Source organism: Ovis aries, chromosome 13 (assembly GCF_016772045.2).
Source record: "Ovis aries strain OAR_USU_Benz2616 breed Rambouillet chromosome 13, ARS-UI_Ramb_v3.0, whole genome shotgun sequence".
Taxonomy (NCBI): domain Eukaryota; kingdom Metazoa; phylum Chordata; class Mammalia; order Artiodactyla; family Bovidae; genus Ovis; species Ovis aries.
Genome location: NC_056066.1, coordinates 59836118 through 59977483, shown reverse-complemented (window position 1 = coordinate 59977483; position 141366 = coordinate 59836118). Strand labels below are relative to the sequence as shown.

At 49.4% G+C, this 141366-nt stretch overlaps 4 protein-coding genes and 1 long non-coding RNA gene across 12 annotated transcripts; 3 read left to right on the top strand and 2 right to left on the bottom strand.

Moving 5' to 3' along the window:
* Window positions 1-5365: 5365 nt before the first annotated feature.
* On the bottom strand, window positions 5366-24174 carry SLC52A3 (solute carrier family 52 member 3). Of its 5 annotated transcripts, XM_042229955.2 has the most exons (8): window positions 24148-24174; window positions 23505-23593; window positions 21322-21494; window positions 20491-20561; window positions 11064-11676; window positions 8934-9433; window positions 7097-7220; window positions 5366-6277 (listed from the first exon to the last, which is right to left on the bottom strand). In XM_042229955.2, exons 5-8 carry the CDS (start codon window positions 11628-11630, stop codon window positions 6065-6067), a joined length of 1404 nt encoding a protein of 467 aa, XP_042085889.1. In that variant the 5' UTR covers window positions 11631-11676; window positions 20491-20561; window positions 21322-21494; window positions 23505-23593; window positions 24148-24174; the 3' UTR covers window positions 5366-6064. The 5 variants fall into 5 exon arrangements, with proteins under 5 accessions (XP_042085889.1, XP_042085888.1, XP_060252988.1 ...); XM_042229954.2 differs by lacking the exon at window positions 20491-20561; XM_060397005.1 differs by lacking the exons at window positions 20491-20561; window positions 21322-21494 and having other exon boundaries at window positions 23794-24174.
* A 16985-nt stretch (window positions 24175-41159) lies between these two features.
* FAM110A (family with sequence similarity 110 member A) lies at window positions 41160-52915 on the top strand. Of its 4 annotated transcripts, none has more exons than XM_015099802.4 (2): window positions 41160-41201; window positions 51462-52915. In XM_015099802.4, the coding sequence occupies exon 2, from the start codon at window positions 51499-51501 to the stop codon at window positions 52384-52386; it is 888 nt and encodes a 295-aa protein (XP_014955288.2). In that variant the 5' UTR covers window positions 41160-41201; window positions 51462-51498; the 3' UTR covers window positions 52387-52915. The 4 variants fall into 4 exon arrangements, with proteins under 4 accessions (XP_014955288.2, XP_027832836.1, XP_027832838.1 ...); XM_027977035.3 differs by having other exon boundaries at window positions 51403-52915; XM_027977037.3 differs by having other exon boundaries at window positions 41160-48089.
* Window positions 52916-64527: 11612 nt separating this feature from the next.
* On the top strand, window positions 64528-76778 carry LOC101121190 (large ribosomal subunit protein mL41-like). Its single transcript, XM_042229951.2, has one exon. The coding sequence runs from the start codon at window positions 64578-64580 to the stop codon at window positions 64983-64985; it is 408 nt and encodes a 135-aa protein (XP_042085885.1). The 5' UTR covers window positions 64528-64577; the 3' UTR covers window positions 64986-76778.
* On the bottom strand, window positions 70843-123408 carry ANGPT4 (angiopoietin 4). Its single transcript, XM_027977034.3, has 9 exons — window positions 122951-123408; window positions 97871-98026; window positions 96224-96345; window positions 92915-93147; window positions 88796-88911; window positions 87147-87248; window positions 85525-85691; window positions 80111-80241; window positions 70843-79187 (listed from the first exon to the last, which is right to left on the bottom strand). Exons 1-9 carry the CDS (start codon window positions 123257-123259, stop codon window positions 79027-79029), a joined length of 1497 nt encoding a protein of 498 aa, XP_027832835.1. The 5' UTR covers window positions 123260-123408; the 3' UTR covers window positions 70843-79026.
* Window positions 102508-115178, top strand: LOC121816005 (uncharacterized). The gene is made up of 3 exons (XR_003591255.3): window positions 102508-111800; window positions 112465-112547; window positions 114918-115178. It is a non-coding gene; the product is annotated as an uncharacterized LOC121816005 (long non-coding RNA).
* Window positions 123409-141366: the final 17958 nt, after the last annotated feature.

The window sequence follows — 141366 nt, the reverse complement described above, 5'->3', positions numbered from 1 at the left end:
TATCCTAGAGAATTTCCCATGTGCATTTGAGAACAATGTATTCTCCTGTTTTGGGGTGGAATATTCTACAAATGTCTTTTAGATCTAGTGGTTTATAGTGTTGTCCAAGTCTTCTATTTCCTTGTTGATCTTCTGCCTAGTTGTTCTATCCATTATTGAAAGTGGGGTATTAAAGGGCCCGCTTATTATTACTGAATCGTCTATTTCTCCTTTTAATTCTGTCCATTTTTGCTTCACATATTTTTGGGCTCGGCTGTTATATATTCACATATTTTGGGTGCATATATGTTTATAGTTTTTATATCATCCTGATGGAGTAACCCTCTGATATCGCTGTTTGCATGATACATATATTCATCCTTTAACTCTCAACCTATCTGTATCTTTGAATCTAGAATGTGTCTCCTGTTAGAGCGTGGTATTTTTGTCCAGTCAGAACTACAGTTACATCTGGCATTTTGCTTTATGTTTTCTGTATGTCTCACGTCTTCCCCCAGGTTTTACCTCTATAAACATCATGAAGTGAATCAGGAAAGACCATGCCATTGCAAAACCAGAATTATAATACATGATACACAACTTGATGTACTTGATACACAACTCTGGCAAGTTCCAGTGCCTCAGCTACTCATTCTTAAAGGGATAGCACTAGTCTCTGCACATTCTGCCTACAAAAGCACTAATTCCTCGTCTCTTCATTTCAGTTCCGGAGGAGTCTGTGTGTGTGTGTGTGTCCTGTGGAGTGATAGAGTTGGGGCCGAGGGGTGGACTGGAGTTTTCTGTTTCTGTTTCAAACCAGATGATAATGACAGTGAGCCGAGAAGGAGCCGTATCTCTCTGTGGCCCAGTGTCCTTGTCTGAAGCCAAGGTTTTCCTGTCTGGTTCACATGCTTTGAGACTCGTGTCTCTGATGCAGAAAGAGCATGTAATACAGAGCCTAGGCATTCTGGGTCCAAGCATCAGTTCCCCCACTCACTGGCTATGTGACGTCACATAAGATACTTAACCTTTCTGTGCCTCAGTTTCTTCATTTGCAAAATAGAACTGATAACAGGAAGTACGTCATAGTGCTTCTGTGAGAATTAAATCAGTAAAGGCTCAGGAAGAGCCCAGGGCATGGGGAGGCCTGTGGCAGGTGACCGCAGGAATGGCCCCATGCCCTGGCATCTGGCCCACCAGGAAGGGCAGCAGTGGGAAGCTTCTAGATCACTGTGGTGGACACTGTGGGGGGCTGGGCACTTCCTTTTCGGGGATTCCAGTGATGACCAATCCCATTTTAGTTGACTCCACAGGTCTCTCCTCAGAGCAGTCCTGATTTCATGTTTCCAAGTTCTTGGGACCACCTTCCTCCAGGATAAATCTGAAATATGATACCTCAGTAGTTAAGCCAACAGCTCATTAGAAAGAACCCTGGATTCAGAGCCAGGGTCTGTGCCCTGACCTTGCAGCCCGTTTTCTGGGGAACTGGCTCATTCATTCCGCCATTTGGACCTCTGCTTCCACATCTGCCATGTGATGTCGGATTCTGGGGGCTGTTTTATAAAGGCTGTCGTAACACACGTCATGCACCTTATAAACTTAAAGAGTGTGTGAAGATGCAAGAGGGCACACCACTGGACCTGTTTTCTGTTGCTGCTTGGTTACCTCAAGCAGCAGCTTAAAGTGATGCCAATTTATTATCTCACAACTCTTAAGCGAGAAGTTGGACACAGGTCTCATAGAGCTAAATCGCAGTGCCCACAGGGCTGTGTCCTTACACAGGAGAAGAGTCCACTTCCGTACTCGTTCAGGTTGTCAGCAGAATCAAGTTCCTTGTGGTCACAGCTTCCTGCTTCCTTGATGGCTGTCAGCCAGGGCTGTACTCGGCTCCTCGGGGCCTCTCTTCTTGGTCTTTGCATATAGGTTTTTCCTGAATCTCAGACCCAAGACACTTGGCATCTCTCTGACTTCTGCCAGGTCTTTTTTTTTTTTTTCCTTTCTCTTCCTTCCTTATTTTCCTGCTTCCTCTTCCTTTTTTTCTCCCTCTTTCCTTTTTTCTTTTATTTTCCTTTCTCTTCCCTTCCCTCCATCCTTCCTTCTCCCTTCCCCCTTCCTCCCTTTCTCTCTCCAGCTGTAATGAGATACAGTTGACACACAACACTGTGTGAGTGTAAGGTGTATGACTGTGATGACTTGATACACGTATATATTGTAGCCTCCATAAGGTTAGTTAACACATTGTCACCTCCAATAGTTACTATTTTGTGTGTGGTGATAATACTTCAGATCCACTCTTTTATTGACGTTCAAGCGTATAATATAGTTTTTTGGGTTTTTTTTTTTTGCCTTTTGTGTGTCTTTTTTGGGAAAACATATTTTCAGTTCCTGTGTCCATTCTTAATAGGATTGTTTGGTTTTTTTTTTTTTTTTTTTGCTATTGAAGTGTATGATGTTGTATATTTCTTATTTCTTTCACTGAATTTCTTCTTTTTTAATGTTTATTTTTATTTATTTATTTGGTTGCACCAGGTCTTCATTGTGGCTTGTAGGATCTTCAACCTTCGTTGTGACATGTGGGATTTTTTTTTCTTTTTTTTTTTTCAGTTATGACATGTGAACTCAGTTACAGACTGTGAGATCTAGTTCCCTGACCAGGGATGGAACTGGGGCCCCCTGAATTGGGAGCGCAGAGTCCCAGCCACTGAACCACCATGTGAGTCTCCACTGAATCTCTTCTGATTCTCTGTTTTTTAAAGACTTATGTGATTAGATTGGGCCCATTCAAGTAATCCAAAGTAACTACCCTATTTAAGATCTATAACCTTAATTCTATCAGGGGGTATCCTCAGGGATACCCACCCGCTGCCAACCCTAGGCAGAGTCCAGAGTCCTGATCTCATTCTTCTGGGAAATGCCCTTGGTTGGACCATAAAGACATCATGTGACTTGGGTCAGACTTGCAGGGCAGGCCTGAGGTTAAGGGGCATTCAGGGTCTAGAGCAGGTATTCTCACAAAGTGGAAGCTTTTAATGAAAATGATTGAGTGCTCACTGTTTGCAGGTGTGAAGGTAATTAATCCTCACCAGAACCCTGAAAGAGCGGGGTTTTTATTGTCCCCATTGTACAGAGGAAGAGACCAAGGAGAGCTGACTTGTGCAAGGTAACTTAAAGGCTGTCAAGGACACAGAAGTCCCAAGGAGGTGGGTGGAAGCGAAACCACAGGGAGGGCCGTCAGATGGAGGTGCCCTTTCCAGATACCAAGTCGCTGCCCTCCCACCTCGTCCTTGACAGAATGTTCTAGCATGGCTAGCACCGCAGGCTACCCGCTCTTCTGCATCTGCTTCCTGTGTGTGTGATTAATCTTGGAGCGTCTTCCCACGTCAGTACAGAGAGATGGTCTTTGTGCTCATCATCCACTCCAGTATCTTTTGTGGGTGGAATGACTAGAAACAATCCAAACGCCCTTGGAAGGGCAAATACAAATAAAACCATTTCTTCCTGGCACCAAAAAGAGAGAGAGACATCCCTGCTCCTTTCTCTTAGGGCATTTACTTTAGAAAACTTGTAAATTTTTTCTTGGATCCTTTTCCCTTGTATATGAGTCTTTTTAAAAAGCTGAACAAGCCTCTTGTCAGTTTTTCTATCCAGGAATGTTTTTCTCAAGGATGGAGGAACCTTCTGTTTGCAATGTAAATATCAGGAAGCCACGCCCCCTTCACCCACACTCTGGGCAAGGTGAGGAGCTTAACTTCAAGGTTTGGCTCCAAGTTGCAATGCCACCTTCATAGAAAGATAAGGATTCTTCTTTCCTGTGGACGAGGACAATTAGCTAACAGACAGCCAGTCCACATGCCAGCTGAGTTCAGGATGACCAACTGTACCATCTAGTTCTCTTTCTTGAGGACAAGTTGTCATTTGAGAACCTGGATGTAATGTTAACAGGTTGTGTCTGCTGGGCTTTATAAAAGGGTGGAGTTTCTTTCCACCTCTGAGGTCTCTTTAGCAGACTGTCCATGATGTGTACCACAATCACATTGAACATATATTCAATAGTCAATTTTCTATGTTTGCTGCTTTTGTGGGAGGTTTTTGGATTTGGTGGGAGATTTTTAAAATTTTGTCTCCAACACCTTCAAATACCTCTCTACAGAGAGCTGGTTGAAACAAATCTGGCAGCTCCACACAATGGAATACTATGCAGTCATGACAAAGAATGAGAAGACTACATTTTCATTGTTGCGCGAAAGTGCAGAGTACACAGTGAGTTACTACTCTTTATGTAAAAAGACTCTATATTTGAATTTGTTTACATTTGCATAATCTCTGGAAGAATAAGCAAGGAACTAATAAAAGTGCTCGTGTATGTGTTAAGAGGAACTGGACAGAGCGGGAAGTGGAGAGGGATGGAATTTCTTTTTTGCTAAACATCATTTTATATGTTATGATTTTTGAAATATGTGACTTTATATTATCTGTTCAAAATTAAAAGGAGGGGTGGTGGTAAGCAAACAGAACAAACCTGTGAAGAAAAGAAGTCCCAGGATCAGTCCTTCTCTGAGCCCTTGATTCTGTTTATTCCTGAGCTCAGCCTTCACTTTAGAACCAACTGAAAGCTGATTATATTGAAACATTTTTTTGGCATTCATGTTGGACTTTCTCTGAAAGGATGACCTTAGTGTAAAACCAAGGAATATCTTTATTTATTTATTTATTTTTTAAAAATAAGATAAAACCCCAAAACTATCAGGTAGCTAACACACTCCTCCCCATTCTACTCCTCCCTCCAGTTCAGAGGACTGCCTCCAGTTCAGAGTCAGCCAGTGAATGGGGTGGGGGAACTCATGTTCAGAGTCTTGCTGTGGCCCCCGCCACCCCACACCTCTCCTTCTGCCTCTTAGGAGGTCATTTACTCTCCAAGGAGCGAGACTTCCTGGGTCAGCAGGGGTAATAAGAAGGGGTAAGTGAGGTACAATGTTCCTTCCTCCATACTGGGACACCAAGATGCCTGAGAGAGTCCACCATTAGCCATCTGTCTTCTAGAAGCTTCTCTATGAGAACAGGGGCGGAAAGGATACGGAGAAGGGGACATCTCTTAACCCTTCTAGCCACTTCTAGGCTTTGTTGATTGTCACTCCTGTTATTACTCTTGGTCATCAGATCAGGACATGCTGGGTGCTTCTCCCTTTTATCCCTGTGCCAAACCTATGACATAGGTGCTAATAATTCCCATTTTGTGGAAGAGGAAACAGAGGCATAAAGCAATCAAGTGACTTCCCCACGGTCACATAGCTTATAACAAGCAACTCACCCTCCCAGCTGTTCCCCTTCTAACACCATCCAGCTGGGTGCTGCAGAACCGTTGTTGACATGAAAAATATTCACAATCTAAAAGTTAAAGAGTTATGTTTTATTCAGCGGGAATTTTTAGGACTTCAAGCCTGGGAGGCAGCATCTCAAGTAACCCTGAGAGAACTGCTCTGAGGAGGTTAGGGGAGGAGCTAGGATATAGGAGTTTTGCCACAAAGGGCAGGTAGTGGAAGCATCAATACATTACTGTTAATGAAAGAAAACCAGAAACTGCAAGTTAAGCAATTCAGCGCTTTTCTATGTATTTAGCATGAGTCTGGGCTCACTGAAATCATCCCTCTGATATGCACTCAGCTATCTGGGGCCAGTATCCTGTGTTTTCATATCCTGAGTTTCCTCAGGGCTCACTGGCTCATGTTGGACACCTGCAATCGTTGGAGGCTGTGATAGCCTTTATTGATATGGCAGAAAATAGTTCATTTCTCACAGTCATCTCTCAAGAGCTAAAAAGAGATCTGAGAAGCTAGCACTGCAGGCACTGTGACAGAGTTGGGGTGGGCTGTGCTTTGCATTTCCATGTCCCCTGGGAGGCCCATACCACTCCCCACCTTTCCTGAGAGGAGTTTGTGCTGTACACAAAAGTGCTCAGGCTCTGCCTCCCTGCTGTCTACCACTGGCTCTGTGACCTTGGGCACACACCTTGCCTCGAGGTGTCCCAGTTTTCAGGAGTTAGTAATGAGGGCGGGGCCTTATGATGGATCACGTCCCTTCAGCTGGTTTAGGCGGAGCAATGCAGGCTGCAGAAGTCAGCGGATGAAAAGAGCGTCAACACGTTGACCAGCGGGAACATGACAACCGCTCCCAGGAGCGAGCCCAGCTGCACCGCCGCCCCGCACCACAGGAGGGCGCTGCGGCTGTGGTCGCGCAGGATCACACCCAGCATCACCTTGACGTAGCTCAGACAGCCAGTGAACAGCACCCAAGAAGCCACCTGCAGAGACACGTTGGGAGAGATGCTGAGTGAAGGTGATTTTGGGGTGAGCCCCAGGGGCAAAGGGCACTTCTAGGCTGACCTAACATGGCTAAGAGAACCCCATGGAATAGCCTCTAAGTGCAAGGAGAGCTAATGGGGCCCCCTGAGTTGACCTCCCCAAGGATAAAGGAGAACCCAATGGCTTTCTGTCCCCCATGATCAAGTCAGGACTTCCCTGGTAGCTCAGCTGGTAAAGAATCCACCTGCAATGCAAGAGAACCCAGTTCGACTCTTGGGTAGGGAAGATCCCTTAGAGAAGGGATAGGCTACCCGCTCCAGTATTCTTGGGCTTCCCTGGTGGGTCAGACAGTAAAAGAATCCACCTGCAATGGGGGAGGCCTGGTTTTGAGTTCTGGGTTGGGAAGATCCCCTGGAGGAAGGCATGGCAACCCAAAGTTGCCTGAAGAATCCCCATGGACAGGGGAGCCTGGTGGGCTACAGTTCATGGAGTCACAAAGAGTCAGACACGGCTAAGCAACTAAGCACAGCGCAGCATGATCAAGTCAGGGCAACTGGGAGAAAGCTACTGCTGCCATACACGTAGTGCAGTGTGGCGTTCATGGGAGAGTCTGGACTGTCACCTTGGACCCGCCAACTAACCTTCTGAAGCCTCTGTTCCCCAATGAGAGCATCCCGCCTCCTCCCCACACCCACCTTGGGCTTCCTGAGCAAGTAACCACAAAGCACTTGGTCAATAGAAGGAGCTATACTCTGGGTCTCCTAGGCCTTGGCTAGGTAGAGGTAGGAGGGGGATAGCGCCACAGTCCAGACACTCACGATGAGGACTTCTCCGCCCCAGTGGCCCTGCATGAGGGGGCAGGGGCTCATCACAGCCATGGCCATGTTGTAGGCTCCGAAGCTGGTCCCGAGCACTGTGAGGACTCCCAGGAATGGCAGAGACCTAGGACAGAGTTGGGGGGATGGGGCGTGATTGGAGGAGTGAGAAGCCTGAACATTTGCCCCTACTCCCCCACCCGGCCCGAGCTCCAGGGGGCCACATGGAGTGGTCAGCTTCTCCAGGTTTAGAGGTTAGACCCATGTGGAAACTTCCAGGCTACCCAGTTCAAGTGCATCAGTGAGGTTCCTGAGATCAAGACTGGCACAAGTCATCCTGAGTATTAACAGCAGAGCCCAGCATCCCAGTGGGAGAAACCAAACAGATTCTGGGGCTATACAAGCCTGGTTCAAATCTCAGTTCCTCCTGCAAGACTGGGCCCTAAGCCTCAGTTTCTTCACCTGTGAGATGAGTCTTATGTGGCTGGGAGAATGCAGGGGAGCAGAGTGTGTAGGGCCTGGCCCTGGTTGTGGGCCCCCCTGGTACCATCTGTTGCTATTTCCTCCTGCAACACCTCGCACCCACTCTAGGAAGTTGGGCAGATGAGTGGGAGGCTTGGATCATGGCACCGTGACTGTAGCGTGTACTGTGCAGCCTTGGGTGACCCTTCCTCCCTCCAGCCTCAGTTCCCTGGTCCACAAGATGAGATTCACATGATCCGGGGGCCCTGGTAGCCGGCTCAGAGGCACTGGTGGCCTTCCATGTAGCCCTTGGTCTGACCACTGAGGACACCATCCTTCATTTGAGGCCTTTTCCCCGGGATCTCCCCATCCACACTGACAGGTTAGAGTGGAGGGCTGCCTACCTCTAAGGACACTTTCTGTCTCAGGATTCTTGGATTCCTGGACTCTCAGATTCTATATTTTTAACATTCTGGGCATCTCAGAGTCCACAGATCTGCAGTCTCTGGTCTGTTCCCTCAGAGATCTCCAGCTTTGCTCCACAGTTTTCAAACCCAAGGGAGAAAACTCAGCTTTCTGGAAAACTGACATCTGTCCAGCTCTCCCATCCTCATGATCCCTCCTTCCCTGGCAGGGGGTGGGGGTGGGGTGAGCAGGACTAGGGGAGGTGGGGATGGCAGGTGGGGATGGGCAGGGCTGAGAGGCAGTAAGGACAGGCAGGGCAGAGGAGCAGGTGGGAGGCAGGGGGGACCTAAAATTTCATGACCCCAAGGTGGGTGTTTCTCCTGTGGAGGTCTGAAGCCCCTGCATCAGAACCACTTAAGTTGCTTATTAAAATTTGGAACCCCAGGCCTCAATCTAGGCTGACTCAATTTGCATTTTATCAATTTGCCCAGCCATTCTTCTAGAATTACAGCTGTAAGAGGGCTAGCGTGGACTGGAGGCAGGAGGGCAGGACTCAAATCCTGGGAATTAGACCAGAGCAAATGCTTTCTCCGAGCCTCAGGGTTTCTATTTATAAATAGGAGCCTCGCTTCCGGCCTGCTTATTCCTCCTCCTGGGCCAGTGGTGGTGAATGGAGACCTGACCTGCACCAGGCACTCACTGCTCTAAAAGCTTGACACAATTAGCCCCCAGCAACCTAAGAAGAACTATTATTATCCCCATTTTCCAGATTAGATTCCTGAGGCCCAGAGAGGTGTCTAGTATCACAGAGCTGGCAAGTGGCAGAGCCGGGACTTGAACCCAGGCAGTTGAGCCCCAGACACGTGTTCTTAACTATCCCACCTCCAGCCTGATAGGTAGGCGCGGTGGATTCTGGGTTCTGACACGAAGTGCACCCCCAACCCGAGCTCTCCAGGGCCGGGTGCGGGCAGACCTGTTAGGCAGAAAAATGGAGAGGAAGCAGGTGAGAGGGCTGGCCATGGAGCTGAGGGTGGCAGACAGGTGGTAGGCCACAGGCCCGTAGGACAGGCAGGAGTAGGTCTGCACCGAGGGCAGCACGCCGTTGGTGAGCGCGTTCACGAAGGCCACCAGGATGTAGATGAACGCCATCGGGGCCAGGTGCCGGGGGGCCGTCTTCTCCTCCGGAGCGCCCTGGGCCTTGCCGCTCTCCTCTGGGGGACCAAGGTCCTTCCCTTCCTGCGGCCGGATGGAGTTGAGGGTGACCTGAGAGGTGAGGAGGTCTTCTATGGAGGCTTCCCAGCGCTTGGGTTGACGCTGGAGGAAAAAGAAGGCGACGAAGCAGCAGGCCATCATGAAGGAGAGCAGGAGGAAGAAGACCAAGGGCGAGAAGTTGGCAGGCAGGTAACGGCTTTCCAGGTGGGTCACGGAGGGTGCTCTCCCAGCGAGCTCAGACACCAAAGTGCTGCTAGCTCCCTGGGAAAGACAAAACAAGGGCCAGTCAGATCCCTGGGTGATTTTTTTTTTACAAACTGAAGGTTTGTGGCAACCCTATGTCGAGCAAGGCTATTGGTACTTTTTCCAACAGCATTTGCTCACTTCCTGCCTCTGGGTCACATTTTGGTAATTCTTGAATTATTTCAAACCCTCCATTAGCAAAAAGATTATGACTCACTGAAGGCTCAGATGATAGTTGACTTTTTTTTTTTTTTTTGGCTGCCCCGCGCAGCTTGTGGGCTCTTCATTGCCTAACCAGGGATTGAACCTAGATCCCCTAAAGTGGAAGCTGAGTTCTAAACTCTGGGTCACGAGGAAATTCCTAGATGGTTAGCACTTTTTAGTAATAAAATATTTTAAAATTATGCTATGTACATTGTTTTTTTAGACACAGTGCTATTATACACTCAATAGACGACATATAGCGTAAACATAACTTTTATAGGCACACAAAAAGTTAATGTGACTATCGTTAAGCTGAGATATTTGCTTTATTGTGGTGGTCTGGAACCAAATCTGTAATTGTCTCCGAGGTCTGTGTGTATACAATAAATACTAGGCATTATCATTATTATGTAAGTGATGGATAATATACGCACAGCTACTATGGTGAGGATAATATATGCTCACACTGACTCGCTCGCTGGGCACCAGCACTGGGTCTGTATCAGCTTGTGTGTGTCCCCTGACAGCGCCAGTGCAGTCCCCACTTTACAGAGCACGGAGGTGTCAGGACGGAAGCTACAGCTCTGCCCACTCAATGCCCTCCAGGGCTGGCAACTGAAAATACGCATATTCAGAGATGGAGCTGGCTTGAGACAGAAGAACAGCCCCACCCAAAGGTGCCCTGTGGCAACTGTTTTCAAGAGATATCATGCATCTAGATTTATGTGAAATTTCAAAACATTTGAATGTTATTAACTAACTCAAACTCTCAAAAAAAAAAAAAAAAAAACTTGCCTATTATGGTGGCCCAGGCCACTGGTTTGCAGCCATTGCTGCACTGCTGTGGTTTGGATAATATCAGACATATACATTGTCCCATATCCAGTGAGAAAGTTTGATGCTGTAAACACACGGGGTAACGTCCAAACATTTATCAACGTGTAAAGTCTGTGGCTCTCCGCCTTGGTTACATTAGTGGTAGCTGGGGAGTTTTCAATAAAGACACCTTCACAATCCCTTATCTGCAACTCTAAAATCCGAAAGGCTCTGAAAGTCAGAATGTTTTCGTGACTTGGTTGACAGCAACATTTGAACTGGATATGAAGCTGTTTATAGCCCTCATCTGCCTGTGGGGCATGAATGCCCTGGGCTGTGGGCTGTGGGCATCGCTGTGCCCATTGCTGTGTCACAGACCCTGTCTTAGACGTGGGGTAAGTGTGTTCTACAATCTGACACTCCAGCTTTCAAAATACACCCGACCGCAAGGATTTCAGAGGAGCCCCACCCTAGATATGTGTGTGTCTCAGCAGCGCCCCCAAGTGATCGAAAGTGCTGTCGGGTCAAGAACACGAGTCCACCCAACATCTAGGGATCACCAGCCCTTGGTAAGATCTTGCTTGTGACCAAGGACAGAGCTGCAATGACCCTGAGAGATGCCAGGTACCTGTGGGCTGTCCACGTTCCTGGTGGTCTCAGGGCTCAGGGTGGTGGCCGATGTCTCCGTGACGTTGACGCAGGTGGTGAGACCCGAGCCTTGGGCGAGAGCCACCAGTGCAGGCAGGAGGCCGCTGAGTCCCTCGCCCACAAAGAAGGTGGTGAGGTAGTAGGTGGGCAGCCTGCTCATGAAGGGCAGGAAGGTGACAGAGGAGGTGCAGTCCACCAGGGCCAGGAAGAAGGTGAGGACAAGGAAGGCGATGCTGTGCCGGCTGCCCAGCACCCAGGAAGTGACGTTCCAGAGGAAGGCGAAGAGGGTGCAGGCGATGGTGCCCACCCCCAGCACGGTGAAGACAACGGCCACCTCGGAGAGGCAGCCAGGCCGGAAGTGATGGAGCAGGGTGACCAGCAGGGGGCCGATGTTGGCCAGCTGGATGATCACTGTGAGGTAGGAGGGCAGATACCAGCCCTCCGGGAGCTCTGCCACCAGCAGGGGCAGCTCCACCCAAAGCCCGTTGATGGCCACCCAGGAGCCCATCCCGAACGTGCAGACCAGCAGGTGTATCAGGAAGGCCATGGTGACGTCCGCCCTGGGCCGGAGGCAGCTCCCTCCCCAGACCAGCCTGCAATGTGTTTGACAGAGAAGAATATCAGGTGAGCCAAGTCAAGTGCATCATATAGCAGACGACTGTGCTTCTGGGCCCAGGGTTTTCTCTTATTACTCCCCTCTCCATGGACACCTTGGCTTTTTATTAGCAAAAAACATGGAAATCCCTTTATAACTAAACTTCCAGCAGGGAAAGCTTTCCTCATCATGACTCCTAAATCCAGAGTCCACAAAAGAAAAATTCGATACTGAAGGAGGAAACAGACAGAACAGGCTCCATCTTGGGCCAGACTGTGGACTTTGAGCTATATGCCCAGTATCTATGGAAATGAAATACCAACTGGAAAACCAGAAACCCCCACCCATGGAAGAGCCCCAGGGCTCGTACCTAGACTCTCCCTCACCTAAAAGAATACCCTAATTGTCTGTGTAACCGAATAGAATCATAAAGTCTATTATGCTTATTGGGGTATGATCACAGGCCTATTGATAATTGTCCACTGTTAACTACCTAGGCCTAAGGCATATGAATCACAGGTTAAGATTGTATCTTTCTTTTCCTTTGTTCATACTAGTTTCAGGGAATTTGGGGAGGTGGGTTTGGGCACGTTCAGTTAGGGTACACAAGGTTTTCACAAAAACTGATCGGGGTCCTTGGCTAAGAGGAGACTCCGCCTTGGGCCCGCTGGTGTAATAAACTGCACTCCACCAGCTGCATTGTTCTTCTGAGTGTATTTGTTTCTCGGAACGCGTGGCTACAACAATACATTCTACTGCATAAATATTAGAACACACAAAAGCAAACAAATAAAACAGCCTCTGCAAAAAATGACCAAAAAAATACCAACAAGAAGATCAAAAGACAGATGATATCCTGGGGGAAAATACTGCAATGTAAGGCGCAGACAAAAGGTTCATCTTCCTAATATGTCAAGAGTTTTTACAGATTAAGAACAAAAAGACCCAATAGAGAAGTCGACATAGGATATGAACAGTTCAGAGGGAAAAATACAAGTAAGTCTTAGACTGTCCCCTTCATTCACCATGGGAAACATCAATCAATGATGACTCCATTTCCCACTGTGAGATTGTTCCAAAGCCATGAGTTATACACGAGGTTATTATTTCTTGCAGCCTTGTTGATAACAGCAAAACATAAGAGACAACCTTTGTGCCATTCACAGAAGAGGTGCTAGTGGAAGAGATGATGGCCTGTTGGAATAGCACATACCTGTTACAAAGAGAGGGAGGTGGGAGAGCTCACTGGCTGATGGATGGTGACAGGCCTCAAGGCTGAGTTGATAAGTGAACAACATCAAGGCAGGTGGACAGTGTATGGTCTTTTCGGCTTAGGGGAAGAGGAGGAAGAATATGCTCTCTTTGTATTCGCACAAAGCAGGCTTTGAAGGACACATAGAAACTGCTGGGATATTTGCAGCATCTCAGTGTAGGTCTTTTTATATAACTTTGATTTGTGAACCATGTAAACACATCACACTATCTGTTACAAAAATATGGTTATCTGATATAAAATTCCAGTCTCGAATAATTCTTCTCAAATTATAGAGCTCCATCTCTGGACAGGCCCTTGGAGACCGCCGGACTGTAGCCCTCTAGAGCCATACTGTGACTGTTTAAGTAAAGTGAAGTGAAAGTTGCTCAGTCGTGTCTGACTCTTGGCAACCCTACGGACTATACAGTTCATGGGATTCTCCAGGCCAGAATACTGGAGTGGGTAGCTGTTCCCTTCTTCAGGGGATCTTCCCAACCCAGGAATCAAACCCCGGTCTCCTGCATTGCAGGCGGATTCTTCACCAACAGAGCCACTAGGGAAGTCCAAGAATACTGGAGTGGGAGGCCTCTTCTTTTTCACTAGTTTCCCAATTACCTGTGTCACACCACCTGTGCTGTTACCCTCAGTCTAAGAAGAAACAGTGCAGAGGGTTTGTCAACTGAAAAAAAATCAGCATCTCACAACATAAGAGCAGTGAGTTTCAGCTTTATTCAGGGACCCTATGAAGGAAAGCTATGACCAACGTAGACAGCATATTAAAAAGCAGAGATACCACTTTGCTGGCAAAGGTCCATCTAGGCAAAGCTATGGTTTTCCTGTAGTCATGTATGGATATTAGAGTTGGACCATAAAGAAGGCTGAACACTGAAGAATTGATGGTTTCGAATTGTGGTGTTGGAGAAGACTCTTGAGAATCCCTTGGACAGCAAGGAGATTAAACCAGTCAATCTTAAAGGAAATCAGTCCTGAATATTCATTGGAAGGACTGATGCTAAGCTGAAGCTCCAGTACTTTGGCCACCTGATGCAAAAAGCCAACTCATTGGAAAAGACCCTGATGCTAGGAAAGACTGAAGGCAGGAGGAAAGGGGGCAACAGAGGATAAGACGGCTGAATGGCATCAATGACTCAATGGATATGAGTTTGAGCAAACTCTAGGAGATGGTGAAGGACTGGGAAGCCTGGCATGCTGCAGTCCATGGAGTCCCAGAGTCGGAACGACTGAGCAACTGAACAACAGCAATGTGAAGATTATAGCCAGGAAGACAGCCTCTCAGGTCTGAGGAACTGCTCCAAAGAGGTAAGGGAGGAGCCAGGATACATATGAATTTGTTGTTGGGAGTTATATGTGGTTAGAAAGCAGGGAAAACCGCTAGACCATTCAGGTATGACCTAAATCAAATCCCTTATGATTATACAGTGGAGGTGACGAATAGATTTAAGGGCCTAGATCTGATAGATAGAGTGCCTGATGAACTATGGAATGAGGTTCGTGACACTGTACAGGAGACAGGGATCAAGACCATCCCCATGGAAAAGAAATGCAAAAAGCAAAATGGCTGTCTGGGGAAGCCTTACAAATAGCTGTGAAAAGAAGAGAAGCGAAAAGCCAAGGAGAAAAGGAAAGATATAAGCGTCTGAATGCAGAGTTCCAAAGAATAGCAAGAAGAGATAAGAAAGCCTTCTTCAGCGATCAATGCAAAGAAATAGAGGAAAAGAACAGAATGGGAAAGACTAGAGATCTCTTCAAGAAAATTAGAGATACCAAGGGAACATTTCATGCAAAGATAGGCTCAATAAAGGACAGAAATGGTATGGACCTAACAGAAGCAGAAGATATTAAGAAGAGATGGCAAGAATACACAGAAGAACTGTACGAAAAAGATCTTCACGACCCGGATAATCACGATGGTGTGATCACTCATCTAGAACCAGACATCCTGGAATGTGAAGTCAAGTGGGCCTTAGAAAGCATCACTACGAACAAAGCTAGTGGAGGTGATGGAATTCCAGTAGAGCTATTTCAAATCCTGAAAGATGATGCTGTGAAAGTGCTGCACTCAATATGCCAGAAAATTTGGAAAACTCAGCAGTGGCCACAGGACTGGAAAAGATCAGTTTTCATTCCAATCCCAAAGAAAGGCAATGCCAAAGAATGCTCAAACTACCGCACAATTGCACTCATCTCACACGCTAGTAAAGTCATGCTCAAAATTCTCCAAGCCAGGCTTCAGCAATACGTGAACCGTGAAGTTCCTGATGTTCAAGCTGGTTTTAGAAAAGGCAGAGGAACCAGAGATCAAATTGCCAACATCTGCTGGATCATGGAAAAAGCTAGAGAGTTCCAGAAAACATCTATTTCTGCTTTATTGACTATGCCAAAGCCTTTGACTGTGTGGATCACAATAAACTGTGGAAAATTCTGAAAGAGATGGGAATACCAGACCACCTAACCTGCAGATTAGAGAAATCTGTACGCAGGCCAGGAAGCAAGAGTTAGAACTGGACATGGAACAACAGACTGGTTCCAAAGAGGAAAAGGAGTACGTCAAGGCTGTATATTGTCACCCTGCTTATTTAACTTCTGTGCAGAGTACATCATGAGAAACGCTGGACTGGAAGAAACACGAGCTGGAATCAAGATTGCCAGGAAAAATATCAGTCATCTCAGATATGCAGATGACACCACCCTTATGGCAAAAAGTGAAGAGGAGCTAAAAAGCCTCTTGATGAAAGTGAAAGAGGAGAGTGAAAAAGTTGGCTTAAAGCTCAACATTCAAAAAACGAAGATCATGGCATCCGGTCCCATCACTTCATGGCAAATAGATGGGGAAACAGTGGAAACAGTGTCAGACTTTACTTTTTTGGGCTTCAAAATCACTGCAGATGGTGATTGCAGCCATGAAATTAAAAGATGCTTACTCCTTGGAAGAAAAGTTATGACCAACCTAGATAGCATATTCAAAAGAAGAGACATTACTTTGCCGACTAAGGCCCATCTAGTCAAGGCTATGGTTTTTCCAGTGGTCATGTCTGGATGTGAGAGTTGGACTTTGAAGAAGATTGAGTGCCAAAGAATTGATGCTTTTGAACTGTGGTATTGGAGAAGACTCTTGAGAGTCCCTTGGACTGCAAGGAGATCCAACCAGTCCATTCTGAAGGAGATCGGCCCTGGGATTTCTTTGGAAGGAATGATGCTAAAGCTGAAGCTCCAGTACTTTGGCCACCTCATGCGAAGAGTTGACTCATTGGAAAAGACTTTGATGCTGGGAGGGATTGGGGGCAGGAGGAGAAGGGGACGACAGAGGATGAGATGGCTGGATGGCATCATTGACTCGATGGATGTGAGTCTGAGTGAACTCCGGGAGTTGGTGATGGACAGGGAGGCCTGGCGTGCTGCGATTCATGGGGTCGCAAAGAGTCAGCCACGACTGAGCGACTGAACTGAACTGAACTGAACTGATACGTGAAAGTGAAAGTGAAGTCGCTCAGTCGTGGCCGACTCTTTGCGACCCCATGGACTGTAGCTTACCAAGCTCCTCTGTCCATGGGATTTTCCAGGCAATAGTACTGGAGTGGATTGCCATTTCCTTCTCCAGAGGATCTTCCCGACCCAGGGATCGAACCTGGGTCTCCCGCATTGTAGACAGATGCTTTACCGTCTGAGAAAAGATGAATGCCAGTCACACACCCACAGACCCAGACACAAACTCAGCTCAAGTTAATGATTTTAGTGCTTTTCAATGTAAGGGAAGATACAGGATGTCTGGGTCACTGGAATAATTCTTCCTTTGTTTTGCATCTGGGGGCTGTATATCTGAAACAGAATGCTTCATGCTGCATGCTTTTCCATCCTGAATTCCCCTCAGGAAGCATTGACAGTCAACTGCTGTGGGTTCCAACTTAATCCTTGTAGAGCTGGGACGTCAGGCAGCGTTCTTTGTTCACAGATTTGAGTGATGACTGGAGGCAGCTGCCTGAACTTGAAGCCATGTCTGCCTCTTAGCTAACTGAATGATTTGGGGTGACTGAATTTGCCTCCCTCTACCTCATTTCCCCACTCTGTAAATCGACCTCATGGTTTGTAATGAGATGCAACGTTAAGAAGTATATGTTGTCTTAACGGTACCTGGCGCATAGAAAGTGCTCTCTAAGGTTTGCTGTTATAGTTATTTTTTTTCTAATTTGCATGAAAATTAACATATGAATATTAAAATTACTAAAGGAATAAAGAAAGTTCCCCTGGAGGTACTGTGTGAAATCACTGCTGGCACAGGTACCATTTTGGAGAGAAATGTTGACTGGTCCAATCACATCCTTTTTACAGATGGGGAATGGGGTGGGGTCTGTGGGGGTGGAGGGCCTCTCTGGAGGCTGGTGATGCAGAGGCTGGGTCCTCTGAAGCAGATGGCTCCACCCACGTCTCCCCAGGACCCTGATCTCTCGGTTCTGCTCAACTCACACGGTCTGCCTTTAACTCCTCGTCTCTCTTCTAGAGCATGCCGGGGCAGCCCCTGTGGGGTGGAACTTCCTCTCCAGGTTACCATACATAGAGCTGACTCTCCAACCCCAGACTCTCTTCCTCTGAAATCCAATCCTCCCTGGGAGGTGGAATGCAGCCAGACTGGCTTTCAGTCCCATTTCAGCACCTCCTGTCTGGGGGCCTTAGGCGAGTCACTAAAGCTCTGTTTCCTCACCAGCAAGCTGGCCTCACGGACAGCCCAGGTCAAGCCCTGGCTCTGGGTGTACCCAGAGGACCCACAGAGAGGGCAAACTTCTGTCTTAGCCTGGCTGAGGCACCATCTTCGCACCCATCTGCATCTCAGCTTTCTGCAGGACTCTGCCCCTCAGGAAACCTCCACTGGCTGCCGGCCCCAGGCCCTTCTGTTCAGGGTTCTCCTGGAGTGGGTGTGTCCTGGTATATTTGCCAGGGAGACTGAAACCCCTGGAGGGCAGGGGCTGCTTTGGAATCTCGCATTCTGATAGCGGTGGAAGAGCCTTTACAGATGACCTAGCTGCAGGTAGTGAACTGGTGACTCACTGGCTGCAGGCAAGCAGCAGATGTGTTATTTTGATGTGGGGTGAGTTGTAAGTAACTAGTTACTGACGTCTGCAAGTCAGAAAGGATTTGGCAAACAAAACTGAGGATTTCTGGCTTCTCTGGAATATTCTGGAAGACAACACCAGGTTAGCATGCCTACATGGCAATGATCACCCGTGGCCCTCTTTAACTTAGGGCACCAACCTGGGACCCTCCAAGCCCGATACACTGCAAACCCTGATCAAGCCTAGCCCTCAGTTTTGAGAGCAAGATGTGGCTTGCCCTGGATCCTATCCTAGTAGGGGATAAGTTATGGGCTGGGATCCAACCTTGGGCCTCTCTCTCAGATCTGGACTCAGGTCACTGCCTCCAGCCACCTTACTGCTCTTGCTGCACTAGTGTCTAGAGGCAGACGTCTGGGCTCAAATCCTGGCTTCAATCTTGCACTAATTGGCTTAACTTCTGGCGTCTGATTTCTCTTGTACAAAATGGAAGGCTCCCAGTACCAACATCAGAGTTGTTATGACCATGAAACTTGAAAAATGCTCACATGATACCTGATACATCATATGTGTACATGTTAATGATCACGACTACTATTTCAAAAAATGTGGCAATTGCATTTAAAAACACAGTTATCCTGAACACTTCCTGATACCACAATACACGTCGTTTCTGAAGGCAGAATTTTGTCATCACTTCCCCCTAAACAATCAACGAGCAGGGATTTTTAGTCACCTGCTTTGTGCCCAGTGCTGTGAGGGATTCAAGCAGAAAAGACACAGGGGTTATCCCCAGAGAAAAGTGTGAGGAAGAGGTGGATGGGCAGCAGGACCCAGATGCTTCATGGGCCAAAGCGGAGGCAGAGCTGCAGGTAGAGGGGAGGGAGCAGTGGCTGGGGCTGGATGGAAAGGCAAGGTTCCCAGCCTACACTGGCCAAGGCAGGTAACTCACTGGCTGCAAAACAGAGGCAGTCTTGCCCCAGAGGATCAGTGGAGTGGAGGAGGGAAAAGATCTCCTTCAAAAGCCAGCAGTTCATTGTAGCTTCTTAGCAGCTCACTGTACTGTCCAAGAAGGCCCAGAATTAGATGCTGGCTGCTCACTCCCACCTGAGACCAGAACCTGTTATAGGGCAGGCAGAATCTCATTGAAAAAAAGCTGACCCACATCAGCTCAGGTAGAGTTCTGCCTAGGATGAGTAAAACACTTTGGAAGGAAAGAAAAGATGAAGCGTTCATATTCCAAGACCAAGGCTACTAGCTGCTTTCCATCAGCCACTCTTCCTTCTTTCATTGTTACCAAGACTAGATTTTTGTTTGGACAAATGGCCACTGAGCTAAAGGACTACATTTTCCAACTTCCTTTGTAGCTGGACATGGCTCTTGAATTAAGACCAGGCCAATGAGGTTGTAGGGGCTTCCCTTGTAGCTCAGTCGGTAAAGAATCTGCCTGCAGTGCAGGAGACCCGGGTTCGATCCCTGGGGTAGGAAGATCCCCTGGAGAAGGAAATGGCAACCCATTCCAGTATCCTTGCCTGGAAAATCTCATGGACAGAGAAGCCTGGTGGGATGCAGTCCATAGGGTCACAAAGAGTCGGCACGACTGAGCAGCTAACACTAACACTAATAAGGGTGTAAGAGACTTTGAAAAAAAATCTCCTCAAAGGGAATGTGCTCTTTTGTTCTTCCTCCATTCCGCTGTTTGGAGTTTAGATGTGATAGCCGGAATGCCAGCAGCCACTTTGCACAAATGGGAGATGGTGTTGGGGCTAGATGGAGACTAGACCCCCTCTCAGGCACAGAACTGCCACACCAACCCTGGTTTGCCCCCCACTGGACTATTTTGCTTGTTAGTTTTCTTCTTTAACTTTTATTTTGTATTGGGATATAGCTGATTAACAATGTTTTGATAGTTTCAGGTGAACAGTGAAGGCATTCGCCCATGCCATTTTGCTTAATGTTGTTATCAGTAAGCTTCTACATTGTTTAAGCCACTCTTTATTTTTTATAAATGGCAAAACACTGGCTAATTGGGCAGAGATATATGGTCAAGAATGTGCACTGACCGTGACAGTAAGCAAAAACTAATGAATCCATTGATCTCATTTACTATTAATGCCCTGACTCAGAAACTCAGGTCCTGCCTCAATTAGAATCTGATCAAAAACCAAAATCAAGCAAAATGAGTTGTTGAGACACACCTTAAAGAGATACCAAAAGGAACAGGTTAGGAGTAAATGTGGGGCGAAGGTCTTCCAGAAAAAAATGCAGGGAAAGAGAGAGAGACACGGAGGGAGGGAGTGGTAACTCTCACTATGGAATCTGATAGCAAAAATCAAAAGTGTAAACTGAGACTCAGTTTATATTGATAAAGACTGATTCATAATGGAGTCAAAACAGTAGTGAATATCTGTATTCTGAATAACTTTCTCCAGAAGCCTCAGACATGCTAGGAGAGACGGACAGAAGAATAGTAAATGGTGGGGTTTTGACTCACTGTTTCAGGCCTTGAGAGCAGAAGAAGGTATGAAATAAGCCGGGATATAGAGGAGGCAATAAGTGGTATGCCTATTAAGGAGGAATAAGTAAATAATTAAAGGGAGGAGGGGAATTGGCAGAAGATGGTTACCTTTTATCACCTGAACAGCTATAAAACTATGAGGTCAGCAAGCTGGCCAGTTACACATTTACAAATAAGTAGTTTTCCTACATAGAACCAGTAAGAACATAAGATAGGGTAGTCATTTGGTAAAAATAAATAAAGCTGAATCTGTTTCTTATCTCTTACCCAGTCCCCGCCCCATCAAAAGAAAATCAACTTCAGCTGTATCAAATGTTTGAATATTTTTAAAATTAAAAACATCATAAAAATACTCCAAAGAACATATACACAGAAGGAACAGCTTGTGCAAAGGTCCTGGGGCAGGCACGGGCCTGAGCCAGTGTGGCTGAACCAGTGGGCTTAATGGGGAGCAGAGGGCAGACCTGGGAGGTAAGGAGCCTGAATTTTATTTATGTGCAATGGGTCCCATGCACTGAGAGCCCCAGTCCCCCCCATGGCCCACAGAGATGAGTTCTCTGGGTCCTGAGGCAGGCACAAATGCAGCTGTATAGTTTGAGGTAAGTGATCTGGCTCTACAAGTCTCTACTTGGAAAAAAGTCACAGTGGTGTTATGGCCCAGCATGACCCATCTCCGATATGGCTCCCCTGCCTTGGCTTATTCCCAGCCAGCCACACTAAGTGGCTTAGCCACTTAGCCACACTAAGCCACACATGCCCCTGGAGCCATCAATAGCAGTGGACAGTGGATGTCCTAGACAGAGGTACCTGCCAATGCCGAGGCTGGGTGGCTTCAGAAATCTCAGGAGTGGCTCAAAGAGTGCTGGGGATACTGTTCAAAAGTGCATATCTCTGTTATCTGTTTTACAGTGGCTTTGCAGTTCTTGTTCATTCATTTACCCGGTATTCGCTGGATACTTGCTATGTGCTGGACACAATCTCTGTTCTCAGGAAAGTGTGGGATGAAACAGTCATTAAGCAAAGTAGGAGCATCGAGCTAGTCAGCTGCTGATAAGGGCTGTGGAGGAAGGAGCTGTCCGGGGGAGCAGGCAGTTGGGGAGGGCAGCTGGCAGAGGGGACCTGAAGGAAGCCTGGGAATGAGCCATGTCAGGGGAAAGAGTAGTGGGGGGAGGGGACAGCAAGTGCAAAGGCCCTGGGGTGGGGCCTCACTTGTCCTCCCAGCCAGAAACAGGTCTTGGTGTGGAAAACACAGCCAGGAGGCTGTTGTGGATATCGCAGGTCCCATGGGGAGGAACTGGCAAGGTCACGTGGGGCCCTGTAGGCAAGACTTGGAGGTTTTTTCTGAGTCAGAAATCTCCACTGCTGGGCCAGCTCTAATTTCATTTTAGATAGAATCATGCTGGCTGTTGTGAGGGGAATAATGGAGAACCAGGGTGAATCAGGGATGAAACCTATTAACCCCTTAGAAAGCTGGTACAATTATCAAGGGGGAAAAGATAAAAACAGTGCCAGTAGTAACACCTACAACAATGGCCGCCATTTCTTACTGCTTGTCTCCCCAGGCCCAGCGTTAAGCACTTTACACACGTTATCCGGCAGATCCTCTCAGCAATCCTGGAATAAGCCTGATGATTGTCTCCATTTAATACAACAAATGAGGAAACTCATTTAATACAACAGATGAGGAAACTGAGGCTCAGAGAGGGAAAGTCATTTGCTGAGGTCACACACCTGGTCATCTGGGAGCTGAGGTTTGAGCCCAGGTCTATCTGTGGACCCAGCCCTCTTAAGCAGCGTGAAGAGGGCCCTGGAGGGGAGGGAGTTAGAGTGCAGCTTCAGAGGCCAAGCTGAGCAGGATCCCTTTCCACTCACCTCCAGCCTCTCCCAGCACTTGGGCTGGAAAAGGGAGAGACATGCGATCCAGGCCCTGGAGAACCTGGGAGAGACTCCAAACACATCTGTTTCCCAGGCCCTTTGGCAACTGCGGGAAACCAGAAACCTAAGGCTTTGAATGAGACCCTTGACATTCTCCTACAGAAGGTGGGCAAACAGACAGTGAAGCCAGAAGGACAGCCTCAGACAAAGGTGTCTCTTTCCTTCAGACTCTTGCATGAAAAGCTGTGTCCCGGGCCCAAGGGAGTGAAAGGAGTAGGGGTGAGGGGCCAGCACACCCCCACTGGCAGGAAGGGCCTTGTCCAGCCTTGACCATCAGAGCCCAAGCCTCTAAGCTTGCACTGACCTGCTCTCTGCTTTTAGGGCATCACTGGGCATCAGCTCAGTGATGGGAGTTTATCTGTGTCTATCTGTCGAGTGCCGCTTTCTCCAATGCGAGCCTGGCCCTGTCCTCTCTCCCAGTGTCCAGATGGCCACCTGGTTTGCGAAAGGCCAGGCCCCCCAACCGAGCCTGCCTCAGCTGTGGGGGTTAAGTCAGCCAGGGCGGCTCGGACAGTGCCAGCTGACAGCATAGTTGCTGGCCACACACCGCTCCCAGACAAGGGTCTGAGTCAATATTACCCCAGGTTCCAGACTCCTAATAAGACTAGAGGGGTGAGGATGTGATCCGGGCAGGAGGGAGATGGTATTGAGTGAACAGAACAGGGAGACAGAGACAGTTAAAAAAACACCTAGAGGAAGAGGAGGAGACAAAAAGAGAGACTGCGACACAGAGGGAAAGAAAGAATCAAAAGCTAGAGGCAGAAGCAGGCGGAAAGAAAGACAGAGGCAGGCCAAAGGGAGAGGTTGCCGAGAGCAGGAGGTGGAGGCAGGGGAGAGGCCCGGGTGTGCTGGAGGCCTGGCCCGGGTCAGCCACCGCCCTGGCGCCCCGTGTCCACGTGCACCCGGAGGCCTTCACTTGTCCTCTCTACCGGCTCCCCGGAGCCTCATCCCATCTCTGCGTTCCTGTCTCACAGGCGTGGGGGAACCAGGCCCAGGGAGGAAGCAGTGCTTGCCTGCGGCCTGTCCACCCTCTGCTCAGCCAGGCTTGTGCTTACCGGCTGTGCCTTGTCAAGCCAGCTGCTCGCGCTCTCTGGGTCTTGGTGTCTCCAAAGGGTCTAAAGATGCCCGGGCTTTTAGGGCTTTGCTTCAGGGAGGAAGCGAGAAGATAATGGGAGCACAGCCAGCCAATGTGGACCATGAGTTCCCTTCCTCCCTCACCCCTCTCCCAAGCCCTGGAAGGGCTTCAGGCCTCCCACGGGGCTGACCTTGGCTGGGTTCCCCTCCTCTCAGTGCCCATCCCAACCTCCAGTCCCGGTGCCAGGCAGGGGAGACTCCGGCCCCCACCTGGCAGGAGCAGCTGTCTAGATGTCCCAGTGGCATGGAGATGCAGTCGGGCAGAGGTTTGTAGGGGCCACTCGTTTGGCCTGGGGAGGGGGCGGGTCTGGAGTCCACCCAGCCAGCTCAAGTTGCCCCAACTCCAACTGAACCAACTCCAACAGGGGAGGAGGCCCTTCTTCCCTTCTATCCCTTGGCCTCTGAGCCAGGAGCTGAAATTAGGGGAAAGGCCGTGGGGCACCCGTGTCCCCAGACTAGTGCCCCCACCTCAGTGCCCAGTGATCCTTGCCAGTGACTGGCCCCTGGTACTTGCTGCTCTGCCCTTAGCAGACCTGAGCTGCCTGCCAGGCTCTGCTGGCTTACCTGCTGGTCCTGTTCTCAGGCGGCTCTGCATGGGAGGGGCCAGAGGCAGCCGGGTTAGTATTAACCTGTCCCCGCCCCAAGGACGGGGGAAGGCGGGGGATGGTGGGCGGGGCTCACCAAGAGCCTACTGTGTGTTTGGAACCTGCCCAGCAGCCAATTCTGATGACCCTGATGAGTCAATTCAAAAGGCTCACATTAGCCAGCGTTTTGACCCCAGAAGACAAAAGACCTGCCGAAGCACTGGGTCTGGCCTCACCTTAGGGTCAGCAGTGGGACAGGAGAAGACTCTCGAGAGTTCCTTGAACAGCAAGGAGATCCAACCAGTCAAACCTAAAGGAAATCAACCCTGAATATTCTTTGGAAGGACTGATGCTGAAGCTGAATCTCCAATATTTTGGCCACTTGATGTGAAGAGCCGACTCACTAGAAAAGACCCTGATGCTGGGAGAGATTGAAGCTGGAGGAGAAGAGGGCGACAGAGGATGAGATGGTTGGATGGCATCATCGATTCAATGGACATGAACTTGGGCAAACTCCAGAAGATGGTGAAGGACAGAGAAGCCTGGTGTGCTGCAGTCCACAGGGTCGCAAAGAGTCGGACACGACTGAGTGACTGACCGAACAACACCAAATTCCCTACAAGCGGGAATAGCACTCCCTGAAGCAGAAATTCTTGGTTCAAATCCCAGTGCTTAAGGATGACACCTGGAAAGTGGGGATAATAGTAGAGTCCTCCTTGTGGAACAGAAGTCCCAACAGCCAGGGTGTGCTGAGAGGACTCTGTGCCAGGCCCTGAGCTTGACATGGGTTAATATGTTTAATCTCCACCACCGGCTTTTGAGGCGATATGACTACTCTCCCTCTACAGATAAGGCAACAGAGGCCCAGAGAGGTCAAGAGTCTGGCTGAGCCGGGATCTGATGCCCACTGACAAATGCTACTTGACAAATAGCAGGAGTGCTGTGCTGTGCTTAGTCGCTCAATCATGTCCCACTCTCTGCGACCCCATGGACTATAGCCTGCCAGGCTCCTCTGTCCATGAGGATTCTCCAGGCAAGAATACTGGAGTGGGTTGCCATGCCCTGCTCCAGAAGAATCTTCCCAACCCAGGGATTGAACCCAGGTCTCCCGCATTGCAGGCAGATTCTTTTACCATCTTTTACTTACTGGAGTGGGTAGCCTGTCCCTTCTTGAAGCCCAAGAATACTGGAGTAGGTAGTCTATCCCTTCTCTGCAGGATCTTCCCGACCTAGGAATTGAACCGGAGTCTCCTGCACTGCAGGCGGATTCTTTACCAACTGAGAGACCAGGAAAGCCCAGTAACAGTTCACATCCAGTTAAATCTTTCAGTAATCCGAGGCAGGTGCTACTTTTATTCCCTACATTGTAGATGGAGAAACTGACGCTCAAAGAGGTTAAGTGACCCACTCAAGGCCAGTAAGTGCAGAGTCAGGATTCGAGCCCAGATGTAAACTGGCCCAGTGCGAAATAAATCTCACAGGGCCTGGCACCTAGTAACTAACTGCTTACTGTGTGAAGACTTCTATGAATAATTCTGGCTTGCTTTCTGCCTTATTCTCTGAGACAGATTATCACTTGATAAGTAATCACTCCCCTAGCAAATGCTTGGGGTGGGAGGTGAGCAGACCCCAGGGGAAGAGACTGGACCCTTCTCTCATCTGGCAGGGGCTCAGGAAGTGTTCCACCCAACTCTGGGTTGCAGAGACACAAGAATTTGGTCCCTGGAGGAGCCTGAAATACCTGTCTTCTTTCCCAGTGACGGCCCCTCCTGACTCCCTGGAAGTTCTGTCTTAAGTGTGACTCACACTCATCTCACAGGTGCTCTTCATGTAATTTTTAATTTTAATTTTAAAATACAGCTTTATTATTAACCTTCAAAGACTGCCTTGTGGCTCACCAAATGAGGACCGGGCTTCATGCTTATGTCCTTTTTCAGTGGGACTAATAGACCATGAGAACTCCATCACTCGCTCTTTCTTATCTGTAGCCTTTGCTGCTTTCAACCAGAACTGCTCACCGTTCTGAGTAGTCACGGTACACATCTAAGTCACCAAAATTTCCCTACTGATCCTTCTGTCAGAATATCCTTTCTGGGAATTCCCTGGTGATCCAGTAATTAGGACTCTGCTATTTCACTTCTTCGGAGAAGGCAATGGCACCCCACTCCAGTACTCTTGCCTGGCAAATCCCATGGATGGAGGAGCCTGGTAGGCTGCAGTCCATGGGGTCGCTAAGCGTCGGACATGACTGAGCGACTTCCCTTTCACTTTTCACTTGCATGCATTGGAGAAGGAAATGGCAACCCACTCCAGTGTTCTTGCCTGGAGAATCCCAGGGACGGGGGAGCCTGGTAGGCTTCCATCTATGGGATTGCACAGAGTCGAACACGACTGAAATGACTTAGCAGCAGCATTTCACTGCTTAGGGCTCAGGTTCAGTGCCTGGTTGGGGAACTAAGGCCCTACAAGTCGTGTAGCGCAGCAATCAACAACAAAACAAAAAGAAAACATTCTGTCTCATTCAGGCACAATCCTGTCCATATTTCACAGCCAATCTCAAACACTACCTCCTCCAAAGAAATTTTCTTGACATCTGTGTCTAACATAACCAGTATACATACACTGGGAACTTAAATATTCATTGCATACGTAAATGAATGAACTCCAACCAAAATGTTCTCCCCTTCCTTGTCATCTCCAGATATCTTTTATAGCCTTTGTTGTTTAAATAATAGACTTTAATTAATTAAAGGGTTTTTTTGCCATTTTAAGTTTATGGGAAAATATTCTTTATATAATGGAGCACATTATCAACGTCATTCTGAAGCTTGCTCTTTTGGATTAATCTCTCTTAGAGATCTTTCTATATCCCCAGTATTCAGACCTTCATTCATTGGCTTCATTCATTCAACAAATTATTAAATGTCAGTTGTCTGTCAGGCACTGCCAGAGATGCTTGGGATATAAAATTGAACAAAATAGACAAATCCATTGTCCTCGGAGAGCTGGTTTTCCTTCTGATGGAGCAAGATGGACAGTAAGGAATAAGGGAATCACTCAGTATGTTAGAGGATATGCTCTGTAGAAAAAAGAGAGCAGATGAGGGGACGGTGGAGTGGGAAAGGACCCAGCACAGGGCAGGTTGCAGAGTGCAGGGCGCCTGTAGAGCCACTTCAAGGGAATCTCAGCCCAGGGAACTGGCAGGACTTAGAGGTGTACCATCACCCAAAAGCACCGGGATGAATTTAGCTAGCCCCATTGCTTGTTGCCTATCATTTACCATCAAGAACAGTACTGTAACAGACACTGTGGCAATCTGTCTTTTTGCCAATGTGTGAAATATCTGTAGAATCAATTCCTGGCTGCTAACTACAACATACTTGAGAACAATCACCCAGTTGCTCTCCAAGGATGCCGTGTCAGGACCATGAATCCCCTGCAAAGCACAGCCCCGGGTGATCTCAAACAGGTAGACTCTTCTGTCAGGCCAGGAGGTCGCTCACATTCCAACGGGAGAGTTTCCAGGGAAGACTTCAGCTGATTCACGGCGGATCGCCCACAGTTTCACTCGTAGTGTCTTTCGGGGTGGATGTTGCTTTCCTGACGGGGTTGATGGGCAAATGGATTAGAGGTTGGAGGCGCCGCTGCCGTTACTCAGAAAAGCCACGAGGGGGCGCAGGAAGCCCCAAACTCCAGAGATGTACCTTGCAAAGGGCATCTTGAGGTTTAGGATCTTCTCACTGAGGGGGTGTGTGTGTGTCTGACTCTGTGTGTGTGAGTGTGTGTGTGTGTGTGTGTGTGTGTGTGTGTGTGTGTGTCTGACTGTGTGTGTGTGTTGTTGGGCGGAGGGTCTTAAAAAGGTGGGTGATGGAAAGAAGCAGAAAGATCAGAGGAAAAAGAGATGCAGGAGGAGAAGGTTAGGGGAAGAGGCCTCCAAGGGTGTCTCCTGATCAGTTATGGATTTGTTTGCTCCCAGTTTAGCCGACCAGGTGCAGACCTCATAAAAATGAGTGCTATCTCATAGCCCTGAATTGAACTCAGGAGTGCAGAACAGACTGGAGAAAAAGTCATAGGATAAATATGTACAGTATGATGATTCCGTTTGTGTAATATATATATACTGTGCTTAGTCGCTCAGTCATGTCCGACTCTTTGTGACCCCATGAACTGTAGCCCACCAGGCTCCTCTGTCCATGGGGATTCTCCAGGCAAGAATACTGGAGTGGGTTGCCATGCCCTCCTCTAGGGGATCTTCCCAACCCAGGGATTGAACCCTGGTCTCCTACACTGCAGGCAGATTCTTTACCATCTGAGCCACTAGGGAAGCATATCCCTTCTCCAAGGGATCTTCCAAGCCCAGGAATTGACCCGGGGTCTCCTGCATTGCAATCGGATTCTTTACCAGCTGAGCTACCAGGGAAGACAATATGTGTGTGTGTGTGTGTGTGTGTGTGTATTCCCCACAAATAAAAGCTACATATTCTTAGGGCTGTGTGTGTGTTTACCATATATATCACCATAGGAAAAAATCTTGAAAGGTAAGTTTTAAATTGACAATAGTGAGGACTTCCTTGGCGGTCCAGGGGTTAAGGCTCAACCTTCCAATGCAGGAGGCTTGGGTTTAATCCCTGGTAGGCGAGCTAAGGTCCCATATGCCATAGGAGCAGCCAAAACTGTAAAAACATAATAAAATTTAAAAACTAAATTGACAATAGGAGTTATCTTTGGGATTGTGTATATGTGTGTAGAGGGGGTCAAGGAATAGGAAGGGGAATGGGAAATGATCAAAGAGGACTTTCAGAGTTAACGGAAGTTTTTCACTTTTCTAGGAATCTGTAACCCTGTTAGTTGTGTAACCTAAAATTAAAAACTACTTAAGAAAACAATGGAGAAGAAGGAAAAAAAAAGAAACATCCAATGCCATCTTAGTGGTGCAGCAATAGAGGTTTTCCACCCAGCTCAGGGGAGGTGAGAGCCTCCTCCGCTCTGCTGAGAGTGTCCCTAGGGCCTCCTTTCGTCTCCTTGGCTCTGTCCTGTGTGGGGACCAATGACAGCTCAAGGTGGATCAGAAGTTAAAGGTGGGGGAATTGTGGCACCATCTGAATGGGGTAAAGATAGGGGAGCACGTCCTCTGCTCAAGTTGGAAGAACTGAGCTGGAATGGGAACAGTGCAGGAGACTTAAGAGATGCAGGTTCAATCCCTGGAGGAGGGCATGGCAACCCACTCCAGTATTCTTGCCTGGAGAATCCTATGGACAGAGGAGCCTGGTGGGCTACAGTCCATGGGACCAAAAAGACTTGGACATGGCTGAAGTGACAGCACGCACGTGGCTAATGGGTCACTGCAGACTGACCTCTACTGGACACCCTGGTGCAGGATTTCGGGAGTGAAGGGAGGTGGAAATTCCAGCCCAGATGGGATAGAGATTTTCCATCCAGCCAAGCAGGGAAGGTGTGGACTAATTTGGAATGTATGAAAGCTGAGGCAGCATGATGCCTCCTAAGAATGTAGTAATACCAAGGATGGATTCCCTGCGTCTAGGGAGGCTGTGGGGAATTTCGTGCATTACCCAATTGGAAAACAATACGGAGATGAGACCGCAACCGTAGGTGGGCCTCAGTATTTTCATCTATAAAATGGGTGAAGGGTGGAAATCTGGTCACTCTATACCTTCCACTGTCTCTGATTTTTTTTTTTTTTCCCTATTCCAGGGGTCATACTCAATGAAGGGGGCGACAGAGGATGAGATGGTTGGATGGCATCATTGACTCAATGGAGATGAGTTTGAACGAACTCTGGGAGATAGTGGAGAATAGGGAAGCCTGGCGTGCTGCAGTCCATGGGGTCGAGTAGAACACGACTGAGTGATTGAACAAGGGCAATTCTTTATGGCCCTCAACCTGAGGATTTGCAGTTCCAATCATTAGCCACCAGAGAGCGCCTTCTGACAGATTTAGGGGAAAAAACAAACCAAAACAAAACCAGCCTGACCTGAGGGGGAACCTGAGACTGAGGGGTCTTTCCTCGCTTTGTCTGCTCTTTCACATGACTGCTGATTGGGATTAACTCTGCCCCTGCACCAGGGATAGAGCAAGGAACAGAGACTCCTGTTTTCCCCACACCGCACATCCGATCTCTCAGCAGACCCTGCGCGATAGAGTCTGGCCACTCTGTCCCTTCCACTGCCACCACTCCGTCTGGCCTCCTTTGCGTCGTGCTTGGACTCTGCTGTCGTCTCCTCCCTGGCCATCCTACTTCGCCTGCTCCCGCCCTTCACGTCGTGACTCAGAGCCTGTCCTGCCTCTGCGCAGACCCCTCCCTGCCTGGCTCCGCCCGTTCCTCCCTGTGGGCCCGCCACTGCGGTCCTGCCCCCCATCACACCGAGCTCGGCTTCCTCCCTCCCCGCTCTCCACTGCAGCCGCACTGGCCTCCCTGCTGTCGCTCACCCGGCAGACTCTGCCCTAGGGCCTTTGCCCTTGCTGTTTCCTCAAGCCGGGGCTCTTTCCTTAGGCAACCCCAGGTCCCTTCCTCCCTTTATTCAGGTCTCTGCTCAATCCCAGCCTTCAGAGGTGACCCCTTAACAAAGCAGCCCGGTCACCGTCCCTGTCTCCCTCCGCGTGCTGCTCCCGCTTTCCTCACTGTGCCCTTGATGCCGGGCTACATCCTGTCCTCTTATGTGCCTTGCCTGGCCTCTGACTCCCACCAGCCTCAGCTTGACCAGGGTGGGGACCGTGTCTGATTTGTTCCTGGCTGAGGCCCTGGTATCTAGTTTGTGCCTGACACACAGATAAGCTCAGGAAATAAATATCCGTTGACTGTGAAAAAGGAGAGCTTGAGGAGGGACAGCTGGGCCCCAGAGTAAGAGTGACCTTCGGGGCCCTGTGTGAGTGACAGGTGAGGGGGAACCTGGCTGCCGCTGCTGGAGGCAGGACCCTCTCCTGTCCGGGGGACCGGGGCTGGGGTTGGGGGGCGGCACTGAGCCCTCACCCTCACCTCCTCACATGTCTGGGGTCCTGTCCCCTCCTCCACCCATGACCCTGACTGGCTGGGGGTCAGAGGTCGGCTTCTGACCCTTTCTGTGCCCACAGACCTTCTCTCCACCTCTTCCGCTGCAGGACCCTGTCCTGAGTCCTTTAGGGTCAGGCCTGGGCCTCAGTTTCCCTGTCTGCCTAGTGAGCTAGACAACGAGAGGAAGGGGCCCAGGCCCACATCCCAAGGTGGGGGATAGTCTGGTGTGAAGGGACTGTGCCCTGCCCCTCCCCCACCCCAGGCACTGGCTCACTGGCTGGGGGCCCCCGGGGACAGTAAAGCTGTTGGCTTCCTGCCTGGCCCCAAACCTGAGAGCAGATGTCCCAGGGAGGGGACAGTCAGTGGTGAGGCCCCCGGAGCTGCTCAGAGAACCAGAAGCCAGCCCTGAGGGGAGAATCAGGGGGTCCCGGGGAAGGAGGGCCAAGCTTCCCAGATACAGGGCTGGCTTTCCCCAACCCAGAATGTTCTTCCCGCCTTATCCCGGCTTCTTTCACTCTCATGGCAGGTTCACAGTTTTGGCTATACCCAGGATCTGCCATGATGATTGTTTCTTAACGATTTTTTTTCTCTAAGTCAACCAGAAAAGATTGCATTAGAATAATTTTAGACACAGAGAAAAATACAGAATGACATTATGAACTACATACCCAATACCCAGATTTAACACAGGCATTTTCCATATTAGCTTCGCCTATTTCTTCCTGAAATATCAATGTGAATCGTAGATATCCTCAATTTTTGTCCCCAAATACTTTAGTTTGCATCTCCAAAAAGTAAGGCCATTTCCAGGATCACTGTTGCACTTCATAATATTCATAGTTCTCTGATATCTAATATTTAGTCCACAACTGATTTCCCTGTTATCCCGAGAATGTGTGTTACAGTTGACCATGGACTTCTTATAAGAGGAAACTTCTTGATACATGAAATGAAAAGCAAGTATATTCTGTCATAAATGGAATGTGCCTCCAGAAATGGGGACAATACTTCTGGAAATGGGGACAGTGTTCCAGGCCGATGCGATGGCCAGGCTGCACGACGTGAGGCCCGCTGTCTACTTGTTACGCTGGAGCTTAGTGGGCACTGGTGTTAAACACAGAGCAGCAGAGAGGACTGACTCACTCATGCAAGGAAACCTGAAAAGGACTCAGAAAGCAATTAGCCTTTCCAGGTCGGGATCAGAGTTACTGAATGTGGGACGAGCCTGAGGAGCTCAAGCTGAAAGCTGAAAAGTCCTGCGCCAGGCCCTTGGGTGGAGGGTCTTGGGTGTTAAGTTTCCACAAAGATTCTGTCTCTGGGGCCACGACCTTCCAGTTCCAGAGGGAGCCTTACGCCACCGCGCCCCCCCCCCACCCCCCTCCCCACAGCACTCTGGCCTGGCTTTGCCATCTGGGGTTGGGACGCTAAGAGGACAAAGGCCCCTCACTCTCAGAACACTATTCCGTTGAAAAATCCCATCTGTCAGGCCCTGACCCTCCAGGCTCATAGGCAGCAGCGTGGGGGAGGGGAGAGGCCCCAGCCCCGAGGAGACCCAAGGCGCCCCTCTCAGCCTCCACCCTCTGTCCCGGTCAGCACGGGGGTCCTCACGCTTCAGCTGCCTGCTCACTGGGACCCAGGCCAGTCACCTCCCCTTTCTGGGCCTTGGTTTCCCCATGTGTGACGTGCACAGGTGGGATGGGATGGAGTATCATTTGCCACAGTCAGAAAAATATTGGGGAAAAAAATAATGGATAGAAACAAAACAATGCTATTATACTCCAGTCTGTGCTGTGTGCTAAGTTGCTTCAGTCCTGTCCAGCTGTTGGCAACCCCACGGACTGTAGCCCACCAGGCTCCTCTGTCCATGGAGCTCTCCAGGCAAGTGTGCTGGAGTGGGTTGCCATGCCCTCCTCTAGGGGATCTTCCCGACCCAGGGATCGAATCCGCGTCTCTGGTGTCTCCTGCGGCGGCAGGCAGATTCTTATCCACTGTGCCACTAGGGAAGTCTGCATCTAGGACTCCAGACTGAGGAGACTCTAAGGATTTGATGACCTCAGGGTTTTAAAATTCTGGGATTTTCAGGTTTAAAACGTGTCCCACCTCCTGAAACCTGAAGGATTTGGGACTGCCGAGCTGATGGGGCTCAGCCTTGGCCAAATCCAGCCTGACCCTCAGGCTTGTCTGTTCCCTTCCCTCAGCTGCTGGCCTCTCCCTAACCTCCGAAGACTGTTGGATGCCCTCATTGTTCATGCTGGCAGCTGGCACAGCTGGCTTCCTGGCTCCAGAGCCCAAGTGCGTGTGCTCTCTGCCAGGATTTGTGAAGATCTATCAGGAGCTTCTGTGGTTGTGCTGTATAATCTCTATATATCATCATTAGCACGTGCTAAGTCACCTCAGTTGTGTCTGACTCTGCGACCGCATGGACTGTAGCCCTCCAGGCTCCTCTGATCATGGAGATTCTCCAGGCCAGAATACTGGAATGCCTTGCCATGCCCTCCTCCAGGGGAATCTTCCCAACCCAGGGATCAAACCCAGGTCTCCCCACATTGCAGGCGGATTCTTTACTGTCTGAACTTCCATTAGAATAGCACAGTTTTATTGAGCCTGGCTCTGGCCAGGGTTTTGCTGGCATTATCTTGGGTACTTAGGGTAACACCTTACAATGTAGGTGAAATTATTCTTCTGATTATAGATGAGGAAACTGAAAATTCAGACTTTAAGGAACTTCCCCAATCCAGGTGGTAGAGCTGGATTTGAAACCTTGACTGGTTGATCCCAGAGTTCCCAATCTTGATGTTAAACTGCCATGTTTTAATCTTTAAAACCAGAACTCCTCTCTGTGGCCTACAGACTCTCAGCCATTTAATGTCAGGCTCTTCCTCTGCCTCCAGTCCAGCCACTGGCTTTGGGCTCAAATGGAGTCACCTCATTCTTGCCCCAGGACCTTTGCACAGGCTGCTTCTGCTCTTCCTGCCTCTAGGCTACCGTGTGACTGCCTCTTTCTTACCCTTCCTGTCTCACCTCAGGGGAGAGGGCTTGGCTCACTGACCATGCTGAGTGAGCATGGCCCCCTTTCTTTTCACACCTGCTTTTTCACTCTGCTTCATTTCTATTTATACCATTTCTCATTTCTTGGTTCAGTTATTCATTGATGTGTCTCACCCTGCTGCTGCTGCTAAGTCACTCAGTCGTGTCCGATTCTGTGCGACCCCAGAGATGGCAGCCCACCAGGCTCCCCTATCCCTGGGATTCTCCAGGCAAAACCACTGGAGTGGGTTGCCATTTCCTTCTCCAATGCATGAAAGTGAAAAGTCAAAGTGAAGTCGCTCAGTCGTGTCCAACTCCTAGCAACCCCATGGACTGCAGCCTACCAGGTTCCTCTGTCCATGTGATTTTCCAGGCAAGAGTACTGGAGTGAGTGTGTCTCACCCACTAGAACACAGTTCCTTGTGTTTTCATCTCTCTTCCTAGAAACTGGCATGGACCAGGGGTTCAGATAGTACTTGTTGAATGTGTGACTACATCTTGAAACAAGACAAGGGAAAATAGAGGAGGAAGGTCTACCGGCCAGGCTTGTGCCCAGATCCTCTCTCCAAACCGGTAGCTGCCATCTTCTAATGGTCCAGACAGAAAGCTGAGGCCCAGAAAGATGGAGAGGCAGAGGTATGCTCAACCCCAGCTGCAGCTTAGTGATAGCAGACCAACCTGGACAGCTCTGTTTCTATACTTGCCAAGTTCTTTCTCAGAAACTATGTCCTGGGAGCTATCATACCTCCATTTTCCTGATAGAAGCCTGCAGCCTGAAAGGTCAGGAGACTGTCCCGGGGGGAGGGTCACCTTAGTGTCAGAGCAGGGGGTCCTGGGTTTCCTGTCTCTGTGCAGGTGTTGGCTTTACTCTCAGCCCTTGCTGGGGCAAGAGGTTGAAAACAAGACTCTGTGCCCACCCCTCACTCCTGGACACAACAGAAAGGAACCAGAGACCTGGCTGAGCCAGCGGGGTGTGTCTTGGAATATGCCCATCAGAAGCTGAACCTGAGTTTTTGGCAGGTGGAACCTGGCCCCTAGAGGCATGCAGGGGGTGTGAGAGGCAGATGCTGACGGGACTGGAGATTGGGGACAGTTCCTGGGTCTGTGAAGTCTGGTGCTGGGGGAGAAAGTCTGTAATTTAGGAGGGGCACTGGCAGAGGAGGAGAGGCTCCTGGTCACATCCTGGAGACTCACCCTCTGTAGATGGTGTTTTCACTGTTCCTACAGGCTGTTTAGGAAGTGTTTTGAGGACACAGGGCTCCAGGGTTGAGAATGTTTGGGAAACAGTGGAGTAAGCAAAGAGAAAGAGGAGTTTCTGTTCCAGGTCTTCTCAAAGCCTTTCTCATAGCTCAGTGCATTGCCAACCTCTAATTGCAGGAAAAGTGGGCAAAGAAGTGTGGACCCTGCCTTCCGGGAGCTCACCATTGGTGGAGGAGACCCAGACACAGGAACAAACTGAATATCAGGAGGTTGGAGAATTATGAAGGGAAATGCAAATAATGGGCGGGGGAGGGGGGCGTTTCCCTGGGAGGATGACATTTGGGCAGAGCCTGGAAGGAAGTGAGGGAGGGGGTGAGGGGGCAGCTGTGTCTGGGGGAAGAGAGGCCCAGGCAGTGGGAACAGCATGTGCAAAGGCCCTGAGGCAGGAAGGGTACTTAGTGTATTTGAGAAGCAACAGGAGCCGGTGGCTGGAGCAAGGTGGGCTGAGGGGGAAGGTGGTAGGAGATGGGGTTGACAGGGATCAGCCTCCAAAGGCCACCAGAGGCCAACAAGGCCATTCAGAGCTTGTTGTGGAGCCCTTGGAGGGTTTGGGCAGGGAGTGATGCCTGGGACATGCTGCCTCATGAGCTTGTACTATCAAACAACCTCTTAAGAGCAATAGCAGGAACAGTAGCCATAGCGTGTGGAGGGTAGTCAGGGTACTGTACCTCTTGCAAGCCTGGGAGGTAGGCATGGTTAACACCTATCTTACAGGTGAGGAAACTGAGATTTAGAAAAAGGTGCTCAAAGACATTTCTGGAACAAATAAGTGAATTGAGAGACAGTATTTTTTTTTTTAATCTTTCCATAGATATTTTTTCTGTCTTTCCTATCGCTTATTCTTCAAAAGCACCATTTTTAATGGCTGTGTGGTATTTGTTCTTGTCCCATTCACCATGCATTGTCCTGTGGCCAGGAAATTAGGTTATATTTTGGGGGTGGGTTTTTTTTTTTTTTTGGTGGTGGAGGGCAGTAATAGCAATGCTATAGTAAATATTCCTGTTGTCAAATCTTTCTGAATCTCTTTGGTTAGAGTCAGTTGCTTTTTAGAAGCAGTTTAGAAACAGAGTATAGAACTATGGACACAGCTCAGAATTTCTCAAAAATTTTTGAGAAAAATGACTCTGTTGCCCTCCAGAAAGAATATCTCAGCCATCTCAGTTGACCATCTCAGCCATCATGTTTGGAAGGACATATCTGGGTTGAGTTTTCAGTCACTGCCTTATTTTGTTCTCTCATAGAATATCCTTAGAAGTGTATTTACTTTTTAGTAGGTAATACATTTATAAAGTGGGTTTCCCAGGTAGTGTTAGTGGTAAAGAACACACCTGCCAATGCAGGAGATGTGGGTTCTATTCCTGGGTTGGGAAGATCCCCTGGAGGAGGGCATGGCCACCCACTCCAATATTCTTGCCTGGAGAATCCCATGGACAGAGGAGTCTGGTGGACTACAGGCCATAGGGTTGCAAAGAGTCAAACATGACTGAAGCCACTTAGCACACACGAACGTTTATAAGGTTTAAAAAATATCTTCTGAAAAGCTTTTCTCTTTCCCCTGTTCCTCAGTCAGCCCAATAGCCACCACTGGGACCAGTTTCTGGTGAGTCCTTCCAGAGAAGTTCAGAGGCAAGCAAATGTGTACAGTGAGAACACCCTTTGAATGGAATGAAACAGAACAAAATAAGCCCTAGGGTGCCCAGGAGATTGGGAACTGCCATCTGAGGCTGATTTCATCTTGGTTTTGAGCTGAGTAAAGAAAACTCTGCCAAGGTCAGACTGCTGGAGGAGGCACAGCCACAGGCCTGGGTACAGGATGAGATGTTATTCTTGCACACGTGCTGGGTCAAGATAAGCACACGAGGGACACAAGGATCCTCCAGCTCCCTCTGATCTGGGCACACTAAGGACAGCTTGGCCATCTTCTTATTCTTACAGGTTCTCCTTCCCTACGCTACACAGTGGGGAAGAGGGAGAACTAGGATGCTTTCATTCACTCTGAACTGGTGTCAGGTGCTTAAACCCTGGAAAATAGAGGTCATCCTCAGTATGCTGTTGACGCATGAAGATGCTCTGAGTCCTGGAATCTGAGCATGTCCAAATAACCTCTCTTTGTGTGGCGTGACTTGGAATCCCAGGGAAGTTCCTTCTGCCTCAGTTTACCTCACTTTCTTAATTTGGGAATGAGCCTCAGGGTTTTTGTGCTGCTTGTTTGAAGCTCCAGGGCATGCAGTCAGAGGCAGCTTTGAAGACGCAAGAGTCAGCAGGGCCTTTATGCAGGCATCTCAAATATCTCCCAACACGTGATTGAAACTACACATTTCAGAGAAGAATTCAACCATGACACCATTGTTGTCATTCGCATTTTAATGACAGGGAAGGTGAGGTCTGGGAGGCACTCTAGCAACATGTTCCCATGGTAAGTGAGGTAATTTAACCTCATTCTGTTAAAACCACCATCTCCTTCTATTCCAGCTTCCCTTTGTGTCAGATGAAGTTGGAGCGTGAGCATTTGGGGATCTGGCTAAGAGGACTTTGACATTTAGTTCGGGTTTAGTGGTTTTATTTATGTTGTTTCCAGTTACTTTTTTTCTCTTGCTCACCCGGGACTCAGCTGATTCCTAGTCCTGACTTCAGCTGACTTCAGTGATTTCCAGCTGCTCTAGTACAGGAAAATCTTCCAGGAATACCCTTACCTGGCACATTGAGGTGACTTACCTGGTACTGTGACATGAAAGTGAAGGGTCAGAGGTCATACCTCCATAGGCATGGAGGGTCCTACAGTGTGAATGCCACCAGTATGTAGTACAGGAAAGGTTTGAAATGTCTGTATACATGGAAATGTAGTATACAGAAGCCTGTTTGTGGAAAGTATGGAAATATGTCGAACAGGTAATTCACAAAAAGAATGTTATTTTTCTGAACTTTGTAATCTCTGTAGAAATTGAAATTTGCTAAGATTTCTTTTATCTAACTAAATCATCTCTGTATTACTTAATTTGTAATTTTGTAGTCCTTTTCTTAAACAACACTCCCTAACACTCCTTAAATTGTTTAAGCCTCAGGAAGCACAAAATCTGGACCTGCTCCTACTGTTTTCTCTGTGTCTTTCAGGATCAGAGACCCTCCTTGGCTCTCCTCACTGCCACTGTCAAAGTGCAGTTACATGGGAATGTAACAGAATGGTTCGGAGGACTTCTGCTGGACCCAAACAAACCTTAGTTTTCTAATCTATAAAATAGGAATATTAGTAGAATCTCCTCAGACAGTAATGAAGTCAAATGAGAAAATGTGTGTATGTTTGAGCACAATCTAGCAGAGGGCACAGTTAGTGCCAGGTCTGTTATTTAGCTGATCCTCATAGACTCCCTGTTTATGATAGTATCTTTTCTGATATGGTTGGTTGGTGCCTATGCCAGAATGTGCAATCATTGGTAGCTATTGGTATACTATTAGTTCTCCTCCCCAACCTCTCCAAGGTATGTACACAGTCAGTGCTCGATCACTGATAATCCAATCAAAGAATGAAAAACACCATCTGGGATAGAAGGAGCCTGACTCCAAACTGAGCAATGTCCTAGACCCAAACAGTGGCTCACCCTCTCATCTGGAAGGGCTGTTAGAGGTGATTTTTCTAATTCTCTGTTTAAAAATGTGTCTTTGTTTTCCCCCCTGCCTGGTTTAACTATTGGCAATTTGGTAACTTATTTTACATTTCCAAATTTCCAACAGTTAAACCAGTCAAGGGGAAAAAGAAAGAAGAAAGAAGCAGAAAGAAGAAATTAACTTCTGTTATTATAAATGTTTATACAGAAATATGTATATCTAGTCAAGGCTATGGTTCTTCCAGTAGTCATGTATGGATGTGAGAGTTGGACTATAAAGAAAGCTGGGCATAGAAGAATTGATGCTTTTGAATTGTGGTGTTGGAGAAGACTCTTGAGAGTCCCTTGGAGACTGCAAGGAGATCCGACCAGTCCATCCTAGGGGAAATTAGTCCTGGGTGTTCATTGGAAGGACTAAAACTAATGTTGAAGCTGAAACTCCAATATTTTGGCCACCTGATGCGAAGAGCTGACTCATTTGAAAAGACCCTGATGTTGGGAAAGACTGAGGGCAGGAGGAGAACAGGACGACAGAGGATGAGATGGTTGGATGGCATCACTGACTCAATGGACACAGGTTTGGGTGGACTCCAGGAGTTGGTGATGGACAGGGACGCCTGGTGTGCTGCGGTTCATGGGGTCGCAAAGAGTCAGGCACAACTGAGCAACTGAACTGAACTGAACTGAAATATGTGCATTGTGCTCAGTCCTGTCTGACTCTTTGCAGTACCATGAACTATAGCCCTCCAGGCTCCTCTGCCCATGGAATTTTCCAGGCAAGAATACTAGAGTATTCTTTCTCCTTCTCCAGGAGACCTTCCTGACCCAGGGATCAAACCTGTGTCTCCTGCATTGGCAGGCAGATTTTTTTACCACTAGGGCCACCTGGGAAGTCCATTACGTAAATATAGTACATGTGATATTACCATTATGTATTTAATGCATATTTGTGTTGTACATAGTGCTTTGAAACATACTTTTGAAAAATTCAATCTTTCTTAGTGCTAAATATATTTTAATCATATCATTTTTAATGACTGTATAATATTCCTCAGCAAAAAGTGAGGATATTTAAAGGTACTTATCAGAGGGTTATGCCATGAGCAGTGATGAGAGTTTTGTCATGCAAAGCTTCTGGTATATATAAAAACCTCAATAAATTCAGTTCTTCCGCAGGATGGATTTATATAACCAATTTCCTTTCACTGAGCACTTAAGTTATTTTCATTATTTTGCCATGATAAAGAACGCAGGGCATATTAATCTTCGCTCACATCCTTAGTAAATTTCGGGACTGCTGGGCATGCCCATCTTCACACTAACTTGCTCAGCATTGAGCAGTTAGAGGAACAGACAGGAAAACTGGCTTGCACTGGTTCACATAGCCTGTCAGCTGAAGTCAGGACTGCTGCTGCTGCTGCTAAGTCGCTTCAGTCGTGTCCGACTCTGTGCGACCCCAGAGACGGCGGCCCATCAGGCTCCCCCGTCCCTGGGATTCTCCAGGCAAGAACGCTGGAGTGGGTTGCCATTTCCTTCTCCAATGCATGAAAGTGAAAAGTGAAAGTGAAGTCGCTCAGTCGTGTCCGACTCTTAGCGACCCCTTGGGCCCACCAGGGTCCTCCGTCCATCAGCTAAGTCCCGGGTGAACAAGAGAAAGAATTAGCCGCTTGAGCTAAAGGGGCTGCTCAAAGAACCTGAGACCACCGGGAAGCTGAAGGGCGGGGAGGGACTGAGAAGGCAGGGCGCTCCCACGCCAGGCCGAAGCTAAGCCGTTGCCTGGCAATGCGGGCGGCGCGGAGTTCGAACGGAAGCGAGAAACCAATCAGGATGTCCGGGGCAAACCATTCTGGTGTCGGGGAGGGGGGTGAAGCGACGCGCTCATTTCCCCTTCCCCCGGTGCCCCGGGGTTTTCGCTTCCCCTCTGTGCCCCCAGACCTTCGCTCTGTCTGGGACCTTGGGACAGTCAGGTTCTCCGGCTTATCTCGGGTGCGGAGCACAGCTCCGAAGAGGCCCCCGCGGGTCCTCACGTGGGGCTTGGGCCTCCCGAGCCGTGTTGGGTGCGGCCATTCCCCGCCTGACTGGGTCCGAGCTGTCAGCCTCCTCAAGACCCACACTGGAGGAGCGGGACTCGCCTAGGCGAGGCTCCTTGTGAGGGCACGGGTGGTCCGGGGCGCGAACCCGGGTGTAAGGGGGCGCTGTATTCACCCCTGCGGTGCGTGTTCTCTCCGAGTCCTACGAGGGTACCCCATTTCACAGATGAGAACGCTGAGGCTCAGAAAGACGAAGTCTGGCAGAGAATCTGATTCAGATCTTTCTGCTCCATCTCGCAGTCTCTAGCATAATAGTTCTAGATTTGCCTTGAGAGACCCTGACAGGTAACTGGTGGTCGCTTTCTTAGCCTCTGATCAACAGGAGCATGAGAGCCCTGGCTGCATCCGCTCCAGGCTGCCTCTCCCCAGCGTCGGCCTGGGGTCTTCTCCCCACCATCTGTCTTCATTTCTCCAGAAAGCCAGGGGTGGACTTGGGGCTCACTTGAGATCCTTCAGCTTGCAGGGCTCTGAATTACAGAGCTCTCCCTCTCAGAGAGAAGATACGGGTGGCTCAGGCAGGACTGACATTTCTGAGCTAGGTGCCAGGTGGGGAGCAGATGCTTTGGCCCTGGAATTGCTGTAGGACTCTTGGGAATCTACTGCGGGTTGGGCAAAAGGGTAGGCACAGCCCTCAGCCAAAGACGCTAGTCACCAGAGACACTGGACTTGGTCCTGGGCCCAGGACCGCTCCTGGTAGAGCATCTGACCTACACCAGGCCTTACCTCCTGGGGAACCCCCTCCCCACCTGCTGGTTGCTATGGGTTTCCTTTCGTAGGTGGGCAAACTGAGGTTCTAAAAAGTTAAGCCCCTTTGCCCAAAACCACATGGTCAGACTTGGCAACTCTGGGGCTGGTTCCCAATCTGTCTGGCTTCCATCTTAGAATCCTAGACACTCAGAATTGTAGCATCTGGGAGTCTAGAATCTCTTCAAGGGGAATTATTTATCCTCTCTCCTCCAAACCAGTCTCCTGGCTTTAAAGGGAGCAGAGCTCTGGAAATTCAGAAAGAAAACAAGTCTTCATTCTTTCAACAAATATTTACTCACTTCATATGCTCTGCCTTGTCTATTTTGTTTTTCTCAGTAGCATTTACCCCATCCAATGTCCTATAATTTCACTTATTAGCGAGTTTATTATCTTCCCGGACTGGAATGTGTTGCAGGGAAGGGTTAGGGTGAGGTAAATGAGGTAATCGCCTCCAGTGTGAAACTGAGGGGTGCCCAAAGCCCTAGGAATCAAAATGACTAATGCTAACATTTATTGATCATTTTTGTGTGTTCTGCTGGTGGGAGATCAACTCCCTGGATCACAGTCCCTCATCTCTGTCACAATTACACATGCACCCCCTGACCTAGCTGTCCCACTTCTGGGCAGAATGATATAGGTGCAGTGAGCCCACAGTGTGGGGTTTTTGGGTTTTTTAAGGCTCTGCCTGAGAACTCTTTTATTTATTTGTTTATTTTTGGCTGGGCTGGGTGTTCGTTGCTGCCTGGGCTTTCTCTAGTTGCAGGCTTATCATTGTGGTGGCTTTTCTTGCTGTGGATCATGGGCTCTAGAACTTGGAGGCTTCTTTTGTTGTGGCCTAGTTGCTCCATGGCACGTGGGATCTTCTACCAGGGGTAGAAGCCATGTCCCCTGCATTGGCAGGCAGATTCTTAACCACTGGCCCACCAGGGAAGTCCCACAGTGTGGTTTTTAATAGAGACTAGACACACGCTCAGTGGCCATTGGTAGGGACTGATGGGCTCTTTATGTAGTACAACATATATTATTTTGTTAATAACATTATAATTAATAACATGCTAATAACATATTAAGAACATATATTATTCAATGAAAGAATAAATGAAAACAATGCACAGAACATGTTGCTATGTGTAAAAAAAATAGAATATATGTCCATTGTTGCTTGTATGTGCCTGAAATCTCCCTGGAAGGACATATAACCATCTGATCATAATGATTCTTGCAGGGAGGGGAACTGGGTGGCTGGGGATAGGAGTGGAGGGAGGTGTTTTTCTTTTTTTAATTTCCTTTACAGCTTATGAATCTTAAGCCATGCACATGTATCACCTGGTTGAAAAAATATGTGTGTATTATAGATTGTTTATCTAATCATGAGACCACTGCCCTGTCTATGATCTGTCATTAACTTTCTTGTGACTTTGGACAAGGTTCTTGACATCTCTGCGCCGAGAAAAGAAGCCATGATGGTGCGCTTCGGCCCAGGCAGAGGGCAGTCCGGGACAGGAAGTGGGCTTGGTTGTGGGTCTGTCCCAACTCCACCTTCCGCATCCTGTGTGCCAGGCCCTTCCCTAAGGCTTTGCGCGCAGTATCTCTCTTAGTCTGCACTGCGAGTCCCTTTGTCCTCATTTGGCAAGCTCAGGTGCAGACCTGAGGCCCAGAGGACTGAGTTGGTGGAGGTGTGCAGTTGGTGGGCCAAACGGGAGATTGCTGCCTTAGGCAGCTGCACCCACACCGCTTCTGTGGCCTGTTTACCTTTCTCTTCCTGAGGTTTGTGCAAGGTTGCCCTGGGCAAGGCTGACTGCAGGCAGGCCAGGGCACGAACATCTGGGAAAACTCCAGAAATAGTGTGGGGCCTGGCGTGGGCCTGGAGGATGCCCAGCTGGGTGTCTCTGGCCCTGGCAGCTGTCCTGGAGTCTTCTGCTGCCTGGAGCCTTCCTGGCTCCCTCTGGGGCAGGAGAGGGCCTCTCTGTCTCCACCGAAGTCTGGGCTGGACTTCTGCTAAGGAAAAGGAGAAGCAGGTGGAAGGGAGGGGTGAGGTGGAAGTGCACAATGTCATAAAAATGATAAACATCAGAAACCACACCTCCTGCCCCCTCAGCAAAGAATAGAAATCACTGACACCTCTTGATCCCTTACTGTGTGCTAAGTAATTTACAAGTGTGAACTCCTTCAATTCTGTCAATTCTATGACGTAAGGTAGTTACTGCTGTTATTTCCTCCTTATGAAGGGAAACTGAGCACAAGAGATGTTTAATATCTTGCACCTAGAGCTGGATTGGAATCCCAGGTGTCTGGCTTCAGACTAAACCTTCTTATTCTTTTTTTTTTTTAATGTATGTATTAATAAAATGCAGTTTACCATTTTAATCATTTTTAAGTGTACAGTCTAGTCGCATTACGTTCATTACAGTGTTGTGCAACCATTGCTAATGGAAACTCCATACCCAGTGAATAGTAACTCCTTGCTCTCTTCACTCTCCCACCCCGGCAGTCACTGTTCTTCTTTCTGCCTCTATGAATCCAACTACTTGAGGAACCTCATATAAGTGGAATCAGGCAGTATTTGTTCTTTTGTGACTGGCTTATTTCACTTAGCATGATGACTTCAAGATTCATCTGTGTTGTATAGCATGTGTCAGAATTTCCTTCCTTTTTAAGGCTAAATGACATTCCACTATGTGTATACACCGTACCCCACATTTTGAGTATTTATCTGTCAGGGGACACTTGGGTTGTTTCCACCTTTTGGCTATTGTGAATAATGCTGCTATAAACACTGATGTACAAGTATCTGTTCAAGTCCCTGCCTTTAGTTCTTTTGGTCATATACCTGAAGTAGGTTTGCTGGATGCCATAGTAAGTCTGTTAAAAATTTTTGCTTAACTGCCATACTCTTTCCATAGTGGCTGTACCATTTTATATCCCAACAGTGCACCAAGTTTCTGATTTCGGCTCATTCTCCATCCACATTTATTATTTTCTGTTATTGTTTGACTGATAATGGCTATCTTGTGGGTGTGGTATGGTATCTCATTCTGGTTTTGGTTTGCATTTCCCTAATCATAAGCGATGCTGAGCATCTTTTCTTGTGCTTACTGGCCACTTGTGTACCTTCTTTGGAGAAATATCTATTCAAGTGACCGCGTTCTTAGATTTGTAACCTCTGAGAGAAGTGGTCAACATTCTGTCTGGGCTGACGAAGGCCTCACAGAGGAGCTGGGCACTGGAGCATCTATTTGGTTGAAGAGTTATCATAGCTCACATTTTGGTGGCATTTGTCAAGCACGGGCCTCATGCTGGGAGGGAGGCACTATTAGGGATCCTGCTTTACAGTTGGGGAAACCAAGGCATGGAGAAGTATCTTACCCAAGTTTTATAGCTGATCGCTGGTGGAGTTGAGATTTGAACTCAGTCAGGCTAGTCCTAGAATCAGGGCTACAGGGGTGGCCAGGGAGAGGGCGTGGAAAAGGGCACTGCCAGCAAAGGGTGCGGTGTGTGCAGAGACTTGGATGTAGCATCTTAGGAGGCAAAATAGGATTCAGTTAGAAATATCTGGAGCCCAGCTTGAGTAGGGGCTCCTGGAGGCTGGAGCCTTAGTGGGACTGGTGGAGGAAGGCCTGGACAGAGTAGAGGGGTGGGAGGAGGCTTGGTGCTGAGGGGCCTTGGTCTTTCAGGTGGCCTGGCCACTTGGTCTGTGTTGTCCCCTTTTATGCTTTGTCCCTGGAGGATGGAGTTCTTAGCCCATGGGAGAGATAGGAAACAGGTGGTTGTTGTTGATGTTCAGTCGCCCAGTCGTGTCCAACTCTTTGTGACCCCATGGACTGCAGCATGCCAGGCCTCTCTGTCCCTCATCATCTCCCAAAGTTTGCCCAAGTTCATGTCCATTGCATTGATGATGCCATCCAGCCATCTCATCCTCTGACACCTTCTTCTTCTTCTGCCTTCAGTCTTTCCCAGCACCAGGGACTTTTCCAGTGAGTTGGCTGTTTGCATCAGATGACCAAAATACTGGAGCTTCAACTTCAGCTTCAGTCCCTCCAATGAGTATTCAGGGTTGATTTCCCTTAAGATTGATTGGTTTGATCTCCATGCTGTTCAAGGGACTTTCAGGTGGTAGTGTCATCTAAAATGACAGGGTGCGATGAATGCTTGGAAGGGAACTAACTGGGTAAGAGAGTTGGCAGGAGCCCCAGGGTGGTCAGGGAAACCTCTCTGAGGAAGTGAAAATGGAAGGTTCCAGGCAGAGAAGATGGTGGAAAGGCCCTGAGGCAGGAGAAACCTTGGTGTGCTCAGGAACAGCAGGGAGGACTCAGAGGCTGGAGCAGGGGAGGCTGGAGAGGAGGTGGCAGAGGAGGAGGACTGAGAGGAGGGCCAAGTGGAGAGTTTGGATTTTGTTCTCAGGTGATAGGGAGTCTCAGGGGCTGGGGCTGGGGTGACTTAAGCAGAGCTGTGATGACATCTGATTTCTGTTGGGAAAACATTGCCATTTCTGCCCTCATAGCTGAGGAAACAGGTCCAGAACCATAGCCAAGTTGACTTCTCTCTCTGGGGCCCAGAGAGGGAGGTTAGAGATTCCCTAGGAGTCCCCTGGTGAGTGGCCAAAGACTAGCAGGAGACTGGGGACTGTCTCCTCCACACCCCTGCCCCCCAGACCCAGGCCTCGGTTCAGGTTCTGGCTTTGCCATTTATTAGCCATGTGACCTCAGACATGTGGCTTCACTCTCCATGCCTTGGTTTTCTCAAATGTAAAATAGTCATAATAGTAGTATCTACCTTACAGTGTATGTGTGAGGATTAATAAATGAGTTAATTCCTAGAAAGAGCTTAGAACAAATGCCAGGTACAAAGCAAGCACTTGGAGAAGTTCTACCTGTTTTATAAAACTTGTCATCATTGCCTTGCTTTTACTACTGTTAGAGCCTAACTGAGCACAGCTTCCTTCCCCACTGTTGCCTTAGTAGAGGGTTAGGAAGGGACCCAGCAGTCTGCTGTGGACAATGATGGTCTTGTCACCTCCCTTATCCTCCTAAAATCAGGACCCAGGGACTGGAAGAGGTCTCAGAGCTGATTCACTCCCAGGTGGAAGAGAGTTGTTCCTTGAATCAGTTCCTGTCCCCTTGTGCCCTCCACCTCAATGCTGGTACAGCCCCCACCAGGCACAGACATGGAACTGGGTCCTTTCACTTCCTTGGGGCTCATGTCTGAGGCCAGTGCTTACTTCCTTCTTTGGACCGCAGGATCCCAGTGAAAACTGGCTTCATTGAATGTGCCACCCGATGTGATGTAATAGAGCTTGGTGGCAGAAGAGATGGTCACCTCCCTCCCAGGGGTTCCTTCTGGCAGGACTACTATTGACTCTTCATCTGTAAAATGGGGATCAAATAGCTTCTCCCTCTCAGGGTAGTATAGAGATTTAAACAAGGACCGTGTCTGGCAATCTGAAATTCTAGTTATTATTATTGCTGTCAATTACTAATGTTTACAGCTTGCTCAAAGCTTCAGTAGGCACTCTCAAGCTCTAAGAACTCACACTGACCTGGCCTGGAAGCTGGGACTCTCCTTTAGACAGAATGGAAGACCAGAGAGGTTCAGCAACCTATTGAGGGACACACAGCCAGAAAGGGGGGTGGTGTTAATTAAGGTTTGGTCTGAGGAGAAAGAGCCCAATTTGGACTCTGCAGGGTGACTTTGGCAACTGACTCAGCCTGTCCCAGCCTCAGTTTTCCATTAGTCAAATGGGGATAATAATAGAGCTCCCTTCATAGGGATTGTTGGGAAGATTAAAATGGGTTAATTAACACCAGGAAAAGTTAATATATTAACTGGCGGTCATTGTGGCAGTGACAAGGGGGACTCAGTTTTTCCATCAGCAAGATGGGTGCCCTTGCCCTACTGGGCTCCACGTGTGGGCCAGGGCAGCTGGGGATGGGCGGGCCCCGCTCTTCGGAAGGGCTTCCTGGGGTAGGCAGGGCGCCTGAGACCAGGTCCCGGCGCCGAGCTGACGGACAGCAAGCCTGGGCTCAGTTCCGGCCCGCTGCTTGGTTTTCCTTCTCCCTTTTCGAGTAATTCCTGGGCCAGCGGGTTCACTTGCCGGGGGCCGGCCGCCGGAAGTTGCGCAAACGTTGTGTTACCTGAGCCCAGGTGGGCCGGGCTGGAGAGCGCAGAGCGGCGGCCGGGACGCAGCCAGGTATGTGCGGACCGGGGCCTGGGCGCCCGGGTCGGGGTTGCCCGGGCACCTCTCCCTCCTCCTCGGGTAGGCGGGGACCGGGCCGAAACTCAGGCCTGGACGAGGCTGTAGGAATCGTGCCGTCTGCTCTCTCATTTAAGAGCCGGGACTACCTGAGCTCGGAGAGGGGCGGCTAGCAGACTAGAGTCACACAGCGTGCTGCTGGGCTCTGGGCCTCCACCGCCGCTAGGAGTCCCCAAGATTGCTCTCGGCTAGGAAGGGCAAGGGCAGAAGCTAGACCGGGGACCCGGGCTCCTCTACGACCCTCTCCCCTTCGCCCCCCGCGGCCCCACACCGCGGCCTCCTGAGGCTAATGCCCGGGAAGCCTCTGGGGAGGGAGCGTGGTGAGGCTACATGCCCGAGGATGACAAGGAGAAGGGCCTGGGGCCGGCGTATTTGGGGTCGTTTGTGGGTGTTTGAAATCCGTGGGTGGGGCGTTGGGTGATGAGAGGAGGCCTCAGAGAAGGCACGAGCCCCACCTGGGGACCGGGACCCTGGCTTCAACTGGAGGAGCCACAGCACTTTGGGCTTCACCCGCCTGTGGAATGAGTCTTGTTCACGGATTAAGCTCCTTTGTCTGTGGCTTAGGCTCAGACAAACCCTTCTGGAGAAGGCTTAGAGACCCCTTCGAGAGGAATGGTCTCAGGAGTGGGTCCAATTCGTAATAGAAACGGGAGCCCAGGTCATGCAGTGAACAAAAGTGCTCGACTCGTTTTTTGTCTCTCCATCCTCACGGTGACCTGGAGGATGAGGAAGATCTATTTTTAACAGCATTTCACAGATAAGGAAACCCCAGGTCTGGAAGAGGTGCAGCTGTTTGCGAAAGGCGCACAGCGGTCGAGTGGGCGAGTTCCGGGCGAGCTGGCCAGCGGCCCCATAGACAAGCTTGGCTCCTAGAATCTGCCCTGGTCTGGCCAGAAGAGCCCCTGGGGCGCCTGGTCCGCTGGAGGCCTTGGAAGCCAGAGCCGGGTGGGGGTGGGGGTCGCAGAACTTATGCCCTAGCCCTGCCCATCTGACCTCCTTCCTCCCTCTGTTTCCCCGATGATGCCCGGGAGGGAACTCATGCCACCAACGGGTTGGACTGGTTTGGGAGGTGGCGGCCAGGGGGTGGGGCAGAGCCTACCTACCTTGACAGGGCTTGGCATGGCTACCTTTCTTGTGACCCTTCCCTCCTGAGGTCTCCTTGGGGGTTGGTCCTGAGTGGGGCAGCCTTCTTCTCCCACCTACTTCATCCCTTCTACCTCTGGAGCAGCTCTGGCTCTGGGCCAAAAGCCCCCAAGTTTCTGTTGTCAACTTGCCTTGGTTGCAGAGGCCTCAAACTGGGGTGGGAGGGGAGGGGCTCAGATATGTTTGCAGGCATTTTGTTTGCCCTGTCCGTGCAGTTTTTTAATATTATTATTATTAAATAGACTAACAATCTAGAGTTTCCATGCACTCTGGATTCCCAGCTTCCTAGAACATTCTATACCTACCATTTTGGACCATATGCCTACAGTAGGGTGGGTGTGCCCCCTTTCTAGTTTGTCCCTGGTCTCCCTACTTATATTTGGCCCTCACAGGTATTTTATCTTAGTAAAAATCCATTGACTGTTAGTTATACCTAAAGAGCAATATCTTGAAACTGAGATAGGGGAACAAAACAGACCCTCCCTTGCTGCCCTCCCCCCACCCCCCCAGCTGTTTTAGGAGAATGTGAATAATAATGAGTAAAACTACTCTTTTTCAGACGAGTGAATTAGGCTTCATATGACTTTGTGTCTTATTTACTGGCTCTGGAACCTAGGTTGGCAACTTCTTTGAGTCTCAGTTTCTCCATCTGTGAAAATGGGATGACAGAGACCTGTATCACAGACTTGTTTCGAGATTACAGGAGAGGATGATGTCAGATGTCTAGAAGACAGATTCCTCTCTCCCCTCCCTAGTCCAGACTCTTCCCTCATGGCATTCTGGATGTCGAGGTGGGGCTGTCCAGTATAGCTTTTTGCTGCAGATGGAAATGCTCCAATCTGTGCTGTCTAGTAGAGTGACCACTGGCCACATATGACTATCGAGCACTTAAAATGTGGCCAGTGTGATTCAGGAACTGAATTATATTTACTATAAATTTAAAGTTAAGGCTGAGTAGCCATATGTGGCTAGTGGCTATTGAATTAGACAGTACTGGTTTAGATGGCCTGAAGGTCCTCTTGAAGATCATCTTGATGGAGTCCCTTTCCCCCCATATTATACTTGAAAAGGTTCAGGACTTGGTCTATGGATTTTCTTCCGGCCAATCTCCAGGGGACTTCGGGGAGCACTTTGGGACTCTAGCCCTTCTTCCTTGGAAAAAGGGACAGGGGTGGCCTGACGGCCAGGGCACTGGCCCTGATGCTTAGGTGATCATGTGGAGACCAGTGCCTCCAGAGGTAGGCCCTCCTGCCTATGGGTGTCCATACTACTGCTGTTGGCAGATGCAGAGTTGGCTGGATACTCCTGAGCAGGGCTGTGATCTTGGGCATTTCCAGCTTCTCCTGGGGCCGCATAGCTCAAGGCTGATGTTTCCACCTGACAGGCATCCATGGATCACCGTGGGCCTGGCATTGGAATTTCATACTGGAAGCTAATGGGTGTCTGGACTCCAGTGGGGCAGGGGTGGGGTAGGGACTTTCTGCGCTCCTCCTCCACAAGCTCTGCTGCCGTGCCTGAGGCCTGGCATGTCCAGGCGGGTGGATGGCACAGGGCAGCTTCCTGCCTAGGTGAGTGTTGGGTGGAGGTGGTTCCAGGCTTCCTGTGGGCATTCCAGGTGGGGTGTGGGGTTGGAGCCCTTTCTCTTGGCCACTCAACCCCAAGACCCCTGCGCGGCAGAGGGACAAGGGAGGCAAGGGACAGCCACCAACTTGTTGAATTAGCTTCCTCAAGCTTGCCTCCCTGGGCTTCAGTTTCCCCAAGTGCAAAATGGAGTTGAGAAGAGGATCCACTGAATGAGCTGGCTGATGTCCAGCACTCAGCCTGGAGCCTACTTTGCTTCCTTTAAAATATACCATCCCCATCCTTTATGCCCAGGCAGCCCGTGTCTGTCTGTGGTACCTTTTTTCTTTCTGCTTCAGCTGGGCTGGGCCCTCCTCGAAGGAGGGGGAGTGGGTGGGGCCGCAGGCCCAGCTTTCTGCCTGCTGATTGGCTCCCTGTGAATCAGAGGCGTGGCTTTTACCTTTTAATAGGGAAGGCGTCTTCGGTCTCTTGGTCTTCCCTGAGCCTTTGTCTGAGTGGGCTCTGCCGCTTTTTTCCACTCCTGCAGCCGTTGTGGAGTCCAGCTGCTAGCTTTCTGCTTGGATCTCTGTCTTCTCATTTCTCCAGTCTCCTCAGACAGAAGCCCTCGGGGAATGTAACAGCCATGCCTGTGGACACGCTGACTCCGGGAGCCCGGGACACCCCTGCCCTACCTATCCGCCTACGGACCAAGGTTCCTGGCTACCTGCTCCGGCGGCCAGCGGACGGTGGAGCCCGGAAACCTAGTGCTGTCGAGCGCCTGGAGGCCGACAAGGCCAAGTACGTCAAGAGCCTGCATGTGGCCAACACTCGTCAGGAGCCTGTGCAGCCCCTGCTGTGCAAACAGCCCCTCTTCAGCCCTGGAACTCGCCGCACCGTGCTCACACCTAGCCGCCGAGCCCTGCCTGGTCCCGGCCGCCGGCCCCAGCTGGACGTGGACATCCTTAGCAGCCTCATCAACTTGTGTGATAGTCCTGTGTCCCCTGCCGAGGCCAGCCGTACCCCTGGATGGGCTGAGGGGGCCAGGCAGCCTCCCCCGGCCACGCCTCCACGCCCACCGCCGAGTATTGCTGCAGTCCGGCGAGTGGACGTCCTGCCCCTGCCGGCGTCCCCTGTCCAGCCCTGCCCATCGCCAGGCCCTGCCGCTGCCTCTAGCCCAGTCAGGCCCCCAGGTTTGCAGCGCTCCAAGTCGGACCTGAGTGAGCGCTTCTCACGGGCAGCAGCTGACCTGGAGCGATTCTTTAACTTCTGTGGCCTGGACCCGGAGGAGGCACAGGGATTGGGTGTGGCCCACCTAGCGCGGGCCAGCTCAGACATCGTGTCGCTGGCGGGGCCCAGTGCTGGGCCAGCCAGCTCCGAGGGGGACTGCTCCCGCCGTAGCTCTGTCACCATCGAGGATCGGGCTCGGGAGCGTGTCCCCTATGGCGTGTCAGTGATAGAGCGCAACGCCCGCGTAATCAAATGGCTGTATGGGTTGCGGCAGGCGCGGGAGTCTCCAGCAGCTGAAGGCTAGGTATCCACTGGAGTCGGGATCTTAGGCTGTTGGCCTCTTGACCTTTCCTGCATCCATTCCCTGGCTTGGAGCAGACCCAAGGCTGCTGCCTTGTGTGAACTTGCTGTGGAGGCAAAGGCTCAGAGCACCCATCTGGCAAGGACTGACCTGGAGAGAGCTGGCTCTTAACCTTGGACCACTGCCTGGCCCTCACATGTAGGGTTTTGACATGAATGTCCCCTGCTTGTGGGTTTGGATTTGGGGCACTTAAGCCTCCGCACTGAGAGTGGAGGGCCAAGGGATCTCACCAGAACTGTCTACCCAGCAGCTCTGTTTCTTTCTTCCTTCCTTGGCCTCTGGCCTTTGCTGACTTCCTCTTCTTTAGCCCGTGGGCCTTGGTTACCTGGGAACTCACCCTGGGGTGGGGCAGGGAAGAGTGGCCTTGGCAGCTTGGGCCTAGGTGGGTAGACTACAGAAGGGACTTGTAGGAGTCTGCACTGCTCTGACTTCCCTCCTTTTGGTTAATAAACGCAAATGCTTGTTTTTCAAAGGCTGGGTCATCAGATTCTTCTGTGTTTACAAGGGGAAAGGGTGGGAAGTCTTGGGATGGGGCCTTCAAAAGTCAGTGATTGTCTACCCTAGGATCTGGGGGAACATGAGTTCAGTGGCTGGCCTGGCCTGAGACTTGCCTCACAGGGCATCCTCAAAACCCCTCTGGGAGGCTCGCTGATGGGCTTTCTTCATAGAATTTGGGATAGAACTGGGAAGAGCACTGGGAAGGGGACTTGCAGGGAAAGGCTGACAGGTATATGGACCTTCCCCAACCATAAGTTATGTGCTCTTTTCCATCCCAGCCCAGTTCCCAAGGGGGCAGGAAGCTCAGAGAGGGCAAGCCCTGAACTTGAGGTCACACAGTCCATAGATTGGAAGTGGAATTCTTAGAGGAAGCAGGACTTGAGATAGATAGAAAAAAATGAGTGGCCTTGCCCCTAACTCTGAGTGACCCTGGTCAGGCCAGTCTCCCTCTTTGGGCCCTGGTGGATGAATTGGCAGCATGGTCTTATCTGGGCTTGGGGAAAGGGAAGGAGGTGGCTGGCACTGGGCTTTGAGATCTCGGCTCCTTCCTGTCTCCCTCCAGGTTAGTTACCTGCTAGTAGACCCCACCCTTGGCTGATGAAGCATCTAGGGCCAGGCTCATAAAGGGTGAGAACCTGGATGGGCTCTCCATCCCTGCTTTCCTGAGGGAGGGGGGCAGGGCTGGGAGGCGCTTCCTCTCCTGCAGGCTGCCTGGGCTGCAGCACTCAGAAACAGGAAGCTCTAATGGGGGCCCTTGGTGACAGGTTTGATGTAGGTTTTATTTTAAGCATAAAGAGGAGATTTCCGTTGGGCTGTTGACAAACATCCAGGTCAGCCCAGCTGTCTGACAGTCCACCACCAGTCCCCAGGGGACTTGACTGGGCTGGAGCCATTTGGGGAAATAGGGGAAATCAGGTTGTAGAAGAGGATGGTATTCAAATTCATGAGGATGGAGTTCACCCCTCATGATACAGATCGGGAGACTGAGGCACAGGCCGGGGATGACCTGCTGTAGGCTCCCAGCAGGTTTGGCAATGCAGGAGCTGGCCCCCCCACCCCATCCCCAAGTTAAAGGAGTGATGGGGTTGGGCTCATAATTTGTGTCAGCTCTGCAGAGGTGGTGTCTTTTGAGGTGTCAAAACCTTTACCTCCAAGGCAACTCACCTGAATTCCGTGCTAAGGGTTGCCCCTTACCATGAGCTGTCAGTTCTCTAGAAACACAAGGAGGGAGCGTTGGTTGCATTTTACGTGTGAAGAAATCAAGGTTTGGGTCACAGGACTGCTGGTGATGATCTGGGAGAGCCCTTGTTCCTGGAGGAAGTTTAAGAGCTGGACTCAGACCATTCATACTAAACCTGTCACTGAATCCTCAAGGTGACTTTTTGAGGGTCACCTGAGAAGATCACCTCTTGTCTTAGAGCAGGGAGGGGTAGTGGCTTTTGGGCTGTCACAGAGTGGTTCTGCACTCCAGCCTGGGGTCACACCCTAGCCTCCTAGGCATCCCAGTCACCGGCTCTCTGGGTCCTTGATTCTCCTGACACATGCCTCACCTCTTCCAAATCCTGGCAGCCTTTCCTCCTCGTCACTATGGAACACCTACTGGATGCCCAGCAGTTGGCAAGACAGCCATGGGTCCCGCCAGGTCTGAGGGGAGGGAAGGAGCCGCTAAGTAGAAACTAGTCATATAATTTGGAACAGATGCACTCAGGGACGTCTGCCCTAAGACCAGAGCTGTTCCTAGAAGCTGTGATGGGGGTGCCAAGAAGGGCATTGGGAGGGTCTGATGCAAGAGAGCAGGGAGGGATTCTTGGAAATGAGGAAGGTGAGACAGTTTGAGCCTTGACTTCTCTGACAGAGGTTCCCCTTGGCCAGGATTCTGTGGAGGGAGAGGCTAGCAGCTTCTGCCATTCTCCTTACCCCCAGGCTACCAAGCCTTGGGGATCCACAGAAACAGGCCCTCTATTGTTTCGCCTCCAGTTGGAGTGTGAGGGGCAGTGATTGGCAGCCGCTGTGTTTCAGCCCCTGTGAGGGCCTGCAGCTGCTGCCTTGTCCCCTGGGGCTGCTGGGCCTCCATAGCAGCTTCCCCAGGCCAGACTGGCCCCAGCTGCCTAGCCCCTAATTAGGCAAAGATGAGATTTGCTCCCTGATCTGTTTCTCACCAGCTAATTATACACACTTAGGCTTGGGAGACTAGCAACCTGGCTGCTCACTTCTGTCATGAAGGTGTGATGGGCCCCCTGGGAAAGTGCCCATCCCCACCTGCAGGACCTCAGTTTATCTTGACAGAGGAAGGGATATAGTGAGAGGGTATTGTCCCTGCCCTGATGAAATGGTTCTGCCTTTGCTAATGAGTTGCTGAAGGGGGCCAGGGGGAGGAGACCCCCCATCTTGTCTGACGTCCAGTGTCCAGGGAAGTCTGCAGATCCATCCTGGCCCAAGACAGAAGCCCCATCCAGGTTTTTAAAAAATTTAATATTATTTTTCAGATGATGCATTTATATATTTCCCCCAAATTTTATTAAAATGTTCAAACATAAAAGTTGATAGAATTATTCAGTGAATATATATATCACCTACTAGATGGACGGTTGTTAATATTTTGCTATATTTGCTCTATCAGGCATCTCTCCATTCCTCTGTCCATCCAGTAAGACAATTGGATTTTTTGGAAACTTTTCCAAGTAAACTGCAAGCATCAATACCCTTCCCCTCAAAGACACTTCAGCATGTATATCATCAACAGAGTTTCATATTAAATATTTGTTTATGGTTATTCTTGAGGGTGGGGGATAAAATTTATATACAGTGAAATGCATAGATCTTAAAAGTACCATTTGCCAAATTTATACAAGTACATACTGTACCCCAAACCCGGATCAGAACACAGAACCATGAACAATTCCCTCACATTCCTTCCCAGTCAGTTCTTGTCCCCCGCTCATGGAGGTATATGATTCTATATAAATTAAATATTATTAAAAACAACATTCCCTTGCCCTTCCCTTCCCACTCCTAACCCTGCCCTCCAAAGTAAACACATTCAACTTTTTAAACTATTTCTTCTGACATTTTCCTCCATATTTCTAAATAACATTCTTTTCCTGCCATTTTCTTGATTAATTTTAGGCAAATGTTGACTTTCAGGTCTGATGTCCCCAGAGTGTGGTTCTGCAGCCTGACTGTCTTGTGTTTGAACTCTAGCCCTTTCCTTTACTGGCCAGATGACCTGGCAAGTCCTCTTAACTTAGACTTAACCACCTTAAGACTTAACTACCTTTTGCCTTAGTTTCCTCATTTGTAAAATGAGTAATAAGAATATTGAAGATATTAGACTCTTATGAGGATTCAGCATGTAAAGTGCCTAGAATAAGGCACATCACCCAGTAAGTGGTCAAAACTGTTTCTTTTTGTAGTTATTATTATCAAGGAAGACAACTTTTCTTACCCACATCTCTTTCAAAATCAACATTTATCACAATTTTTCATTAAATGATTAATTAGTATTTATATTGTGACCATATAAATATTTTCTTGCCAAGTTGCATATTACAGTTAGATTTCCTTTTTCTGTGCAACTCTATTCTTCCTGGAGTTATTACCTGCTTTGTTTTCCATTTGCTTAGTTTCCTCTTTACTCATATTTGATTCTCGGACATCTTCAATTTCCCCATAGTTACACATAGAGGATAATTTATTGGTTCCAATTTTCTTCCTGAAACCCTTCAAGGGCTTTATAACAATCCTTACAGAACTTTAAAAACAATAATGGAACCAATTGTTTTTAAAAGGCAATTTTAAGCACAAATACAATTTGTAAGATAAGCACTTGTAAGCATCCACTCTGTCTCTGCTCACATGTGTCTCTAAGAGGAATAAAAGGCCTCTCCATTTATCCACTGAGCATGTCTGATCACTGCTGCCAACCTCTGGCTTGTCCTGTGCCCTTGGCTTTATTCATCTAACCAAAGTCTACTTCTATTCACCTTGGAACTGTACTTGGCAGTGCCAGCAACATAGAGCTTGGGCAGTGTCGACCCATCTGTTCCCAGACTGGCATTTCCACTGCGCATTACATTACGTTGGCAGCCAGGAGTGTGTGTGGGGTTAGATGATGGGTGTGTGTGTGTGTGTGTGGGTGTGTGCGTGTGTGTGTGTGTGTGTGTGTGAGACCTGTAGGGGCATGTGAGTGTTTATATAGGTGCCAACAGACTTGCTATGAAAGCTCATCTGTGTGCATTTATGTGCATGTACTTGTGTGTATAGACATCGACAGTGTGTTCACTAGGTGTATGTATCAAGAAGCCCTTGCTGTGTAACAGACCACCCTAGACCCTAAACAACAAATTATTAGTTCATGATTCTGTGAATTGGAAATCTGGTTTGGGCTCAGCTGGGCAGTTCTGATCTTACTTAGGCTCACTCACATAGCTGCAGTCAGCTGGGGCTGGGTGTTCTTGGAGGGCCTTGCTCACATCTCTGGCAGTTGGCAAGCTGTTTACTAGGGTGCTTTGGTTCACCTCCATGAAGCTAGCGTGGGCTCATTCACATGGTGATCTTAAGGTTTTGTGTTCAGCTCCATTGCGCAAGTGTTCTTTAAAGCCTCTTATTGGGTCATGATTACTAAAGTTCCATTGGCCAAATTGACGTGGTCAAGTCAGATTTAAGTGGTAGAGAAATAGACTCCATCTCTTAGTCATATTGCAAAGGGTATGAGTACAGGCATGGAGGAATTTTTGCAGTCAGTTTTCAGTTTATCACAGCCTGTGTGTGCTAGATGGGCTTCCCTGGCGGCTCAGACAGTAAAGAACCTGCCTGTAATGCAGGAGACCTGGGTTCAATCATTGGGTTGGGAAGACCCCCTGGAGAAAGGAAGGGCAACCCACTCCAGTATGCTTTCCTGGAGAATTCTACAGACATAGGAACCCAGGAGGCCACAGTCCATGGGGTCGCAAAGAGTTGGATATGACTGAGCGACTAACACACACACACACACGTGTGTATGGTAGGTAAAGTACTGGGGAAACTTCCCAGCTTTGAAATCAGAAAAACTTGGACTTTTTGGTACTACCACCTGTTGTCTGATCTTAGTCAAGTTGCCTCACCTCTCTGAGCTCTGTAAACTGGATAAAACTGAATAACATGCTATGGTCTTTGTAAGGGCTTGTTCCATTCATGTGTTCATACAATATATATTTATTTGGATCTACTGCATACCAAGTCCTAGGCACACCCTGGAGAGATTGTAGCAAACAAAATGAACCAAACACCTCCCTTGGGAGACTTAGTCTAGATACTATTTGATCATCTCAATAATTTTATGATCACTAAGATTACATCCTAAAGGAAGGAGAGGTTCTTGACCTGACCAAGGAGGTCTGGGAAACCTGAGATATTTGAGCTGAGATGTGAAGGATAAATAGAAGTTAGCCAGGTGAGGTGGGCCTAGGAGTGGAAAAGGATTCCAGAATAAAGGACCAGCCTGTGCAAAAGTCCTGTGGTGGGAGGAGTAGATTATTGGAACAAAGAGGGTAGGTGAGGCTGAACCTGAAACATAAGGGCCTGACTGTGTGAGGCTATCAGGGACTTTCAACAATGCGAGGGTCTATCTTGCCAGGCATCCTGAAAAAGAAAAACAACAATAACAACAAAACCACCAAAGTTCTAACAGTATTCTACAAGCCCTCATGACCAGGATCCCTGTTCCTCCTCCTCCTCCCTTTTACCGACCCTGACACAGCCTGCTGCTTCCTTGATATTCTAGAAACACACTAGACACATTTCTACCTCAGGGCCTTTGTACTTGCTATTTCCACTGCCAGTATCTATCCTACCCCAGGTATTCACATGACTCACTCCCTCTCTTCGTTCAGGTCTGTGCCCACATGTCACCTTCTCAGAGAGGCCTTCTCTGACCCACCCACTCACGGTCCTTTCCCTGCTAAACCATCAGCTTCCAATAACCATTAGTTCTCTACCCTGGTTTATTTTTCTTACTAGAAAAATACTCCTACCCTCCACCTCCTATCACTATTTACGGTTAACAAAGGCCACATTATGTTTCTTGTGTGTCTCTCACTAGAATGCAGTTCCATGAGGCAGGTGGGTTTGCTTTGTCTAGGCTCAGTCCCCATCCCCTGGGGAACAGGCGGTATCTCATAGCCATTTGTTGGATGAAGGAATGAGTGAAAACAAGTGAGTGAATGGCATGCTAGAAAGAACTGACTCCTGAATATTAGGAGGTCTGGCTTTAAGCCCCCAGCTGGGTGAGCTAGATAAACCATTCACCTTTTGGTTCCTGGTTTCCCTCGCTGTGCTGTGAGGTATTTGTGGCCTCTAGGTTGGCTCTGGGTTTGGAAAGGAAGACTTCAGGCTATGGAGGGTTAGGGCTTGTCAGGGAGAGAGGGAGCTGGGGCCCTCTCCCTGGCCTTTCTGGGGATGAAAATAGCCTAGCCCAGCCCCCAGGGTTGGCCCCCTACGCTCACTATGGCATTCAGCTGGAGCCAGGGGGCTCTGTCTGGAGCCTGCCAGCCTGGCGTTGGGCTGGAATAGGCCTCCTGACAGCTGGGCCAGGCAGCCCTGGGAGGTTCTTAAAGGCAAACTGGGCTGGTTGGATGCCCCCTACTTCCCTCCCTACTCCCCTCTCCTTTATCAGTGTCCATTGGCAAGGTAAATCCCTTAATCCCCTACATGCCTGCAGCCTTTGCAGCTTGCAAAACTCTTCCTTGGTCTGTGTCTAATTTCACTCTGCAGGGTAGCTGCATTACCAGGGGGAACATAAAGCTTCAAAGAGGACAGCTGTCTCATTGGAGGTTACATAGCCAGGACCTAGTGCAGTTACTGGTGAGACACAGGTCTGGCCCAGCCTTGCCCCCTCCCTGAGAATGGGAGTTCGGCAGGCCCAAAGCTTCTAGGTTCTCATGAAAAATGAGACCTCAAAAATGTTTAGTATGTTATTCTCTTGCGATTTTAATGTGAGCTTAATGTTGTTGTTGTTCAGTTGCTTAGTAGTGTCCGACTCCTTAGGACCCCATGGACCGCAGCACCCCATGCTTTCCTGTCCTTTGCCATCTTGCTCAATTCATGTCCATTGAGTTGCTGATGGATCCAACTATTTCATCCTTTGCTGTCCCTTTCTCCTCCTGCCTTCAGTCCTTCTCAGCGTCAGGGTGTTTTTCAATGAGTTGCATCAGATGGGCTTACTGTAAAAATACCTTAAACGTAAAAGTATTACTTAAATGTAAAAATACCCCATACAAAAGCTATAGGTATTTATCACGCCATAGTTTGCAATAGCAAACAGTTGAAAATGTCCATTAATGAGAAGTGGTTAAATCAGCTCAGTCCAGCCTTGCACCAGCAGCACACATGGCACTGGGAACATGGCCTGTATGCACTCGTGTGGACTGGCAGGGCACCTGGTTCTGTGAGCAGAGCAAGGTGTGAGACCATGCACCCTGTGCCCAAACCCTCTTGTACCGACCTTCAGTCTCCCTGGAGAGCTACATGGGGAACCTGACACACTGGTGGCCTGTGGATACTGGCTGGCTGGAGCCAGCGGTGAGGGGCGAACTCACTTCCTCTGCTTTGTACCGTTTGAATGTTGAACCTTGTGAATGTATTATCTATGCAGAAAAAAATAAAAATAAATTTAAAATAAAGTAACACATAGTAGATGGCAAGAAACCTGAAAGAGAAAGAGAGACATCAGGTTTGCAGGCCCAGTCGGCTCCCAACCTCCCCTGGGGCAGGCAACCAGGGGCCAAATTCTGGTTCTGCCCAGCTTGGTTTTGTGGTTCCACCCTCTACAGTAATATTTTGGTTTCCACAGACACAGCACCCACAGGAAACCCCAGCCAATGGGCATCAGGTGCTGGGCTGGACCGCCTGGTGGTGGGCATGACACATCCTTGTTAATGGCATCATCCAAGTGCCTGAGTGATGATGCAGCCCCCAGTGGAATGGTAACACTTCCCACAGTTCCACAGGCCGGGCTGGTCTAGGGTTTGTCTTGCAATGTCTAGGTGGGTGTGTTGACACCAAAACAACCATCTCCATTAACCAGCTCTGAGCCTTTAGGGACTGAATTCATCCATCCATCCAATATTCATTAAGCCCTTACTATGGGGCAAGTTGGAGAAGGAAATGGCAACCCACTCCAGTATTCTTGCATGGAGAATCCCATGGACAGAGGAGCCTGGTGGGTTTGGGGTTGGCCAAGATTTGGGCACGACTTAGTGGCTAAACAACAACAACAACATGTGCCAAATCCTCTCCTAGGCACTAAAGAAACAGCAGCATGACGTGTGCTCAGCCACATCCAGCTCTTATGTGACACTATGGACTGCAGCCCGCCAAGCTTCTCTGTCCATGGGATTTTCCAGGCAAGAATACTGGAGTGGGTTGCTGTCTCCTCCACCAGGGGATCTTCCCTATCCAGGGATCACACGTGCATCTCCTGCACTGGCAGGTGGATTCTTTGCCACTGAGCTACCAGGGAACAAACCAAATAAAAACCTCATGCCCTCTGGTATGGGGACAGGTAATACCTACCAGGGAGTGAAAGTTCTGTGGAGGAAGAAGAAGCAGGGGAAGGGAGTGGGGCTCTCGGGTTTTTCCATTTTTACTGATGTAGAATTGTGTTAGTTGCTTAGTCGTGTCTGACTCTTTGAGACCCCATGTACTGTAGGCCACCAGGCTCCTCTGTCCATGGAATTCTCCGGTGAGAATACTGGAGTGCATTGCCATTTCTTTCTTTAGGGATGTAGAATTGATATACAATAAAATCAACCCATTTCAGGTGTATGGTTCAGTGAGTTGAAGTTGTATACATCTGCGTACCCACCACTCCAGACAAGGTATGGACATTTCCATGCATCCTGTAAAGTTCCCACATGCACCTTTGTAGTCAATTTCTTGCTCCCACCCCACTACCCATCTAGAGAGCTGCTGATCAGTCTCCTTCCACTGTGGACTGAATTTGTCTTTTCTGGAGTTCCTACAAGTGAAATCTGGCTTCTTTCACTTGGCATAATACATTCGTGATTCATGCATGCTGTTGTGTGTTGGTTCCTTTCAATTGCATCCCATGGTATGGCTCTCCGTATTGTTTGTTTATCCGACCTGTTGATGGTCATCTGGGTGGTGGTTTCCACTTTTGGGCTATACAGATAAACCTGCTATGGACATTCATGTGCACCTCTGTGTGCATATATATTTTCATTTCTCTTGGGTAAATGCCTGGGAGTGGAGTTGCTGGGCCTAGTGGGAAGTATGTGTGTAATTTTATTAGAAGGGAGGACTGTGCTCCTAAATAGGATGGTGAGAGCAGGCTTCACCTGATGAAGGTGATGTTTCAGCAGAGGCCAGACGGAGGCAAGGGGAGTGTCTGTGGGGAAGAGAGTTCTAGGCAGAGGGAGCTGGGGGATTGGGTGTCAGCAGAACAGCACGGAGGCCAATGTGGCAAGATTAGAGTGAGTGAGCAGGAACGGCCTGCCTAGGAGGTGAGGTCAGCGTGTGACAGGGCTGGATGCTGTCCGGCCCTGAGGTCATGGTGAAGGCACTGGCTTTTACTCTGAGAAGCCGCAGGAGGGTTCTGAACAAGAGCTGGGACAGGATTGAGCTTGTATTTTAACAGCCGCCTCCTGGATTGCTAAATGGAGAATGGGCTGTCGGGCAGGGAGCAGGGAGACCAGCTAGGCGGCTGCTACAATGGTCCTGGTGGGAGATGCAGGAGCTAGCTGACTGGCGTTGAGGTGGTGGAGAGTGAGGAGTGTCAGATTCTGGGTCTACTCTGAAGGTGGAGCTAGAGGGGAAGCACTGGGCATGGGAGGCGAGGGAAAGAGATATGAAGGGTGGCCGGGACCTGAGGTGGCCTCTAGGAGCTGAGAGTGACTCCTAGCAACAGCTAGCAAGGTAACATGTACCTCAGGCCGGCAACCCCAAAGAACTGGATTCTGCGAATCACCTGAGTGAACTTGGAAGAAGATCCTGAACCTCCGCAAAGGAACACAGCCCAGCTAAGAGCTTAATTCAGCCTGGTGAGACCCTGAACAGACAACCCAGCTGTGCCACACCGACAGCCTGATCCATAGTAACTGTCACATGGTGGTTTTCAGTCACTAAGTTTGTGATAATGTTTTACTCAGCAATAGCTGACTAATACAGACATCCTGGAATCCTACAGCATCAGAACTAAAGAGTTCCTTGGCAACTATTGACTCCAACCTCCTCGTCTACAGCTGGAGAGACTAGGGTCCAGAGAGAAGACAGGCCTCGAACCCTGGTCCCAACAGGTAGGCAGCATCAGGCAGAAGCTGGACGCCCTGCCAGGCCCAGCCCCTCCTCTCCTAGGAAGTACCAGCTCCTCTGCCAACCCCTCCTTCATCTGGACACTGGTCCCCTAGATAGCCAGCTTCTGGGTATCCACTGAATACCCTCAGTTCCCGGGCCAGCAAGCTTGGGCAGTTTCCCCACTAGGCCAGGCCCAGTGACCAGGAGGGAGGTAGCGTCCTCGTCCCCACAACAGAGCAGGGCCCACGGGCAGAACCACACCTGAATCTGAGAGCCCAGCGGGGAGGGACTGTGCCTAGAATCCCAGCTCTATTGCTCACTGGCTGTAGGACTCTGGCCAAGGGACACCCCTTTGCTGAGCTGCAGGGTCCAGTCTGTGAAATGGGAGCAGGATTGCTGTTCTCCAGGTAGCCAGTGAGCTCAGGTACATGAAACTGTTGGTGGGAGTTCTGTAAATGCACGAATGCACATCCCCAACCTTTTCCTTCATGTGGACCTCAGTTTCCCCATCTGCTAATTGATCTCATGCTTTAGATATGCTTTGGGGGTCCTTTTAGCTCTAACAGTTGACCCATTTTAGGGTTCAGATTATGGCTCTGCTTGTTATCAGCTGTGTGACCTTGGATAAGTAATTTAGTCTCTCTGAGCCTACATTTCTTAACTTGCAAACTGGGATATTAATAATGCCTATCATATAGGCAAAACTTTCTCTGACATTAGATCCTACCAATGTTTTCTTAGGTCAGTCTCCCAAGGTAATAAAAAAGTAGGACCTAATCAAACTTACAAACATTTACACAGCAAAAGAAGCTATTAAGAAATATGAAAAGGCCACCTGCAGAATGGGAGAAAATATTTGCAAATGATGCGTCAGACAAGGGCTTAATTTCTAAAATATACAAACAGCTCATATAACTCAACAACAAGAAAACAAACAACTCAAGAAAAATGAGCAGAAGACCTTAATAAACATTTCTTCAAAGAAATCATACAGGTGGCAAGTAGGCACATGAAAAGATATTCAACATCACTAGTTATTACAGAAATACAAATCCAAACGACAGTGAGGTACCTCATCACACCATTTAGAATGGCCATCATTAAAAAGTCTACAAACAACAAATGCTGGAGAAGGTGTGGAGAAAAGTGAGCCCTCCTACATAGTTGGTAGGAATTTAAGTTGGTACAGCCGCTATGGAAAAGAGTGTGGAGATTCCTTAACAAAACTAAAAATAGAAATGTCATATAATCCAAGAATACACCTGGAAGGAAACTATAATTTGAAAAGATATGTGAGGAGGCGGCTGGAACCGGCAGCGGCGTGGTGGCTGTGCGCAGGCCTCGCCATGGGCCTCCTGAGCGGGGCGGCTCGCGCCCTGGTGCGGGGCGCCGACCGTATGAGCAAGTGGACCAGCAAGCGGGGCCCGCGCACCTTCTACAAGAGCCGCGGTGCCAAGGGCGTCGGCTTCCACGGTCGCGGCGGCAGGTTCGTGCTGGTCAAGGAAATGGTCCCGGAGCTGGTGGTGCCCGAGCTGGCCGGCTTCAAGCTCAAGCCCTACGTGAACTACCGCGCCCCGGAGGGCACGGACGTTCCCCTGACGGCCAAGCAGCTCTTTCTGGAGACGGCGGCGCCGGCTATCGAGAAGGACTTTAGGGCTGGGACTTTCGACCCCGAGCACCTAGAATGGTACGGCTTTGAGCCCACGCAGGAAGGCAAGCTCTTCCAACTGTATCCCAAGAACTTCCCGCGCTAGGAGTGGTCGGCGGCCGCGCCGGATGTGCCTGCGACCGAGGACTCGGACCCTCTTCGCCCAGCCTAGTTCCGGGGTGGCGGGTGGAGAGGCGGTTCCCTCGTTTTCGCTTCTATTAAAGACCTTGCCTACCGTAAAAAAAAAAAAAAAAAAAAAAAAGAAAAGATATGTGCACCCCCTATGTTCATAGCAGCACTGTTCACAATAGCCAGGACATGGAAACATATATCAACATATGAATGGATAAAGAAGATGTAGTACATATTTACAATGGAATACTACTCAGTCATAAAAAGAACGAAATAATGGCATTTGCAGCAACATGTAACTTTCAGATCATCATACTAACTGAAGTAAGTCAGAAAAAGAAAGAACAAATATCCTATGATATCACTTACATGTGAAGTCTAAAAGACGACACAAATGAACTTATCTACAAAACAGAATCAGACTCACAGACATAGAGAACAGGCTTGTGGTTGCCAAGGGGGAGGCAGGTAGGGAGAGGGGTAGCCTGGGAGTTTGGGGTTGGTAGATGCAAACGATTACATTTAGACAGGATAAGCAACTAGGTCCTACTGTATAGCACAGGGAACTATATTCAATATCCTGTGGTAAACCATAATGGGAAAGAGTATAAAGCATGGATGTATGTGTATAACTGGGTCACTTTGCTGTACAGCATTGACACAACATTGCAAATCAACTATACGCCAATTAAAAAAAAAAAAGCAGTACCTGTCATTATATGAGAAATGCAGGTCAGATACCTAGTCTAATGTCTCAATAAATGCCAGCTGGTTTTATTACTGTCATCATTATCATAGTTCCGAACATATGAATTAGGTAGTGCCAGCAGACGAGGGCAATAGGGCAGAGCCTCCCAGGGTGGGTAAGTTCGGTTTCCTTGGAGATAATGTTTGTGGGTTGGGCCTACAAGTATTTCTGGGAAATCCAAACTTTCCCCCGGTCATTAGGTCCTGCACACATCTAGAGCCAGGATCACAGTGCTTATAAACGATAACCCTATAGGCAGGCTTTGGGAAACAAAAATATGCATTTATTTCTGTTCCCAGTTCTGAGAACCGCCTCCTGCTTTTCTCTAGAGGGATGCCAGTCGCTTGTGCCAACACCTGGAGGCGGGGATGTGTATCGTAGACACAAACATGGGTGAGCATCTCTATGGTGTCCATCCTCTGACCACAGCTAACCCACAGGTGTTTCCAGATACCTGACTGCAGGCTGGCCAGGCCAGAGCCTCTCCCGGGAATTTGAAACTTGAATGGAGGGGCCCTCCCTTAAATCCACTGCCAGACTCTTGCTTTGTCACTTTCTGGTGTTTGTCACCCGCTTCACCTTGGCTGACATGGTGACTGGGGGGACAGAACATTGTGAGGAACTGAGGACCGACTGTGGGATGGAGCAGTGACCCTCCAGTCACACAGGCAGCTGGGGGATGCTTCTGGGCAGAAAGAGCACTGGACTCAAATTCTGGTTCTCTACAAACTTACTGGCTGTGTGATCTTAGGCAGATCACTTAGTCTTTCTGTGTGGTCCAGTGGGATGGGACGAGGGGGGACCTCAGTGAGCTGATGGGGAAAACGAAACCCAGAAAGAGGAGGGCTTTACTTAAAGCCACACAGCAAGTTTAGGACAGACCCTGGAGAGCTCTCCTGTCTGCTAAAAATCCCAGCTCTGGAAATGAGACAGTCCCTGGAGCAGGGAGTGTGTCTCTAATTAGTGGTGGGACCGGTTTTCCCTAGATGACCCTCAGGCCCCAAGCACTTCGAAGATCGCAAATTCCTTTCCTAACCAGTTGTCACATTGTCCTGGCAATATTATCAACATTGCCTCAGAGCTTGAGCAAATGAACCCCAGAAAGCCCCAAGCTGGTCACACCCCAAGTTTACTGCAGTTTGAGCCAAATCTGAAAAGTCTGGGCTTTTTGTTCTAAGTGAATGTTTCCCAGGCTGGTATTTGAGAATGCATTGAGGGTAGTGGTTAATGAGCTCCCCATAAGACTTGTTAAGTTGCTTGCTTTTATTCTGATGGTAATCTTTAAAAAGTAACTCGAATATATTCTGAACCATCTGCATGACCACAGATAAGGCCTACTTGGGATTGTATTTGGATCTGGGGTCACACTGGCATCAAAGAATAACATTTGGGACTTCCCTGACAGTCCACTGGGAAGGGAGTGCTGGCTCAATCCCAGGTCACGCAGCTAAGATCCCACATGCCTCCTGGCCAAAAAATCAGAACATAAACAACAGAAGCAATACTGTAACAAATTCAATAAAGGCTTTAAAAATGGTCCTCATGAAAAATATCTTTAAAGAAAGAATAACATTTATTGAGAACTAACCATGGGCCAGGCACTGTGCTTTGTATTTTTCACATAGTATCGTGAGGGTTAAATGAATAGGTACTACCATGTCACAGAGGATGTTGAGGCAAAGAGAGGTTAAGTAAATTGCCACATAATCAACAGCGAGTGATGAGGTGCAGCCAAGATTTGAACCCAGGCTGACTTCAGAGTCTGTGATCTTGATCACAACACTTTACCACTGTCACCTGCTTGAAGGGGTGAGAAAAGGGCAGATGTAGCCTTAATATGTATAATGAATTCCTGCTAAGCGAAAGGCCACGTGATGCAAAGGTAGAGACTGGGAAGGAGGCTTCGCCATGGGAAAAATAGAGCCAAGTGGTGGGAGAAGAGTCAGCAGCACACAGGGGTGGGTGGAAGTATGTGACGCACCCAAAAGAAATGGCAGCATGGCAAGTGTCCCACACACACACTGCTAGTGATAATTCAGGTTTAGCAAAGCACCATCATCTATATCACTGAAATTAATGTTGTTACATTGATGCTGTGGCAGCATAACTTAGTGGTTAGGGCTAAAGAGACATGATTTCTGAGTTCAATCCATCTTCCTCCTTGTCTTATCCTCAGACTATGAGCAAGTCACTCAACCTCTCTGAGCCTCCATGTTCTCATCTCTAAAATGGAGCTATAATAGTGCCTGATAGACTGCTGGTTTCCTATGCCATTCCCTTCTCTTCTTTTTCTTTGTTGGCCAAACCCTGATTTTATTTCTTGTGCCAATGTACGCAGCCAAAATGCTACCTAGCCTCTCTTAACAGCTGCCTGTAGCCAATGAGTGGAAGTTATTAGGTGAGGTTTATGCGAAATATCCTTAGAAGACTCGGATGCAGCTGAGAAGGAAACCAATGTGTCCTTTTTCATCTTCCTACATGGAAATCAGGCATTATGGCAGGAGCCCCAGCAGCCATCTTGGGTCAGAAAGGACCTGGAGGATGAAACCATATGTGGTAAGGATGAACACGAACAATATGAGCAGCATGAAGCTGGAAGGAACCTGAGATGTTGATGAACACTGTGGAGGCTGCACCGGCTCCAGCTCAGGTTGATCATCTCAGACTTCTTTTTAAAAATAAATCTTTTAGATTTACAGGCCTATTACAAAGATAATACAGAGAGCTCCTATATACTCCACACCCTCCCTTATTGTTAACATCTTATATTAGTATGGTACATTTGTCACCATTAATGAACCAATATTGTTACCTTATTATTAACTAAAAAGTTCACTCCATTCAGATTTCCTCAGTTTTCCTCAAATGTCCCTTTTATATGCCAGGTTCCCACCCAGGACACCAGGATTATGTTATCATCATATCTCCTGAGGCTTCCTCTTGGCTGTGACAGTTTCTCAGACTTTTCTTTTTCTTTTTATGACCTTGACAATTTTGAAGAGTTCTGGTCAGGTATTTTGTAAAATGTCCCTCGATTGGGATTTGTCTGATGATTTTCTTATAGTTGGACCAGGTGATGTGTTTGGGGAGGGAGGTTGCAGAGGTGAAGTGGCAGCCTCTTCACTTCTGTCGAGGGTAGACACTGTCAATATTACTTATTGGTGTGGGGGTGAACTTTGATCACTGTCAGGCTCTCTCTGCAAAGTTACCCTTTTCCCTCTCTTTCCATGCTCTGTTCTTTGGATTAATGTCACTATGAACAACCCACACTCTAGAAGTGGGAGTTACTTTCCCTCCTTAAGGGTGGAGTATCTACATAAATATTTGGAATTCTTAGCAGCGTTATCTCTTCTATTGATTTATTTATATCTGTATGGGCTCATGGATATTTATTTTATTCTTTGGGGTATAATCCAGTACAATTTTATTTTATTTTTTTTGCTTAAATTGTTCCATCTTTGGTCTTTGGGATCCTGCTCTGCTGGCTCCCCACACTTCTTCACCTGAGTAAAACAATCTGAGATAGATTTTTCACAACAATGGTTTCAAATTCCTCCCATTCCTCCATTCTCATGCCTTCACAATGTGACTTTATTATAGCTTCTGGCATTGAGAAAGACCTGGCCCTCTCTCTGGATCCCTGGAATCTGGGCTGGGCTGTGTGACTTGCTTTGGCCAATGGGAAGAGACCAAGGCATGAAAGGAGCGTGTGCATTGGGCCTGTTGTACTCAGGACCCTAAGACCACCAAGCGAGAAAGTGGCGCTAGCCTGCAGAGGAGAAGCAGTGTGGCCCAGTCACCTGCCCACCCTTGCCAACAGCCAGGTAACAGCCACATGCTGGAAGCCTTCATCCACAGCTGACTGCAGGTGAATGACGGACCCAGAGGCGAGCTGTTCCCCCTGAGCCTGGGCCACACTGCCCACCCACTGGGTCGTGAGCACAGCAGTGGTCAGTTTAAGCCACTAGCTTGTGGGGTAGTTTATTATGCACCAAAAGCTAACTGCTATGCAAGTTACTTTCTTTTAAAAACCTGTTGAGTTTTCTGTTAATTGAAAAGTGAAAGTGAGCTGCACAGCTGTGTACGATTTTTTATGACCCCATGGACTGTAGCCCGCCCGGCTCTTCTATCCGTGGGATTCTCCAGGCAAAAACACTGGAGTGGGTGGCCATTCCCTTCTCCAGGGGATCTTCCTGACCCAGGGATTGAACCTGGGTCTCCTGTATTGCTGGCAGATTCTTCACTGTCACTGCACAATGTAAAGATGAACGGTAAAATTTATGCTAATAATATAAAAGTTTAATTTTCCTTTACTTGGAACAACATTTAGTAGCAAATAAAAAACATCATGACAAGTTGAGAGCGACTAGGAAAAAAAGTTTTATATTTTGGTACCCCTACTGGCATGTTTTTCCTAGTTTTTGAAACCATGTTTTTCCACATTTTCACTTTGCATTGAACCCGGCAAGTCATCTGGAGCGGGGCATGGTAATCCACTCCAGTATTCTTGCCCGGAGAATCCCATGGACAGATGATCCTGGTGGGCTGCCGTCCATGGGGTTGCAAAGAGTCAAACACGACTGAAGTGACTTAGCACACTGCAAATCACGTTGTTGGCCCTGTTTGGAATGCTTGCTGTCAGGACTCTTCCTCTCAGAACCCAGTTGCCCTGTTGGGAGGAACCCCAAGCAGTATGGAAAGAGCATGTGTAGGTTCTCCAGTCAGCAGTCCTGCCCAAGCCTAGCCTTTGGGGTGTCTCAGCCCAGGTGACAGAAATAAAGCCTCCAGATGATTGCATTCCCACCTCTCCTAACCTTCCCCCGGCCCCAGCTTAACTTCCAGACACCTCCGTCCATCTGGGTCTTCCAGCAGACACCCACCCTTCATGGAACAGAGACAAGTCATTCCTGCAATACCCTGCCTGAGTTCCTGCCCTACAGAATCCCTGAGCAAAATAAAACCCATGGTGGTTGTGTTTCACCAGATTGGGGTCATTTGATATGCAGAAGGAAATGTATCCTTGTTTATTCATTCGAGTTGATTCCAATCTTTTGTTAATACAAATGAAGCTGCAGTGAATAACTTTGTGCATAGTTTGTGTATATTTAGATTCCTAGAAATGAGGATTACTGTGTCAAAGGGTAAAATGCATACACAATTTTGTTAGCTGTTGCCAAATTCCTCTCTAAACAACTTTCTTTGTGCTTACAATATATTTGTACATGTATAATTTCCCTCTCCAACATAACTACAGAGAAACATACATAGAGAAAAATGCACAGAGGTACAGCTTGACAAATTCTTGGGGAAACTAAACATATGCGAGTAATCCTCACTCAGGTCAAGAAACAAACATTCCTGGCCGCCTAAAAGCTGCCCTAGTCCCCCTTCCCAGCTCCCTTCCATGGTATCTGATTTCCTTTTGGTGTTTCCAGTTAGGGGCTAATACATTTTATGCTCTTTGGCTTTCATCATAGTCATCAAAACCTGTTACACCAATGTCAGCTTTGTTAGACCCTCCTCTACGGTTCTGCCAGTCTGTTGGGTTATTGTGTTCAAACTGGGTTCCTGTGGAACCCTGGGGTCCTTTCTCAAATGACAGGAAAAAGAACAAATGCACGGATTGGCTCTTCTACATGCAAACATTTCCCTAAAACACTTGGGGTTCACTCCCACTTGTCTGCTACCAAGTGTTAACAATGACAGATGTTCAAGAAACGGGGGAAACCCAGAAATGCCATGAGCTGCACTGAGAATAAAAGTGGTCCTCCTCTGTGGAGAAGTCATTTGCACCGGGACAGAACTTTTATGTATGTGTGTGCTAAGTCGTGTCTGACTCTTTGCCACCCCATGGACTGTAGCCCTCCAGGCTCCTCTGTCCATCGGATTCTCCAGGCAAGAATACTGGAGTGGGTTGCCATGCCCACCTCCAGGGGATCTTCCCGACCCAGGGATTGAACCCATGTCTCTTATGTCTCCTGCATTGGCATGCAAGTTCTTTACCAATAGCGCCACCTGGGAAGCCCTTTTATGTATAGTAGATAGATTTTCTCTCATTTTCAAAAGTCTTGGTGAAATAGGTACTGTGATCCCTCTTTCACGGGGCGTGAAAACCCAAGCTCTGAGTGGGGAAGTGACTTGGTCAAGGTTCCTTGCTCACACTGAAGGATGGGAGAGGCTGGAGGCTCTGGGCTTCCTTTGATTTAGACCACATCTTCCTGTCTTCTCTGTCTGGCACCCACGGCTCTACCTACCTCTGCCTCTGTCAGAGTTCCAGCCTCTTCCTTCCCTTCCTGAATATTCTGAAGCTTTCCCCTGAACCAGGCCCTGGGCCTTTGCATGTGCTGTTCCCTCTTCCTGGAACCCTCTTTCTCCTCTTTCACCTAACTTCTCCTTGTCCTCAAGGATGCCTTCCCTAAGTTGCTACGCTTGCCCCCTGAGCACCGTGCAGCTCACCTGTCACAGTCACTGTGATGCTTTTGCTGTTTGGCTATTGTGTTTCTGTCTCCTCCCACCCACCCTAGACTGTAGGCACTTTAGAGCAGGTGTGTCTTTCTTGTTCGTGGCTGTGTCGGCATTGCCTAGTCGTTGGCACACAGCTGGTATTTCAGTAACCATTTGTTGAGGGAAGGAACCATCTTACTTGAGTCTCACAACAACTCCGTGAATCTAGCAGGGCTGGGCTGTTCACTCTCATTCTATGGATGAGGAGAGTGAAGCCCAGCGAGGGAAGGGGTCCAGACCTGTGACCAGCCAGGCATGGGTGACTGTGGTCCTGACACCTCTCCCAGAAAGAGAGGAAGGCTTCAGCCAGCCAGGGGGCTTCCCAGCCTCTCATGGCCCTCCCCTGCTCTCCAGATTAGAATTGGCAAGTGTGACCTGTCTCTGCCTCCCCCCTGCCCAGGACGTGGTGAGCAGGGGGAAGTCGGGGAGGGGGCGAGGGGATGGGGAGAAGTCCGAGGAAATTGACAAGGGAAAAAGCTAAGTCCTACTTGCAGAGGAGCTGGGGGTGGCAGGGCTGTGGTCGTGTGTTCTGAAGCCAGGGCAGGGGAGTCAGGAAGTCAGAAGTAGGAAGGAAGCTCACATCCCTGCCCCAGGGGGATCCAGCGGAGACAGTGGGCCTTTGTCTTCCTGTGTGTTTCAAGCACTGGCCAGCTTGAACTCAGCAATTCCTTATGTATATATTTATTTTCCTTTAACCTTGGTCATAGGGTGAACACGCTCTGGAGCAGATCATCTGGGTCCAAAACTGTCTCCTCACTGTATGACTTTGGCCAAATGTCTTGGCTTCTCTGGGCCTCAGTTCCCCCATCTGTAAAAGGGGAAGATGATAATAGTACCTATCTTCCATGGTCATTACAGGGCTTCCCCAGATATTCTAAGGAAAATTCTCCATGGTGTGCCTGGCATAGAGAAATAATTGGAGACAGCATCACAGAGAGCTTACTATGTACAGGCCCAGTTATAGGGGTCTGCAATTTACTAAGACTTCATGGGGATTTCGGAGGCTCCAGCATGATACTTGAACGCGGCAGAAGTGGGATGGGGACCCAGCTCTCTGCAGATATCAGAGGGTTGAACCAATGAACCGTGTTACTTAGAGAGAGCAGCCGCTGCATGTTGGGCCCTGCCTTCCATGCAATAGGGACATAAAGATCAAGTGGAAATAGACACATTTTCCAGGATACCTGGTGGCCATCTGGGACCCTTTCTTCAGCAGGAATGCTTCCTCCCGGAAGCCTCTGAACTCCAGTGTTAAGAACCCCTGGAGCAGGGGTGGAGCTGGGGAAGGGCTGAGCTGAGTGATGAAGTCCTGCTTATAGGCTGAGCTCAGGGTACTTGGGAGCCACTGAAGGTTCTAGACAGGGGAAGTGACATGACTGTAGGCCAGGAGGGAGCACCCCTGGAGATGGGGCCCTATGAGGAGGCTGCTGGGATCTTCCAGGCAAAACATGAGGCTGGGGTGAGAGGGCAGGTGCCGGAGGGGAAGTGGTGCCGGATGTCCTGCCTCCCTTCCTGCCAGCTGAGAAGTGTCACCTTTGAGTACAGCTGCCCTGGTCCCAGAGAAGGCAGCTGTGGTTGAGGATGGCAGAGCCACCCGCTAGACACAGACTACTCAACTCCAGACTCGCACAAAAGAGAAATATTTAACTCACTGAGTTTTAGAGTCTTTCTGCTACAGCCACTTAGCCCGAGCCAGAACTCACTGTGTGACCTCAGGCAAGGAACTTTACTTCTCTGAGCCTCAATTTGCACATTTTTAAATTGGGGGCAACAATAGAACCTGCTAAGATTCAGAAATGACATGTGTAGAGCTAACAAGGAAGAGGCACGTGGTTAAAGTCCCTCATTCCCACACAAGCCCCCCTGGCTGACCCCCTAACTCCCATTTAGCCCAAGGGCAAGCCTTTTATTTTCTCTGCCTCCTTCTGATTCCCTTGGTGGCTCAGGGCAGTGGACACCGGGCCCTCCAGGGCCCTTGACCCAGGATCTGAAAGACTTTGAGATAGAGGTGATCCCTCTCCTGCATTTTACAGATCGGGAAACTGAGGTCCAGAGAGGGGCAGGGATTTGCCTCAGCTCCACAGGTCTATTCAGAGTGATGCTGAATCCAGTTTTTGGTGGGCCCTGGGCAAGGAATCGATCTCTGATAAAGGTGCTGGGGGAACCTTCTCGACCCTCTCCCCAGCTCACTGGGGAGTGGCAGCACTGGCTCAGTGGCATCACTCCTCCGCACTAACTTCTTTACAGTTCCTCATGACCAACCCAGGGCCTTGGCACGTGCTGTTCCCTCTAGTGGGAGAGCCCACAGCTCCTCACCTGACAGCCTGTTTCTCACGTTTCGTCCTTAAGTGACTTTCTTCAGAGTCTTTCCCTGATCATCCTGCCCAGTTGGACCATCTGAAATCTTTTACCTGTAACTCCTATTTATTTTCTTCACTTATAATATATTAATCAGTTAACTTAAAAGAATTTTGATTTTGGTGAGTCTTTCCCTTTAGTCTCTTAAGCACCATGATGTCTGGACTGTGGCTGTCTGTCTGTCTGTCTTGTTTGCTGCTCTCTCCCCCTCACTGAGGCAGGCTCTGGCCCAGGCAGGTCCTCAGTACATCCTTGCTATATGAATGAATGGATACGTGCATGAATGAATAAATACTCAAGTGAACGTGCCAAGCCTGGACATTCACCACTGCCCTGAACCTGCACGACTTCCCTGTGACTAGATCGCAGTCTCCCCATTGTACAGATGAAGAAAGTGAGGCTCAGAGAGGTCTTACAGGGGAGGGTAGAAAGTGCAGGATGTTAAAGGCCACTGGACTTCCCTGCCCTCTGGACACATCCAATGGCAGCTCATAGGATATGTTACACATTAATCTAACACGAGAAGTAACACATTTATGCTGTGGCCTGAATCAGACTCCATTCTCGGAAGGGGCTGCTCCATCAAAAGATGCTGATGCTGCTTTTGCCAAGGCAACACTGTTAGCTTTCCAAAGCATCTTTCATGAGAGAGGTGAAGGCCCACATGGACACTGTGGAGGGGGGACAGTCCAGAAAAAGGGGACAAATACCCTTTTCTACGGAGACAAACCATCCTGATGCTGGCTACTCCCCTGCCCCCTGCAAAGGGCCACCTTGTACCCCACCCATGGTTGCTGTCTCTGGGCTGTGCACAGTGAACTCTCTTCCCCAGTGTGGAAACTGCCTTTGCTGGAAACATGCAGAGATCTCAGGAACAATGTATTCTCCCTGCCTGGCTCCACCAGGATTTACCAGATGCTAGTGGGAAAGACAGAATAGTCTTGGAAAACTTCCCAGAAGGTTCGTTCAGCCCTTGATGTAGGTGGAGAGGACACCACTCCAGCCTTTTTGTGGTTGATGCCAAGATGCCTCCAGAGAGCTCTGGACCAGGGAGGCAACTGAAAGATGCAAGTGCACTGGAGGTGGTGTTGGCTGAGCTACTTGGATGAAACTCTTTCCCCTTTCTGAGCTCTAATTTCTTCATTGCTAAGATGGGGAGAATGCTGGTCTGATGCAGAGAGAGGTGACAAGGCTTCTATGTAGGCACCTGCAGATGTAGGTATCCTTGCAGTTTCTGTAAGCAGTGGCTTCAGGAGACCCAGCCAAGGCCAAGGCCTTGCCAGCTAGGCCCCAGGACCCTGTGCACCCAGAGTCCTTTAGCTGTTCATGTCTGCAGCTGTGGTGAGTCAGTGTTGCTGTCTGTTAGGCATCCGCAGGTGCTCTGTCCTTATAGCACAGATGGGAACTATAAAGGCTCAGAGAGGGCCTGGAGTGCTGCTCCAGGGGCAGAGCTGGGACTGTGAACTAGGGTCTGACACCTCTGGGCAGGACACAGCAGTGTCCTTGATAGTCTGGGGCAAACTGGGGATTAGCTGGAGCCCAAGGGACAGGCCTTGGGGGCACAGAGGCTAGAAGAAAGGGCAGGGATAGAGATGAGAGCCGGGAATCTGCAAGAGGGAAGGAGAAAAAGTGAACCCCTATTCTCAACTGCCCAGCATCCCTGCTTCCTGAAGCGGCTCCTCATTTTCTCCAAGGCCAATCCAACGCCTTGGAGGGGACTGACCTCAGTCCCTGGTTCCAGGCATGATCGTGTGACCCAGGTCCGGTTAACCAGAATCACAGTGGTAATTGCAAGGACGGACACAGGACGAGTCCTGGCTGGAAAGAATCCTGCTCTTGTTGGAATCACTGGGACAGGGGAGCTTTCTGGCTGAGGGATGTGAAGCAGGCAGAACACGAGCCTGTGGTTGCTGGAGCCACTGTCAGGAGAGAACCTGATGGAGAATGAGGTCAGCGTGATGGATGGCAGGCCTGAGAGGCGAGGAGCGACATCGTTTGAGCACCCAGATCTAACCACACCCGAATCTATCTCTAGACTCCCTGTATGTGAGTCAATCCACTCCTCAGGATAAGTTTTCTGTCCCTTGCACTTGAGAGTCCTGGCACAGAGAAAGAAGGAAAGTTAAAAAGGAAGGATGAACATTAAAAAAAAACAAATATGTGAGGGTTACCCCAATTGGGTTCTTGGCGTTTTTAGACAACTGGGATGCAGGTAGGGATTGGAGCCTTCACCCCACCCAGAGGAGCTCTGTTCCTGGGGCTCCCAGCAGTGCCTATACACTTGCAGTGAAAAAAAAAGGAAATGCTGTAGCTACAAAAATAAAGCACTTACCTTCCCTAGGTCCAGGAGAAGGGGTGGCATGTACTACTAGGGCTGATTTCTCCACCCCATTCACTTCTTTGGGAACTAACATTATTAGGCACCTGCTTCCTGCTGGGCTCTGCTAAGAGGCTGAAAGACACAGTCTCATTTCCTCCTGCCCCGGCACAGACCATCTCCATCTCACAGACCAGACGATTGAGACCTTGGGAGGCCTGACCACTGGTTTCAAGTTCAGAGCCGCAGGTCTGTCTGACTCCAAAGTCCTGCCCACGGCACCACGCTGCATACAGTAGATGCTAAATAAAGGCTTGCCTAGCAAATGCTGGATAAGGTGGTGTCAGCCTTCTGGGCAGCAACCTGCCCCTAGGTACTTTTCCCTCCTGCCTGAAATGTCACCATTAGCAACCACACCCTTTGGTTTCCCAGAAGGAGATCAGCAGTAATCTGTGCTGGACTGACTCGGGGGATTAGCACAGGTGGGACTCAGGAGGTGGGGCAGAGCCAGGCGGGACGAAGGTGCCCTGTTTTCATCGCACAGCTTCATGCAGGAGAAAACCTTCTGAAGACAGAGGGGTGTCCGGGCGGGAGGGCAGGTCGGTCCTGAACGGGCCCAGGTGTCGGCTGAGGACAACAGGGCTTCAGTGGCCTCATCAGGATTGACGCCAGTGGCACAGTAATGGGAGTGGGTGGCAGAGTGGCCGTGGCCCCTCTCTGCTCCTGTCCCCTGAAAGAAGCTCATGAGGAGCCCCTGGTTGCCCAGACTCAGCAAAGCCATCTCCATGGATAACTGTAGCATCGCTCTTGGATGAGAGAGGGGGAGACTAGGAGTTCTGGTTTGGAGGCAGGAAGGATCTGGACCCAGCGATTGGTGTCCTGCTCAAGACAGAGTGGGCAGTCCCCAAGAGTCCCTAAACTTGAGAGCTGGCGTGAGTTGGGGATACAAGAAGGGTGGAGGGCAGCCCCAGCCAGAAAACTGGCTTCCTAGGGTCAGAGAAGAGTTGGAGTGCTTAGTTCTAAGACCAAAGACTTAGTTCTAGACACTTCTTCAGTGACAGCATGTCTGTTTCAACCCAAAGCCTCCTTCCAGTTGTTTTTAGAAGCTGTCTGAAAATGTCATGGTGGCCCTCATTGCTGAAAATGGTGAAAACAGCTGCGGGTGGGGATGGGGCCTGGGGTTTAAATCATGACTCAGGAGAACCAATTTTCTCCAAGAGCATCCACAGCCCCAGGAGATGTTCTGAGATAATCAGGCCCCATTTTCAAATAAGTGAATTTGGAGAAAGTGGCCCACTCTAGCCCTTTCATGGGCAGTCACAAAGCACATGACCACACTGATGGCTCTGACAAGGCCTGCAGCTAAAATGCCTGTCTACATTGATTTAACCTGGTGTTTCCCTCCCTCATTAGACCACAGGTACCTTTATTCTCTCTGGAACATATTCTAGAACATTCTAGGGGTAAAGGAGTACCTCTTAGATCTCCTGGAGCCCCTGAGAAACCATGTCTGAGCTTTAGATGCTGGGGCCTAGGAGTGATGGACAGTGTGGGTGCAAATGGCGATTCCCATTATAGGGGGACACAGTTCCTTCAGTCTTGAACAGAAAGTTCAAGGATGTTCAAGGACGTGAGAAAGCTTGGAACAAGAGATGGCCTTTCCAACAACCTGGGGACAGCGTCTGGGCCTCCACCTGGGCAGTTTCCTCCTGTAAATACCTTCCCACTTGCCTGAAATTCCACCACTAGCTGCATATTCCTTTGCAGAGCCCAGTTAAATCTGCTCTCCACTCATTCAGGATACTGCAACCCTCAGGTGGGCAGGAGGGCCCTGCAAGAGGCAGGAGGGGAGAGGGAAAGGGACACCGAAGAGGCAGGAACCCCCAAACGTCCACCATTTCACAACTTGAGGGGAAAAGGGCCGGAGGCGACTCTTCTGGACTCCTGGGGCAAGGAGGGCTGGCTCAGGGGACCCCCAGGCTGTCCAGGACAAGGTCCTGGCATTGTGTCCTGTGTTCGAGTCCAGCTTGTCCAGGGGATACCACGGCCAAGTCCTCCCGTGGGACCAGCCTCCAGGCATGCTGTCCCTTAGATGCCCGAGGGGCGCATCATCATGCGAGTGGCGCGCAGCGAGTAGCTGGGGCCTTGGAAGTAGTGCCAGCGGATGCCATTGAGCTTGCGCACGTGGTGACGGGCCGGGTAGTAGATGCCGTTGAGGTTTGAGAGGCCACAGGCATCAAACCACCACCCTGGTGGAGGCAAGAGGAAGAGGCTTTAGGGAGGTGGGGATGCAGTCAATAGGGTGAGGGCAGCCCCCTACCCCAAAGGTGAATCAGCGCTGTTGGCCCCTGAGAGAAGCCAGCCTGCTGAGGATGGGGTTGGGTGGGAATGGGCGGGAGATACCCAGACCCTCTCCTCAGCCTGGGGCCTCCAGAGGCTGGGCGCTTGGGTGTGTCCCTCTGATGTCTCTGTCTCTCTTTGCTCCCTGTGACCCTGCCTTTCTGGGTCTCTCTGCCTCTCACCCAGTTCCCATCCGTCTTTCGTGGATGAAACGTGATCTGTGTTTCTCTCTCCACGTTTCCCTCTGTACCTGCCCCTGTCCCCATGCAGCTCTGTATCCACCTCTCTGTCTGTTCATCCTGATGTCTCTCTCATTTCCATCTGTCCCTGTCTCTGTGTCTCTGGAGGTCCCCTCCAATCTCTGTCCCTCTCATTCCATCTCTCACATACCATCTCCCACTCTCTGACGTCGCCCTCTGCAGAAAACACTGCCTGAGTCAGAGCTGGTGGGCAGCTGCCCCTCTGCCCCCGACCCAGGTCTCCCTCCTCCTGATCCTGCTTGGCCTGGAGGAGGGGTGGGGGCGAGTCTCAGATCTGGTGTTGGAGCAGATTAGGCATTTTACCCGCCTAGGGTGCACCCTGGTCCCTACCATCAGTGCTGCTCTGAGGTCTTAGGGGGCAGTGAGACCCTGGAAGGGACCTTAAGGACTCAGTGGAAGCAGGGGAGTTTGGATGAGGTACAGCCAGGCCAGCTCGCAAGTGAGTGAGACCCTGACCTGTACCCACTTCTTGATGGCACCTGGCTGCACAAAGACCCAAGTGGGGAGGCAATGAGGGTGTTCAGCCAGGTGAGCCTGTGCAGAGGCATGGGTTCACCCCATCTTGCACCCACCTCCGGACAGCATCTGGGCGCACTTGCAGAGGCAGTTGTCATTGTCTGCGTCACGTGTGCTGAAGTTGGTGCCCTGGAGGACCAGGCTGCTCTGGCGCCCTGCTGAGCCACTGTACCCACTCAGAGAAAGCCTGGAGGCCACCCGGAGGTGGTGATGGGAGAGAGGCACAGAGTCAGGATGGGGCTGGTTGAGGAAGGGGCTCCCCTCTGGTTGTTCTGGGAAGGGAGCCCCATCCTGGGATGCTGGGCCATGTTCCCTCCTGGACTGCCCTCCCTGCCTGCTGCCTCCAGGGACAGAGTCCCCACGTGTGCCAGGCCCCACTCAGCTGGACCTGAGTCTTGGACAGTTGTGAGAGTGATCATGATAATAATAATAATATTAATGAGGACCATGACTAGCACTTTTTGAACATGGACTATGTGCCAGGCATTGTTTAAAGCACTTTACATGAGTTGACTCATTCTTCTTTAATCCTCACCATACCCTAAAACTCCTGTTTTACAGAAGAGGAAACAGAGCTCCTTAGAGCCAAAGGAGCCTGCCCCAAGTGGCCTGACTTGAGAGCTGTGTGCCTTCCCTCACCAGCTGACCGTCCTGCAACCCCAGCCCTGTCACACCTCCTCACACTCATCTCCCTGCCCCCACTTCCAGGAAGACTTCCTTGACCACACCAGCCCACATGGCACCCCAACACCTGTGACTTCTACCCTTGAGCCAGCTGGGGAGGGTTTCTATTTATCAGGCTACAAGACACTGGCAGACACCCTGAGGCCTGTGTGGTGATTACAACCACGATCTTTGGGGACAAAATGCCTGTATTCAAATCCCAGCTCTGCTGCTCGCCAGCTGCGTGCCCTTGGGCAGACTGCTTCATCTCTCAGCTTCACTTTTTTCATTTTTTAAAAACGGTAATGATAGCATATTAACCGTCATTGTGAGGGGGTGACCTCAGCATGTGACGAGTGTGGAGCAGCGCTGGCACGCGCTAAGTGCCCAGCATGTTCAGGGCTTGTTGTTATCCGTCCTGTCCTGTCCACGTGTTCCCAGCCCAGGGTGCGCGGCTGGCACAGGCTTCCACTGAGCCTGGCTGAAGACAGTGCTGGGGGCTCGTAGCGAGGGAGGGGCTCCACTGACAGCTGCGGCAGGAGCCACTTTGGGAGCAATCAAGGTCTTCCAGGTGGAGGCAAGTGGACACCAGGTGCAGCCAGGGCGGTTCTGGTTCCCCAGGGCAGGGCCTTGTGAGATGCCCCCAGAGGGATCCAGAGGGAAGGTGGTGCCTGGGCATGTGGCCTAGCTCAGTCCCGGTACCTCCCATCCATGGACTCTGCCTGCAGAGAGGGCAGGGCCAGCTCACGGCAGACAGCCATGAAGCCTCAACTATGCCCTTAAATATATCACCCTGGGCTCGCATGACTGGTGTTGCAAACCCCCTTCCAAGAGGCCCACCTAGCCAGGGCCTCCCTGGGGTGGGAATAGGCTGGCCGGCCCACTTGCTCATATGGTCCCAGCTTCTTGTGGCTGTTGACGGCTCCCCTTAAGGGCTCAGACATGTCACTTCAAGGCCAGGCTTGGGGCTCAGGCTGAGGTTGGGGGTCATGTTTAGTCTGGGGCCGCATGAAGTCAGCGTCGGACAAAGCCAAATGATCTCATGAGGTCATTCAGCAGCATCAGCGCCTTATTGGGCCCAAGTCCTCAGCCTCCCTTCCCTGCTCCTCTGGGAGCCAGAAGGGGGATCTGCGATCTCTAGGGGACCCTCAAGTCATGGGCCAGGAAACCCCACTTGACCCATTTTTCAGATATGCTTTGAACATATTCATGGCCGAGGCCTGGGGAACCCAAACAAACACATGAGTCCTTGGACGTCCCCAAGTGAGATACAGAAAGGGAGTGAGTCTGTGTGTGTCTGAGTCGTGAGCATTTGGATACGCGTCTTTGTGCCTGCGTGTGTGTGTGTGCGCGTGTGTTTTGAGTTTGTGCAGCATTATCTATGGTGGGTCTGGTGTGTGCTCTGCAATCTGTCTTTGTGGCTGGGATTGTGCACGTGTTTATCTGCAAGGGCTTCTCTGAGGCATGTTTGCACACGTGGCTGGTTGTGTGCCTGTGCTTGTTTGGGTAGCTATGGCACTTGTATGAGTCTCTGTGCTCTGAAGGTCCGCGTATATCCCCCAGGGGTGTGGTGAGCCCCTCCATACGAATATGTGTGTCTGTGCGTGTCCCTATGTGCCTCTGCGTGTGTCTTGCGCTTGTGCTGTCTGGGAGGGTGGGCACCTCGGGGAGGCCTGTGCCTGCTGCCAGTGCGCGCTGTGCCTTGTCTGTGCCTCCCTCGCCCGGCTCCATGGCTACTTGTCTGCAGGCTTCTGCATGCACCCCAGCTGGGCCCGGAGGGTCCTCATCATTGTATCTGACAAATGAGGGTGCCCCTCCTGCCCATGCCCCAGCTGCTGACTGCCAGGCTTCCCCGCCTCTGGGCTTCCCCGAGAGGATCCTCCTCATCTTATCAGGCAGCTGACTCTGGACAGTGGGGGCCCAGGGACCAGTGTCTGTTTCTGCCACTTTCCCCTAGCCCTTCTCTGGCAGTTTCCAAGCCCCTCTGTGTTTTCCAGGATCTTCCAAGCTGTTCCTGAATGAGCAGGGCCTAATCTTTAGGATCCCAGCAGCCTTTGAAAGAGCGTTGGTTAAGTTTAGGGTTTCTGTGGCCAGCTAGATGGCAACTCTTCTGTCTGCCCCCTGCCGCCGCCCCCCCCCCCCCCCCCCCCCCCGCCCTGCAGAATATCCCTGCTGCCTGGGGTGTCCTCTCTATCCTCTCTTTGTCTGGAGAATGCCTACTCTTTATAGGCACCATCTCCTCCAGGGAGCCCTCCTTGATAGCACAAGTGTCTCTGTGCTCCTGTGCTGTCCCCTTAGGCAGCTCCTGTACTCCTGGGGGTGTGGGATGACACACTGGACTGTGAACAACTCTGAGGGGTAGAGCGCAGGTCTGATTCTTCTCCAAAGGACCAAGGCCAGCTCACACTTAGCACAGGGCAAATGTTCAATATATTGTTATTATTATTTTGGGGTCGCTAAGGGTCAAATAGCTGTGGGCCCTTTGAGACCTGAGAGTAATGGGCAGGGAGCTTCTCCAGGTTTCAGATAAAAAGTCAGAGGCAGCACATAAAATTCACATAGGAGAGCACAGCAAGTGGTTCCAAATTTAACATAAATGCATATGTTTGTATAAATGGACATAAATAACTGAGATATACATAGATGTAGAGATATTGAATTTCTGTCTTTGGATATATTGTTTATATATCTCTAACATTTACTTAACACTTACCATATGCTAGGCATTTTCCCACAGGTTGTCTCAATTATGACATAGATAGTGTGTTTTACTGAGGCATAGAGAGGTAAGTAACTTGTTTAAGGTCATGAATCCAACAAGTGAAAGAGTCAGGCTTCATACCCTGGGCAATCTGCCTCTAGGGCCATGTTCTTTAGCACAATGAGATATAATACTTTCCTGATATTTCTTCCCTAAGAAAAATGGCAGATCATGGACTTGGGGCCACAGAAGCTGCTGCCCCAGGACTGGGTCATGGAGATGAAATGAAGTTTAACTGTTACATGTGTAGGAAAGGGAGGCACCCCCCGCTTCCTGTTATGCACTGCTATGTCCCAGGCACTGGGGATGGGGACAGCAGTGAATTCGCACAGAGCAGGCCAGCCAAGTGTGTGAAGGGATGGCTTGGGAACAGGAATTGTAATATAATAGTATAATATTATTTGTTGGAAATTTACTAAGTGCCAGTATTAATGCTCTATGTATAGTATCTCATTCAAGCTTCACAGCACTTTGAGGTGGGTACACTTTGGGCACCCATTTCACAGATCTAAGACAGTGGAGGGAGCGACTTGCTCAGGGTCCCTCAGGGAGGATAAAGCCAGGATTTAAGCGTTGGCTTTGGTGGTCAGTGGCTTAAAGAGAGGTCAGCCAGGTGTTGTGGCTACTCACTGGTCAGCTCAAGGAGTCAGGGGGCATTCAGCTTAGCCAGCCTAGCCCAGACCTGGGGATGTTTCATTTAGCTCTAGACCTTACACTTTACGAAAGAGCATTATCAGATTGGGTTGAGTCCCATAAAGAGGGATGTCAGAAGCAGCCAACTGGAGGAACCAGGAACATTCCACCGAGAGAGGAGTTGGGGGCACATCACCGAGAGGCCGTCAGAGGGGGAACTAGGCATACAGTGCAAGGAGTCGGAAAGTCACCAGCGATTCTTTGGAAGGACGTGGCTTCCCATTAGTGGAAGCATTCCAGCATGGTTGGATGATGGCTATGGCTGTGGAGGAGGTTCTAGCATCATGTGAAAAAACAGATGACATGTGAGGTCCCTTGTGACTCTTTAGCATGAATCTATGAATTCAATTCTGTCCTGGTTCCAAGATAGCTTATCCTCATATCCTCGAGTTTCTCAGAGACATAACACAATGGAGGAGAAACGCAATGAGTTTTGGGAGCAAAAACGAGTTCAAAACCATGCCTCCCCTACCTTGTAACTCTGGGCAGTTCCTACATCACTAAAGCAGGTATAGCAACACTTACCTCAGAAGGTTATGTGTGTGTGTGTGTGCTTAGTCACTCAGTCGTGTCCGGCTCTTTGTGACCCCCATGGACTGTAGCCTGCCAGGCTCCTCTGCCCACGGGGAGTCTCTAGGCAAGAATACTAGAGTGGGTTGCCATGCCCTCCTCCAGGGACCTTCCTGACCCCAGGGATTGAACCCAGGTCTCCTGTATTACAGGCAGATTCTTTACAGTCTGAGCCATGAGGGAAGCCCTCAAAACATTATGGGGAGGATTAAATGGAGCTATGCGCCTGGAACATAGTAGGTGCTCAAGAAATGCTCATTTCTTTTTCTGAATGGGACCAAGAACCCAGACTGAGGGGGATGGTGGGAGACTTTGATGATTTTATAAGTTGCTCATATTTAAGCCCATCCTGTGGTACAGAGGTACGGAGAAGCTGACTTGACTCGCCTGAGTTCACACAGCAAGCTGGAGAGAGCGAGAATGAGCCTAGATCTCTCACTTCCCAGCCCGGAGAACTTTCCATTTCCCCTCATAGCATAGGACAGGCTGGGAACATCACCTCCCCGATTCCAGGCCTCTGCAAAATGATCGACTCAGGGTGACTGACCTTGGAAGGCCCCTTCCCGCTCCCAGCACGGCAGCGTCAGTGGCATTCTTTCCACCCCACCCAGTGGCCGGGCTGTGCTGAGTGCTAACCAGCCGCCTCCAGAGCCCATGACGCGCGCCCAGATGGGGGACAGATGGCAGCAACAGGAGACGCCCAGGGACTGACCCCTGGTGCAGACTCTGTAGCCACTAGCCCAGGGTCCCCCGCCCACCCACCAGCCTGGGCCCCAAGCCCACCTGTACAGCTGCCCCTCGCTGCCCAGCTGGAAGTGCTCATACTGGGCGTAGGCCTCGTTGCCTTCCCAATCTTGCAGCTCCACTCGCAGAGAGTAGGTTGCCCTGCTGGTGAGCTGGTGCACCACTTCATTGCCTAACCAGTGCTCTCCGGCTGGGTTGCCAAAGCCCTGGGAAGGGGAGAATGGGGGTGGGTTGCATGTGGAAGACAGAGGCTATGCCTCTGGTTAAGGATCTGGGCTGGGCTGGGCTCTGGGGACATTCACCCAAAGCCACTTTGCTAAATGACCAAGTTCATAAAGAATAGTGTGGGCAGGCCTAAGGGTGGAGCTCCCCAACTTCTAGAGTAAAATGACTAAGACTTTTGTAAATGTAAAAACCTGTTAAAAGCTATTGAAATCACATTTCTATGAAGTTCAAGAACAGGTCAAAAAAAGTCTATGGTGGTAGAAGTCAGAATAACCACTACTTTGGGGGTGTCTTGACTTGGAGGAGACACAAGGAGGTTTTCTGGGGTGCTGGGAATGTTGCATATCTATCTTTGAATGGTGGTCACATGGATGAATACATATTCACTGAAAAGTCACTGAATCTTACTTACACTTAGGATTTGTGCACAGAAATAAATGCCTGTATATTAAATCTCAATTGAAAACTAACTAAAAACTTAAATCAGCTTCATACATGGTAGAGCAAACTTTGTTCAGTGACATGGCAGCCACTGCAAAATTTCAGTAACAGAAATGTAAAATGAAGAGCATTGAGGTGGAAAGTGTCCCAGGGTGACAAGTAGCCAACACCCTTAGCCAGGACAGTAATTCAGCACTAAGGACAGGGCACACCTAAGCCCCACTCCCCATTTTAGCACCACCGATCAGCCTAATGGTTTATAGCCAGCACTCTTTTGTGTATTTCTGCTTTTGAGCACCCTCTTTCTTCTTGCCATTTGAATGATTCTTTAAAACCCAATTGGTTTAAGAACAGTCATAGCTTAATTTGGTATTTATTTTCAAATATTTATCAAATGGACAGCAAGCAGCCACACAAAAAATAGTATTGTTATATTTCCGTTTGAGTATCTTTTCTATTCCTTTTGCTCTTAAAAACTTTAAGAGCTTTTAAGTCAACTTGCCAAAAATCCTTTACTCAAAATTTAATTAAAAAATTGGAAGACAATCAGGCATTATCCCTCATCTTATAAAATGCATGGGGTCTTTGAGCCAGCAATTCTGCATTAAAAAATCTCTCCTTCAGATGTAGTCATGTATGTGTGTTAAACAGTGCATCCAGGGGTGGGCAGCAGAGGTTACTTTTTTCTGTTCCATTTTTTGGTATTTAAATTTTTCCAGCACTGTGTATCTTTTCCAAAAAATAAAATAAAATGAAAACTAAACTTTCGTTTTTAGGATATACGTCAGGACTTGCAAAAAGAAGGTTCAATTTTGGGTGTTGGAGTCCTTGACAGTGAATGTGTGCTGGCCAAACCTGTTTGAAGGGAGTTGGTTTAGGCAGGCTGATTTTTTTTTTCTGAGAAGGGTTGAGGGCAAACCAGATGCCTGCCCACACCCCACATCCTGCCCCAGGTTTCAGGACTGACAAGATCCTCCCCAGGGCAGCAATGTTACCTGTTTGTAATCCTTCCAGTTCCGTTGGAAATTCACACTGCCATTCTCACGGCGCTGAATGAGGGTCCACCCACCTCCGCTGGCCTCCATGTCACAGAACACCTGGAGAGAATTGAGAAGGTGGGGAGTTGGAAGCCCCTGGAGGCAGCCAGAAGCCAGGTCTAGGCCAGTCTGAGGGTCATCTGACTGACAGAACAGCACGAAACAACCAGGGAGCTTGGTGGTCAAGGGCATCACACAGATTCAGGCCCAAAGCCTTTCTTTCTTCATTTGTCAAACGAGGATGCTGATACCTTCATCTTTTTGTGCCTTAGGTTCTCATCTGCACACTGGAATTGTCGTGAGAATTAGATGAGTCATCCATCTAAAGAACAGAACTCAGTAAACGGAGGCTTTTCATTCACTGTTATTGCAGGGTTCCTTTAAGAATGAAATGTCAAGAGGTGTAAAGTGCTTGATATATGGCATAGACTCAGAAAATGTTATTACAGGGGCTCCCTGGTGGCCTAGCGGTTAGGATTCGGTGCTTTTATTATGGAGGCCCGGGTTAAATCCCTGGTTGGGGAACCATTCTGCATGCCACATGGTTGGGACAAGATACCAAAAAAAAAAAAGTTATTACACTTGGTGAACAAATGTTTTCTGAGCACTTAGTAGGTAGCAGGCTCCATTCAAGGCATGGAGAATGCCAATATGGATGAGACAAAGAGTTCATTCTTTTGAAGAGCTTACCATCCATTGCAATCACATCTTTCAGTTTAACTTTTGTTTACATATTAATTTTTCAGCCAGTGCAGAAGATTTCAATGTTTGATGAGGAAATACTTGGTGTCTAGTCCCATACTATTAATAGACAAATCAGAGACAAATGAGAGATAAATCAACCCCCAGGGCTGGTTTGATCTAGGAAGCTAGCAGATTGATATGGCTAGCAGGTCTGATACAGCTGGAAGACTACTGAATATGAAATCTGGGCAGCTTCAAGATGAGTTTCCAAGAAAGAGTCAGGGGCAGCCCTGGAAGGCTTCCCAGGGTATGTGTTGTGAGGGTAGCAGAGGTTGCAGGAAGGGAAACTGAGGTCCAGAAAGGGGAAAGTACTTGCTCAAGGTGAATGAGCCAAAGTAAAGCTGAAGTTTGAGCCCAGATCTCTTACCTCCCAGGCCAACTCTTCCCTCTCTATCAGTGTTCCCAAATTTTAGCTATTCACGCTTCCCAAATCCCACCATAGCTGAATTTACTTAATTTCGTATAAATATTTACTTTAAAAGTGGTGTCTTTTTTCACTTAATACTCAGACTGAATGCATCTTAAAAAGGGTATCTCAAACTCTTCCACTTTTGGGTTTGGCCCCCAAACCCTCCCTCCTGACATCCACATTTTGCCTTGATTGCCCTCCCTCCACACATTTGATAACTGGTCCTCAAAGTTCAGGGTCTCCATCAGCCCCAGTCCCTAATATCCCACATGGAATAAGCTAGAAAATATCTGCTTTAACCGCATGATCTGACCCCTGATTGGGTCACCCCTACCTTCTCTGGATCTCAGATGTTGGACAAGACCTGAAGTGAATGTGGGGAGCAGGTCGGGTGAGCAGGGGTCCTTTGGCTCAGCACCCTCTGATAGCCTCAGTCCCCAAGGAGCCCCCTAACCTTTCTGGGCTCCGTCACATTGGCCACATGGATGGTGTAGATGCCACTGGCATTGGCCCCAAAGCGCTGGATCTCTGCACAGTCCTGGAACACCTGTTCAGCTGCCCTCATGGAGGCTGCAATGGGACAAGGTGAAAACAATTAGCAGAGAGCAAAACGCTTCCCAGGTGGCTCAGTAGTAAAGAATCTACCTGCCAATGCAGAGACACAGGAGATTCAGTTTTGACCCCTGGGTTGGGAAGATTCCCTGGAGGATGGCAACCCGCTCCAGTATTCTTGCCTGGAAAACCCCATGGGCAGAGGAGCCTACAGACTAGTCCATGATGTCACGAAGAGTCAGACACGACTGAGCATGAATGTACATTGATGAAGGCGGGTGTGCCTTAGTGATAAATAATTCACCTGCCAATGCAGGAGATGCGGGTTCGATCCTTGGGTCAGGAAGATCCCTTTAGAAAACTTATGAAATTTTGCCTAGCTAAAAATTTATGACAAATTTTGATTCTACTTGACTTAGTATGAATAGAACAGCATATTTCTAATTTAAAAGAAAATAGACAAACAACAAGCAACGAAGGTTTACTGTATAGCACAGGGAACTATAAGTAATATCTTAATAATCTATAATGGAAAATAATCTGAAAAATTATAAATGTGTATATGTATAACTGAATCATCTTGCTGTATACCTAAAACACTGTAAGTCAACTATACGTCAATAAAATATATATGTCAAAATTAAAAAAAAAAATAGTAACCCACTCTAGTATTCTTGCCTGGAAAATCCCATACAGAAGAGCCTGGCGGGCTACAGTCCATGGGGTTGCAAAGAGTCAGACGTGACTGATCAACTAAATAACAAGGTGAGAGGGAAAGGGCCAGATGGGCACTCCTGCCTGCTCTGTGCCAGGTTCTGGGCTGGCAGATGTTGGGGACACAGAATGTATCGGGCCCGGGAAGGTTTCCTAGAGGAGCTGACAGTTAGTTGGGACCTGGACGAGGAGCAGGGATGGCCCAGGTGTAGAAGAGAGGATTGCCTCAGGCTGAGGGAGCAGCACAGACACAGGCTCCAACGTGGGGACAGGACTGCTGTGTGCTGGGGTTGGGGTGTGGTGAGGGGAATTTGGGGCTTCCCAGGTGGTGCTAGTGGTAAAGAACCCGCCCGCCAATGCAGGAGACGTACGAGACGTGAGTTCAGTCTCTGAGTGGGAAGATCTCCAGTATTCTTGCCTGGAGAATCCCATGGACAGAGAAGCCTGGCAGGCTACAGTCCATGGGGTTACAAAGAGTTGGACAGGACTGAACTGACTTCGCACGCATCCATGTGCGTGTGTGCACACACACAAGGGAAATTTGCCTGAGGCCACGGAGAGGAGATGACTCACACCCTGATCTCAGCCCTGAGGTCAGAGGGAGCTCTAGCTGTTCGATGAACTAGAAAGTGTCATCAAGGAAGGAGAGACGGGTCTTGAGATTTCAGTCTTGAACATGGGGCTGAGGAGCGCAGACTGTGACAAGGGAAGAGTGCTCTGGCCAGAGATTAGGACAGAGACTGGGAGGGATGAGACTCAAAGCAGGAAGGGCAGAGATGAGGCTGTTACAGTCTTTCAGGACAGGTAACTGGGGCTCCAACTCCACTGAGGTACATCTCCATTTCATAGATTAGAAAACTGAGGCCCAAGAGTGAGGTAACTGGAACAAGGACACACAGCTGGATCGGGTGGGAAGGGATGAGCAGGGCTTGCCTCCTCTCTGGGTCTCACTGGGGAGCTGTCTTTAGAGCTCCCTCGGGGTAGGTGGCTCAGGGTCCCCTCCACAGTCCACTCTACCAGCATCTCCTAGGTGAGCCCCTCCCCTACATTCTGCTTGCCCTGGGAGCTGACCATTGGCCTTAAGAGAGGATATTAATATAATTGTCAAATTCCACCAGAGCTCTGGGGGCCTCCAGGCTTAGCAAGAAAAAAGTGACTATTGGTAAATAAACTATTCAAATCCCCTCTCTGGCTCCTATCGTGGAATCCATTAGAGCTTTAGGCTATGAATCCACCAGAATCCAATCTTTGGGTAGGCGGGTATCCAATAACTAATAATGTTAGTCACTCAGTCTTGTCTGACTCTTTGGGACCCCAAGGATGTAGTCCGCCAGGCTCCTCTGTCCATGGAATTCTCCAGGCAAGAATACTGGAGTGGGTAGCCATTCCCTTCTCCGGGGAATCTTCCCAACCCAGGGATCTAACTCAGGTCATCCACATTGCGGGGAGATTCTTTAATGTCTGAGTCACTAAGTTTAAGGTGGGTATCCATGGACAGGGCTAAAATTCCAGATGGATAGGTATCCTGACCAGGGACAAACCAGAAAGCTACCAAGTGTGTGACTTCCTGTTTTTGGCTTCACACTTGAACCTGGATCCTGGATCTTGGAGCTGAGGCCCTGTTGAAAGGAGGCTATTATTCCCAGATCGCAAATGAAGAGACAAAAGCCCCCAAATCCATCCCAGTCTGTGCAAACACATTCCCTGGACAGGATCTCCATGGTCTCACTGGCCAGGCCCCTGGTCCCTGGGGAAGGGAAGCAGACATTGGGCCACAACTGGAGACTGGGTTGGCAGTGAGCCTGTGGGGTGAGGTGTTGGCCCCAGGCCCCATGCCTTTGGCTGAGCTACAGGACAAATTTAGGCAGCCTCATTGCCACAGCTCTATGCACAAGCCAGTGATGGGTTCGGGTCACTGTTAATCATGGACAGTATCCACCTCTCTTGCCTGTGGCTACCTCAGACCTTTTCAAACCTCCTCCTCGTGTGGGTGCCCAGCTTAGATGGCGCTATGGTGCTGTCCTCTGTCTCCACACTGCTGCCAGCCGCAGCGTCTGGAATCCATCACTATTGTTTGACTCCTGTGCCTTAACGGCTATCCAGCTCCCCACTATGGTGACCCAGCAGCAGTAGGAACCCTTTCCCTGCCTTTCTCTCACCAAGCCATTCTCCATTCCCTGGTTCCAATCACTCTTCCTAAAAGTTAGTCCCTAGAAAATGAGTTAGTCCCACCCTGTTCAAAACCCTCCTGTGACTCCCTGCAGCCCTCAGATTAAAGTCTCCTCTCCTGCACACGGCCTTTTAGACCTTCCATTGTCTGGAAAAGACCATGAAGCTGGGAAAGATTGAAGGCAGGAGAAGGGATGACAGAGGATGAGATGGTTGGATGGCATCAGCGACCCAACGGATTCACGCTTGAGCAAACTCCGAGGGATGGTGAAGGACAGGGAAGCCTGGTATGCTGCAATCCATGGGGTGGCAAAGAGTCAGACACAGCTGAGCGACTAAACAAGTCTGGAAACTTCAGGAACACTGCTAGCAGGGCACCTAGCACATACCAGGCACTTAACAAATATTTGATTCCTCCTCCTTCCCTCAGAGACCCCCAGAGGGGGCTAGCCATTGTTTTTGGCCAGAGACAGTCGTGGAACTATGCTGTTCACTGGTGCACCCCCAGCACCCAGCACTGGGCTGGCTCAGTAAGTGCTTGTTGACTGAGTGACTGACTCTGGAACTGAGTGATTGAAGTTGGCCCCATTAGAAGTGGGGGCTGGGGAGCAGGCCCACCCATTGTCCTTTCTTAGGAAACTGATCCAGAGGTGCCTCTCCGCTTCTGTTTGGCCCTCTTGGGTTAGGGGGCGAGAGAAGTCCTTGCATGGTGGGGTGGGCACTTCTCCATTCTGTAGACAGGGAAACTGAGGCCTACAGATGAGGGGGGCAAGCCCAAGCAAGTGGGGATGGAGGGTGGATCCTGGAATCCCCAACTTGTCAGTCTGGGCTGGTGGTGTCCTCCTTATCACCACCCCAAATGAACAGATGGGGAAAGGGAGACGAAGAGAGGGATGGGGCATGCTCAAGGTCACTCATGGAGTCGGGAGAAGGAGTCTGGATTGGTTCCTCTCAGGACTGTGGTTGTTATCACCATGATGACTACTCTTGGTTGTTTCTGTTTCATGGCGGGTGGGGGGGCGGGGATGGTCCTTCCTGCAATGGCTGCCAGAACAAGCATGAAAGGGCAGGAGGGTAAGCAGGGTCGCCCTCCCCTCTGCTGCCCTCCTCCCATACCCGGGGCGCCCCGGTCGCTCACCCGGGCCCTGGGCCATGACGCGCACCAGGCGCTGCACCGACTGGAGCAGCTGGTGCTGCTGGCGCTGCAGGAGGCTGGAGTTGCTGCTAGCGGCGCGCAGGGTGCGCTCGAGGCCGGCGAGGGCGCCGCTCTGGCGGCCCAGCAGGCGCCGCAGCCGCTCCTTCTCGCCGCGGAGGCTGGCCAGCTCCGCCTGCTGCTGCGTCTCCAGGGCTTGCACCCGTGTTTCCAGCGCGCTGCAGGGAGGGGAGGGAGCGCACAGGGGTGAACCCGCCGCCCCCACCGTGCAGTCACAGTCAAGGGCTTTTCCCTGGGTCCTGGGGTGAGGCTCAGACCGCACCGAGGCTCGGAGAGGTAGCGTCCTGCCTAGGGTTCCACAGCAGGGAGGTCCATCCCCACGGATAGCAGAGTGAGGAAGGGAGGAAAGAGAGAGCTGGCCGTGCAGTAAAATGCCTTAGGGTCCAGTAGAGGAAACAGGCGGGGTGGAAGGGACACACCAGCAACCAGGTAGCCGTGATCAAATCCCAAATATGTGTATCCTTTGACCTAGCAGTCCACTCACCAGACAACTTCCAGGGGGCATGGACAAGAATGTCCTTTGGGGGAGTTGGTTGTAATAGGGAAAAACAAAACAGCCAAAATGCACAACAGCCAGGAGTGGCTGAGGCTGTTCTGTTCTGGTTTCCCTGGAAATGATCTGGAGCAGTTCCGAAGAGCAAGGAGGCTGAGCTCCGTTGTGCAGAAGGGAAAAGAGGCCAGGGACCTGGAGGGGCACATCACTGCCTCTAGTCTAACCCCGCATGTGAGAAATTAAAAGAGAAAGCAAAAGCTATTAATGTAAATTGTTGAGGGATACTCGGGAGCTTATAGGAAGAGGTGTGGATAGACATATGGAAGGACATGGTGGTACTTGTGTTTATAGAGAATGAAAGAAAATCCACTAAGTGCTGGTACTTCTGCGGAGCAGGTTTGAGCAGATGGAAATGAAAGGGAAGGGGTGGGTGGAGGGGGCCAACTTTCCTTTTCATTTTGTACAAGTGCCTATTGTCTGAGGATACAATAAGCAGGAGGCATTTTTGTAATGAGTTTTTTTAAAAAAGAAAGAAATTTTTTGACTCAGCTCTTGCACTTCTGGCATTTTGTCCTACAGATTTGTTCACATGTGTGTTCAATAAGGTATGGGAACAATATTCATAGCACCACGTGTTGGAATCATAAGAGACTGGAACAACCTCAGTACCCATTAATTGGGCACTGGGGAATATATCTGGGGACAGGCGTCCAGTGGAACATTATGCAGCTGGAGAGAAGAATGCACAAGTGTGTCACACAGTTATGGAACCATCTCCAGGATAATTGAAAAAAACAAAAATGAAAATACCATCATGCCAAAGAATAGTATGTTCCACTTGGGTTTAAAAAGGTTAAAAAGGAGACTGCAAGGAGATCCAACCAGTCCATTCTAAAGGAGATCAGTCCTGGGTGTTCTTTGGAAGGAATGATGCTAAAGCTGAAACTCCAGTACTTTGGCCACCTCATGAGAAGAGTTGACTCACTGGAAAAGACTCTGATCCTGGGAGGGATTGGGGGCAGGAGGAGAAGGGGACGACAGAGGATGAGACGGCTGGATGGCATCACGGACTCAATGGACGTGAGTTTGAGTGAACTCTGGGAGTTGGTGATGGACAGGGAGGCCTGATGTGCTGCAATTCATGGGGTCGCAGAGTCGGACACGACTGAGCGACTGAACTGAACTGAACTGAAAAAGGGGACTATGCATACATATTTGCCTCTGCTGCCAGTGGGTGGGTAGCTGAGAGATGAAGCAGAAGGGAGATATTTTCTTATGCACGAAACTATGCCAGCCATTCTCCAGTCTAAGAAAATGAGTCCAGCCAGAGCTGGAGGAATTTCCCTGGACCCCAGACTATGCCTCAGGAAGAGAGAGGATTTGGGCACACCTAGATTCTAGAATTTTAGCTGTCTCCATGGGCCAAGCACGTATTGATGACACCCTCCATCTTCACTGGTTTCTGAGTGTGGTGGTCGCTCAGTTGCGTCCAACTCTTTGCAACGCTATGGACTGTAACCTGTCAGGCTTCTCCATCCATGGGATTTTCCAGGCAATAATACTGGAGTGGGTTGCCATTTCCTTCTCCAGGGGATCTTCCCAACCCAGGGATTGAACCCAGGTCTCCCCCATTGTGGGCAAACTCTTTACCATTTGAGCCACCAGGGAAGCCCACTGGTGACTCACTGGTTTCTAGGCACTTTAATTCAGTTCAGAGTCATTGGTAGTGTCCCAGTGCTTCCCCCTCCCTTGGGGTGGGGAGTAAGAATAAGGAGGTACACAAACTATCATTAATGGTCCCCAGATCACAGGGAGCTTGAGGATCCTTGTGTCCTTATCTTGACTCAGCATATAAGCTACAATAACATCTCATTCTGTACATAGGCCTGTGACTGCTTACCTGTGTGGGTTTTGCTTTCTCCACCAGCCTGAGCTTGGCAGTTTTTTCTCTACTCAGCTCGAAACTGAGATGAAATCAGCTTCAGAGGTCCATGTCTCTGGCTTATCTGTACCCCAGGACTCTTTCTTTGTAATTTAAAGGGTGTTCCCTTTGTGTTTATTTGCTTATAAATGCTGAGACTCTCTGCTAATACAGACAAGAAACATATCACTGTGGTTGTTTCTAGGAAGGAGAGGAGTTGGTAGGGGAGATTATATTTATTTACAGATACGTAGATCAAATTAAGATGTACAGGGTGAATTGTATGGTATGTAAATGGTAGTTCAGAAAAGCTGTTAAAATCTATAAAATAAATAAGGAAGATAGAAAAGAAGGAAAGAAAGAGAGAGAGAGAAAGAAGACAGGAAGAATCAGGGTGTCCCAAGTCCCAGGAAAATGCCTGTCTCCTGTCCCCTCTCAGGACAGGGTGGTCTGGCCCCATGCCTGCCTAGCCCCTAGCCTCAGCCTCAGCCAAGCCCCAGTGTCCACCTTCACTCTCAACTTTAGTCTGATCTCCTACCCTGGTTTCAGGCCTTGCCCTAGCCTGGCCGCGTCCCAGCTCTAGCTCCAGCCCCAGTGCCCCCTCACTCCAGTCTTCAGGCCTCTACCTCTGGCCCTAGCCCCCATCCTGGGCACTAGCTCAAGTCCACCTTTTCATTTTGCTCCCTCCCCTCCTGACGGAGCCCAGCTCAGGCTGGTTCTGGGGCTCACCCCGGATCCCCAGCCCACTTGGGTCCCAGCCCAGTCCTGGAGCTCAGCCCTGGTCCCTGCCCCTGCCCCGTGTCAGGGTGCCAGTGCCCACCTGTTGTGGCCCTGCAGCCGGTGGAGCTCATGGCCCTGCAGCAGCAGCTGCTTCTCCAGCTTGTTGGTGGACAGTGAGGTCTCCAGTAGCTGGATCTCCATTCGGGATGTCTGGTTCAGGACCTGCCCCGACAAGGGAGGTGGGGAGAGGGGGCTTTGTAAGCCCTTCAGGAGCCCTGCCCAGTAGCCATGCGCTTGACCTCAGGCCCTGCCATTCCAGAAACTTGCTGACCTATTTACACCCTCCCACTCATAGACCCTAATATTGTGGTCCTTTCTTTCATTCTGCCTTGTTTCTGGAAATTCTTTCCCAACCCATGCACAGACCATGACACCTCACTAGGCTTGTGATTATCTCAGATTTGCTCTTCCCCATCCCTGTACATGGCAGTTCCATTCCTCCTGCCATGTATGTGGGAGGAACCACCCTTGACCTCCCCCCCAATATCTAATCCGTCAGCAATTAGATATTTGCTCCACCTTCCCGATGGCTACATGACCACTCTCCTGCCCCTCCATGACCCACTTGGCCCTGACCTCCATCTCTCACCCTGTGTCCTGTACTGGCCTCTTCACAGGGCTCCCTGTCCCTGACCTTGTCCTCTACAGGCCTCTGTCTGCTTGGTAGTCTAGGGTAGACTTAAAATGTGGACCCTCTGCTCAAAATCCTCCTGTGGCTCCCACCTCACGTGGTGGTGGCCGGCAAAACCCTGTAATGCCATCTGTCCCCATCACCTCTGACGTTGGCCCACCAGTCTCCCTGGGTCACTCCAGCCATACTGGCCTCCTTGATGTTCCTGGAGCTTGCCAGCTCTGTTCCACCTCGAGGCCTTTGCACATACTGCTCTCCCTGTTGGGAAGGCTGTTCTAGTAAGCCTGACCCCAACCCTACCTTCCCAGCAGTGCCTTCCTGGCTGTATTGTCTAAGCTTGCAACTTGTCCCTCTCGCCACTCCGGGCACACACTCTCCACCAGTCATCTCGTCCTTGCTATTTTCTCCCTAGCACTATCACTGTCTCATACACATGTTATTGATCCTGTTTCTTTTCTTGGCGCTCATTAGAAGGAAGCTCCAGTGGGGTATGGATGCATACCTATTTTATTTACTGCTGTAAACTAGAATCAGGCATCTCCAACAGTGCTTGGCACATCGTAAGGTTTAAGAAACACGTGGCCCTTTGTCCGCTATCTTTTCAGCCATTCATTTACTCACCCTCTCGCTTATATTCCTGTCCCTTTCCTTCCTCCCTCTTTGCTGCTCCCTGTGGCCTCCTCTTTCAGAGTTGTTGTCCCCCTGAGGTCTAATAAATAGGTCTAATTTGTTATCCACATTTTCCTGAAGCACTGTGAGCCCCCTGAGGGCAGGTGTGTGTGTGCTGCTGAATCCCAGCTCGGACCAGACATGGGAATCACAGAGGCAGAAGAGCCAAACCCAGTGTCTACCGTCCGCCCTCTTCCTGCTCTGGGCTCATGACCTGGTGGGAGACAGTTCTGTGATGGGGTCATCAGGGAGGGATCACAGGGGGCTGCAAGGTCAGAGGAGGCTCTGACCTTCCCCAGGGACAAGAGTCAAAGCAAGATGACTAGGGTTATGAGCCAGCCTGGCCAGCCACGGTGCCCCCAGTACCACCCCCTCACCCTCTAGTACCTGAGCCTCCACGTCGGTCAGCTTGCGGGTCTGGGCGGTGGTCTGGGTCAGGAGACTGGTGCCCAGCTCCAGCATGGTGGCTGTCTGGTTCTGGACCATGTGCTGCTGGGCCTGTGCCAGCTCCAGCCTCAGGTTCATCTGGATGTACCGTTCCAGCTGTGAGGAGAGAGACAGTGCACTGGGGTCATGGGTAAGGGTTAGGGGAAGCTTCCTGTCCCTTCCATATGTCCCCTGGAAGGACATAGAGCAACTGGGGGAGGCCTTGATGCCAAGTCAGGCTGCCATCACCTCTTGCTTACTCTATTTGTTGCTTTCTCCTCAACCTCTCTGCCTCCATCCTTGTCCCATACACAGCCCATTCTCCACTCAGCAGCTGGAGGGATCCTGTTAAACTGAAGTCAGATCACACTTCTCCGCTCAGAACTCTCCCAGGGTTCCTATCTCACCAAAGTCTTCCTTGGAAAAGTCAGGGAGGAAAAGCCAAAGTCCTCCCTGACTGCAGGTGCCTTTATGACCTGGTCTCCTGCTACCACTCTGGTTTCCTCTCCTAGTCTCCCTCACTCCACTCCAGACACCTTGCCTCTGTGACATCCTTCCAACACAGCAAGTATGGCCCTACCTCAGGGCCTTTGAACATGCTATTCCCTCTCATCTGGATCCTACCACCCCACACCATCTATAAGGCTCACTCCCTCATGTCATTTCAGTTCTCTTCCAACCCCTTATCATGCCCCAGCTTTGTATTATGTATTTATTTGTTTCTTGCCTTTTAAAACTTGCCCTTGACATGTTAATGCCATGAAGCCAGGAGCTTGGTCTTGCTCTTCACTTTATCTCCATATCTAGCACAGTGCTTAACATACAGTGGGTGTTCAAAAAAAAAAAAAAAATCTGTTCAATGAGTCACTAAGAGGGGAAGCAGCAATTGTCATCATAGTCCTCAGTCATGCCCATGACTTAGCTTCGTAGGACTGAGCCAACAGCAGGAAAAGGGGATGCATCTTTCCCTATACTGGAGTTTGCAAGTCCATCCATCAAACCAGACTTTTATTTTCTGGCCCCCTCCATCTGTGAAATGGAGTTGAACTGGCCAGTCTCCAAGGGTCCTCCCAGCTCGGATATCTTGGGATCTGACAAGCTAATGTTCATTTCTTTGACAGGGCTGCGTTTTCCCAAGAGCAGGAGAAGCTGGCATGAGACCAGGATCAAATTGCAAAGGTGAACGGCCTGTTCTCAGGGCTCAGTGCCTGAGGACAGAGAGCCGGTGCCCCTCCTCCACTCGCTCTCCATTGGGCATATTTGCTGGCCTCTCGCCACTATCTCGGTCCCCCAGCTCTGGCTCCTTCCCACCCTCTGTCACTCAGCCCTCCAGGAGGTCCAACAGGGCAGCTCCCAAGGTCCCTGGGAAGACTGGTGCTTCCCAGGGAGATGGGGTGACCTTGGCTGGGGGTCAGGCTTCAGCTGCTTCTTCCTTAGTCTCTTCACCTCTCTTTCATCTCAACTGTCTGCTCCCATACCTCCTTCACCTCTGTGCTTTCTAAGGGGGCATGGCTCGATGTAGTGCAATGTCAAGTCCTGAAGGGGGCGCAAATGGTGTCGATCAGAGCCTTGCTTCTTAAAGTGCGTCCTTCAGGCAAGCATCACCAGGGAGCTTGTGAGAAATGCAAGTTTCCAGATCCAGACCTACAGAATCAGAAATTCTGGGGAGAGACTCAGCCAACTGATGCTTGCTCAAGTGGAGAGGTCACAAAGAGGACTTGAGGACCAGGGAGATAAGTGTGTCTGAACTTCTCAAGCCTTTGTCCCTTTGACCCCTGCTTTCCTCTCCTGCCCCAGCCTCTGCAACAGGCAAATGTGTCCAAGGGTCCGTCTTTAAAAATTAAAGAAAAAAAAATATCCTTGACTCCACAGATTCCCTCTATCTGTGTCTCCAATTTCTCTGCTTACCCCCAAACAACATAACTTCTTGAACAAATTATCTCCATTTTCCATGCTTACCTTTAAAAAATAATATTATTATGGTGTTCTTCACACACACACATTCACACAGCATAAATAATAGTATAATAAAATCTGTGTATTTACTACACTCAAGAAAAAAAAATACAACCCATATGGTTGAATCCTGTGAACCACTGACCTGTCCCCAGCCCTGGAGAGACTCTTTAACACACCTCGTTGTAACTGTCTTTGATGAGGGTGGTCAGCGGACACTTCTGTGTCCTCAGCTTACTCTCCATCTCAGCAGCAGTCACACATGTGGCCACTCTCTTTTTCTGGAAGTACTTCCCAGGTATACCCTCCCCTAGTTTTCCTTCTCCCCTCCCTATTCCTTCCCCCTCCCCTCCCATACCCCCTATCTGATTCCTTTTTCAGGCTTCTTGGGGGGCTCTCATGCCCTAGTCCCCCTGGGTATTCTCTCTGTAGGTCACAGTTGCCTAATTGGGGACCACCGGGCCTATGAAGAGAATTCAGGGGGTCCATGTACTTGGGTGAAAGAATAATTACATTTTTTTTTTGTTCACTGCTGCTGCTAAGTCACTTCAGTTGTGTCCGACTCGGTGCGACCCCATAGACAGCAGCCCACCAGGCTCCCCCATCCCTGGGATTCTCTAGGCAAGAACACCGGAGTGGGTTGCCATTTCCTTCTCCACTAACCTGTAATAAAAATTTGGCATTTCCTTCAATTACGAGCCAAGGTCCCAAATCATAACACTGTTAGCCGATCCTACAACCGGGCTTCCCCATAGCTCAGTTGGTAAAGAATCCACCTACAATGCAGGAGACCCCAGTTCAATTCCTAGGTTGAGAAGATCTGCTGGAGAAGGAATAGGCTACTCACTTCAGTATTCTTGGGTTTCCCTGGTAGCTCAGATGGTAAGAGTCCACCTGCAATGTGGGAGACCTGGATTCGATCCCTGGGTAGGGAAGATTCCCCGGAGAAAGGAAAGGCTACCCACTCCAGTATTCTGGCCTAGAGAATTTCAAGGACTGTATAGTCCACGAGGTCGCAAAGAGTTGGACACAACTGAGTGGCTTTCACTTTCAATTATGAGCAGAGATTCCAAATCATAACACTGTTAGCTGATCCTGCAACTTCATTACCGACAGAAATCACAAATATTTCCTATCACAGCATAGATATTATTACAGTGTCATAAAATACCGATCATGACTTCAGAATAATGGACATTCTCAAACCCACCACTGGGTAATGTTACAACTACAGCACATTATAATCACAATGTCGCTAGGTGTTCTTATTTTATGCATTTGAAAGCAATATTCTGGACTTCTCTTGTGGTAGAGTGGATAAGAATCCGCCTGCCAATAAAGGGGACACAGGTTCGATCCCTGGCCCAGGAAGACTCCTGGGAGCTACTAAGCCTGTGTTTCCCAACTACTGAGCCTGCAAGCTCTAGGGTCCACAAGCCGCAAGTACTGAGCCCTCGTGCTGCAAGTACTGAAGCCTGCGTGCCTACAGTCCGTGCTCTGCAACAAGAAAAACTACCACAATGAGAAGCCCACACACTGCAAATAGAAAGTAGCTCCTGCTCTTCTCAACTAGAGAAGAAAGCCTGCAGGCAGCCACGAAGACACAGTGCAACCAAAAAAATACGTAAATTAAAAAAAAAATTTTTTTTAAGTAATATTCTGAAAAAGTATCCATAAGCTCCACCCAGGACCAGCAGCCCAACCCCCCAAACTGAGACCCAGAAAACTTGCCTAAGGTCACCAGCTGATGGCCTGGGTTTCAAGACTCTCTGCTCAGGGCCCTCCTCAGGTCTGCACAGCAGGGCTGGGGCCTCAGGGTAGCTTGGGGTCCTCTCTAGTAATGGGAACCCCCTAAGCACTCTGATTAGTTCCCTATTTGTTCTGTGGCTGCAAATGACTGGGTGGGCGAAGGCCACCCACAGCTGGGACCCATCACCCAACTTGCCATGCCCACTTGTGGGCTCTAGGATGGTAATCTGGGCAAGAAGGGACCCAGTTCAGCCAGCCTGCAGCTCTGATGAGTAAATGTCAGCCTGTGTGTGGGGGTTGGGTCCAGCCCAGGGCTCAGGCACCAGCTGGAAGGGTGGGAAGGGAAAAGTCCTCATGGAAGGGCAAACCCCAGATGGGATCTGCCCCAGTCCCCCAGCCCCACTCAGGATTGGACCTGCCCATTCTCTGTCACCCTCCTGCTGGTAAACTCTCAGGGCTGAGATGGGAAAGAGGGGGCCTACATCTCCACCACACCCCTCCCCCAGCCTCACCCCCCCCCCCCCCCCCCCCCCCCCCGGCCTGCAAAGAGGTTGATCTTTGGCCCTTGAGCTGCCGTCTTCTCGCCTTGGCCCTGAGTTTGGTTCTGGCTCTGCTACGCCCAAGCGTGGGCCTCTAGCAGTTGAAGGCTGCCTTTCCCTGAGCTTCACTTTACCAACCTGTGACACCGGGACAGTAAACACTGCTTCTTTTGTGGGAGGAAGCATTTGAAAAGGGCCTTGAAGGAAAGGAAATAGTTTTGATAGACAGAGCCTGGGGGAGGAAGGAAGGAGCTCTGGATAGAATACAGCTGAGCGCATAGGCAGGAGAGTCTCAGTGGCCAAGGAGATCTGCTGAAGTCTGCTTTTTTTCCTGCATTATCTAAATGAAAAAGACTTCATCTGGTAAATGGAGAAGCAATTGTGGCCCACTCATCCAATAAACTCTACTCAGCAATAAAAAGGAATGAATTACTGATGCATTCAACAGTAAGGAGTCACCTCCAATAGTAAACTGCATTGAAAAGAGCCAGACTTAAAAGGCTACAGACTGTGGGATTCCATTCATATGACTTTCTGGAACAGTCGGAATCACTCGTTGCTAGAGGCTGAGGCCCAGGGGTGGGGATTCACAGCAAAGGGACACAGGGGAACTTTGGGGGGATGTTGGTAATATTTTGTATTGTGTGACGGCAGTTACATGACGATATACATTTGTCAAACTCATAGAGCTGTACATTAAAACGGTGAATTTCACTGTATGTGGACTATATCTCAATATAAAACAAATCCACCAACACAAGGTTCTATAAAATGTCCCGTATAAAACATGTGTTATATAATATGTGTTATATGTAAATATGGGCTTCCCTGGTGGATCAGATGGTAAAGAATCTGCCTGCAATGCAGGAGACCTGGGTTCAATCCTTAGGTTGGAAAGATTCCCTGAAGAAGGGCAGGGCAACCCACTCCAGTATGCTTGCCTGGAGAATCTCATGGACAGAGGAGCCTGGCAAGATACATTCCGTGGGAAACGTATGTTATAAATGTGTTTCCTCAAACTAATCCCTCACCTTCTGAATTTCATTTATGTAGTCAAAAAATTATTTCTTGAATACCTATTAAATGCTAGATCCTGTTTTAGGTACTCAAGAATAAGGAATGAACAAAACTGGCAAGCTTTCTGATTCCAGGACACTTCCATTGACGATATCAGTTAAATTCCAATAGTGACGAGTGCTACAAAGGAAATAAGACAGGGTAGTGAGCGGGGTCAGGGGCATGTTTAGCCACAATGGCAGGGAAATGCTCAGCAGAGGGGGCCATCTGAGCTGAGCCGACGTGAAGAAGCCAGCTGTGGGAAAGTTGGGAGGAAGGGAATTCCAGGAGGGAAAGGCAGTGCAAAGGCCTTAAGGTGGGAATGTGTCTGGTGTGTCAGAGAATCAATAAGATCAATAACAACGATATGTCCCTCCTGTCTCTTTCGTAGAACTGGTTCACATTTGGGAAAAGCATTTTGTCAACTACAGATAAAAGCCAAGGCAGAAAGAAAGAGTAGCGCCTTATGTATGATGAGCCTGGGCTTGAATCACAGCTCTTTAGCTAAATGGCTCTGTGACCTTGGGCTATGTGACCTCTACCTCTTTGGGCCACTTCTCTAGAATGCAGATAATCGTAGCTCCTATCTCCAGATGGTAGGCAAGATTCCAGGCATGATCCATTTAAAAGGCCTAGAGCATGATTACATAATTGACACATGAACAATTCTGGTATGTCTGTAAGTCTGTATCAAGGGTTACCAAGCAGCTGTTGAAAAGAATGAGGTCGACCTTCATCAGGAGTAAATGTGAAAAGATGTCCCAGATACACTCTTGAGAGAAAAAAGCAAGATACAGAACACTACCTACAGTGTGGACCCATTTGTGTGTAAGAAATCCCAGATGATGTGTTTTCATGTGTATTCAGATAAAGGTCTGCCTCCCTGGTGGCTCAGGGGTTAAAGCTTCTGCCTCCAATGTGGGAGACCCGGGTTCGATCTCTGGGTCGGGAAGATCCCCTGGAGAAGGAAATGGCAACCCACTCCAGTATTCTTGCCTGGAGAATCCCATGGACGGAGAAGCCTGGTAGGCTACAGTCCATGGGGTCGCAAAGAGTCGGACACGACTGAACGACTTCACCCTTCACCCTTCACGCAGATAAGGTCTAGGAGACACAAACTAGTAACCGTGGTGCTTTGCTTCAGGGAAGGTGATTACAATGGTGGTGATGGTAATGTTTTGTTTTTGTTTCTTATATTCTGTATCTCTAAATTGTTTCTATTCTAAAAAAACAGAATGAGATTGTATACAGGTGTTAGGCAGGTAGAACAGGGAAAAGGAGTCCGAAATGGCGGTGGCTACAAGACAAGGAAGGGAAAAGCCCGCGAAAGAGGACCTCAGGTAAAACAAACGACACTCCTGGCTGGCCCAATTTACATAGGACAGGCCCAGGGAGAGAGAAACATGTAAATAGAGGAGCCAAAGCCAGCTCTCTCTCTCTCCCGCACGCTGGGGCACGCTCTTCTCCTCGTGTCTTTGGATCGACGTGCCCTCACGTCTCGAAGATGGATTTTTCTGCTATCTTCTAAATAAAATAGAGCTGTAACACTGATTTATCTTAGAGCTATAACACGGTCCAGTCGAGACCTGAGAGCTATAACACGGTCTATCCAAGACCTGAGAGCTGTGACTCGCCGAGGGGGCTTTAATGTCCGTCACTCCAAATCTTTGTTGTGATGAGATAAAGAATCGAGGAACACACACTCGCGTGACACAGGCATGCTTCATTTTATCATGCTTTGCAGATATTGCCTTTTTTCTTCTTTTTTTTTTTTTAACAAATTGAAGGTTTGCTGTGCCAAGCAAGTTTGTTGGTTCCATTTTGCCAACAGCATTAACTTCATGCCCCTGTGTCATATGTTGGTAATTCTCACAATATTTCTTTTTCATTACTATTATATTTTTATAGTGATCTGTGATCAGGCATCTTTGATGTAATTACTATGAAAGATTATGACTTGCTGAAGGCTCAGATGATGGTTAGCATTTTTTAGCAATGAAGTATACTTTAATTAAGGCCTGTACTTAAAAAAAAAAGACATAATGCTATTGTACACTGAATGGACTACAATATAGTGTAAAAATAACTTTGCAATGCACTGGGAAACTAAAAATTTCATGATTCTCTTTATTGCAATATTCACTTTATTTTCAGCAGTTTGGAACCAAACTCTCAATATTTTCAAGGTCTGCCTGCACAGATATAATTACTATAATACTGAAAAGCCAGTATGTCAGCCAGGCATTCTTAACAGCTATTCCTGGATCCCTGAGGGATCTGTGAATAGAATTCAGGGAATCTGTGGGCTTGGATGGGAAACAGTTTTGTTCAGTTTGGTTTTTTATTTTGCTAATCTCTAACTGAAAGGAGCTTCTCCTACAGTGATGAATGTAGGCCACAAATTACTGCAGCAGTGGTAGTACGCGTGACGGTCACCAGCAGACATCACAGATAATCCCGTGTCTCACTCCAGTGGACAGTTATGACATACTGTTTATGCTTATTACAACTTCAAAATGATGGAAGGGGGCCTTCCTGGCAGTCCAGTGGTTAAGAATCCATCTTCCAAGACAGGAGTTGTGGATTCATTCAATCCCTGGTCAGGGAACTAAGATCCCACATGTCATGGGGCAACTAAAGCCCGCACAGTGTAACTTCTGAGCTCACGTGCTCTGGAACCACAACTAGAGAAGCCCAAACACTGCGGTGAAGATCCTGCATGCCGCAAGACACGACACAGCCAAAAAAACAAAAAAAAAATGACAGCAAGTACTAGATCCACCAGAGGTCTTGTTATTCAACAGACTAGTACAGAAGTACTATATGACTGTATCACACATCTGCTCTTTTTTCTTTTAATTTGGTTGTTAATTGGAGTATAATTGCTTTAGAATGTTGTGTTAGTTCCTGCTGTACAACAATGTAGATCAGCTCTATGTATATATCCCTTCCGCCCCTGCATCCCACCCCTTTAGGTTGTCACGGAGCTCTGAGCTGAGCTCCCTGCGCTGTGTAGCAGCTTCTCACTAGCTATCTATTGTACACATGGTGTGTGCGACTCTCTCATCACACATCTGCTCTGAAAAATATTTGATATCTGTATCTCAAGGCAATGTATTTCCTTTGTAAATCTATGCATACACAATTTTTTTTTTTTTTTTTTTGGCTGCACTATCTTCATTACTGCTTGCGGGCTACACAGGCTCTAGCCACACAGGCTTCAGTAGTTATGGCACAAGGGCTTAGCTGCTCCAAGGCATGTGGAATCTTCCTGAACCAGGGCTCCAACCCAAGTCCCCTGCATTGGCAGGTGGATTCTTAATACCTGGACAACCAGGGAAATCCTGAAGCATGTAATTATATATGTTTAAAGACATTCTTCTGAGAGAGTCTGTAGATCTTTATCAGGTGCCAGAGGGACCCAGGGCACAGGAAAGGCTGAGACTCTGAAAACCCCTCCCACACACATCTTGGCACGAGTGGACACACAGTGGGCCACTAAATCTGGGTGCAGGGCCTTTGCTAGCAGTTCTTCTGGTGCTTGGAAGGATGTCTGGAAGTTTCTAGGTGTTCCATGAATATTTGTTGGGCTGAATGAATGGATAGATTGGACATCTCCCCTCCTGGAAGAATTCGCTCTGAAATAAACTACCCCATGTAGATCTGTGGTATAGCCACTGGCAAATAGAACAGCAGGAAAGCAGAGAAGTGCTTTTATAAAACCATGGAACCCCAGCCTGAGCTGCCTCGTGGCTTGCCACTTTTCACCTTTGTGCTTCCATTTCGCCATCAGTAGATGGGGTGGTAACAGTACCACTGTGTAGGGTTGGAGTGAAGAGGGAAGATGTGGACCTCGTAGAAAAGGGCCCGAGCAAATAGAGGCTCAGACATGCAGAGTCACTTCCCTGAGGTCACCCAACAAGTTGGCAGTTGCTGGATTCATATCCAGGTCTGCTGATTTGAGAGGCCGGGAGGTCAGGTCCGGTGAGCAAGAAAGAAACTCTAAGCATATACCAGCAATGAATAGGCTCCTATCCGCCTGCTTCTAGTCTATACCAATATCAGTGCACCATTCCATACCCTGCATCTTTTTTCTTAATGTAATTTGGAGATTGCTCTATGTTCATCCAGAGGAACTTGCCTTGCTATTTGAAGTGCTCCTCTGGTCCCCTATCGCTGGGTCTGCAGGTCATTTCCAGGCTTTTGCCATCACATCAGGGCTGCTGGGAACATCCTGCCCACTTGTCACTAATCCCTCTGCAAGGCTGCTTGGGGATAAATCCCTCAAACCATAGCAGCCGCTTTAAAGGAAGGACACTTGAAATTTGGACTAACTGCTCTGGGCAGAGGGTTGTGTCTGTGGTTCTCACACTGCGTTTGAAAGTGGGTTGCTGGGGTCTGTCCACAGAGCCAGGGTGTTACCTACTCAAATCCTTCAGCACACATCCACATGCCCCAATCTCAGGAGCTTCCAGAGCTTCTCCTGTCGGCTCTCTTCGGACTTTCAGTCTGCCCACAAGTGTCACCTCCTCTGATGGCCACCCCATCAAAGGTAAGTGCACCCCCAGCCCTACTGCACCTGCCATGACTGGTTTCGTCACAGCATGTCACGTGTCTGAAATCACTGCAGTTGTTTCCTATTCGCCTGTCTCCCGCCATGGGAATGTCAGCTGCAGGAGTACAGGGGTGCCCTGTTCATGGCTCTACCCTCTGTGCCTCAAGGAGTGCCAGTAGCTATACCAACTCAGTAACAAATAAGAGGGGCTCAGTAACCATTTGTTAGAAAAACCCAAATAGGTCTGTTCTGTGTAAAGGGCACCAGATTTCCATGGACTATTAGTTTGGGTGCTAGAAATAAGTTTGGAGACTCTGACTCAGCCCCAGCTGCCCCCTGGATCCCTGTGAGAGGCATGGCCAGAGGGGTCAGAGAGTTTGGAGAGACCACTAGTTCAAGGGCAGGAAGAAAAGGGGAAGCTGGAGGGAGGGGAGAGGAGCAGAGGGAGGCTCACAGCAAGGGAGGGAGCCAGTTTGAGGCATCTGAAGGAGAAATTTCCAGAAACCTGACACAGTCTTGGGGCTCATTTGTCTGTTGAGCAAACTCATTCAGAAGCACTGGACCCATGCGGAGCACTGGGAGGAGAGCAGTGACTAGAGGAGGCTCGTTCCTGCTTCAGAGGTGGTGCCAGGCATTGCCCCGAGGGCCTTATTTGGTCTGTTTAGGATCTTGACTTGTCTCATTGCCCCCATTTCACTGCCAAGGAAAAGGAGCACAGAGAAGACGAGCCCATTGCCCAAGTCTCACAGTTTGTGAATGGCAGAGGCTGGCTCAGGACCAGGCCATCGGGCTCCTGAGACCACGGCTGTCGCCACTTCAGTGGGCTGCTTGTGGCCTCCGGATTCCAAGGAAGCCCCAGTGATCTCCTCCCCTCCCAGTTCTCATGTCCCCGTGTCATCAGACTGGCCAGTGTGAACAGGATACTGGAGACGTGGTGGTGGTGAGCCAGGCTGACGTCATCACATCGTGGCATCATCGCATAGTAGCTTGCCCTTTCTCTCTCCTGAATCTCTTGCTCTGGAGGAAGTTGACCACCATGTCCTGAGGATCCTCAAGCAGCCTGAGAACCCATCTGGAGAGGAACAGAGGCCTCCCACCACGGGCCTGTACTGCCCTCCCAGCCGTATGCTGGGGCCACCTTAGAGGCTGATCCAGTCCCAGTCAAGCCTTCAGGGGACCACAGCCCCAGCTGACACTCGAGTATAATTGCATAGAGAAAAGACCCAAGTCAGAACTACCTTATCAAGCTTCTCCTGATTCCTGACTCCCAGAAACTGTGAGAGATAATAAATGTTTGTGGGTTCAATTAACTTGCTGAATGAAAGTGTGAAAGTGAAAGTGAAAGTGTTAGTTGTTTGGTTTGTGTCCGACTCTTTGTGACCATGGACTATAGCCGGCCAGGCTCCTCTGTCCATGGGGTTCTCCAGGCAAGAATACTGGAGTGGGTTGCCATTTCCTTCTCCAGGAGATCTTCCCAACCCAGGGATTGAACCTGGATCTCCTGCATTGCGGGCAGATTCTTTACCGAGCCACCAGGGAAGCCCAGCTTACTGAATGCCTTCAGTTCAGTCAGTCAGTTCAGTCGTGTCCAACTCTTTGCTACCCCATGAATCGCAGCATGCCAGGCCTGCCTGTCCATCACCAACTCCCGGAGTTCACTCAGACTCACATCCATCGAGTCAGTGATGCCATCCAGCCATCTCATCCTCTGTCGTCCCCTTCTTCTCCTGCTCCCAATCTCTCCCAGCATCAAAGTCTTTTCCAATGAGTCAACTCTTCGCATGAGGTGGCCAGAGTACTGGAGCTTCAGCTTTAGCATCATTCCTTCCAAAGAACACCCAGGACTGATCTCCTTCAGAATGGACTGGTTGGATCTCCTTGAAGTCCAAGGGACTCTCAAGAGTCTTCTCCAACACCACAGTTCAAAAGCATCAATTCTTCACCGCTCAGCCTTCTTCACAGTCCAACTCTCACATCCATACATGACTACTGGACAAACCATAGCCTTGACTAGACGGATCTTAGTTGGCAAAGTAATGTCTCTGCTTTTGAATATGCTATCTAGGTTGGTCATAACTTTTCTTCCAAGGAGTAAGCATCTTTTAACTTCATGGCTGGAATCACCGTTTGCAGTGATTTTGGAGCCCCCCAAAATAAAGTCTGACACTGTTTCCACTGTTTCCCCATCTATTTCCCATGAAGTGATGGGACCGGATGCCATGGTCTTCGTTTTCTGAATGTTGAGCTTTAAGCCAACTTTTTCGCTCTCTTCTTTCACTTTCATCAAGAGGCTTTTTAGTTGCTCTTCACTTTCTGCCATAAGGGTGGTGTCATCTGCATATCTGAGGTTATTGATATTTCTCCCGGCAATCTTGATTCCAGCTTGTGTTTCTTCCAGTCCAGCGTTTCTCATGATGTACTCTGCATATAAGTTAAATAAGCAGGGTGACAATATACAGCCTGACATACTCCTTTTCCTATTTGGAACCAGTCTGTTGTTCCATGTCCAGTTCTAACTCTTGCTTCCTGGCCTGTGTACAGATTTCTCAAGAGGCAGGTCATGTGGTCTGGTATTCCCATCTCTTTCAGAATTTTCCACAGTTTATTGTGATCCACACAGTCAAAGGCTTTGGCATAGTCAATAAAGCAGAAATAGATGTTTTTCTGGAACTCTCTTGCTTTTTCCATGATCCAGTGGATGTTGGCAATTTGATCTCTGGTTCCTCTGCCTTTTCTAAAACCAGCTTGAACATCAGGGAGTTCACGGTTCACGTATTGCTGAAGCCTGGCTTGGAGAATTTTGAGCATGACTTTACTAGCGTGTGAGATGAGTGCAATTGTGCGGTAGTTTGAGCATTCTTTGGCATTGCCTTTCTTTGGGATTGGAATGAAAACTGACCATTTCCAGTCCTGTGGCCACTGCTGAGTTTTCCAAATTTTCTGGCATATTGAGTGCAGCACTTTCACAGCATCATCTTTCAGGATTTGAAATAGCTCAACTGGAATTCCATCACCTCCACTAGCTTTGTTTATAGTGATGCTTTCTAAGGCCCACTTGACTTCACATTCCAGGATGTCTGGTTCTAGATGAGTGATCACACCATCGTGATTATCCGGGTCATGAAGATCCTTTTTGTACAGTTGTTTTGTGTATTCCTGCCACCTCTTCTTAATATCTTCTGCTTCTGTTAGGTCCATACCATTTCTGTCCTTTATTGAGCCCATGTTTGCATGAAATGTTCCCTTGATATCTCTGATTTTCTTGAAGAGATCTCTAGTCTTTCCCATTCTGTTGTTTTCCTCTATTTCTTTGCACTGAATGCCTTAGGGTGACTTGTTCTAGATAAGTACTGTCCTGCTTTCGCAGAGGTCACAGAGGTCAGACACTCTTGCTCACAGGTGGCCCACCCCTCTTGCCTGGCAGATCGAATCCCCTCCTGTCACCTTCAGGCTACAGTTTACCAATGGAACTAACTAGTTTTATTTTCCCAGTGGAAATAACATTGTATCTGTGGACTTGACGGCCAAGGTTGGCCCCTCCTCTGCCCATCTCCAGCCCCTCCCATCCCCTTGGGCCCACACAGGCCCTGACCCCTGGGCTCAAGGCAGAGGGGATTTGTCTTGTTTTTTTTCAAGCAGCCAGGCCCAGCCTTCCTCGGCTGTTTTCCTCCCTGCAGAAGATTCTGTTGATTTCCTTCTGGGTCAGGGCTCAGCGGAGTGAGTAGGCAGGGAGCCAGGGCTGGAGAATGTCTTGCACCAACAGCCTGTAGAGGAGGGATGCGCTTTTCAGCTCCTAGCTTAAGTTGCAATTCCCGATTCCCGGCACAGGCCTGGCTCCGCCCAGCTTCCAGCTGCAGCGTTGAGTCTAGCGGGCCTGGCACATGGCACTGAGAGTCAGGCGCTGGTTCCATCACTGCTTTGCTGTGTGCTTTCTGGACCAGTGACTGAGCTTCTCTGAGCCTCAGTGGCCTCATCAGAAAATGGGGCTGATTTCTCCTCGCAGAGGGGCTGGCGTGAGCCCCTCTGCCGCCTGGATGTGAGTGCTTCTCGTTAGCTGGGGCAGGGCAGCCAGGGCCTTGGCCTCAGCTGTCCCTTTATGGTTGTCTGTGTCCAAACCTTGATCTTGGGAGGACTGTCAACAGTGAGGCCCAGCAGATGAGTCCTTCTTACTCTCCCAAGTGTAGGAGCTGGGAGTTTAAACAACAGGGTGATGTTTCCTGCAGTTGCTCACCTCCCCGCCACTTGGGCATCAGCCCTTACCTGGAGTGGGATGGTGTGTCCATTTTGCTTGGCAAATGTCTACTTAGTGCTTATTATGTGCTGGACACTGTTCTAGCCACTGTGTGTGTTAAAGCCCTGTTGCCACCCTCTGTGGTAGGTGATCCTATCAACCTATTTTACAGATGAGGCACAGAGAGGTTAAGCAACTTGTTTAAGGACAAACAGCTCACCAGGGGCAAGTCCAGGATCTCTGGGAATGATTCTCTTAGGCTACACTTCAAAGCTGGCGTGGCTGAAGTGACCAAGTGACAGCACTTTCCCACCTCCACCGCCCCAGCTCCCCCTGGGGGAAGGGAGTCAAGTGCCCTCTAGATGCAGGGAAGCCTTGCTGGAGTATCTCCCCCAGGTAGCACCAGGCTTTCCTGTCTGAGGAACTCTGGTGGGTAACTCTGCCCTTGTCTGATCTTTCTCCTCTGCAGGCTGGAGGGAAAGAGCAATTGCTCCCCACTTGAAAAATGAGTTTAATCCAAGACCCAGAGAGGCCAAGCGTTACCCACAGCTGGTAAGTAAGGAACTGAATCCAATGGCTAAGCTCTTTCTGCTCACCCGTCACTGGTGGGCGAGGCTGACCCTGAAGACAGGGTGACAGGGATAGGACCAAGGTCAGGCAGGGAGGAGAGGAGCAGGTCCAGATGTCCACAGCCACTGCCCATCACTGGGGGCGGGACAGAAAAGTGGCCACGTCAGTTTCCAGCACCCCTGAGCCTCAAGAGCAGGGTAAGATCTGGGGAGGCTGGTCTCATCTGGGCCACATTCTCCTAACTCTCTGCATTCCAGCCACTGTGAACATTTTTCACTTCCTCGAAATCCCTTTGCTCTGTTCTATCTCAGGGCCTTTGCACTTGCTGGTCCCTGTGCTTGAAATGTTTTCCCCTTCTTTTCCTTGCCTAAGAACTCCTAATCTACTCTTTAGATCTCAGCTCTGTTCTTCTTCCTGGAGCCATTCCTCCATCGAGGTTGGGCCCCTTATTATTTACTCCTAGAACAGGTGAGCCCCTTCTTCACAGCATGTATTAATATCATGATTGATCAGTACACATAAGAAATTACCAGGTTAATGTCTTTGCCGCTGCTCCTGGAGGTGAAAGGCCAAGTCTTCCTTGCTTACTGTTGAATATCCATCATCTGCACAGTGAGTAGCATGTAAGCTCACAGAAAACATCAATGGCTGCTGCTGATGCTTAGTCGCTCAGTCGTGTCCAGCTCTTTGCGACCCCGTGGACTGTAGCCCGTCAGGCTCCTCTGTCCATGGGATACTCCGGGCAAGAATACTGGAGTGGGTTGCCATGCCCTCCTCCAGGGATCTTCCCAACCCAGGGTTAGAGATCCCAGGTCTCCTGCACTGAACGCGGATTCTTTACTGTCTGAGCCACCAGGGAAGCCCTAACATCAGTGGAGGGGGTGATTGAGCACGTGGAGGAATGAACACTCCTCCTGGCAAATTAAGTTCAGAACTGCACGCATGCGTGTGCACACAATTCCCGAGTTTCCTAGCGTAAGGACGCACGGCTTTTTCATGAGTTTCCTGACGTGCTGTGTGTGCTCTCACCACTAGGGAGAAGAAGCAAAGTTGTCCCTGACATTGGCCCTGGGGTGAATGTAGTCAAGTCACTCCCCCCGCCCAGGGGAGTGTACCCATCTGTAAAATGGGCAGCAGGGAGAGGCCGTCTGTGATAGTGATTAAGAGTGTGAAGTCTGGACCCAGCTTGCCTGGGTTCAAGCCCACCTCCCTCACCTCTCAGATGTATAAACTCTCTGGGCCTCAGTTTCCCTACTGTAAGTGGGGATTGTAACAATCCTCACCTTTCAGGATGTCGTGAGGTTTAAAGAGTCATGTTTGTAAAACACGTATACTAGTGCCTGGCACAGAGACAGTCCAGTGTGTGGAGTCGCTACAACAACGCAGTGGCTCCAGAAGACGGAAGAAGCCGTAGCAGAATTTCCGATTTCCCTACAAGCAGATGTGGTGCCAGACACGCTCCCAGGCCTCAGCAGGCACTGGTTATTTGGGCCTCACAGCAAACTCAGGCATGTGCTTACCACGTCCCCAGTTCACAGAGGGAAAAACTGAGACTCAGGCTTTTCCCATATTTGCAGAGCTATAAATCTCACAGACACAAGGTTGGGCGAACAAAGGCTAATTGTAGAAAGAGATGGACAGTGTGACCACTCTACAGGATGTGGGAGGGACCTGGAATAAGGGGTCAGCAACATAGAATTCACAGTAGCTATCTCTGGTAGGGGAGGGAGGCAGGGGCGGGGCAGGGGCTTAAAGGGATTGGTAAAATTTTGTTGCTCAAGCTGGGTTTTAGGGACAAGAAATTTCACCTGATCTTTCTCTCTACCTTTTCATCCATCTGAAACATTTCAGTAACCATTTATAATGCACAGAATGAGCAGCAAGGAAATAACCAGGGGATAGTGATGACGATTTTTTTTTCCCTCTGTATCTTCACACAATTCCATATTTCTAAATTTTTGCACTCTGAAAATTAGTCAAAAGCTGAGGAAAACAACTAGGGCTGTTGGCAAGAGGTAGAGCTGGGATTGGACCCCAGGTCAGCATAACTCTGGAGGAAGAGGCCCCAGCCCCTCAGCTGCAGCCTCTCTCCAGCTCATCTCTTTGCCTGGGGGGCCCACTTACAGCTTTTGCAGAGCTTTCCTGTGGGGGTTCCCCTCAGCTGCCTGGGAATCACCTTCCTTCCTTCAGCCTCATTTAGCAGACCGAGTGCTGGACTGGAGTCAGGAGCGAAGGGCCGCAAGTCTCTGCCATCCTAAGCTTCTGAAGCTCTGTTTCTCTGTCCAAGGGACGTAGTTTTACTTTCAGCCTCAAGCCCCAGTCATCTCCTCACCTGCCTGCCTACCCCACCAGGTCTCTACATGCTTTACTTCATTTTGTCCTGACCTGAGGTGCTTGGCTTCGTGCCCCAACACTTTGAAGAAGAGGAAACCGAGGACCAGGGAAAAGAAAAAGGGACTTTCCCAAGATCAACAGGCAGGATGCAGAAAAGTTTGCATTCCTATGCTGATTCCAAGATGGATTCTTTTCCTGGGCCGAGCATCCTCAGTATGTTTTCCTTTCTTTCTCCCTTCTTTTCTTTTTTTTAAAGATTAAAGAAAAATGTGGACCATTTTTAAAGTCTTTATTGAATTTGTTGCAATATAGTTTCTGTTTTATGTCGTGGTGTTTTGGCAGCAAGGCACGTGGGATCTTAGATGAAAGGTAAAGTCTTAACCACTGGACTGCCGGGGAAGTTCCCCCAGTGTGTTTACAACAGCTGGCTTTCCTGGGCTCTGTCAGACACTGTCTTCAGCCCTGCATGTATATTAATTCATTTAATCTCCATGACAACCTGCAAAGTGGCTTCTACTATTGTCCCTGTTTCACAGACAAGAAAATTGAGGCACAAACTGGCAAAGTGAGAACACACAGCAGCAGCAGAGATGGGATTCAGATTGAGTCAGTGGGACCCCAACACTCACACTCAGTTTCTGTTGGATTTACCCTAGTAAATCCCTTGGGGAGGGAGATTGTAACCTCCTAGATGGAGGTTTGGAGTCCACTCAGTTCTCAAGGGCTGTTCTTGAAGACTGAGGTGCTATGTGGATCTTCTCTGGCAGAAGTTCTCCTTGGCCGAGGGCCTCCTGGGTGAAGGGGAACATCTAGCTCCTGTGAGTTTCCCCTCTGGCGGCCAGGGGCCTCTGCTCCCGAGGGCCCAGCTGGGTACCCAGGGACCAGGACACAATGGATGGGTCTTATCGATTAGCCAGGAACTGGTCTAAGTGCTGAGAGTGTGGTTTCTGGCATTAGACAGTCTAAGTGTGAATGTGACCCACCTTTCCTGGTCATGGGACCTTGGGCAAGTCACCTCACCTCTTGGTGCCTCAGTTTTTTCATCTGTGAATGGGCAAGCAATCTTCCTTTATAGACTCATTGTGAGAATTCAATGCAATCATTGTCCCAAGGCACAAAGGACAGTGTCTGGCACACAGGAAGGGCTTCATAAATGCCAGCCATAGCTCCTGGTCTGTTTCTTTATCCTACCCTCTCGCTGGGAGGCAGTATTTTAAATTCCACTTTGCAGAGGTACTACTTGAGGCAGGTGGCTTCCCCAGGGCCCACAGCTGGTCGGCGAGCCCCCTGGGACATGGCCCCTGATTCAGGCTCCATTCCAGGCATTTCAGAGCCAACTCCAGGGCTAAGCAAACACTCAGAGGCCAGAGTCTAGGCAGAGGTGCAGGCTTAAGGGCAGACCTGGGGCCTGTTTTCTCACATTTCCCCTTCAAAGAGCAAAGGGGAGAGAGGATCTGTGTATCTTCCAGCCCAGACTGAGCTCTGGGGACCGGGAGGAGAGAGCCAGGAGTATAGGGCCAGCCGATTCCTCTGGGGAATCCCGCATGAAGGGCCGCACTGCCGCTGCTCCGTGGTCATCCCTAGGCCCAGGGCATCTGTGCCAGCTGTTTCTAGGCTCCTTTCTTGGAAAAGGGAGAAGCATTCTTCCAAGAAGCAGATGCTGTTCTCCCCACCCCCTTCCCCAGCCCCGAACTGTCTAGAGGAGCCAGCAGCGAGGTTAGGAAATCAAACCCCAAGACATTTTGTTCGGCAACTGAGATCCATTTCTTGTTTGGATAACCAAAGGCCGAAAATGCCAAGAATTTACGGGCAGTCTGGGGAGGCCAGGGCAGTTGGGAGTCCTGGCCAGTTTGGGAGGATCTTGGGCTGGGCCAGGACCCCACGCTGTGCTCCCGCTGGATGCTCTTCTGACCCACATCCAGCCAGGCAAGGCCTTACGACCACTGGGCCGAGGGGCTGAGTTATTCTGAGATTTGACGTCAGGGTCCTGGAGAGAACAGCAGAGGCTGGGGGGCTCCTGTCCAGCCCTTGACCCTTCCCTGCTTGGCTTTGGGCACAGAAGGGGAAGAGAAGGAGGCCCCAGCTGAGCCTCGCTGGGAGTGGGGTTCTGGCCATAGTGCCGGTAAGTCCTCCCGCGTGGATGGAGCATGCAGACACCCTGGGAGGTAAAGGCAGGAGAGATGGATGGCATAGGAGTGGGCGGACCAGGGCGAGCCTGAGTGCGAGGCAGGGAGAACGCTAGGGAGACGCCAGCCAGACAAGAGAGAGAATGAGAGCGACAGACACCCACAGACTTGGAGAAGGTGAGTCAAGTTACCGTGGGAGCCACAGGACAAGAGACAGAGAGACACAGAGATAGAGAGAGAGAGGCGGAGATGCACAGGAAGACAGGCAGCGAGGGCTAGCTGTTCTTGGTACAGACGAGAAAGTAGCAGGCTCCCAGGTTTGGGGCTCAGAGTCTGCCCCGCTCCTGGGACCCTGGAGACCCAGCGGAAGCTCTGCTGCCCTCAGATGCTGAAGGTGGGACAGGACCCTGGAGACTTGTGTTTCCTCACGCTTCTCATGCGACCAGGGCTAAGACTGGCACTTCCTGATTGAGAGGTCCGGGGCGCTGGGGGATGACAGGACAAGAGTGGGTCTTTATTAAGCACCTGCTCTGGCTGGATGCTTTCTGGGCTCTGCCTCTCTTAAACCCACATCAAATGTCAGGAGTAGGTGCTTTCACTCTCTTGTCTCAGGCACACAGCAAGTATTCCTGAGTGTGTGATGGACTCAGGAGCCAGGCACTAACCACTGGAATGCACAGCCCAGCAAGGGATGCCTGCTCTCCAGCTGGCTCTGCCCCCCTACCCCCCATTCCCCTCAACATTCCTGCTGCAGCTCTTCACCCAGATGAAGGAGTGGAGCAGAGCCAAGAGCTGATGTGCAGCCCACCGAACTGATGGCTCCAGACATGAGTCACTGGGACAGAGGCTTCCAGGAGGAGGGGGAGGGGGAGGAAAAGGAGACGAGTGGGAAGAAGGGAAGAGGAGGGGTGTGTGGAGGGGAGTGAGGGAGGGGAGAGGGAGCAGGGATGGGGCACCCCCATGCACCTTGAGCACAGGCGGAACAGCTGGAGGAAGAGAGTGGGTATTAGGGAATTTGGGATTCTGGAAGGGAGCACCCCGTTGTCTCAGATCTGGCCTCCCCCATCTCCTTCACACCCTCCAGAGTTGTAGGAAGAACCCAGACTTTGGTGAAGTGGACTTTAGGTCTCCCTGCTGTGCCATTCTGGCAAGTTCCTTCCCCTCTCTGGCCTCTCAGTTTGCTCATCTGTACACTGGACTGGGAACAGGGAGAGGGGCTGGGGGCATGAGGGAGGGAGGCTCTTCTCTGCAACTTCCCAGCTGAATGAAACTTGCTGAGAGCTCGGTCTGGGAGGCCAGTCTTCCCCAGTCATTCCCGATGGCAATGGTGATGAGACTATTTTAAAACTCATTTTTTTTTTTTCTCTTCTGAGAGATTGTAGCAGAAGCCAAAAAGAGGCCCTCAAGTTTCAAAGACTCTGAGATAAGCCCAGACAAAGAGAATGCATGAGAGAAGAGCCAGAGGAAGGCCATGGTTACAGAAGGTAGCAAGTATGCCTGACTGGAGGGAGAAAGATGACTGTCCAGGTGCCTCGTACCCCTGAGCCAGGGGCCCCGTGTCTTATTTGGGGAAGGAAGGACTCAAGAATTTCAGGATTTGTGTTTCCTTCTGGGGAGAGTTCCTCATGGAAACAGCCGACATTGACTGAGAATTTACTGTATGACAGGCGCTGGGCCAAGGACTTCATATGCGTTATCTCATTAAACCTTCTTAGAGGTAGGTAATGTTGTCACTGTATTTTATCGGTGAGGAAACGGAGATTCAGAGAGGTGAAGCAACTTGCCATAGGTTACACAGTCAGAAAAGGGCAGAGTGAGTCTCGAATTCAAAAAGTTGGGCTCCAGAGTTGGGGCCCTCACCTTCCAGGCTGTGCTGCTGCCTAAAGAGGTGATGGGACCCAGATAAAAGTGATTGCTGATGGGGTCTGACCTTGGGGCAGGCTCTACTGGTACAGGGTGACCTGGCAGTAAACCAAAGACCAAAGGGCCTGAAGGGAACACTCAACCCAAGGATACTCAGGAGATGGCAGGACAAACCTTTGCTTGGATCGCAATAGAGATTGGGTAAGACTGGGAACTGCAGAGAACACCAGCATGGACAAGTGACACTCCCTGCCCCAAGTTACCTGCCACACTTGGATTGACTTGACCAGGACCAGCGGTGCAGGGCTCCTATAGAGATGATGCTGAATTAAGTAATAGCCAGTTGAGCTACTGTATCCTTGCCCAGGTAAGTTACCCATGCAGCCGAGAGGGGTGAGTTAGTGGTCTCCCTGATCCTCACAGTCAACCCTCTACCATACTGTTGTTGTCTCCACTTTGAGGAAGGGAAAACTGAGCCTTGCTCATCCACAGCCACGTGGCAAGTTAAGTTCTGGGGCTGGGATGTAAACTCAGATCCACCTGATTCCTACATGGGAACTCTTTAGCCCCACAGTGCTCTATGGTGAGTCCTGCCCAGGATTATCAGGCTATGTGGACAGATATCTGGAGAGGACACTCCACTGCCAGATGAAGAGGTGAGCTGGGTGACCTCCTAACCTGAAACTCACTGGTTTAAATCCATCATCTGGCTCAACCAATGTTATCCAAGCACCAGGCACCCAGGGGAGTTGAAGATGGATGAGAGGGTGAGGCTTGGGGTAGAGAAAGCAGGTGCAAGGTGAGAGCAGGGTCCAGGAGAGAGGTGACAAGAGCCAGGGCAGGGAGGAAGTCAGGAGGATGAGCTGAGAAGCTGAGGGGACAGGATGGATAGGACCTGCTGCCTGGGAGTGGGGTGGGCTTAAGGACACCCCAGGGCCACAGACCACCTGCTGGCTGGGTGGTACTACCTTCAGCAGAATAGGTGGGGGGTGGGGAGGGAAGATCTCAGTTTCAGGCAGCTTTGGAGTTGAGAAACTGTGAGCCCTCAGAGGGGAGGTCGGGAGCCCCTCAGGCGTTGGTTTGGTGTCATCATGGGGGTGGGGGGAGATGGTGCTGCGGGAGTGCTGAGACGGCAGCCCTGGGGGTTGTGCCACAAAGTGTGACAGGAAACAACAGAGACTCTGCCCTGGGAAATAGCAACATTCAGGAGGAGGGGAGGAGCAGGAGTGGCCTGAGAGATGGGAAGATCATTGTGCATCCATCCATTCAACAGACATGTATTGAGTGCCTACTATGTGCCCTGTTATGTGCCTACTATGTGCCAGGCACTGTTCTAGGCCCTGAGAACCCAGTAGCAAACAAAACAGACTTGGCCCCTATCTTCTTGAAGCTCACAGACCGAAAGAAATGTTTTTAAGAAAAGGTGGTAGTAGGTGCTAAGGGAGAAAACCAAAGCTGGGTAAATAGACCATAAGGAGGGTCGCTATTTTAAATGTGGTGGACAGGAAGGGCCTCTCTGAGGAGGTGACATTTAAGTAGCAGACCTGAGGTGCTTCAGGAGTGAGCCCCATACATGTCTGGGTGAGGGGTGTTGCAGCTAGCAAGGATTTTCGCTCAATAAAAGAATAACTAAAGAGAATGGGAGCCCCAGGAGGGTTCTGAGGAGAAACTAACCTAGCTTAGGTTTTAACAGGACCCCTCCTCTGTCTGCTGAATACAGAATGGACTATTGGGGTCTGGGTAGAAATGGAGCCTGGGACATCCTTTGTGATGACCATCCAATAGGAGTTGGAGGTGGCTGGTCCAGGATGGAGGTAGGGACAGCAGTCAGAGTGGTAGATGAGGACTGGCTGATGGAGACCGTTTCTGGAAGGATGATATTGGTTAGTGATACTAAATTTGCCAAGAGGTCAAGTGAGATGAAGACTGAGCCGTGGCCTCTGGATTAGGAAATGGGAAGTGGGAGGCTGCTTCGGGAAAGGATGGGATGAAGGAGGAAGTGGGGGCAGAGCGTGCAGACTTCTGAGAGCCAGGCCAGAGTCAGAAGGTGTGGGCTGGAGAAGGGTCTTGTTCTCTCTCCTCCTCCTTCTCCGATTCCTCTTTCTTTCTTTAACATGGGAAATGCAATTAAAGATTGAGGGGAAGGAACAGCCTAAAGGGAGGAGTTGGTAGAGACACAAGAGGCATGGTTGGTTTGAGGAGGTTCAGGGATTGCAGGGGATGTGACCCACAGGTGTGAAAGAGTGACTCTGGTCCATGGAGGAACCCTTCCTCTGAGCCAGAGAAAGGCCCTGGGGGCTGGTGGGTGCATAGGTAGGCCCCATGTCTCTTTGAAGTAGGAGATCCATGGTCTGGTGAGAGGATGGGCACAAAGTGAAAATGGAGGCTGAGGAGGAGACGAGGCTTGGCATGACCCTTACAGGACGGGAAACAGCTGCCTGAAGACACACAGATTTCAAGGCAGCATGGAGCCCTCTGGGATCCAGTGTATGAGGCCAAGAGCTCCCTTGAGGGGGGACCTAAGCATGGGATGGTGGCAGCTGTAAGTGTTGCAAGGTAAGAGGGGCAAGTAGGCAGCGACTATGAGAAGATGGTGAATAGGAGGCTGAGGGGATAGATGGTCAGGGCAGGAACGAAACAGTTTAAGTGTGTATTCGAGTATGTGCACAAATCAGCTTGGTTAGATAAGTGTAACTCTCTACCTGGGAGATGGTCAACCCAGGGTATGCAGAAGGCCATCCTTTAGAAAACAGGAGGAAGCCACCGGAACTCTAATTTACGTGATTTCATGTTATCTTCTTAAAGTTTTCATTTGTGTCATACCTAGTAAATATTATATTAATAAGGTGCACAAATACTAAATAAATATGCATGTACCGGGGGAGCGACACATTGTTTGCTCACCAGGCAAACAATTTGAACAATTTGAACCATGGGATAAAGAGGGACTGCTCCCCATCTTGGACATCATAGGATGCTTTCCTCACCCCACCCAGGGCTGAACCTGCTTTGTTCACCTCAGTTTCTTGCCTAGAGCCTGGCACACAGTAGATGCTCAGAATATCTGCTGAAAGAATGAGGACAGGGGATCCTAGAGTGGCCCCAGCATTGGGCCAAAATGACAATGGGGCCCTCAGCCCCCTCATCTCTGCCACCCCATATCCAGTTCATCAGCAGAGCCCATTAACTTCCCCTTCAGAATATACCAGAATCTGACTGGCCACACCCCCTCCTGCTGTCCTGTATCTGGTCATGCCTCCATCACTTCTTGCCTGGTCTCTTCCTTGGGCTCCCAGCATTAAATCTGTCCCTTATAGTCCCTATTCTGTTAAAACTAACTCAGGTGTGTCTCATCTGCTCAAAACCCTGCAATGGCTCCTGTGAAACTCAGAGGAAGAGCCAAAGTCCTTCCCGCGGCCCTCAAGGCCCAACATGGTCTGCCCTCCCCTCACCTCTTGGATTTTGTCCCTCAACCCTCTATTGCCCTCCTCTGCTCCAGCCATGCTGCTGTTCCCCAGGTACCCCAGCTACCTTCCCGCCACACAGCCTCTGCACTTGCTGGTCCCTTGGCTGGAAATAGCCTCCCCCTAGAAACCTTCCCAGGTTGCTCCATCACTTCGCTCATTCTCTGGTCTCAAATGTCACCTCCTCTGAGAAATCCTCTCTGATTATCTGACTTCAGATCGCCACCTCTGGTCACTCCTTGCCTTTTTCTTTCTCACTTTGCTTTACCTCCGACAGAGTACATCTTGCTCATCCCTTTATTGTCTCTTTCCTATACTGGTCCAGAAGGGGATGTACTCTTCTGCTTATGGACGGGACTGGTCCACACTGGATGAATGAGTGGCAGCTGGGGAGTTAGTTCCCAGTTCTGTCTTCTCCCAGTCTTGCTGTGTGGCCTCAGACTCATCTCTGCCCCTCTCTGGGCCTCATCATTCCAATATGTACAATCCAGAGACAAGGGCCCCATTAGCCTGGCCATCTGTGTCCAGGGCAGGGCTCTGGGGTAGATGCTCCACCTGCTGTTCGCTGCCCTCACCCCGCTGCAGACCCAGCCCTTACCTTCTGCAGCCACTGCGTGTTGTTCTCCAGCATTTTTTCCAGCTGTCGCATCCGCTGGCTCGGCCAGTCTCCTAGGTTCAGTGCGGCCGCCGGGGAGTCCCTCTGGAGACTGTTAGAGGCCCCGAAGGCCTCAGGCTCGGGTGGGCAGGGCTCAGGCTCTGGCAGCACGAAGGTGTAGCTGCATTGGCCGTGCTGGACTCGGTGGGCCCGGCGGCGCCCGGTAGCCTCCTGCCCCCTCCGCTGGGCCACGGTTGTAGAGGCCACAATGAGAAGGAGGCCACCCAGCAGCATGGCTGGAGGGGAGGGCATCCAGAGATGTGGTGATGGTGAGGGGTGTCGAGTCAGAGCCCTGGGGCTGGGCCTGTCCACCACCTATCTCCGTGCCCTGTTGGCACCCACCGCTGGCCAACAGTGGCCAGGCTTGCCTGCACAGACGCCGCAGCTGCAAAGCCCTGTTTGGCCAAGCTCTGTCCAGGCGGCTATTTATAATTGTTCCAAATACCACAGCTGCTCCGCTTCCTCCCACCGCCTTACACTCCCGCCCCCAGACACGCCCTCACCTCTGCTCTTCCCTCTTTCCCTTCCTGCCTCCTCGCGCGCGTGTCCACACACTGCTGCTATGTCCCTCCACTGGCTTGCTCTGCCTGCCTCGCCTCTGAGTCCTTTTATGATCCAGTGGAGGCCTGGCCCCCTGCCAGAGGGGAGGAAAGAAAACAAGACACACACACACTCACACACACACACACACACACACATACCCCAAACCCGCAAGCTGCCCGCTTCGGAAAACCAAAGGCAACTGAATTCTCGTTCTGTCTCTGTCTTTCCATGTCTCTCTCTCTCCAACCTCTCCTCGCAAGGCTGAGATCTCAAATTTCAGCCCCCAGCGCCTTCGCCTTCTCCCCCTCCACCTACCCCTTCTGATTTCGTGTTAGCCTTGGAACACAGCAGAGTGACCTTAGACAGAGCAACGGGGAGGGGGGCAGAAGGGTGAGGCTGGAGAGGAGGCAGCCAGTTCAATCTGTTTCTAGAGACAGAGAAAATCCTTGCAAGGCCAGGGAAGTGGGTGCCCCAGCCAGGCTCCCATCCTCTTCTCCCTTGGGGCCTGGAGGGGCTCCGGTGCTGTGATAGTAATGAGAGCATGTTCTTGTCTTGAGACAGATAGTGCTGGAGCTGCCTTTGGCTGGAATGGGCAAGTAGATTTCGGGGAGGAGAGCCTGAGGTACAGCAGTGTCTTGACCAACCCCCAAGTTAGAGGCTACTGCTGCTGCTGCTGCTAAGGCACTGTGGGCTCTAAATCCTACTCCCCAACCACTGACCCTGAGACCTCGTGCGGGCAGCTTCACCTCTCTCAACCTCCATACCCTGAGGCGGAAACCTCATCTCGTGCATGAGGAATGTATATGAGTTCTCAGCATGGGGACAGAGGAATTTTTGACTTACTTGTTTACCTGTTTACTGATTCAAATCCAGGCTCCACCACTCATCAGCTATGTGAGTTTGGGCAAGTCTCTTAACCTTTCTGTGCTTCTGTTTCCTCTTGGTGAACTGAGAAATAGTATTAAAACTATCCACTTCACAGGGTGTGAAAATTATAAGTCAAAGCAGTGCTGGCACAAGGCGAGCGCACAGTAGGTGTTTTGGTTGTTGTCAGTGCCATAGTTACTATGCATCGCTCCTTCTCCAACCTGCTGGAATATAAAGCCCAAGAGGGCCAATATTTGCACTTGGGAGACCTGGTCGCCGGGCAGAAGATGCCCAGGAGTTGGTTGGGCCCCTCCTCTGTGGGCTGCCTTTCTTTGCTGTTTTCCCAGAGTGGGGGCCTATCCGGCTGTTTGGTATTGTTTTTTTTTTCCCTTTGTTTTCCCAAATCCTGACGAAATTTTGAACTGGACTAGCTTGGGACGGCAGCAAACTAGGGACTCATCCGGGACTAAGAACATGAAACCAGGTGTGTGATTTCCTTTGGCAGGAAAAGGCAAGGCAGCTGGTCCTCAGCCACCAGCATTCATGGAGCCCTGCTCGCCCACCTCTGCCTCCACTGCCTCCACTGTCTCCACTGTAAATGGGGTCACACCACCGCCAACCTTGCAAGGAAGAAGTGTGTTAATTCAAGTCTCATGAGTTTATCACAGGGCCCTGTACAGATGAGCCCAGAGTAAAGGCAACTGCTATTAGGATTGTGCCAGCTGAGACTCGAGATAATCTCAGTAAGGCCAGCAGTATTATCCTCCCCATTTTACAGAGGAGAAAACTGAAACCCAGAGAAGCAAGTGATTTGCCCAAAGTCACACAAGACAAGGAATCGAGAAAAATGGTGCAGATGAACCTATTTGCAGGGCAGGAATAGAGACACAGATGTAAAGAGGGGACTTACTTATAGACACAGCAGCAGGAGACGGTAGTAGCAATTGAGAGAGTACGGCCGACATATACACACTACCCTGTGTAAAGCAGATAGCTAGTGGAAGCTGCTGCATGGCCCAGGGAGCTCAGCTCAGGGCTCTGTGTCGACCTAGAGGAGTGGGATGGGGGGTTAGAGGGGAGATTCAAGAGGGAGGGAATGTGTGTATACATATAGCTGATTCACTTCATTGGACAGAAGCAACTAACATAATATTGTAAAGCAATTATACCCCAGTTCAGAAAACAAAACAACAAAACCCTAAAACAAATGAAAAAACTCTGGAGGGACTTGACTGGGAACTAGGAACTGGCCAGCCACCCTGGCCCCAGGACCCATTCCACTTCCTTCCACTTACCTGTCAAGGCAGTGCGTGAGGACACTGCTTCTCAGCCTTGGCCTCCTCATCTGAACACTGGAGGGAGCATTAACACTGGAAGATGGGCTCCCCAGGAGGCGCTAGTGGTAAAGGCCATTGCAGGGGACCCAAGAGATGCGGGTTTGATCCCTGGTTGTGAAGATCCCCTGGAGGAGGGCATGGCAACCCACTCCAGTATTCTCACCTGGAGAATCACATGGACAGAGGAGCCTGGCGGGCTACAGTCCATGGGGTCGCAAAGAGCTGGACGCGACTGAAATGACGTAGCACACGTGCATCGAGGTGACAAGGGAAGCTCCTGGCACAGGTAATGCATTTAATCTTATTGGTTAAAAGAACGAATGAATGTTAACTGCCCCCTCTCCCCACTTAATTAAGTAGACATGGGCCCCGTAATTGCATGAACATGGAGTGGCGCTCTGCACAGAGAGGAAATAGGATTACCTACTCACAGGAGAAATGTACGTAGAATCAAAAGAAAAGTTTTGGAAAGCTTGCCAGCCTTCGCACCTTCATTTCAGCACCTCCTTGTCACATCAGGACCTTTGCACATGCCACTTTCTCTGTCCAGAAACTACTGTCCACTTGTCTTCACCTCCTCCACCTTTCATCAGCATTCCAGTTACTGTGGCTGCCAGAAAAGGACCTCAACACTTAGTGGTTTAAATTAAAAATAACCATGTATTACCTTGGGGTTTCTGCGTGTCGGAATTCAGGAGCAGCTCAGCTGGGCAGTCTGCTCCAGTCTCTGATGAGGTTGAAGTCAGATGGTGGCTATTGTTGTCGCTCAGCCGTGTCCAGCTTTTTGCAATCCCATGAACTGAGGCACACCAGGCTTCCCTGTCCTTCACTATCTCCTGGAGCTTGCTCAGGCTCATGTCCATTGAGTTGATAATGCCATCCAACCATCTCATCCTCTGTCGCCCCCTTCTGCTCTTGCCTTCTATCTTTCCTGGCATCAGGGTCTTTTCCAATGAGTCGGTTCTTCACTGGTGGCTGAATCAGGACCATCTTGAAGGCTTCTCTCACTTGTCAGTGCCTGAGTGAGCACCTCCCTCACTCCCTGCAATGATGTCTCCAGCATGGTGACTCCAGGCAGTTGGCCTTCCTTCCTAGTCCCTCAGGGCTACAAAGGCACGTGTTCCCAGAAAGCCAGGTGGAAGTTACATCACTTTTTTTTTTTTTGGCCACAACACAGCATGTGGAATCTAGTTCGCTGACCAGAGATTGAACCTGTGTCCCCTGCATTGGGAGCCCGGAGTCTTAACCACTGAACCACCAGGGAAGTCCCTACATCGCCTTTTATGACCTAGCCTGGGAAGTCATTCAGTGGAAGCTCTACCATATGATCAGGGTGTGCCCAGGTTTAGGGCAGGACCTCATCCCTCAATGGAGGAGTTTCACTGTCATACAATGAGCTTGCAGGACAGGAAAGTGCATTGAAGTAGCCACCTCTGGGAAAAGCTACAGGTCAGAGAACTGACACTTAGGCAGCTCAGCCCTGTCCAAACCAGAATCGCTCCTCTTGGAGCCCCACCCCTTTATCTTTAGCCTTCTCAAGGTGCTCAGAGGCTAATTACTTGTGTAATCACTCATCTCCCTCTGTTCCCAGCATTTGATATACAGTATGTTCTCAGTAAATAAATATCTCTCGAATGAATGAATGAATATTTGAACCGGGTGTTTTGTGTTGTACTGACGAGGGCCAGGAATCTGTGGGGCTCCCATGGGGCTGTGGCACCAGGGCAAGTCCCAGCTGGCATGATGCTGGGAGGCCTCGGGCAGATCAGCATTTGGGGCTGAAGCTTCCTCCTCCTTTGCCGGAGGACATGAACAGGCTTCACCACATCTTCTGAGATCTTGCAGAAAAGAGCTCTGGGGGGAAGTTTGCACACTGTCAGGCCACAGGATCTTTGAACGCAGGGCCTCGGGGCCAGTGTTGGAGATGGTTTGGGCATAGGTCTGGCTGGGAGGTGGAGGGTTTACACAGTGACCTCTTGAACCTCAGGGAAATAGGAGCCAGCCATTCCCACCAGAAGCAGCAGGTACCTAGGTGGCGGCAGGCAGGAGGAGCTAGTGGCTGAATCCAGAGAGGAAACTGGAAAGATGCCACCTGGGGTCGGTTAGCAAGCTCAGCAGTGAACTTTGAACCTGGAACGGGCTTTGGTGACCCGCGTGCTCTGTGCTGTGGACTCCCAGTCCTGAATTTCCTTCTGAGCACCAGACCCAGAGCCATTTGCCTTCTGGAGGTAAACCCCTTAGTTTACCCAAACAGAACTCCCCGTTTTCTCCTCCTCTGACTCCACCCCAGATGAGTTTCTTCTGGATTCTTCCATCTCTGGGAATTGCCCAACCTCACCAGGCACCTGGGCCAGAAACCTGGAAGCAGGCTCGGCTTCATGGGTGTGTGACCTCTGTAGTCACACAGGGCTCCACTCTGAAGAAGGCTCCCACGGCTCGGTTTAATGCTCGGCTGTTACCATCTCAAGATTCTTAATAAGTTCTGAACACAGAGTCTGGCCCTTTTCTTTCTGCACTGGGCCTCTCAAAGTACATAGCCAGTCTTGCCAGGGAGACTTGAGGCCCCACCATCCACTTCACCCCACCTGTCATCCAATCAGACTTGTTCTGCCAACATGACCCTTTAAATAGTTCTCCCCCCATGCCCCTCTTCACTCTTCTGGGCTTACCAGAGCCAGCCTGTCTGAGTCAGAATTCTGACTTTCCCATCTCCCAAATGTATGGTCTAGGCTTCATCTGTTTGTACCTCAGTTTTATCTTCTGTCAAATGGGGTTAATGTTAGCCATTACCTGGTAGGGTTGTTAAAAGGATTAAAAAACTGATGCCTGGCACATACTAAGCACTCGATAAATGGCAGCGAACATTGTCATCATTCCCCCACTGTCACTCTTTTAGCCCAGCATCTTCATCCCTTGCCAAGGGGAGAGTAACAGCTTCGGGACTAAACTCTTCTTGTTAATCCATCTTTGATGCTGCAGCCAGTGATTTTTCTAAGACACAAACGCAGCTCCCAACTCCTTTGCTTAAAACCCTTCAGTTTGAAACTCCAGATTATTTATATGATTTATAAATCCCCACAGGATCTGGCCTTCAGCCTCATTGCTCTTATCCTAGGACTTGGTACTTTATAATGAGGAATTGCCTTTGCTTTCCAACATGCTCTCTGCTCTCTCCGGTTCAGTACCTTTGTTTGTAGTAACCTCTGCTTGGACAATCCTCTTCACCTTTATTCACTGACTTTCTTCTACCTGTCTTCTGGGTCTTAACCTCAGGTATCACCACCTCTGGGAAGCCTTCTCCATCAACCTCCCTCCTTTGGTGCACACAGGTCCTCTTTCTCTAGGAGCCCAAGGCCCCCTGCCTGTGCTTCTCACAGCTTTCTCCCTTGTTTGCAGGCTTTTATCCCCCTCTAGTTTGAAAACCTTTTCAGAGTATCAACCACACTTTCCATTTCTGTGTTGCCTATTCAAAGGTCAGCTTCATAGTAGGTTCTCAAGAGTGTTTGTTGAGTGGTCTCCACTTTGGGATGCGGATTGGAGCTGCAGTCCCCAGGTGGAGACTCAGGAAATCACCCTTTCCAGAGCAAGGGCCACAGGAACTTTGTTTGGGATATTTCAAGTATCTTGCCTCCAAACACTTAAAACAACCCCTCTACCCCTACTTTATTTTCCCTTTGCTGGCCTGTTGTTGCCATGGAGCCAGAACTTGGAGAAAATACTCATATCCATCTGGAGAATTTGGCTTTTGCTCAAATGTCTTGGAGCAAAAAGAACTTATTGGCTGATGAAACTGAAAAGTGTAGGGATATTTAGCTTCAGGCATAGCTGGATCCAGGTACTCAAATGATATTAGGAATTCTTCCCCTCTCCCCACCCCCCAACCCTGCCCAACTTTTCCTCCAACTCTAGGCTGTTCTTGTTTTTCTCTGTTAGCTTATCCTCTGACAGTTCCCACCACCATTACCTCCACAGTTTATGACAGCAGCTCCAATCTATCAACTTAACAACCCCCCACCCCCGCAGAAATGGAGTCCCTCTTTCCTGATAGCTCTTGGGAAAGTTCTGGCTTGTCACATGGCCATTCCTGAACCAACTACTGTAGCCAGAGGGATGAAATACTCTGGTTGGTCAGGCTGGGCTATGTGCCTCTCGTGGGTCAACCTCATGGCATCCAAAGGGATAGAGGGAAGGGTAGGGTGGTTCTCAAGGAGACCTGGGGAAGAGAGACCAGGAGGGAGATGCATACTGATGGGTGCAGACCACCTGCCCACTGCCTCCCCATCCTAGTTATTCATCAACTGGTTTCTTGGTCCCCCTGCCACCAAGCCAGTGGAGCCTTAGCATAACTGGGGATTCCGTGAGTTCCTACCTCACATTTATTTCATGAGGCAGCTTGCCCCAAGCACACACTGGAATTGATTTTCTTAGAAGCATGGCCCTTCCTGCTCCTGGGAACAAAGGCAGAGAAAACGGGATCATTCTTGGAGTCACTTGCTGATTTTGGATCCAAAGAAGAGGATTAAGTCACAGGTCTGAGTCTCCCACTCCTGGCCTCATCTCTACAATCCAGCACTTCCCCCTCCCCTTCCCTTTCAAGCTCCCTACATTTCAACACCCAGGGTGATAATTGAGGGTTGCAAGTGGGCAGCTTGCAGCTTCCCAAGGCTCTTGTTCTCTACTCTTCACTTCCCTGAGAACTGGACCTGGCATCTCCTAGTGCCTCTGGTGGCAATGGGGTGAGTCCTGGCAGGAAGCTCAGAGATGCTGACCATACTGGAGATGGTCTGCCAGTGTCCTCAGGAGGCCAAGAGGGATCTTGTGGAGCAGAAGTCATGGTGTCCCCATGATACTTTCCACTCAAGACATCAGTCTGTCAACTGTTTCCTGCCCCTGCTTTCTGCCACCCAAACCTGGAGTCACAATACAATCAACGGATCAGAAGGGACCCAGGTTGGATATTGAGGTCACTCCTGTGACCCACACCTATTGATTAAGAGCTCTCCACTCATGACACTGAATCTTGATTCTGCTTTAGGAGGTGAGACTTGGTTTCTTCATCTGTATAATATGAGAACAGTCCCTCACTAGCAAGGTGTTGCATTGGGGCTTCTGGTTACCAGGGCTATGTAATAAAGTACCCAGTGCTTGGTGGTTTAAAGCAATGGCAACACCTATTTTACTTATAAACATGCAATTTAAGCCAGGTTTAGCTGAGATGGCTTAATGTGACTCCATTCGACATCAGCTGGGGCAGCTGAGGGTTTATAGCCTGGAATCATCTGAAAGCTCATCCATTGATATAACTGAGACCTCAACTGGGGCTGTCAGCTCTAGTGGCTATGTATGGCCTTCTTATGTTAGAGGGGTGGGGGTGGTTCACGACTGGCCTGGGTATCAGGGGGATCATTTCAAGAGAATCAGGCAGAAGGAACATGATCTTTGCGACCTAGCCTCATGAATCATGCAAAGCCAGCTCTTCTCCACTCTATTCCTAGAGGCACTCACGAAGTCCCATCCGAGTTCAAGGAGCAGGGCAACAGACTACCTCTTAATGGAGAGTGGCCAGGTTTTGGAATAGCATGTGGGATGGGAGATGTGGCCTTTTTTGGAAAAATATAATCTGCCACAAAAGGGCAGGATGAGAAAATGCCATTTAAGTGTTTAGTGTAGAAGTGCTTAATCGTTGGTAGCTGTTATTACTACCCTGCTATTATGGGAAAGATCCAGCATCTCTTTGCACAAAAGTGTCCTCCAGACTTTCTGATGGCTAAAGGTATAGGAGGAAGTGAGATTATTTCCATCGGGACTGCCAGAGAAATTGGCCCAGAAATTCTCTGGGATTTGTCCAAAGTCACCCACCATATCAGCACCCAGTCCAGTGCCCACCAGACGAGCTTCAGACGGCTGCCTCTGCTGTTAGCAACAGTTGCCTCTCCCCAGAATCTCCATCTGGGCCTTGGTTTCCCCTCTGAATGATGGCAGCATGCGGGCTCTGCCACCCCAGAGGGGACCAGGATGGAATATAGGCACCTCGTGGCTGTGCCACTTAGGCTGGGCCACCATCCACATCTGTCCTTTCTCAGGCCTGGGGAGCCCCACTGCCTCTGAGCCCACGCCTGGCACTCACTGCAGGACATGAAGAGTGAGGCTGCCAGGTCGGAGGGCAGATCTATTTTGGGACCTGGCATCCCCGGGAGGCCCAGGGGAGCCTGTGACCCAGAGAACCAACAGGCCCCTCTGTATTTTGTTTGTTTTTATTAAATAAGCACAGCTTGTCCCTCACAGAAGAATCAGAAGATACATACTAGCCAGAAGGGAAAAAATACATGGTGCCTGAGCTCTCCCAAGCCAGGGGCAAAAACCATAGCGAACATTTTGGAGTATCTTTCCCCCAACCATTCTACAAATAGATGCATATAATTTGGGGTGGTTTTGTAGGAAAAAAAAAAATGAAACCCTAAACAAACCTCCCTCAAACCTCAACGCAATATTTTCTAAGTCATTTTTAATTTCATTTTACTTACACTGGATTTATTTTTTTGACACAGGAACTTAAAAAATGCACAAGGTAATATAATACCACCCCCTATACCCATCACTCCAAATGGGCACCTGCCAACATCTTTGCAAGTTTTCCCAGATTTTTTAAAGACATGAAATACTATTACAGGTTAAGTTGGCCTCGCCGACATCCTCCTCCCCCAGTCTCGTTTTCTCTCCTCCAGGCCCACAGGTCCATATGTACATATCCGTATTTAGTGGTACTATTTTTGTGTTTTCAGAACTCAAAGGTATGCTATTAAACTGTCAGCAATGTCCTGTGGGCACACTGTGTTTTCCAGATCTACACAAATATCACATATAGATCCTGTGACGGGGTTCCTCGCCTTTCCACGGCTGTGCAGCTGTGCAGCATGTAATCACACTACTTTCTATTTATTCAGCCTCCATGGATGGACATGGGGTGAATGCAATTCTTCAGTAGTTCCTAACCAGGCTTCTGTGGCTCCTACACACTAGCCCTTGTGCCATGAACAAGTGTTTATGTAGGGTATGGATGGAGGCATGCTCCTTCTGGGACGTGGGGGACATGTGTGGCCAGTCTGGGTAGATTTCCAGTCTGTGCTTCCAAGTGGAGTGGCTGCACCGAGTTTCCATTCTCTACACTCCTGCCATCCCTTGGTAATGTCACACTTTACTTCAGTAGCAATCTGAAGGCTATGAAATGGTATATGTAATTTCATAGCCCACACTTCCTATGTGTTTAATGCTCTAGGCGTGCTGCAGTCCATGGGGTCGCAGAGAGTCAGAGATGACTGAGTGACTGAACTGAATTGATGTATTACGAAGTACTTTCTACAGCAGAAGATACTTCTCTAAGCACATGTTTAATGGTGGCATAAGCCTCCACTTGTACAGCCAAGGTTTTCTTAATTCATTCCCTATTGTTGGATACTGGGTTTTGTTTTGGGGTAGACTGCAATACTGACCACAGATCCACACCCCTGTAAGCATGTTTCTTTGCAATGTGTCTTTCCAGCTCCTCCCTTTAAGAGATGGAGACTATGTCTCCACCCCTTGAAGCTGGCCTTGGCCATGTGACTTGCTTTGGCCAGCTGAACACTTTCAAATGTGAGGTTTGAAAGAGGTTGTGCCCTAGGGCCATCTCTCTAGCTCACCTGGGACCCTGGAACCGTGGTGTGAGCAAGCCCCAGCTAGCCTACTGGATGATGAGAGACATGTGGTCAGGTCATCCTATCAGCCCAGCTGACATTAAACTGAACTCCAAATGACTGAAGACATCCCTGACCACCCAGGCCTAGCTAAAGACATTCTAGACCACACAGTCCAGACCAGAAAAATTGTCCAGGTGACTCACAGAAAAGATGACGATAGTAGATATTTGTTTTGTTAAGCCACCAAATTTGGGAGAGTCAGACATGACTGAAGCAATTTAGCACACATTAGCACAAGAGCTGATGTGGCTCCAGTCAGCTCTTCCTTTTGTTCAGCCCATTGAGGCTGTGTAGCATAGGCAAGTTGCTGAGTCTCAGTACCTCCTCAGTAGAATGGGGGATAATACCTACCCCTCAAGTCACTATGAGGATAAATAAGATGGCACATGCATCACCCAGCGAGGCATCGGTACCCGGCAGGTCCTCTTTCAGCTTCCGGTCATCTTAGACTTGCATATTTTCTCATGTTCCCTTGGTTCTCCCTACTTCCCCTCTTTATCCAAAGCTTCTGCATCTTCCAGGTTTTCTGGAGGGTATCACCATTTAAATGTAAAAGCAAACATGAGAATTTAAGTATTTAATGTTCACTTAAGTTAACATCCTGTTCCTACCACTACATCTTCTGGTCTCTTCTCCCCCCAAGACTCTCCTCTTGAAGTTAGGCATGGCCATGTGACTTGCTTTGACCACTGGACACTTTAAAGAACCTTCGTGTGATTCTCTGCTTCCTTTCCTTACTGCAGAGAACCTGAAACCCTGTGTTGAGACAGCAATAGCATCAAATGGTCAAAATTTTTGGTTCCAATGAGGTTCCCATGAACTCACCTGATGATTCCCACTGGGGACAGGAAGGATGAGAAAGAAGAAAGAAACCATTGTTGCATTGTGCTGTTTGTTATGTCAGCATAACAAATGCTATTTTGGTCTGAACTGAGTCCCTCAAAATATATGTTGAAGTCTTAACCCCCCAAATGTGAGCTTATTTGGAAAAAGGGATCATTTTGGATGTAATTAGTTATGATAAGATCATAGTGGAGTAGAACGGGTCCTTAATCCAATATGCCTGGTGTCTTCTTAAGAGGATGATGTGAAGATACTGTTACCAAATGGAATTCAGGTCCGCTCACTCCCCAGGCAGCAAAGTCAGTCTACTGACTAGGAAAGTACGGTGTTTATTGTAGGGCACAAAGCAAGGAGAATGGGCAGTGCGTGCTCCAAAGACCCAAAATCCCTACTGGCTCTCAGGGAAGGTTTTTAAAGGTAGCATTTGGGGTGAGGGTTGCAGCTCATGTATTTTCTTCTGATTGGTTGGTGGTGAAGTAACAGGGTGATGTTTCAGGAATCTTAACCATCAATCTTCTGGTTCCAACCAGTCTGGGGTCTCCCTGCTTGTGGTCAGCATATAGTTACCATCTTCCACTTGTTATTATATATCCCTTGGGGAATATGTAATTGTTATGTAGATCCGTTGGGGAGGAACTAGGACTTTGCTTTATCACTGAACCATTGTTTACATGATCAGTTTTCTTGCTTGCCTACTTTTCCTTTGTTTCTATGTTCCCTCACTTCCCTAATTAGTAACTGTATGAGTCTGCTCTTTGGAACTCAGGGGAGGCCTAGGAGACTAAAACTTTTTCTCTACAAGTAAGAAACGGGGAACCCCGAGAGGCTTTTGTACCTGGGAAGGCCCCACAGGGTCCTACTCTGTTCCTATACTGGGGCAGGATAGCTGTGGAGTAAGGCAGCTGCAAGCCAAGGAACTCCAAGGATTGGTGGCCATCCCTGGAAGCCAGAGGCTGGGAAGGACCTACACATTTCTCTGAGGAAATGGCCCTGTTGACACCTTGATTTCTAGCTTCCAGAGCTGTGAGAGAATGCACTTCTGTTGTTTAAAACCTCGTGGTTTGCTGTACTTTGTTATGGCAGCCCCTGGAAATGAATCCAACATACCCCGGCTAATGCAACAGTCAATGAAGGTTCCCTCTGGTAATCATCCGTGTCTGTTCAGTGAGATTTTCTGTGTACCAGGCACAGGGCTCAGCGCTCCGCATACAGTATTCATTCATTCGCTTGTATTATTTTTATTTTGACTTACTTACTGTGTGCCTACTGTGCCCAGCACTTCTCTCCAGGCAGTGGGGAAGCACTGTGAACAAAATGGCCCCTCCTCAAGAGCTGGCTGACTAGATGGGTCGATACTGAACAGGGTAACTAGGTGGATGTGTGTGTGGATTTTCTGAGGAAGTGGCATTTGTAGAGCTGGGAAGGAGGCCCCACTGGTCCAGTTTTTGGGATTTAGTGGCCCCCTGCCTGAACTCTTCTTCCACAAGGGGAATAGGAAGCCTTAGCAAGTTCATGGGCTGAAAACCAAGGAGCTATTAAAAGTGAGGTTGCTGGAAAGATCCCAGATATATTACATTACAAAAGCAACCTAAGCCAAGATTTCTAAGGACGCTAAAAGCATGACTCATAAGAGAAAAGTTTGATAAATTGATAAAACTGTGGTATTGGCACAAAAAACAGAGGTATACCTCAAAGATTAATAAACTGAAAGCCATCAAAGTTAATTGTTTTTGTTCTTCTAAAACACAACGAAAATAATGAGAACTCAAGTCACAGACTAGGCAAAAATATCTGCAAAATACATATGTGAGAAATATCCGAGTAAAGAAAAAATCTCAGAACTTAAGAACAAGAAAACAAACAACCCCTCACAAACATGGCCAAAGTTTTGAACAAACTCTCAATGAAAGAAAAGATACAAATGGTAAATACTCACATGAAAAGGTCTTCAGAAGCATTAGTCATTAAGTAAGTGTTAGTCGCTCAGGCGTGTCCAACTCTCTGTGATCCCATGGATTCTAATCGCCCCCCCGCCCCCAGGCTCCTCTGTCCATGGAATTATCCAGGCAAGAATCCTGGATCAGGTTGCCATTTCCTTCTCCAGGGGATCTTCCCCACCCAGGGATCCAATTCAGGTCTCCTGTATTGCAGGCAGATTCTTTACTATCTGAGCCACAGGGAGGAACCCCATTAGTCCTTAAGGAAATGCAAATTAAAGCCACAGTGAGAGGTTACCACACATTTCACCTAATGACTCTGGTCAAATCGACTGAACATGTGGAGCAAATGGCGCTCACGTTCATTTCTGCTGGGAAGGCAAAATGGGACGGCCACTTTGGGAAACAATTTGGCATTTTTTTTTAAGTTAAATATACACTTACCATAAAATTTAGCAATTCTCCTATTAGGTATTTATCCAAAGGAAATGAAAACATATGCCCACAAATATGTATACATATGTTCCTATAAATAGCATTATCCATAATTAAAAATTGCCCTCAAGTGAAAATTACCCCCAAATGAAAACAACCAAATGTCCCATTTTGTGACTGGACAAACAAATCGTGGTACATGCATACCATGGAGTACTACTTAGCCACGAAAAGGAATGAACCATGTAGAACAACAAAGATGAATCTCAAAAGCATTATCCTAAGTAAAAGAAGCCACAACCACAAAAGAATTCATACCGAGTGATTCTATTCCTACAGAACCCTAACAAAGACAGAGCTATCTATAGTGACAGGAAGCAGATCAGTGGGTGCCTGGGCTGGGGACTGAAAGGAAGAGATTGACTGGGAAAGAACATAACAAGAAACATTTGAGGGTTATGGGGGTGCTCTATTCTGAATCAGAGTGGTAGGCACACAGATGTACAAATTTTTTAAATATAATGAACTATAAACATAAATGCGTGACTTTTATGGTATGTAAATTATACCTTAATGAAGCTGATTAAAACAGTAACAGGTAGTGTCAGGAGGAAGAACCATGACTCTTGGTGATCATTAAGGTGTTGGACCACCAAGGAGAAGGCACTGTACCTCATCAGCAAGTGAGAATCACTATCCACCTCATTGTGCGATCGCTTGTAAGGACAGGAAATGAGGCAGAAAACAATACTGAAAGCTCATAGTAAGTGATGGTGATGATTGTTACTTCTAATAAACATAGCGTGGGCTTCCCTAGTGGATCAGATGGTAAAGAATCTGCCTGCAATGCAAGAGACCCCGGTTTGATCCCTGGGTCGGGAAGATCCCCTGGAGAAGTAAATGGCCACCCACTCCAGTATCCTTGCCTGGAGAATTCCATGGAAGTGGAGCCTGGTGGGTTATAGTCTCTGGGCTCACAAAGAGTCAGACATGACTGAGCGACTAACACTTTCACTTACTTTCAACATAAGGATGAGTGAAGGTACGCTCCGCATCTACTAAGAATCCATCCATCCATGCCTCCATTCATTTACACATCCATCTGACACATATCTATTGAGCAATTGCTACACGTGCAGAACTGTGCTTGTCCCTGTGGATTCAAGAGCAAACGAGAAGAAATGCAATCCTTGTTGGTTCATATTTTAGTGCAAGAAAGTGATGTCAAGCAAAAAATAGAAAATTAATCCATTTGTGACAAATGCTGGAAAGGAGGCGGCTCCAGGGAACCCTGAATCAGTGTAATAGGGTCTCAACCTAGTCAGGGTTAGGAAATGCTGCTTTGGTAAAGGAGCATTTGAGCTGGCTTGGAGGGTGGTCAGGGGTGGTTGGGCACCTTCCAGCAGAAGGCAGAGTAGGGGCTAAAGCCTAGCACAAGAAAGAAAGTGTGAAGAAGGAAGGCCTGCCTCGTATGTGTATCAGGAAGAACTGGGCTTCAAGTGGGAATGGAACGGTCCCTCTGTCACTTCATTTTCCCACAGGGCTGGGATCTGGACAGGCAGGGAGGCTGCCTCTGGCTTTCTGTCCAATAACTTCCCCATCTATCCCCACCTACTGCAAGAGCAGGGAGAATCAGATTCAGGAAGGTATTCGGGGTGCTAGGGACCTCAGGAAGGCCTGACAGGGTATGGGATGGGTTCAGATCTGGACCAGGAACATTGACTGGTGTGACCTCCAGGTCCCAGGCATGACCTCCCCTGGGATGCTTCAGGTAGGGAAGAAGTTTATCTGCTGGAGAGAAGAGAGTATGGCACAAAGCCATGGTTTTGAGCTCAGCTTTATAGACAGGCCTTCCTTGGGCACCCTATCAAACAAACTCTTTATCCCTTTCCCCGCTGGAGTTTCTTCATGGTACTCAAACCATCTGACATCATGTTTTAAATGTATTTGCGTGTTGTCTGTCTCCTCCATTATAATGTGGGCTCCCAATGGCATAGACTGTGTCTAAGGCATTCACCTCTGTCTCCCCACCATACACCTGACACACAGTAGGAGCTCAGTAAACATTCGTTGAGTGGATAAGTGAAATATTGCAGTCTCTAGGCATTTCCTGAGTATCATCGATAGCCTCTGGGCTGTGGATATGAAAATAAATCAGACACAGTCCTTGGCCTCAAGGGGCACTTGGTCTAAAGGAAAAGGAAAAAGTTGGACAAATGCCACTGCAGAACACGGCTAGAAAATTCATCTTCAGTTTCTGCAAACTGAATGAAAGGAGGGAGGAAGGCAGTTACTATGGGCTAAGGCCCACCTGTGACAGAACCTCTCGCATACCATATTTGGCTTAATTCACACAGTAGCCTGTTTCACAGTGTAAGCACTGGGAATCCGCAGCAGTGAAATGATTTGGCCAAAATCAGACTCAAGGCAGAGCCAGCATTGGAAACTGGGTAGCCTGACTATAAACTCTGAATACTATTTCATCTACCAATGAGGCCTTTCTCGCAGAACAGAAAAAAAGATCTGTATGCTTGTCAAGAAGTAACAGCTACAACTGGACATGGAACAAAAGACTGGTTCCAAATTGGGAAAGGAGTATGTCAAAGCTGTATATTGTCACCCTGCTTATTTAACTTCTATGCAGAGAACATCATGCGAAATGCCGGGCTGGATGAAACACAAGCTGGAATCAAGATTGGCAGGAAAAATATCGATAACCTCAGATATGCAGATGACTCCACCCTTATGGCAGAAAGTGAAGAAGATCTAAAGAGCCTCTTGATGAAAGTGAAAGAGGAGAATGAAAAAGTTGGCTTAAAGCTCAACATTCAGAAAGCTAAGATCATGGCATCCAGTCCTATCACTTCATGGCGAATAGATGGAGAAACCATGGAAACAGTGAGAGACTTTATTTTTGGGGGGCTCCAAAATCACTGCAGATGGTGACTGCAGCCATGAAATTAAAAGTCCCTTGCTCCTTTGGAAGAAAAGTTATGACCAACCTAGACGGCATATTAACAAGCAGAGACATTACTTTGCCAACAAAGGTCCATCTAATCAAAGCTATGGTTTTTTCAGTAGTCATGTATGGATGTGAGAGTTGGACTATAAAGAAAGCTGAGTGCCAAAGAATTGATGCTTTTGAACTGTGGTATTGGAGAAGACTCTTGAAAGTCCCTTGGACTGCACGGAAATCCAACCAGTCCATCCTAAAGGAAATCAGTCCTGAATATTCAGTGGAAGGACTGATGTTGAAGCTGAAACTCCAGTACTTTGGCCACCTGATGCAAAGAACTGATTCAAAAGATTGAAGATAGGAGTGAAGGGGACAACAGAGGATGAGATGGTTGGATGGCATCACCAACTCTGTGGACATGAGTTTGAGTAAGCTCTGGGAGTTGGTGACAGACAGGGAAGCCTGGCGTGCTGCAGTCCATGGAGTCGCAGAGTTGGACATGACTGAGCGACCGAACTGAACTGAACTGAAAAAGGCAGGCAAAGGATCGGGAAGATCCTCTGGAAAAGGAAATGGCAACCCACTCCAATACTCTTGCCTGGAAATTTTCATGGACGAGGAGCCTGGTAGGCTACAGTCCCTGGGGTAGCAGAGTAAGACACGACTGGGCGACTTTACTCACTAGGTGGCGCTATCAGTAAAGAACCCGCCGGCCAATGCAGGAGCCTTTAAGAGACTCCAGTTCGGTCCCTGGGTTGGGAAGATCCCCTGGAGAAGTGCATGGTAACCCACTCCAGTATTCTTGCCTGGAGAATCCAGTGAACAGAGGAGCTTGGCGGGCTAAAGCCCATAGGGTGGCAAAGAGTCATACATGACTGAAGCAATGGAGCATGCACACACATACTGTTTTATATAAAAAAAATTATATAGAAAATAAAGACTATTTGATTATATATTTTTATTTTTAAATTTTTTGTAAAATTTGTGTCATTGTTATTAATTTTTGCTTATGTAATGAGTATATCCACAAGGGGCAGTCTTCAGGCATGGCTGGATCTAGGATCTTGAACAGCGTCACCAAAATGGACTCATCCATTCTCAGATGACCTCTCACATCATAATAGCAAGACGGCAGGCTGTCTGCAATGCCAGCCCTCCCATTCCTTCCTCACGTCCCCAAAGAACCAAGCTTTGAGGGAAAGAACATCTAAACACAGTCCTTGGACTTGGCTGATCAAGTGCCCATTCCCATCAGTTTCCTTCCACCATAGTAGCTGTGTAGCCAAATCGCCACCGATTCAGCCTCTTCTACAGCTGTGGGGGCACATGGCATAGTGCTGGTCAGTGAGACGTGAGTCAAAACCAGCGGGCAGGAAGAGAGTTCTCGCTACTTTGATAACAAGGGCAGCAGTGGCTGGAGCTGCCTCTCTTTACTTTGTCTTGCATTGAACATATAAAAAATTAATAAACAGAAGCCTCAATTAAATAAGAGGCAAGAGACCAGAACAGGGAGGCCTCCCGGTCTGCAATGATAGCCGAGCAGCAGGAAGAAGAAAGACTTCCCTCCTGGTGAGGACTCACCTAGTGAAAAGCCATTGGCTCGTTGTTTACTATAGCCCTCTCACTTCCAACTTTCATTTCTTCTCTCTGAAAGCGTTCCCCTTTCTTTACCATGCAGGGTCTTGCACCTGGCTTAACCATGGTT

Excerpts from the sequence above, each read along its gene's own strand:
- ANGPT4 (XM_027977034.3), bottom strand. The coding sequence starts at position 123,259 with ATGCCCTCCCCTCCAGCCATGCTGCTGGGTGGCCTCCTTCTCATTGTG. Across the intron at positions 96,346-97,870 it reads TGACCGACGTGGAGGCTCAG|GTCCTGAACCAGACATCCCG; the intron begins GTACTAGAGGGT and ends TTGTCGGGGCAG. Across the intron at positions 93,148-96,223 it reads CGGCTGCAGGGCCACAACAG|CGCGCTGGAAACACGGGTGC; the intron begins GTGGGCACTGGC and ends CCCTCCCTGCAG.
- FAM110A (XM_015099802.4), top strand. The coding sequence starts at position 51,499 with ATGCCTGTGGACACGCTGACTCCGGGAGCCCGGGACACCCCTGCCCTA.
- LOC101121190 (XM_042229951.2), top strand. The coding sequence starts at position 64,578 with ATGGGCCTCCTGAGCGGGGCGGCTCGCGCCCTGGTGCGGGGCGCCGAC.
- SLC52A3 (XM_060397005.1), bottom strand. The coding sequence starts at position 23,829 with ATGCCACTGGGACATCTAGACAGCTGCTCCTGCCAG. Across the intron at positions 11,677-23,504 it reads GGCTTGACAAGGCACAGCCG|GCTGGTCTGGGGAGGGAGCT; the intron begins GTAAGCACAAGC and ends AACACATTGCAG. Across the intron at positions 7,221-8,933 it reads TCCATTTTTCTGCCTAACAG|GTCTCTGCCATTCCTGGGAG; the intron begins GTCTGCCCGCAC and ends ACTCTGTCCTAG.